This window comes from Ammodytes marinus, assembly GCF_949987685.1.
Source record: "Ammodytes marinus genome assembly, chromosome: 13".
NCBI lineage: Eukaryota > Metazoa > Chordata > Actinopteri > Uranoscopiformes > Ammodytidae > Ammodytes > Ammodytes marinus.
The window spans coordinates 18,784,007-18,905,902 of record NC_137217.1 but is presented as its reverse complement, the minus strand read 5'-3'; the positions used below and the strand labels follow the sequence as shown (position 1 = coordinate 18,905,902).

At 41.6% G+C, this 121,896-nt stretch overlaps 7 protein-coding genes across 13 annotated transcripts; 4 read left to right on the top strand and 3 right to left on the bottom strand.

The window, feature by feature from the left end:
* Positions 1 to 3,596: 3,596 nt before the first annotated feature.
* sec61b (SEC61 translocon subunit beta) lies at positions 3,597 to 7,013 on the bottom strand. The gene is made up of 4 exons (XM_080039829.1): positions 6,875 to 7,013; positions 6,240 to 6,337; positions 5,178 to 5,282; positions 3,597 to 4,174 (listed from the first exon to the last, which is right to left on the bottom strand). Exons 1-4 carry the CDS (start codon positions 6,875 to 6,877, stop codon positions 4,087 to 4,089), a joined length of 294 nt encoding a protein of 97 aa, XP_079895955.1. The 5' UTR covers positions 6,878 to 7,013; the 3' UTR covers positions 3,597 to 4,086.
* A 383-nt stretch (positions 7,014 to 7,396) lies between these two features.
* On the top strand, positions 7,397 to 13,407 carry alg2 (ALG2 alpha-1,3/1,6-mannosyltransferase). The gene is made up of 5 exons (XM_080040237.1): positions 7,397 to 7,468; positions 8,159 to 8,330; positions 8,803 to 8,940; positions 9,962 to 10,129; positions 11,448 to 13,407. The coding sequence occupies exons 2-5, from the start codon at positions 8,160 to 8,162 to the stop codon at positions 12,186 to 12,188; spliced, it is 1,218 nt and encodes a 405-aa protein (XP_079896363.1). The 5' UTR covers positions 7,397 to 7,468; position 8,159; the 3' UTR covers positions 12,189 to 13,407.
* A 52-nt stretch (positions 13,408 to 13,459) lies between these two features.
* On the bottom strand, positions 13,460 to 14,697 carry LOC307259631 (phospholipase A and acyltransferase 1-like; the record flags this gene model as incomplete). Its single annotated transcript, XM_080039573.1, has 4 exons — positions 13,460 to 13,582; positions 13,663 to 13,964; positions 14,172 to 14,295; positions 14,644 to 14,697. 4 exons carry the CDS (start codon positions 14,695 to 14,697, stop codon positions 13,460 to 13,462), a joined length of 603 nt encoding a protein of 200 aa, XP_079895699.1.
* Positions 14,698 to 29,917: 15,220 nt separating this feature from the next.
* On the top strand, positions 29,918 to 32,495 carry frrs1l (ferric-chelate reductase 1-like; the record flags this gene model as incomplete). The annotated part of the gene is made up of 5 exons (XM_080040337.1): positions 29,918 to 30,125; positions 30,551 to 30,635; positions 30,846 to 30,984; positions 31,986 to 32,232; positions 32,323 to 32,495. The coding sequence occupies 5 exons, from the start codon at positions 29,918 to 29,920 to the stop codon at positions 32,493 to 32,495; spliced, it is 852 nt and encodes a 283-aa protein (XP_079896463.1).
* A 1,879-nt stretch (positions 32,496 to 34,374) lies between these two features.
* tmem245 (transmembrane protein 245) lies at positions 34,375 to 50,630 on the top strand. Of its 4 annotated transcripts, XM_080039141.1 has the most exons (18): positions 34,375 to 35,100; positions 36,316 to 36,433; positions 37,146 to 37,241; positions 37,794 to 37,892; positions 39,564 to 39,767; positions 40,628 to 40,797; positions 42,349 to 42,372; positions 44,443 to 44,547; positions 44,639 to 44,721; positions 44,806 to 44,896; positions 45,029 to 45,127; positions 45,254 to 45,382; positions 45,909 to 46,031; positions 46,247 to 46,392; positions 46,648 to 46,748; positions 46,842 to 47,016; positions 48,774 to 48,968; positions 49,263 to 50,630. In XM_080039141.1, exons 1-18 carry the CDS (start codon positions 34,501 to 34,503, stop codon positions 49,309 to 49,311), a joined length of 2,607 nt encoding a protein of 868 aa, XP_079895267.1. In that variant the 5' UTR covers positions 34,375 to 34,500; the 3' UTR covers positions 49,312 to 50,630. The 4 variants fall into 4 exon arrangements, with proteins under 4 accessions (XP_079895267.1, XP_079895269.1, XP_079895270.1 ...); XM_080039143.1 differs by lacking the exon at positions 44,443 to 44,547; XM_080039142.1 differs by lacking the exon at positions 42,349 to 42,372 and having other exon boundaries at positions 34,377 to 35,100.
* Positions 50,631 to 55,905: 5,275 nt separating this feature from the next.
* Positions 55,906 to 99,819, bottom strand: galnt1 (UDP-N-acetyl-alpha-D-galactosamine:polypeptide N-acetylgalactosaminyltransferase 1; the record flags this gene model as incomplete). Of its 4 annotated transcripts, none has more annotated exons than XM_080039208.1 (14): positions 55,906 to 58,170; positions 58,955 to 59,089; positions 59,274 to 59,372; positions 59,660 to 59,799; positions 61,163 to 61,343; positions 61,653 to 61,770; positions 63,598 to 63,768; positions 65,821 to 65,900; positions 65,985 to 66,112; positions 66,887 to 67,053; positions 74,300 to 74,468; positions 74,956 to 75,095; positions 84,059 to 84,172; positions 99,390 to 99,819. In XM_080039208.1, the coding sequence occupies 12 exons, from the start codon at positions 75,092 to 75,094 to the stop codon at positions 58,024 to 58,026; spliced, it is 1,674 nt and encodes a 557-aa protein (XP_079895334.1). In that variant the 3' UTR covers positions 55,906 to 58,023. The 4 variants fall into 4 exon arrangements, with proteins under 4 accessions (XP_079895334.1, XP_079895336.1, XP_079895335.1 ...); XM_080039210.1 differs by lacking the exon at positions 99,390 to 99,819 and adding an exon at positions 92,171 to 92,256; XM_080039209.1 differs by lacking the exon at positions 99,390 to 99,819 and adding an exon at positions 91,266 to 91,374.
* Positions 99,820 to 113,029: 13,210 nt separating this feature from the next.
* ino80c (INO80 complex subunit C) lies at positions 113,030 to 116,207 on the top strand. Its single transcript, XM_080039519.1, has 5 exons — positions 113,030 to 113,310; positions 113,804 to 113,929; positions 114,032 to 114,143; positions 114,861 to 114,928; positions 115,023 to 116,207. Exons 1-5 carry the CDS (start codon positions 113,107 to 113,109, stop codon positions 115,152 to 115,154), a joined length of 642 nt encoding a protein of 213 aa, XP_079895645.1. The 5' UTR covers positions 113,030 to 113,106; the 3' UTR covers positions 115,155 to 116,207.
* The last annotated feature ends 5,689 nt before the right edge of the window (positions 116,208 to 121,896 follow it).

Sequence of the window (121,896 nt, the reverse complement as noted above, 5' to 3'; positions counted from 1 at the left end):
ACTGTTTTATGCAGCTTTATAGATAGTTGTAAAAGTTAACTATAGGAATTACATAGACACTACATCTGATGGCTGTGGCTGATGGCTGATCACTCTGTTGTTGCAGTTAACAATTGTCAAAGCAAAACATACATAAACTCATTAAATAAGATGCAAGCACAAGTCCATTAAGCTGCCCAGAAGTACAAACAATAATGAGTTTATATATAAAGACTTTATAGATGAATAATAGAAATATAAAATCGAATTCCACTCAATACTTCTTTACTACCTCATATACCTACCTCTTATACTGTTAAACAGATCTCCACAAAGGAAATACGCTGACGGGCCATTTCACAGTCACCAGTGTCTCTACATCCCCCTAAACAGCCCTCTCATTTTTTGGGGGAAGTCCCTCAGGATTCACTTGGTCTGTGATGGTGGATCGATTCCGGCCGCCTGTCCATTCATTCCACGCTTTACCAACCATGTGATCTGTTCTAAGACACACACACACACATACTTGACATACGTACGTGCGTGCATGCCTGGGCGCTCACACTCATCCATGTTGCAGTCTTTCGAAAGGGAAAGGAGACTTTCAACTCATATAGGCCCTGTGTGCTGCACCTGCTATCCTGAACAATGTGTTTTCCTGCAGGGTGGAACATAAACATGAGTGTGATGAAGGAGTGACAGAGTGACATAGACATAGAGAGGGAGAGAGACTGACCGTATCTGTTTCTTTTTTCCCTCCATGTAAAACCACAGAGCTGCATGTGTTGCATGTAGAACAGAAAATACATGTGACCTATTTACAGGTCTCATCAAGTGTGAGTGAGTTTATACTGTGTGTGTGTGTGTGTGTGTGTGTGTGTGTGTGTGTGTGTGCACACACATGTGCAGCCTCACCTCTCTCTATGTAAGGGACCCTCCCTTGTGAAAAGCGAGTGGTTTCTTCACAGGATATGGGTTTCTGGTGAAAAGACAGAAAGGAAGCGCTCTGATGAAAGCTTCTCTTTACTATTTCTTTCCACGAGTCAGACAAGTGGATGCTCAGGATTGTCGATAGACTGATATAGGCCTTGCTTGTCGGGTAACTTAACGTGCATATCTAGGAAATATATTGAGGAAATCTCCTTTTGATGTAGTGGAAATGAATATGCATCCAGTCATTTCATCATGCAATCTACAGAAAGGAATCAATCACTCAGTAGTGAATTTCAGTAGTTTAAAGACAATATTGCAGTGTTTCCTGAATTGGATGAGCTCAAAACCTCTTTGCTGATTATTCTCTAAATGTCTAATATTATATGAGAAATGATTTAGTGTTATAGACCTGTTAATGTTACTTTGTGCCCACAGCTATCAATATAAATCCATGCTTCCTCTGTGTCGCCCTGCATGAGTAATGTTTCCGGAGTGATGGCTGAAGAATTAAAGGAAACACACACCTATTTTCGTGAGGTACTTCAAAGGAAGAATGACAAAAGCTGCTTGTTAACTGGCCTACTTATTGATATACATTTCTAAAGAGTAATATTTTGGCAAACTGCCTTCTTTAGGATAAAATCCAGACTAACATCTACACTAGCTAGGGCATGTGTACGCAATTACAGCTCTCTGGATTTGAGGGGATATAGCAATAGATTACCTAAAGAGGCCAATCATGCAACAAAAACATCCCCACTTATATTATAAACCAGCAAAATGTGCAAACAGGAGGAACACATAGAAAAACTAAAAATGGTCTGTCTGTCTGTCCAAAAGCAGAACATGATAGGAAAAAGATTCTCCCTCCTTCCTAGCCCTTGATGAAACACTGAGTTGACTTGTACAGATGGTGTCAGGAGGAGTTTGGAACTACAGGTTGCAGCAGTGCAGAGGGGTCGCAGCTCTCTGCATGCTGCCTGGGCTGTGTGACTCCTGAACACAGAGGGACAGCTTTCGCCGCGGCTCCTTCATATTTAATTGTTTTGTTGAATTATTCTGGCTCACTGCCGTGTTGTGCCACCATGAATTGGGCCGTGGACTTTGTCAGTGTATCTGTGTGTGTGTAGGACAGGGACGACAGGGAGAGTGATGTGGCAGGAGTTGCCTGAGTTTGCCACGAACGCTGGAAGCCTGTGGGAAAGCAGAGCCATAGCAACAGAATGAATTAATAATCAGGATCTGAATGCTACATTTAACACACACACACACACACACACACACACACACTGAAGAGCCATGCCAGCTGTTGGTTTCATATTCAACACAGACAGATAACCTGGTGTTGCAGGTTGGGCCAGAACTACATTTTATTACGGTGGACATTATACTGAACAACATGTCATGAAAGGTTCCACTCAGTTTATGTATTTAAAAGTATGAAACTGCTGTTCATATGTTATATCAAAATGATCAAATAAAATCAATCAAGCAGTTTCACATCATTTACTTTTCTACCACTCAGCTAAGTTGTAGACACTTTACTCCAAAAAGATGTAAAAGTCTGGTTATGAAGCAACCGATTATCAAACAGACTGAAAGATTACATAGGGTTAGCTGAGTGTGGTTGTACAAATGTGTAACACTGCACAGTGTTATAATGATTCGATTAGGTAAAAAAAAGGAAGACAGTAATGTCTTGATATCCTCTGAGCCAGTGATATTCAGAAAATAGTCTGCAGTGCCCCCCTCAGGAAGACACAGAAAAACACCAGGTCAAAACTCATACGGCGCAAGATAAGGGACTTACAATCTGTCAGTGAAAACCTGCATGCACATGCACATTGCACACATTCCTTAAATCATACAGCCTTTAGATTAACGTTAACACAAATAGTAAGTGTTTTTTATAGACAGATTTAATCAAAAAATAGTATTGTGCTTTGGATATAACATCAGCTGATTGTTATTCTCCACCAAGGAGTCACGCAGAAGAATACTCATATACAGTTAGTGTGTCACATCAGTATTTAGGTCATTAGCCTAAAGCCATAGCATTAATCATGTCCTGCATGTTGTATGCCTTCTGGTATTTATTTGATAATGTAAAGATTTATTTTGCCTGTCTGCAATAATTGAGAGCCACAGGGGGAAAAAAGCTTCAGTGTGGGTATGTGCATCGAAAACCTCCATCCAAACTTCAAAATATATTTGGAGTAGAACATGTCAGGGCTTTTTCTGCTAATGTTGACGAGATGCTCTACAGTGTTCTGTGTAAAGTTGTTCAGGCCAACATGTAGAGCAGTAGGATGGCATGACAAGTTCAGACAGTTAAGGTTGATTATACAAGTTTGAGTATACAACCAATTTTAGGTGCCATTTAAATTTTAACAAGTTAAAAAGAAAAAAGGATAACATGACAAGTCATGCCCAAACATATGTCAAATAATAAATTGTAAGTAGCTGGAATTTTCCTGTCAATCAGGATGAAATATAACACCAACATTCCTGTGGTTCTGTCTGAAAAACTACCACCCAGAATGCAGTTTTTACTCGCCTTTCGGCTAATTGTGCAACTTTTAATATTCTGGTAGAAAATTTAGAAACATCCTTTCTCATTAAACCAACAGGAAATATGATTATTATTTCAAAACATAAATAAGGGTACACATTTCCACATATAATTGACTTTTACTTTTTTTATTGTACAATATTACAATCACATTTGTACAAATGCGGTAAACAAAAAACAAAAACAAAAAGCGATTTTCATGATACAAGGAGAAATGTTTGCTGGGGCCGGAAAACAACAATGTCCTTGAGCGCTGCACTAAACCTTCATTCAGCAGTGGGTTCTGCTTGGAGGAAGGGGCCACATGCACACACACACAGACATCACATCTGAGGTGGGCTGTGGTGGCTTCCTACTGTTCACCACACCTGAGCTTACAAAACACAGAATGGGCAAAAGCAAAAAGGGGGATACCAATGTCAGTGCAGATGAAGATCATGTACTGAAATGTTCTTGTTTAAAAAAAAAAACTCCAGTTTGACTGTGTGTTGTAGTGATGGCGGAGAAGGGATTTAGGGGAGGAAGGTTGTTCGTTGTTGTTTGGTCCAGGTCCAATTTTGTTAAGAAGTCAAGGTGCAGGGTCAGAGGTCATCAGGCCGGGTTTAAGAGCGGGTGTACTTCCCCCAGATGTGCAACATGAAGACTGAAGCAATGAAGAGCAGACTCATCACCAGCACTGGCACCGGGCCGCTGTCCAAACAAAGACAAACTCATTAAAACACACACACACACACACACACACACACACACACACACACACACACACACACACACACACACACACACACACACACACACACACACACACACACACACACACACACACACACACACACACACACACACACACACACACACACACACACACACACACACACACACACACACACACACACACACACACACACACACACACACACACACACAACGCTGTAACCCCCAACCACAGCGAGTCTTAGTGGAGTGGCTGATTTTATTGATGAGTTTGGGAAACAAGGAGGGGCTCTCATCGCTGAAGGAGGGACTGAGTGGGGGTTGGGGTGGAGGGGTACATCGCTCAGTAGATGCATCGCCATGCCAACCATCTCCTCAGCGGCCCCCCTCCTCCCCCCTGTCAGGAGGCTGTAATTGAGTTGACCTTTCAGAGTGGACACTTTAATGAAGCTTTGAGGCCGGCGTCTAACACAGGAACAAACATGCACTCGATATACAACACTGTATGGCCGGTCTGCCCTCCTTCCACTGCTAGAGAGACGCACTCAATAAGCACCACAGCACCATCGATCAACCACAGCCAGGAGACACCATGCCTCCTCTAATATTAGGGACGAGGATGCAGCAGAATACAAGTTTATGAAGTTGACTTTCCTAACAAACATAAAAGTGTGTGTGTGTATCTATATGGACACACAATCCGTCTGATCCACCGTTCAGAGATGATTGGTTTCAGCACGGACACACGTCTGCTCAATTTCCTGCCATTAAACACTCCTACCATTCCACTTGATGAACATAAATAACACTAATGAAAGCGCGAGTGTCGGAAATCCTGGGAATTAGTTTGTGTGTATGATGGGATGAGAGATGAAAATGTCAAAGGCTAAATTTGTTTGCGAGCGTGTACGTTCCTGTGTCTTAGAGAGCACGTGTTTGATTAGAGTTGGTGACAACTGCTTCTATAACATGTGCTTACACTTTGAGGCCTGGCGAGTCTTCTGTGTAGAAGCGCCACATGCCGCCGGTTCCTGCCGATCCTGTGGTCCTGCCACCGCTGCGTGTACCGCTGCTGGTAGCTTTCCTGTGAAACATGGGTAAAGACACTCCGTTAAATCTTCAACTATTAAAATGCTTCATTCAAGTATTCTAGAAAAAAAATACAACAAACAATTTAAAAAGGAACAATACAATTGTATGAATCTTAACTTTTAGTCATCTAGGCTCAGTTTCCATAAAAAAATAATAGAAATACATTTCATTATATCCTGTACTCAGTATGTAACTAACCATAGTAGCTGATTGTGAAATATTGTAGTGATTCATGGCTGCTGCACTTGTGCGATGAGATTAAATGGAGGTTAATGAGGTAATGAAGAGGGTGATAGTAACGGGTAATAATGAGAGCAGTAACAGCCCCCTGATTACACAGTGATTAAGCCCACAGCACAACATCTATCTGCTAATCCAATCTACCGAGGGCAAACAAAAAATACAGGGAAGGACCATGTGAAAACCATCAATCACTCTTTACAGTATGAAGACATGAGCAGGAGGGGGTCAATGCTGGGGGTATTTGGATAATAATTATGGAGAGTGGGCGCGTGCAGGCTGAGATGATCAAATAACTTCATGCAGACATGTAGTGTAAAGTGGTCTTTCGTGTTTACTTTTCTCACATACAAATGAATGGACCAATAAACATAAAGTGTCTTTGAATACAATCAAATATGTCAAATTGCCACAATTGCTTCAATGATGCTGTTTCAGTGATGGTGGTCCAAAGAGCGACCAAAATTTCACATACATATTCAATTGCGTTCAAATCTGGTCACTGATGACTGTAGCAAATGATCCAAATTATTTCCATACTCTTGATACTGAACCTTACATGGAATACTCCATCAGTTATGTTACTGCACCTATTTATTCAGGTATTTCCCTCTTAATTTGTCACTTATCTGCATGCACCTATGCAAAGTTTACACGTGTCTCTCCTGGATAAAGGTCAGAGGTTAGAGGTGGTAGATTGTGTGTGTACCTCTGTCTGACTGTGGAGCCTGCTGCGCGGGGAGCCACTGTCTTGCTGGGGGAACGGCTAGAAGCCCCCACATTGGTTGCACTTGCTGCTGGTCCAGGCTGAAGGGGAAGACAACAACAGTAATAAACATCAACATGATTCAATTCCTTTATACTGTCTTTCTGACTGTCTGTCTAATATCTGTCACTCTGACATCATAGTTCTACCGCTAACCCACCCTCACCCTTGTGCTACTATATATCTTTACGAATTTACACGTTCAGACACAGTCATATTACTAAAACTAGCCTACAATTTTCAGTATGTACAGTATATACAAATATACAGTGTGTTGATGTCACAGACTGTTGGTAAAGGCCTGATTACTGGTGCACACTGATCACTGATTTAAACTTTCTGGTAGAAGTTTCAAACCAAAGTATTCGTGTGGTTACATAAATATTGAATTCAGGGCTGAGTTCGGTTAAAATGTGTGTTTTGAAGACTGTCAGAACAGCCACGTCCACAGATGATGAGCTGACGTTAGCAAGCCGGCTAACATATAGCTAAACGTTAGCTCGTTTCTGGTGTTAAATGAGTGCAACTAAGACATTTCGTGGTGGTAGAAGCAGTTTAGACGAAGCGGAGAATCTTACCATTTTTGCTTTATTTGTTCCGATCCGAGCTGAAACCCTGAGCCCCTCTTCAAGCTGATGTCCACGTCAAATGAAAAGCGAGCAGCAGATGTGTGAATTGGTCAAAACTTGAGAAGAGGGTCCCACAATGCTGACGCTGGTCTAAGAAGGACACGACTGCGAAACACAAGACCAGCGTAGGACACCAAGCTGAAGCCTGACCGGCTGTACGCGTTCACCACACAAAAATAATACATGATTTATGCTTTGTGTGCTTGTTTTAGTTCCAGCTCGATAAAAAGTATTTTTTTAAACACAACCGTATTTTCATGTATGAAATATATACATATATTTGTAATGTGAATGAAAGGCGAATATTTGGCCCACCCTGACTTAGAGATCGACGTGTCTCAGGAAATGTGTTCGTTTCATAGAGGAAACAGGTGCCATTGTGGTTCAAACACAGAGCGTGATTGGCCTGTACACGAATGGTTGCTTTGAGCCAAGATGGCGCCCCAGCGGTACAGTTTCTTGACAGTTCTGGATACTACGGGGGTCTAGACGAGCATAATCACAGGTTTCTTAACTCAGAGAAGGTGGTCAGGAGATCCAAAGGTAAACATAACTATATTATAATTCAATTGCACGGAGATGTTAGTATAGGTGTTCAGTTACAAAGAAAACTGCCTACCAAGGCTATCTATAACTTACTATCTAAATCGGGTTATAATTTCATCAGCTAAACAGCTAGCCTATGTAAACACCTACCCTTAGTTCTACCTGTGTAGCCGAAGACAACACCACAAATGAAACTTTTTATTCAAGTGAAGAGTTTTTCAACACTTTAGTTGAATAAGTTTTTAATGTAGCCTATGTTGTTGCTCTCAGTTGAACATTTAGACAGTGGGGGTTTCCTCTCATAATATGACATGGCAGAGGATTGGGAACATTAGTGGCAGCCAGGTTACATGTCACAAGATGTAGACCTGTAGGCCCTACATTTTCTGCAATTATTTTCTGTCACAAATCCACAAGGACAACGTCTTAATATGTGTCAACGAAGTAATTACTCTTAAATGTAGGCCTTTCTCAGCAGGTCAACCCTGTAAATGTATCTGCTGTTGTGAATGTACGCCTTGTTTAGTCAGATTTACATTCTATCTGTGCCTGCATCAGTTAATCTGTCTGTCTAGATGACACAATGATATATATTGTTTTTAGTTGTTTTTCAGGCCCTTTCTTCTGTCTTTTATGAATACAGATATATCCAAATTCAATCTCTACTTTATTTGTTCGTGTGTGCAGGATGGCGCGGGTGGTGTTCCTCCATCCAGACCTTGGTATTGGTGGAGCAGAGCGGCTGGTGGTGGATGCTGCCGTCGCTCTGAAGTGTCAGGGATGTAGCGTCCAGATCTGGACGGCCCACTACGACCCAACACACTGCTTCTCTGAGACCCTTGAGCCAGATCTGCCTGTGGTACAACACACACCGTTTTACATAGGCTATTGTTGGCCCTTAAAGGTGCACTATGCAGTTTCAGTGGAGCATCATTTGTTTACATTTGCAGATCCTGCAGTTAGTTTACAGAACATATTTTCTTTACATGCAACTATAAGCATTGAATAATTCTATCATATTAAATCACAACAAAATTATCTGCGTCAACTGGAACCAAACGTATAACTAGAACATTTGTGTAAACAAAAACGTGGACCCTGCTGCTCTAAACAACAACAGTGAAACAGTAACTTTTGGGTTAGCTATCTAACTCCAAAAAGTTCCAATTTTGCTGTGAAGAAAGTTTGTATAAGAATATACCTTTAGAAAATGTTCACTTCTCCGAAACACCCAAAGTTTCATAGTGCACCTTTAAAGATACACAATTAAAACAAAGAATACTTATATGTACATATTATATCATATATTGTTTCTATTACTCTCTTGATAGGTATGTGTGGGAGACTGGCTACCCACCAGTGTGTTAGGTTACCTCCACGCTCTGTGTGCCTACCTGAGGATGATCTATGTGGCCCTCTACCTGGTCTTCCTCAGCGGGGTGGAGTACGACGTCGTCTTCTGTGATCAAGTGAGTTGTGTGATACAGGAACTAACTGGTGTGACATCCTCTTGAGCCTTTGTTCTGCATGTCCTAACTGCCTATTGCTAAAAAGAATAACTTATTTTGTTAACAGTGGCCTGTCTCTCTTTCTTGGTCACACCCTTCTAACTATACCATGCCATAAAGTGGACCCTCCTTTTCCTGTTTTTCTAATGTTTTGTCCTTCACACAAATACACACAATTTACCACCACTGTTAAACTGTAAGTCCACCTGAAGAATGAGTTTTACAGTTTAAAAGTAGAAGAAGGCTCACTTCTTAAACAAATACAACTGTAATTCGACAAAATGTGTCATGCAAAGGTCACAGAGAGCTTGTGCAGTATTTGTCGTAGGCAAGAATGAATGAATGAATATCTTATTGTCTGCTCAATGACATGATCCATCCCACATGGAATTATTCACACAGTTACTAACAACCAACCAACCAACCAAACCTTCCGGTGTGTCATATCATCTACATCCAAAACACATTTACGTCAACCAAACATACTGTATATAAACAGAAACATCATCTTAACAAAAACGAAACAAAACAAAACTAAACTAAATGGAGACTTTCCAACAATAACATGATTTCTATATATTCCTCCTCCCAGCATATATTCCTCCATTAAAAAAAAAATACAACAGATACACAAAACCACAAACAAACACAGTCCCTTAATTATCGGACACAATCCAACAAGACATAAGAATAATAATAAACACAAGAGTCAGAGGGTTTTATCTCTCATGTGTTACTTATCTCCTCCTGTCCAAGGCTCTAGAAACATATTCAGAAAATGCAAAAACATTGTCAAAAATAAATTAAGGCTCCATCCTTAGGATGTGTATTTAGCTGTTGTATTATCATTAAGACAGTATATGATTTATATCTAGTGCCAATTTATATGCCCAAATAATTAGCTATGTTACTTATATTTCTACATTTAGTACCTATTGTTAATTTTTTAATGTTTATTCATTTGTTTCATTATTCACTCCAGGTGTCGGTGTGTATCCCGGTGCTGCGACTGTCTCGTCAAAGGAAGAAGGTTTTGTTTTACTGTCACTTCCCAGACCAGCTGTTGACCCAGAGGAAGTCTGTCCTGAAGAAGCTTTACCGCGCTCCCATCGACTGGCTGGAGGAACGCACCACTGGCATGGCAGACATGGTACGTACCAGATCAGGGTTGAAGAAGGCTGTGTCATATCGTCTGATTGGAGGACAGGATTGTGTCACTGTTACTATTCTTCCTCCAGATGGGAAAGCCAATTTATACCGCATGTTGGGAAGCAATGATCATAGTACCACAAACATGACATGACATGAAGTTTTAAAATATTTTTTATTAATTCAATAAATGTTTTTAAAAACGTATGGTTTGTCTCATAAGTGCCTCAGGTGGCGTTTTTATGGTCTTAAATTGTAAATAATCAGCGATTGTATATACAGTACAAAAGGGAAAATAAACAAAGATTTCAGGCTATAGGAGAGCAACAGGCTAAACCTTTGCATTCCAAAATAAATGTTTTAACACTTAACAGCATAATATGATTCAAACACTTATAGATTATGCATACTGTATAATAAACTATCAATTATGTAATTCGCAAATGAACAGTCATGAAAGGTAGAAGAGTAACATTGTAAGTGCACAGTCCCACAGCAAACTGGTGATGATGACAGATATGATGAACACATGATCAAGACACCTACTGTTTTCTCCTCAACTGAACGCTCATGTTTGTCTTCTTGACTTGTTCATAAACATCAGTAAATAATCTCTTTGTAAACACAGTTTATGACACAGCAATGCCTTGAAGTAATGCAAGGTTGTAGTTCTAGTGTGGCAATATAATGAAGACACCTATCAAAATGTACAACAAAATAAACTCTAACTGGATAAGGGTACCGGTGGCTCTTAATGTTGTTGCTGTTTGACTGATTCTAAATCATGTTTTTATAATATTGTCTGCCTTTAATGCAACACTGTCTTGCCGCACGTCATACAAACCTATAGTTAAAACCCCCAGAAATAAATTAAGTTGTCATCTAAAATGTCTGTCTTAAAACACATTAGATTTAAATTCCACACTAATTAAAAAACTAAGTTTAAAAAAAACAAAAAAAAAACACTTATTTTAATTTGATCATAACCAATTGTTGTCTGACCGGTTAAGAGAGGAGAAGTGCTTCGACCTAATCCGGCCCTTGATAACTACTAAATCTAAAATGTCATAAAATTAATCAAAATACGAGGAATATTATTTTTTAAGAAGTTGAATTAACCAAATGTGATATAGCCTGATCTCCATGGGCAAGCAGTTGTAAAAGCTCAGGGCTCTGATAGAAATTAAATGACATTTCAATGTTAGTCTAGACTTAAGGATAATCAAAGGCAGCTGGCTCTGAACCATTTCATAGGGAATTGAAACGCCTGTGATATATGTGAGATCCTTATGAACTAATATCTCTCCACTTCCTCTTAGATTCTGGTAAACAGCCAGTTCACTGCGGGTGTCTTCAGAGACACCTTTCATGGTCTAAGAGGAGTCCAGCCTGATGTCCTCTATCCGTCCCTCAACACACGTACCTTTGACCAGCCGTCCACTGAGACACAAGGCCTGGAGGGGCTGCTCCCTGAGGGAACCACCTGTCTGTTTCTCTCTCTCAACCGATACGAGAGAAAGAAGAATCTGGGTCTGGCTCTGGAGGCTCTAGCAGCCCTGACGAGCAGCCTTCCTCCAGGACAGAGAGCAGGCATCCACCTGGTGGTGGCAGGGGGCTACGATGACCGTGTCACTGAGAACGTTCAACATTACACTGAACTGAAGGAGCTAGCAGCCCAGCTCTGCTTGGAGGACCGTGTCACCTTCCTGTGCTCCCCCTCCGACTCGCTGAAGGTGGCGCTGCTGCGGGGCAGCGCGGCTGTGCTGTACACCCCGAGCAGAGAGCATTTTGGGATAGTTCCTGTGGAGGCCATGTACTGCTGCTGCCCTGTTATCGCGGTCAACTCTGGGGGGCCCCTGGAGAGCGTGGCGGACGGGCAGACAGGCTTCCTGTGCGAGCCCACGGCAGAAGCCTTCTCTGAGGCCATGGGGAGGCTGGTGAAGGAGCCGCAGCTCCGCAGGGACATGGGGCAAGCTGGGTGTAGGAGGGTACAAGATAAATTCTCTCTCCAGGCCTTCTCAGACCAGCTGTACGGGTACATTGTCAGGCTGAGCCAGTGATGTGAAGGCTGGAGGAGAGGCAGGAGACGGGGAAATGATCAACTATGAGTTGTCTGTGGAAGACCGGGGTCTGCAGCCACATGAAGTCGACGTGGTGGAACAGAAAGTGTATGTGTGTATGTGGAGGGAGGCAGGGGCGGTATTATGAGGACTTAGAGGACAATCAATCAGCATTCCCCCCGAGGGGTTGCTGAGAGGAAAAAAAGGACGGAATCTCTATACCAATTAAGAAAAGAGTAACGAGTTTACCTACCCTATCTCTGGAAAAAATACCACCCCTGCAAGTGTGTGTGTGTGTGTGTGTGTGTGTGTGTGTGTGTGTGTGTGTGTGTGTGTGTGTGTGTGTGTGTGTGTGTGTGTGTGTGTGTGTGTGTGTGTGTGTGTGTGTGTGTGTGTGTGTGTGTGTGTGTGTGTGTGTGTGTGTGTGTGTGTGTGTGTGTGTGTGTGTGTGTGTGTGTGTGTGTGTGTGTGTGTGTGTGTGTGTGTGTGTGTGTGTGTGTGTGTCTGTAATAATGCATGTGTAGCAGCGCAGCAACAAGGAGCCTAGCAAATTAGGGTACCAAAATGGATTGATTGTTAGAGTGAAATGTTTTGCACTGTGTTTTTTTCTTTCTTTATTGTTTTTCTTACAATGTTCTTTGTCTTTGTGTGTATGTGGGATTATGATGATGAAGAAGAATGTATTTACTGCCATGTGGCTATCAGGCAGTGCACACACAGTCCCCAGATCGATAAACTGGATGCTTTCCACTACTTCCTGTCCGCCCAGAGCTTTGTTCCCCTCTTCACATTCAGAAGACGCTGGCCTGTCCGTGACTCTTGCTGCTGCGTGGTGGTTATTAGCAGATGATAGAGAGTGTTTGTGTTTATTAGAGGTCTGGCTGATGGGCAGCGTGTCTCTGTCTGGGTCATTATCAACTAGGAGAATAGCAGAAGGTCATTGTGTGTGCACGCTGGCCTCCTCAGACCTCCTACTGTATAGAAAATGCTCTTATTGACATTCCCGAAGTCTTAATAAACAAGAGGACACATACTTTCCTGACTGTTATGGAGTTTGCTTTGTCGTAACAAAGTTTTTTTCTTAGTCCTTAGTTTGCAAAAGATTGTATGGGTGAGCAACATCGTTGTCGTGCCATCCTTTTTTTTCTTCTTCTCTTCATCGAGCAGATTTTGTCTGTGCCTCGAGTTAAAATATGATATGTATTGTTAAATAAAACATTCCCCGACAATTTAGCAGTGTGGGATTTGTATCTTTTTAATCATTAACAAAGTCAGGGTGACGGATCTACATAGGCATAGGAACTGCAGACTTCTGTCTCCATCCGCTGCTGCATTATCATCTGCAGAGTTTGAGTCGTATCCACGTGCTCGCCGTTTTTGTTCTTAAAGGGATTCTGAAAAAAGTAAATAAATGATTAAAACACAAAACGACAGGCGGATTGGCCTCGATATTTTCACTCAGCACTGGACCCACCTGGTTGCACACAGCGTGGCCGAATCGGACAAACGTAGCGAAATGTTCACTGTTGAAGTTCATCAGGTCGTATTTGAACTCCTGGTTCAGAAAAGTGTCACAGCATTTCCTCATCCTGTCCAGTGGAGCGGGGACCAGGTCATGCTTGCTGTTGTTGACCCTGATGTGAGTTCCCAGAGGCACTTTGATGTCTGTGACGCGCTGTGTACAGACTGTGGTCTTCTTCAGAACACGATTACCTTTGGACTTTGGAACCATTTCATGAAGGAAGCTGCGGCAGGCTTTCTGTGTCATGTTCTCATCTTTGAATTATGGGTGGGGTGAATACCAGAAGAGAGATGTTTATATAATAATAATAATAATAATAATATTAATAATAATAATAATAATAATAATAATAATAATAATAATATAAAAGGGATTACTTTTTAGTAAAATAAACCTGCAGCATTGTAGTTTTGAGTAAGAAAGTTCATTATTTCAAATAAAGTTGAATTTCAGTTTCTTACCTCCCACTCCAAAGTGAATAACATGGCCTTCTCCAACAGAAATACCCCAAAGAGACAATCTTGACAACGGATGTGAAAACTCAATCATGTCTCCAAAAGCTGCCGTGGACACACTCTGATCGATCTAAAGAAAGAAGCAAAGTCTGAGCAGTACGGTATCCTTTTTTTCTTTCCTCTTTGTTTCAACACTGGTTTCAGAAAACTGAATGAATATTTATCATGGAAATCTGGGAAAGTAGAGGAGGATTTACATAAAATCCAATAATTTGACCCAAAGTAATTTACTGTTAGATGTGTGATTGGCATCAATTCAATCATAGCTTCTGGCTCTGTAATACATTTACTCAAGAAAATATATTTACTCAAGAAAATATATCACCAAAGATAAACTTTACCATATGTTAATAGGACCGTAGGCAGGCCTACTGTTGCGTCACGATTAACATTTCTTCACATGTTAAATGACACTCACCTGCCGCTCTGTCAATTGGGAGAAAACGCTGTTCCAGTTTCCCAGAAGCTCCATTGTAGCTTTGAGCTGAAACGGTCGGACGGAAGCGCAAGCAGTGACAAGGTGAACTAGAAAGGCCTTCCTTAGTATCATGCAGCGTTGATGATGCCACAAGATTAAAGGTCGCTTGATATGGAACCTTTTAATACGTGATCCATTATTCTATCAGTATACACAGTGAGACATTCATTATAAAATAAATGCATTTTATTTTCAGTGTTGTTAACCTGTATTGAGTTCTCAGTGCCCCAGTTCTCATATTGATTCAGATATTTCTTCAGAGTCAATTTCAAAGCTGAAAGGCAAAGAAAACCATAGCGATACGAGTTGTTTTTCAGAACTGAAATGTATTTGTCCCTGTAGGTCCAATTAGTGCAGATGGCCATGCCTTGATTTGAAATAGATATCGAGGTCTGGTATTTAGAATATAACAGTGATAGACTTCAGTCAATTCATGTAAGCAATCCTGATGTTTCTCGTGTTTGCAAATTGTAATATAATGTGAATATTTTTTTTAAGTTTATTTAACTAGTGCAGTGCCCGTAGGAAGCAGGTCTGCTGTGTGTGTCCCGGTCTCTCATTTCAAGCTTTGGTCGCAGCAGCCAATCAAATCAGAGGGAGGCGGGGTTTAGCCGGAGACTACTTCATGCCGCTTCATGCCCGTAGTTTCTGTGGCCTTCAGTGTGCGCATGTATTCGCCGCCAGCATGATATAAATATGATAACTTAATACATATTATTTTGGTCATAACTTCATAATCAATATAGGATGCACACCTTTGTGCCGTGCACAAGCCATATCCGGAAGCTCAGGCCGATCTGACTAACTGTCAGAGAGATATGCGAGTCACAGACAGACGCACAGACAGACAGACGTTTCTTGCTTTATAGATAGAGTAAGATAGGTTTGAAAATCCCAATTTTGTATATTTATCACTCATGATAATTTAATAAAAAGATATACTGTAATATGAATTATATAGTGTACATTAATTTTAACATAGTATTAGGGATCTACTCACATGAAAACAAAACAACAAACCTCATGACAACACTTAAGACATCAAACATTTGAAAACAGTACAAACATTGCGCATAAAACCCCTAACCCCCTAAGACTACTGTATATAGGGGTATGACCTATGGCTGTGTGTGTGCGAGCTTGTGTGCGTTCACGTGTGTGTTCCTGCAGTGTTTCCACATGCAGAGATATTAAGAGTAGATGATGGGGAGGGTGTTGCTGCAGTGATTTAGAGGCCCTGCTAGGCAAGATGATAAAAAGGCCCTGTGGAGCTTGTAAGGGGGGGGGGGGGGGGGAATACACAGCAGTAAAAAAAACTCATCAGGCTCCATTCAGAGTAAATGTGTCCCACTTTTCAGAAAGATGGAATCTCTTTCTATCTCTCCCTGCTGCAGAGAGAGACATGTCCTCACCTCAAAGTTGTGAGAAAAGAGCCGATGTCCCTTCTCTCCACCCCCCCTCTGCCAGTGCCTGCCCTGTGGTGAGGTGGTTATTGAGATCACGGTGTGTCTGAGTGGCAGTGATAACCGGTACCCAGGTGCCACTGGCACATGGTGTTTAATTAATTAATGAGACCGCGGGGGTTGGTTTTCTAATTCCACCTAGCCGGCATCGGGGTGCATAGCCGCAAAATGTTTAGGTGTGTGTTTTCAGGCATAGGAAAGGGGGAGATGTATGTGTGAGAGTGTGTGCGTGTTACGGGTGTATATCTATTTTGTTGGCAGTTTGGGAGCTGTGGAATATTAAGTATGTATGGAATAATTTTTACTATGACTTTTAATCACCTTATATCGCCTTATGGTGGGGAGTTAATCATGGGCTAAATGAAGCTGATGATGAGAGAAACACAGTAAGTGTTAATACATCAGTCCGCCGGAAACACTAACCAGGTCATGGACTCATTGCCCTGAAACAGAGAAACACATGTACATGAGGTTTGAACACATTGCAACTACTCTTGGTGTGTGTGTGTTACGCAGGTTTAAATATGTATTAATTTGGTGGTAAGATGGTTAGAAGTAGGTTAAACTAAGCATAAACATTTTAGCAAATGTAATAAAACAAAGTGGGAACAACATCCTTCTCTCAACAACATTGTTCCTATTTCGTATAGTTCCAGTAGCTGAAGGGCATGTTTAAGAAATAAAAATTATGATACAGTCGGGTCTATGAATAAAAAATTAAAAATCCATTGCATTGCAGTGACATTTATTATGTGTCACCTGTTATGTGCCTTTACATCATAAATATGGGCCAATATATCCCCATGAAAACTATAGAGCTCAAACATTTTAATATAATACAAAATTGACTGTGTGGCTGAAAGGTTAACAAGAAGATTCATGAAGATAAAAACACGATATGCGACATTGCATGCCTTCTCACTCAGTACAAGACTTCATTTATCTTCGAATTCAAAGCTTTACTGTCAATGCTCAATGAAATGATTTTGTGGCTGCTGTCCATTTTTTACAACAGAAATACTCGGGTAACAGGAAAAAATAAGCAGAATGAACAGCAACATGCTTAGTGTGTCTGTAATCTGACCTATTTCAAGGTTGACATTTTTTTCCCAGTACAAAATTGTATGTTATTTCTGCCTATATCGATAAACAAAAATATACAAGATTATATTCCTAATTTTCCTTTAACACCTTTAAACTGCATTGGTGTAATATTACATAGCCTTACTTCTCCCTCCAAATATATTTTCACGTTTGGCACAATAGACAGGAGGAGTTTTACTGTTGAGAGGAGAAAGAGCCGTTCTGCTCATAATTGATAGAAAATCTGCATTTGTATTCATGGCTCATCTTTAAGAGCAGTTTTACATGGTACATGTTAGCGAATTATGTATTTCTCTCTTTACTGCTTCCATAAACTATTCAAAATATATTAGCTTACACCTCATAAATGTTACCACTGAACAACTCTTATATTCACACATGCAAACAGCCTAAGGAGCTGATATCACAGAAGAAAGGAATGATTTACTAAAGCTACATAAAACTCTGTTCTCTCTGTGGGAGATCACAATAAACTGCTACAATCTCTGATAGTGGAAAATTATAGATAGCCTCTATAAAAATAGCTTTATGGCCCAGGAAAGAGAAGCATTACGACTTGTTCTACGCGGTGTAGTTGTGGGTTTTGAATCATCTTTCAGCTTAATGATAAACGACTCCATAGATTTCATACATCAGACGTCATCTTGTTCACATTAGGTGTGTCCATAAAAATGTAAGAAATCTCTTTTCAGATCTAAAGTTAAGAGGAAACATCCACCAACACTGATTGTGTGCAGTAAGGTAAGAAACAACCAAAGACAAAAGATGAGAGTTGTACACAATGTTCTGATACACAGATGAATTTAACTTTGTGATGAGATTAAATAGTCATAGTCAAGCAGGAGGAAACGTCTATTATTAACACCATTCATATAAACCACTCTGCTAATTCAAGAAGAGCAAGAACACAGCTTGTTTTAAACCGTACAAAATAGGCTAGCTATTTTAGCCTATACTTAAACCATTATGACTACAATGTTAAAACAGGGGTAACCAGAAATATGGATCAGGATTAAGATTTATTTGGGTTTGCTTGTTCCTATTCTGTCAACATTGCTTAAATGGAGCAAATGTAGGAATTATATACAGTCATATGAAAAAGTTTGGGAACCCCTCTCAGCCGGCATTATAATTGACTCTGCTTTCACAAAAAATATATAAAAGTGGTATGTCTTTAATTTACTAGGAACAGCTAAGTACTGGGATGTTTTCCAAACAAAGATTTTTTGAAAAGCAGTATTTGGTTGTATGAAATTAAATAAAATGTGAAAAACTGTCTAGGAATATAGGAACCCTTGTGGTTTTGTTGATTTTAATGCCTGTAACAGCATGTAAAACTGATGACTTTAAACACAAAGTTGGTTGGATTATGTTGTTAAGCCTTGAACCTTATAGAAATGTCTGTTTAATCATGAGAAAATGTATTTTATGTGCCTAAATGCAAGTTGCACTTCTCTTTGACTCTCTGTTGAAGTGAGACAGAATGGGATCATCAAAACAGCTCCCAAAAGATCTGAAAAACAAAGATTGTTCATTGTCATGGTTTTAGGGGAAGGCTACAAGAAGCTTTCCCAAAGGTTTCAATTGTCAATTTCGACTGTAGGGAACGTTGTCAGGAAATGGAAGGACACAGGCATAGTGGCAGTTAAACCCAGGCATAGCAGACCAAGAAAAAAACAGGAGCGGCATAGGTGGAGGATTGTGAGAATGGTTGCACACAACCCACAGATCACCTCCAAAGGCCTGCAAGAACATCTGGCTGCAGATTGTGTATCTGTACATCGTTCAACAATTCAGCGCAATTTGCACCAAAACATCTGCTTTTTATAAAGACCAAATAACTTAATTTTTGTCTCATCAGTCCAAAGCATTTTCTTCCAATATGAAGCTGGCTTGTCTAAATGAGCTTTTGCATACTCCATGCAACTGTATCTGTGGCGTGGGCGCAGAAAGGGCTTCCTTCTCATCACCCGGCCATACAGATGTTTTGGTGCAAATTGCACTGAATTGTAGAACCATGTACAGATACACAATCTGCAGCCAGATGTTCTTGCAGGTCTTTGGAGGTGATCTTTGGGTTGTGTGCAACCATTCTCACAATTCGCCGCATATGCCGCTCTTGTACTTTTCTTGGTCTGCTAGACCTGGGTTTAACTGCAACTGTGCCTGTGTCCTTCCATTCCCTGACAACGTTCCTTACAGTAGAAATTGACAATTGAAACCTTTGGGAAAGCTTCTTGTAGCCTTCCGCTAAACCATGACGATGAATAATCTTTGTTTTTAAGATCTTTTGGGAGCTGTTTTGATGATCGCATTCTGTCTCACTTCTGCAGAGAGTCAAAGAGAAGTGGAACTTGCATTTAGGCACATAAAATACCTTTTATCATGATTAAACAGACCTTAATATGAGGTTCAAGGCTTAACAACATAATCCAACCAATTTTGTGTTTAAAAACCTCAGTTTTACATGCTGTTACATGCATTAAAATCAGCAAGACCACAAGGGTTCCCATATTTTTGCACAGCCAGTTTTTCACATTTTATTTAATTTCATAAAACTAAATACTGCTTTTCAAAAAATCTTTGTTTGGAAAACATCCCAGTACTTAGCTGTTCCTGGTAAATGAAAGACATACCACTTTTATCTTTTTTGTGTGAAAGCAGAGTCAATTATAATGCCGGCTGAGAGGGGTTCTCAAACTTTTTCATATGACTGTACATAGTTTAGCTGGCTAGCTTGCGACATTGCTAACACAAATAGCGACCAGAGTTTCAGGAAATCCTTCTGATTCTGACATAACTGCTCTAGCTGTTGTGGCTAACTGGTTGAGCTTCTTCTTCTTCTGTTTTAATATGCGGGACGCGCTTGGGCATGCGCAGAAACGTCACATCATTTGGCCTTCGGTGGAAAAAAGTCAAAAATGAATCAGTGTCAATCAATGTAACAGAGAAAGCCGAGAAAAGTCAAATGTTTTCAAGTGACATTGCTACCCATTCACTCGTATGCAAAAGGCTATATGTTTTAAATTGTTTCGTAAATGTTAATTAGTGGCCCTTTAAATCTTCTCGGCTTGGATAGGTTGTCCACACAGATTTAGGTTAACCTTTGAATTAATACTACTTGCTGTAGTTTGGTCTGGCTTTGCGAGACTACCTTTGAATTGACACCTTTTTTTCCACATTTGTTATTGAGAATAACTTTGAAGGTGCTACAAGGAACTTTTAAATATTTCTCATTAAACAGTCAAATTTTTCCTCTGATGATCATAAATAACATGTAATAGCAAATGAGACCATCACTGAAAAGAATGCTATTGTTATATAGTTTTTCTTAATGCCATTGTCACGGGTACACTCACTCAGGAACTACAGTTGGCGTAGTAAAAACACTACCACTTTTGTCCAAAGGGGGTGCAAGAATGAAAACAAACTGAAAGTTCCTCGGAGCACCTTTAACTGCCACACACAACCGCAATTGCATCTTCTGTGTCTGACAACTGAAAATGACTTCAGGTAGGACTTATTGGTCTAGGCCAGGGGTGCCCATTACGTCGATCGATCGCGAAGGTATTGTGGGTAGATCGCGAAGGCATTCTTAAAAAAAATAAAAAATAAAAAATTAACAATTGACTGGCTCATTATAGGCCCCTAACCTTAGGTAGGGGGGGCATACAGAGATCTGGCACCAGTACATTTTTGATATTTTTTAAATTACATTGTTCGTGGCTACGAAGATCAGGGGCCTATATTGAGGTATACTGTATAAAAAAAATAAAATAAAAAGACTTCACAGAGAGATTTTTTAAACCTGTAAATTTTTTTCTTTCTGCTTTTTGGTAATTCTGTGTCCCCAAATTATTCCAGAAAATAGTACTAAATAGCTCACATAGGACGCAGCTGATTTAGCCTTAGTATTATTCTCAAAATGCACCAGATTGATCAATTTTACTTTAAAAGTTTCACATTTTTCTTATGGGGGGGGGGGGGGGGGGTATGCCCCCGGACCCCCCTAAAAGGCCCTGAGTATTACCTTAAAATTATTTGTTTATTAATCAAAAGAAATATTACACGTTTTGAGTTGTAAGACGGACTCTCAGGGGGCCTACGAAACCTCTCAGCCCCAGGGCCTAATATGTTTTGCATTTTTATAGTAGGTAGATCTTCTTGACTTGGTCATTATAAAAGTAGCTCACAAGCTGAAAACTTGTGGGCTCCCCTGGTCTAGGCCTATGTCTCTCTTCACTGATTGATCAGGACAAAACAAAACAAAATGGTATTAATGAAGTGAAACAAAAAGGCAATACAGTGTGATTATCAGCTGAAGCTAATTGCCTCCTGGATCCAGACCCAACTTTGTCACACAGCTATGACAGTTTTGTATACCTTACTAAACTCTCAAAAAGAAAGTGTGGGGGCGCCCTTAGCTCAGTTGGTAGGGCGTCCCCCCCATGAGCCTCGGCCAGCAGTGGACCCGGGTTCGGTTCCAGCCCGCGGTCGTTTTCTGCATGTCACTCATCTCTCTGCCCCATTTCAACTCTGTCTCTACACCTCAATAAAGCATAAAAATGCCAAAAAAATATCTTAAAAAAAAGTGATTAAGCTCACTCCCCAAAATCTTCGTATAGCCCTACATTTAGGGTTGTATATAGACATGATATAAAAATGTCATATCCTTTAACATCTTAAATGTATAAGCATGTGTCCCAATTTACACACACATACTGTATCTGCACACACAGATATCCTGGCTCCCTAGTAGCTCTTCCTGGAGCAGCAGGATGATGCAGTAGGCAAGGGAGGGAGGGAGGGGCCAACAGGACAACAGACCTCCCATTGAACTTGGCTCTCTTCCAGCACTCAATCACCCAGTAATCAGCTGTGAGTCAGTCAGTCATTTTGGCTTTAAAACAAACACATTAACATTTGAGTGTACATTACACAAACGCTCACAAACACATGCTGTCATCAAATTAACACCCACACACCCATCCACACGCGCACAAAACACACACACACGCACGCACGCAAGCACACACACACACACACACACACGCACACGCACGCACAGAGAAAGGCACAGTTAATCACCCTGGGTGCTTCTGCAACACTCTTACCTGCTGCATTTCCGTGATTTTCAGTCTCAGAAGGTTTTGTTTCCGTACTGTAGTGACGTTGGCCTGAGGAGTGCGTGTGGTGGCTCTGGCCCAGGGCAATCACAGGAAGCGATCTTTAAAGATGAAATGTGGAGTGTTGGCATAGACAACAGGGCAGGTGTGTGTGTGTATGTGTGTGTATGTGTGTGTGTGTGTGTGTGTGTGTGTGTGTGTGTGTGTGTGTGTGTGTGCGGTACTATCGCCCACCTATCGCCCATGAGGTACACGCTTTCGCCTGTGGGTACGACTCCACATCGCTGCACAGGAGATGCGAAGCAGAGCCCAACACAGCTGGGGTGGATAACCTCCGGTGATTACACTCACAGGGGTGGATGTCAATCAAACTGTCTGCCTGAATGTGTGTGTGTGTGTGTGTCCGCATGTGTGAGACAATGCCCCTGGATTGTTGATGCAAGTATGCTTATGTACAAATATGCAATCTTACTCTGTGTGTGTGTGTGTGTGTGTGTGTGTGTGTGTGTGTGTGTGTGTGTGTGTGTGTGTGTACGTGTGTGTGTCACTATCTATGGTGTGTGTGTGTGTGTGTGTGTGTGTGTGTGTGTGTGTGTGTGTGTGTGTGTGTGTGTGTGTGTGTGTGTGTGTGTGTGTGTGTGTGTGTGTGTGCGCCCAGTGCCCAGTGATGGCCTGTTAGATTGAGCTGTCAGTCTGCAGGCAGCAGATGAAGATTAATGGAGCGTGCAAACAATAAGAGGCTGGCAATGATCATAAATATGCTAATGGCCATTATCAATACACACTTACTGACATGAATATGAGTGTGTGTGTGTGTGTGTGTGTGTGTGTGTGTGTGTGTGTGTGTGTGTGTGTGTGTGTGTGTGTGTGTGTGTGTGTGCAGTGTTCATGCAGCAAGGATTCGGGATAGAAGGTGATTCAGGTTGCAGAGTTGAAATTGTTCTCCCTCCCTTCGGGATTCACACCAAAAAGCAATGGACAAACACATACACATGCACATATTTTTAGACTGACAGTGTGTTGGCTGACTGATAGATGGGAGAGATGGGTGTCCCACGAGTTATGTTTGGGTTGTGGGCTAAAATAGGGAGGGGGAGGAGGGCTCATTGACTAAATGACATGATTGGTGTTGCATTAAAATGTGTTTATTTGGTGTTTGTGCATGCGCGCGCGCGTGTGTGTGTGTGTGTGTGTGTATATAGGTGTGTGAGAAGGGCAGGGGATGGTGATGATTTCTGCGCCAAGCCTCTGATTAAGACTACAGGTTCAGCTAATGGCACAATGAGAGGCTGATTACGGGAGGGGAGAGATGGAGGGGAAAAAAGAGAGCAGAGGGAGATAAAAGGGATAGATAGACAGATCTATTCACTAAAATTTTGATGGGGCTCTTTGTTGTCTCTCGGCCCATTCTGTGGATCTCTGGGGTCTTTCCAGTGTCTGCAGCATACACTCAATTTGTAAACAAAAAACCTCTGTCTTTATCTCTCTCTCTGCCTTCCCCTTTCCTCCCTTTCATTCTCACCTGCCTCCCATCTGGGTCACACAGCACAACATAGCAGTTCAGGGGCCTCCAACTGAAGCCTGGGCATCCATTTCATAACCTGGAAACACACATTTTAAACCTCCTCCTACCTACTTTTCATTACCATTACCATTTCAAACCATTCCTTGTTTTTTTCCATTTCTTATAGAGTCTGCAAAGTCTTCTGGGAAATGTCAGGGGCTCACGGGGTTCTCTGACCTTCCTTGTCCTTTAAACACACATAGGCACACACACACACACACACACACACACACACACACACACACACACACACACACACACACACACACACACACACACACACACACACACACACACACACACACACATTATCCATCCCATCCTGATGGAGAGTGCAATTTGTGTGTGGCAAGGTGGCGATGGATGGCACATGTAATGTAGACATAGGGAAGTGGTTATGATTGGGGCTAATGAGCTCACAGGGGACACTGGGATATGGAGAGGCTGGCCAATGGAAGGCTTGCCTCAGATGCACTTCTCCGGAGGGTCCCCACTGAGCTGAGACCCTTGCTGCCCCAAGGGAATTTGTTTGTGTATAAGTGTGTATGCGTCTGGGGTAGTCCCTGTTTGGAAAACCCAACAGTCCCTGTGGTCATTATACACTCAATCTGCTGAGTTACTTATTTTTGCGCTCCATGGACTGGGGTAGTTAAGCATTTAGATGTCGAATCACATCGGTCATTAAGTCAAGGTCACTGCTAACTGGTAAGACACAGAGGGACTTGTTTCTGGAGTGCTTTTGAGCCTAATAAACTGCTCTTGTAAGCCAGGCAGAGGCCAACTGGTAGAGAACTCAGCGATGAGTACGAACACTGCATCAGTGGAAAGTGTGGGTGTGTGCGAAACGGGTGTGTTTGACAGTGTGTCATTCTGTGTGTGTCTCATTACCATGCATCATGTGTCAGTGTTGTCCAGGAGGCTGAGCCTCTGCGCAGTGCTCCAGAGGAGAGTTATAGATTACTGGCTGAAGCAGGCAGGGGCCAGGGGAGCCGCTTGAGCCCAGACCTGAGAACTGTAGGCTGGGCACGGCTCTCAGCTCATCAGCCCATCTCTGGAGGCTGCGGAGCTTAACCTGGAGCAAGGCTCTGATTAACCAGACTAATGACAATGCAGCCCCCAGCTCCCACCGCCCAACACCATAATCACTACTTAAGGGCCCTGGCCAGTCGGCGCGTCTATATGGAGAGAGAGAGAGAGAGAGAAAGAGAGTGAGAGAGAGAGAGCTGTGTCACAGCTTAATGGATAAGTCTACCGACAACAAGCATTTTAAGTCAGCTGTCAATACAAGCTTTGAGAGTCACTCGCATGGCAGGAGACCAACGTATAAGTGGCTGAAATGAGATCAAACACATTCATAGCTCAAACTATTTTTTTCCTGTGTTTGGCTGAGTGAATGTATGCCTACTTGTGTGTTTGTGTGCGTGCGGTTTGTGTGTCACCACAGATGGAGGTGTTTAATGAGTGCTGATCGATGTCTCATCTGTGCCGCCTTATCTCTAAAGCAAACATTTCATCAGCACAATAGAACAATTCAGCCTTTGGTACACACAGAGACCCCAACAGACAAACTGCACAAACCCAACCATGTATGCAAATAAGGCAAAAGACAGACACAGTCTTGTTCGTATCCCACAGTTACACAGAATTACCCAGTCATTGTAATAAGCTAACACCAGTTCGAGATGCCTGTGTTACTAGTGTCTTTGTGGCTGTGAAGGTTTGGTTGGGTCGGTGGGAGGAGGTGCATTCGCTCTGTGGACAGATGAACATGCCAATAGTGCTTACTGTCCTCTGTGAGTAAAGGGACTTCTGACAACACCTAAATGAAGCCCTGGGGGTGGGGAGGCCTGCAGCGAGACTACAGACCTGCTTTATGACTGTTTGTGTGTGTGAGGGGAGTCAAAAACAGAGGTAATAGCTTGGCCGTTATAAGAGAGTCGATAAGTGATCTAGCCACTATGAGATAGACAATGAGGTGGGAGAGTTCGTCATTAAGTATAGATGCCCCCCGAAAAATAAAAAAAACCTACAGGTTTGTTTCTGCAGTTCTTCGAGGGGATAAAATGGTACATGAGGAGAGGTGGGATATATATTTATCTACAGGAGATACAGAGGCAAAGAGGAGGAAGCCCTGGATTAAAGAATGCAGCTATAGTTATTCCATATTTTATTGATTCTAAACAAATGTTTTTTTTAAACAGCAAAACGTGAGTCAGTCCCTCAGTGCTCATTGAATTCCCTAACATGTCCGCGCCAATCAGCCCCAAACCTATTTGTTCCTCTTGAATACAATAGAAAACTTCACAGGAGTATAGTTGAACCCCAGTGGTGGTGCCTCTCATGTTTTATCCCTTCAGTTTTTAAGAAGGAGATTTGATTTTTGAAAAACCAAGAGGGTTTAACAACAATTACCGCTGTTTTATTATAATATTCCATCCCCCTCACAATAAAAAAATTATTTGAAGCTGTTTCCCCAAGTCGCAACTGTGTGTCCCATCCAGGAAGCTGATTAGAATAAATGACTAATCACCTTATTGTTTTGTATAACACAAGAATATGGAGACTTTAGGGATCCTGAATTACCTTCTGAACAATGGTGGAACTTTTTCTACACAATGCCGTGTTTTTGAGTGTGTTTTTCCCCCAGCTTTCTTTTAAAATCTAATGCAAAGCTCTGTGGCACTAATGTAATGGTAAAACATGACAGGGCCATCTGACGTTATAATGTCTGGGAATGACTACAGCCATGAGTATGCAGGATGTATGTTCTAGTGGCCCATCTACAGAGGCTGCAGGACTAAGCCATCCACATGGCTGCTGATCCCCTTTAACGTCCAGGGCTTTCACCCCGTGTGTCCGGACATACAGTTTGTGCACTAGCCGTCGTGCATTTTCACCTATGTGTGTGTCCGTTTATTTGTGCGTATTTGTTTAGCTCTGACTCTACAAGTGGCGCTGGATTGCTGAGCAGAAGACAGATCCAGGCACGCTGCACACATGGCAGCTGTGTTTCTGAATGGATCCAGAGGCCATTGTTCTCCTGTCACTTACTCGTCTCTCAGGCCCAGGAGATACACCGCTGACATTTACCAGACCCCCCCCCCCCCCACTCCCCCCCCACACACAGTCCTTCCCCCTCTCCTCTCCTCTCCTCTCCCCTCCCCTCCTCATCTCTTCTCTCCTCATCTTTTCTCTCCCACCATCCCTTTTCTCTCTCCTGTCTGATCCTCTCTTTCCTACCACCTCCATCAAGTGCCTTGCTTGTTCCGTCTTTCTGTCACTCCATCTGTCTCTATGGCATGATGCGTTGGGACAGATGCGTGTATGTGTGTGTGTGTGTGTGTGCTTGAGACAGAGCGAGTGTTTGTGTTAATGAGTGGCCCTTTAAGGCTATTAAGATAAGATTGGTACGCCCAGAGTCCCTCATTACCCAGCAAGCATTGCCCCCTACACGGAATGGTAATTGGGAAGGAGAGAGAAAACGCGTGTGAGTGAGTGAGTGAGCATGCGAGAGAGAGCGAGAGAGAGAGAGAGAGAGAGTGTTCGGGGTAAGAGTGGTAATAATAGGAGGATAAATGAGGGATAATTGGGCGCAGATCGAGAACAAAAGGGGCAATTGATCAGGTTGATTTGTGTCTGCAGAGACAGAGAGACAGAGAGAGAGAGGTGGTGTGAAGAGAGGAAGGGTGAAAGGTTACATACACACACTTGATAGTCCAATGTAAAAATGGACAGCAAACATGCACACAGACATGCTGGAACATGCATGGAGACTGGATGTGATTAAAAGCCATAGGTTTGTATTGTCGTCGGTGTTATTAATATTGCATTTTTTTCATTTCAAACTTTGTGCAGCTATATGCATCAGACTTCCTATATTTATTTTTTACATTGACAGGCTGTGTGTATGGATGTCAGTCAGCCTCTAATCTCCCTGACAGTGGTTATTGTGTAGTTTCATTTTTTGTCTGGTTCAGATTGTGTGACACTAGCATCACCTACAGGACACAGACACTAACAGAAAAGTGTCTCAGCCTTATTCCCTCACCTGCTTGTCGATGCTGAAAATCGGAAACTCCCAACATTTCGGACACTTTGGTAACTTTTTGGCCCAATGTTGAACAAACCAAACAATTAAAGTACCTTATAATATAAAATATTTTATATTTAATACAATTTGGTATTTTTATTCATTCTACCAAAACCAGTATTCCAAATTTGCTAAACATACTGTGTACTTTTCATTATTTATATGTTTGTCAACCTGGAGTATTTGTTAAAATAATAAATTTCTCGGGATCCCAGTGTCTCTACTGTCATCATTATACGGGTTCTCTAGCAAGTTTTAATTTATTTTTATGTTCTGTTCAGACAGTGTTGAACTAAAACTAAATGACAGTATTGGGGAAGCAGCAATGGGTGATGGCTGGACACAGATCAAGTGTAAAAATAATCATTTTACTGTCTTATCTTCATGTGGCCACATTTCTACAATAATGCTACAGATTCTTTAGATTTTCTCCTGTGGTTTTGAACTAAAGAGGTTGACACTCGTTTAATCACCTGTTATTCCTAAATTAACACAAGCCCATTGAAGGGACTGAAGTCCTTACAAATATGAAGGTAACATTGTGTCATTTGTCCTTCACTTTCACTGTCAGGGGACACAATAAATAGATATACTGTACAAAAGAAGGTAAAAGAAAGAATAATCAAAGTGAAAAAGACAAAAAGAAGCTGTAGAAGACGTTCTTACCGTGGCTTTATATCACCATCAAGTGGCAGGACTGTGTACAACAGCTGAAAGAGACGCAGGATGCAGGAACAGTTTTAGAGAATACTGTATTATTTTGAATTTAGTTGAAACATAGCAATCTAATTTACACAGTCCTGTCCATCTACAAACTGTGTATGCATTTAGGAATTCTCTACTACTGTGATCTGGGGGTTAGAGGGGGGGGTGGGGGGGGTCACCTAAGTGTTCCCTAAATAGGGGTTCAACAAGGATGCACGATCCTTTACCATTTTTGAAAATTATATCTACTTTCAGACATACATAAAACATATTATGAGAAGCATTTTTTTATTCAAGAAAGTGCAGTAGGAAATTTAAATAATAGGCTATAGAGAAACAAAGCAATTAGATATTAGAAAATTAAATCAAAACATTTATTTCTCACTTTTAGAGCGGCAGAAATACTGTAGATAAAATAGTTTATCCAGCATATAATGTTATTCCTGTCAGTGTAGGTTTAGGGCCTTTAACAGGGGTCTCTTTTTGGTGTCCTAGCCATGACATTTATATTTGTTTCTTACCGACCATAATCTCTCCTTGTTTAGTCTATTTAGTTTTGCTCTGCTGGTCCAGCTCATTGAGTAGGCCTATCCTATTATAAAAAGCCGATACCATCAGTAAACTCCAAAATCCCTGACTGATTGTTTGCGAATCTTTTCAAGCAACCCCTCAGTATGTGACTAAAGGGCCAAAATGCCCAATTGATTGATCCTAATAACAGCACGTAGCGGCTCCTCATTGGATGTGACTGTGATTGACTGAAGAGGGAGAAGAGAGGGAGGCTGGGCGAAACCATTCGTCCGGCCAATACTCCGACTGAAAAATATTTAAAGACTAATAAGCTCTACTGGGCATCTAGATTCTGATTTCATGGAGGATTATGTTGTGCATCTTAATTAGACGGTTAGTTTACAAATCTTGGTAATTTTGGATGGGATTAGCCTCTTTAATCACGCGGTGACCTGCGCTGAATCCCCCTCCTCCCGCATCCCTGCGAATAAACAGCGAAAAACAGGCAATTTGGAGATGCGGAGATGATTTTTGGTGACGCTGCGATGGGCACCTGCGGAGATACCGAAATCCAAACAATAATGGACATCCGATTGGGTTTCATGTTGGTTTAGTCGATTTTCATCATTGCTTTTAAAACCCTTATCCGGCCATGATTTTCCTGCGGAGGCTCGTGCAGCTGATGTTGCTACTGATCGAGAGCGGACGGTGGTGGGGGGTCGCGCCGAGCCCCACCGACGAGGGAGCACTCCGATCCGGTCACGGGAAGCACGGAGAGCCGGGGCACCAGGAGCCGCACAAGGACTCCTACAGCACCTTCGCCTCCGAGTTCCTGGAGTCCAGATATCTGTCTGATGACGGTGAGGATCCGCAGTGCATTGTCCCAAAGATTCTGCAGATGGGTGGCATTTTTATTTAGGCCTACATCTCGTGCTCAATAAAAAAAACGTATACAACATGCATGCTGAACAATTAGACCACCATAAACTGTAATAAGCAAACACTTAACATGTGCTGTTAACGTTGTCTCGCATCTAACCTGTCACCCAAGTGCGAGGCCTTTCAGCACCCAGGCCAGCTCCCCAGTGGTAGCTGTCCACCCCCTCCACCTCTCTCTCTCTCACACACACACACACACACACACACACACACACACACACACACACACACACACACACACACACACACACACACACACACACACACAGATGTTCTCACCCCAGTAGGCCTTTTGACTGTCTTGATAACAGGCATCAATTGTTTTTGCTGTTTTTGCATTATGCAGGTTATCCATTCCCCACCGCCCCACCAGTGGATCCCTTTGCCAAGATCAAAGTTGTCGATTGTGGAGTAACCAAAGGCTGCATCAGGTCAGAAATGTATTAATCGTTTTCCAACTTTCACTGTTGGTTCAACTGTTTTCCCTGCGGCTGCTTAATCCTACATGCTGTGTCCTGACTTGAGAAAGCTGGAGCTAAACATGGACTTCTCCATTGTCATTTTTGAGTGTTTGAGTGCCCTAGTTTTTGTGAAATGACGTGAATGACTGCGACTGCTTATTTTCGGTTGGCCATTTACAGATATGGGAAACCAGGGTGTGACGCAGAGACTTGCGACTACTTTATGAGTTACCGTCGCATCGGCACAGATGTGGAGTATGAGATGAGCGCAGACACAGACGGCTGGGTGGCCGTAGGCTTCTCCTCTGACAAGAAGATGGTGAGCAGCTGCTGAAATTCCTGCATCTAATTTAGTTTGAGAGAGCACAAAACATTCCAGTTTCTGCTAAATGTATGGTTCCTCATTTATAATCAAACACATGGATGTGTTGAAAATAATGCATGTTTTTAAAAGCTTGTAGCTGGTTACGTAATTGTGAAAACAAAAGATTATCCAATGTGAGAGGGAAAGGTCAGTCTTTAGTTGAACTGGTCACACAACTCATGTTGATACTGAAGCCAAAACCTGCTGTTCAAGACAAAAGCTTTGGGAAAAACCATGGAAAAACACATTTATCTGGCAAGGCACATTAAAAAGTCAATCAAATTGCTTAAGGCTTGGAGTGAAGTCTGGGCACCATATCAATATTTATCATGTATTGTCTGATATCTACATCATCATATTGTGTTAAAGTTGTTACATTGTTTGCTCATTTTAGAATAATAGTTTAAAGTTGCTACCAAATCAAACCAAGAATGAACTTTATACATATAGGGATGACTTTGACCCCAAGCTAACATTGTGATAGATGGTCGAGTCAAGTGAAGAAATCTTTAATTATCTCCCAAAGCGGGGGCCACTTTCTCTGCAGCCAGTAGAAATACACTAAGTGCTAATAAACATTCATTGTCAATAAACATCAAGTTCAAATAATACAATATAAAAACAACCTAAATAAATGATGGTGAACTAGAGTATATCAGTATTGAAAGAGGGTTTGGAAATGGTTGTTGTTTATTTTTTATATTTTTATATTGCGTATTTCTCCAGGAAACACATGGAGAACACAAACGTGGCGCAAACATGCCTCAAAACATTGTATCTGTTGAGTCGTAATATATCTCCAGTCTCAGTAACTCCAGTCATTGTGTGAGAGCACCTCGGCAGAACACACTCGGGCTTATTGCATAAATGATAGCATTAGTGTGTACCACATCTCTGTATTTTGTACATAGATATATATAATTTGCACATAAATATAAATATTCTTCTTTGCTCAGGGAGGAGACGATGTGATGGGCTGTGTGCATGATGATAACGGGCGTGTGCGGATTCATCACTTCTACAACGTGGGCCAGTGGGCCAAGGAGATCAAGAGGAACCCGGCCAGGGACGAGGAGGGCATCTTTGAGAACAACCGGGTGACGTGTCGTTTCAAACGGCCGCTGTACGTCCCGAGAGAGGAAACTCTTGTGGACTTACACCTGTCCTGGTATTACCTGTTTGCATGGGGACCGGCCATACAAGGTGATTGATCAGGCTTCAGGATCAAGTCAAGTGTCTGTCTTCTATTCCTTCTTTTACCACTTCTCACACCGTCTTTACTTTTTCCAACAGGTTCCATCACGAGGCATGACATCGACAGTCCGCCTGTCAGCGACCACACGATCAGCATCTACAAGTATGAGGACATCTTCATGCCTTCCACGGCCTACCAGACCTTCAACTCTCCCATCTGCTTACTGCTCATAGTCGCGCTCACCTTCTATTTACTAATGGGAACGCCATAAAGTAGCTCAGCGATGCACAAGGGGGAAGAAAAGATGACACAGCAATAATAAAAAAAATTGCCAATTTTAGTCTGATGCCATATTCAAGTGTGCCCTTTGTACACAGAGACACTATAATAGATGTATTAAACACAACAGATATATAGATATTACAATACAATATACATCCATTACTCAAAACTCATACAGAGGATTAAACCTACATTGTAGAGGTGTCATGAAGGCCTACTGGTGTCAGTCCAAAACGAGGGGTCTGTTAAAAGAGTATTGTTGTAGTTTAAATAGGCTTTTTTATCAGTATTTATGATAGCTTCCAAGTATTTAAAAGAAAAATGAGCGCTACACATGCCTTTAAATAAATCTCACAAGTCTTCGCAATATTGCATGCTCTGGGAAATCTGGGAACAATTAAAAAAAAAAAAACACTGTTCACTGGTGACGAGAGGACAGTGCCTCATGTTGAACTTGGCTAAAACACAAAGGTTTTCCGAGGATAAAAATGGCTCACAGCAGCAGTTTGCACACAATCTCTCTGTCCCATCACTCCATTATGTTTATATGGATATATAGGCCTACAACAGCATTTTTTAAAAATTGGTTGTTCATACTATCACAAAATTTGTTTTAAGGGATTGACGTTGTAAATCAAATTTGTCACATTTAGAGAAAGTTTACGTTTGGCACCCAGAATCTCATTGCACATCTCGCTTTTCCATCCCTTCCATTTAATTTTTTTTTCTCAACCACAGTGGCTGTCTGATGGGTCTGTACTGTGGCACTGTGACTGTGTTTTACAGAGAAAGACACTGCAACATGAGTTTTTGCGTATTGCCTACGCAAGCAATAACACTAACACAGCAAGCCGTGGATTGAAGAAAAAGTGAGCTTGAACATGGACTATTTTCTTCCCCAGGTTATTGTTGTAGCCTCTTGACCTGTAATAAAAAATGGATGTATATGTTAAAGTTCCTCCCACTGAAAGAATCTGCCATGGTTATGTTTATTATTAATAAGCTTTTTGAGAAACAATACAATATTCACAAGGAAATATGCACATGAACAGACAGGCAGGTCAAACTGTAAATTTGCAGAGGAGATAATTTTTTTAATCAATAGTAATTATATTTAGGTGGTATTTTGTATTATGGGAATGCAGAGGCTTACTTACTATGTATAACTTTACATTTTGGTAGAAATGATCAGTGACCTACATTTGAATTTTTGAAAAAAAAAAATCACATATGCTATGAATTAAATAAATGTTTGTATTATTGTATAATACTTAACCAGCAACATTGTTTCCAGGGGCCTGCTTCCTTGGCTTCCACACACACATTTTTCGTAAGGTTTACATAACAAATGAGACCTTTTAACGAGAAAGGCCACACACAGGAGTCGTATGCTTGCTAAATACATTAAAGCTGCTATGTGTAAAGAATTGAGCTATCATCATCATATTTCAATTTCATCACGGCATTTGTGATGTGCATCTCTTTTCTTTCCCATATCCTGTGTTAATGCTACCACTGTGGGGCACCAACGTTTCAAGCGAAATATGTTACACATAGGCCTAATAGTTTTACAATAGTAGACCGTATACGGTCTACTATTGTAAAACTATTAGGCCTATATGGTATAGGCTACATGCAGCACCATACCTTTAAAGAATAAAGAAAAAACAACATTGGTTAAGTTAGATTACATTTCTAATAATAATATTAAAAAATAAACATTAGGCTACAACAGAAAATCAAACTAAAATTACAAGAAACAATTAAATAATCTGGAAAATAAAAGATATAATGTAGTAAAAGTTGTGTTTTCAACAAAATAATAGGCATATTACAAACAAAATTACGATTATATAAAAAAAAGGATAGGCCGACAGGAAATGTTTTTACCCCTCTAAAACTTCATTGCCCATAGTGCCCTTTGGGCACGTCGTGTGTGCTACGTCATATGTTTTCCTCCCTCACGTTGAGTGGAGTCTAGGGAAGAGGGGAACATGGCAGACGAGGAGGACTCGGCGCCGGAGCCTGCTGCGGTGTCTCCCCCGGAGAGCCCTCACTGTGTGCGGCCTCTCTCCGTCTCTTTCTCCGAGAGTGTCCAGCCGGCCGTCGGGATGGTGAGCCAGCTGTTAACCCACCCCGCGTCCCTGAAGTTTGACAAAAACATCAAACAGGCCTTCTACAACACGGGGGCGATGATCTTCGTGGCTATCTGTTGCGGTGCAACTGTCCTGGTCTACTTCATCCTGGAAGCCTTCCTCCGCCCGCTGCTTTGGGCTGTGCTCTGCGGCACCTTCCTCCACCCCTTCAAGCACTCCCTGGCCCGGCTCGGCCGCTCGTGGCTCAGTGGCCTGCAGGACACCGGGACGCCCATCGTGCTGGGGACCCTGCTGGTCCCGGTGTGGTGTGTCAACCATGGCGTCGAGTTGTTGGGCAAACTGGTGCTGGAGAGGCTCACGGTGCTGCTGGTGATCGGGGCCGGGGCGCCGCTGGTCTACTTCCTCTACCTTTTCTGGAGCGTCATCGGCATGCAGGTGATCCTCGGGCACGTCTGTGGGATCATCGGGGCCGCGCTGGACTGTTTCCACGCTGTGTGGGTGAGTGAGTGGACTGTGGCAACTTATACCCCAACTTGGCCCCCCCGGGTTATGATGACACAAGTCCCTTTGTCATTCAGTGTGGGTGAGGTCAGTTCTGTCAAAATGGGTGCCCAACTGGCAGCAGAAGGATGCTTGGCCATATGGTTGAAATCAATATGATAACATTGAATAATGATGTTACTGTAGGGAAAATGTATGCACAATCACATGAGGTTCTTAAATAGGCCTAGATATGTACTGCAAGAACTAGGCTATATGTTCCACTGTAGCCTGTAACACAATTAGGCCTACTTAAATATTGAACAAAAACAACCAATTGGTGATTGGTTATTGATAATTGATAATAGGCCTACGTTTATCAACTGCGTTTAAGTGTTCATTTTGAAATAGTCATTAACAACCTGCAAAATGTTTAGAATGTGTTTCCTTGAATGTGTCTTAAAATGGGGTTTCCCATTAACTTTAACAAGAAAGTATTTTCCAGTTGGAACTTATGCCTAAACTTGTGTCTTGGCTGATTTGATTTCCCTCAGTTTCAGTGTCTGATCGATCAATATCTTATTATTGCAAAGCCGCTCCAGGGGCTTGACCCCAGCCTCGCTCAGACTGGATACAAATTGCATTAAATGTCCATCCTCAGACAGCCTGTCCTTTCTCTGAGCGCCTTTGTCTATAAATAGTGTCAGGAGGGGACACTGTATTAAATTACATCGAAAGACTTCTTTGTGTGATGAAGAAGCAGCTGAGACTGAGATCATTGGATCCCATCATTCATTACGGAGCTGAACATCGTATTTCATGCTTTTGTTCCCACAAAATTGGTTGACAGACGTTTAGACGAGAGCTCATCACAGTTCCTGAAGCGCCAGGAGCGAAAATAAGAGAAAAAAGCAATATTATTTTGCAAGAAAAAAAGGACTATTCATCAATAGTCAAAATTATATCAGACTATTTTTAAGTTGATTCTGTAAAACAAAACCTTCAGTATAACTTAGTTTCCCATTCAATTCTGTGTCAAGTAATTCATTTGGAAAGTAAGTATCATTTTGGACAAAGCAGTAGTATTGAATTATTAGGAGGACACTCAAGCACTGCCCACATTGTTTAAAGTCGGGAAGTAAAGAAATTTGCAATTTTGCAACAATACTGCAATGTTATCCTCATCTGATTGTATACACCTTGGCCTTGACCCTCTGATCTGTCCCTTCTCAGGTTTGCACGGTGGTGTTTGGATACTTGCTGGCGGTTTGTTTCAAGTGGAGTACACACACTGAACGCTACCTGAGGGCTCTGGCTCTCCCTGTCTGGGCCATCCTGCTCTTCTTTATTGGTGTGTGTGGTGTGTGTGTGAGAGAGAGACTGCTCAAACATGTTGGTTTGTCACTTTCATACTTGTATCCATACTCCCCCTCCTTGCCCCTGGGAGGATTCTTGTCTTGTGTAGACAGGTAATGGGAGGCTTAAGTTGAGGCAGGCTTCAGAGAGTGAGATCAAACTGTGTTATTCAAAAGGCACAGGGAGCGAAAGTTGTTTTTTAGTTAAGATAAGGGTCTGTGTCTCTACAGGTCCACCAGTTCATTAGACTGAGCACATGCTGAGTTACATAGGGAGATAGATGAGGAAGTCTCCAGTATTTTTAGCACACTCAAGACGTGCCGATATAGTGTTATATTGACCTTCAGGCTGTGAAATGTTAAAAGTGACCGAGAGCTATTTAAGAAGTCCTGCTCAAAAGGAGTGCCTCACACGGTTATGGGTGAACCTGAGAAAATGTTCTCCATTTTGCATGCGTCTGTATAAAAAAATTGGGCAAAAATGATCTATGCTAATTGATCCTTATAGTCTATTTATACATGTATAACCCTATGTCCTGACATATCCAGAAACATGTTGGACAGCAGTGCACAAGTTAGCCTATGTCAACAAAATATTAAGCAGCATAAGAGCAACATGTTTCCCCACAACAGTGAGACAACCTATTTTATTTAATTTTTTTATTATTAATCAATATTCATCACCCTTATTTCTGAATCTGTTTTCAGTGTCCCTGACCGGCTCGTGGAGGGTGCCCCTATTTGTGATTATGGTTATACTCATCATTATGGGCTTCCAAGAGAAACCTCCTGTCCCTGGCAGAGGTACACACACACACACCACACCACACCACACCACACACCACACACCACACACCACACACACACACACACACACACACACACACACTCACAACCAGAAAGAGCTAGGCTTCCTGTCAAAGCTAAGCTAGGCTAAGTGGCTGCTGACCGTAGCTTCATATTTTACTGTAAAGACACAGAGTCGTAGAAATCCTCTCATCTAACTCTGTGTGATTAAATGTATTTCCCAAAATGTTTAACTGTTGCTTTAAAAGTCAAGATGCTTGAATCAGTTTAAAAATTCATTTCAAGTACTGTAAGTTACACCTCCTGTATTAACCGTTTTAATACATTGAATTCTTTGGTCCTCAAGGTCACCTTACATAACTGTATACAGTATCTAGCCTCAAAATACTTAGTCCAGCTATACCTCAAGCATGAGTGACTTAATGTGAACAGTGAGGACAATAAGACCATGTGGGGAACATCCTCAAACACACATGTCAATGAAGTGTGTAGATTTCTGCTCTAATCTGTTTCTTTTGTTTTATTTTGTCTCTCCTCACCTCTTCCCAGGAGAGCTGTCGGGGCAGGTGTTGTCGTTTGCTGCTAACACTATTTACATGGCAATCTCCTGTGGCAACCTTCAACCGGAGCCCAGGGAAGATGCTAGAGGTAAGGCGGCTCACTTTCCTCTTTTTCCACATTACTCTTTGTGTCACAAATGCAGTTTTTTGTTACAGATAAATACCAGGTAGTGTCTCTTTTGACCTAGTGTTTGGATTCACTACAGTGCTGCTTGAAGGTTTGTGAACCCTACAGAGATATTCCGTTATTTTCTTAATAAATACTAAACTAGACTTATTCATTATCATTTATACTCCAATTCATACCATTGCCTTTTCAAATAATGGATTCAAACAAAAATAAACGACACATTGTCATTGTTAATTTAACGAAACCAAATGGTTTATGTAGCGACTTATCAGTCTCTCACATCTATTTTTGGGGATTTTGGCCCACTCCTTCTTGAAGAATGCAGCCAGTTGAGTGAGGTTGGAAGGGTTTCTGCCATGAACTGCCCGCTTCAGGTCCAGCAACAGCATTTCAATTGGATTAAGATCTGGAACAATCCAAAACAAAGTATCTTCTTCTTCCTCAACCATTCCTTGGTTGTTTGCTGGAATGCTTCAGATCATTATCATGTTGCGTGATCCATTTTCGGCCAAGCTTTAACTACATAACTGATCGCTTCAGGTTTTGTTCCAGGATAATACAATATTCCTCTGAATTCATGATTCTCTGGACTACGTGGAGTTGTCCTGGTCCTGAGGAAGAAAAGCAGGCCCATATCTGAATGTTTCCACCACCGTGCTTCACTGTTGGGAGAGGTTTCTTTTGGTGGAAGGCAGTGTTGCATATTCGCCCAAACATGGCAGTTTTGGTTACGACTAAACAGTTCAATTTAGGACTAATCTGTCCACAGGATAGACTTCCAGAAAACGTCAGCTATCTCCAGGTGCTCTCTGGCAAAGTTGTGACGAGCATTTTTTTTCTTTTTTGAGAGCAGAGGCTTCTTCGACAACCCTCCCATGAAAGCCATTTTGAGTGAGTTTTCTCCTGATTTTGGAACCATGCTCATGTGTCCCATATGCAGCAAGACTTTTCTTGCTGCTCTTGTGGATATTTTTGAAGGTAGTCCACTTCTAGGCAGATGTTCAGTCACTCTTAGAGCACTCCATTTGTAGATGATTTGCCTCACGGTGGACTGATGATGCTCAAACCTTTTTGAGATTCATTTATAGCCATCCCCAGACAAATGTGCAACATCACAACTCGGTGTTTCCTTGCTCAATTTCAGCAATGGATCTCAGGGTTCACTAACATTTGGACATAAAAAAGTTGGTAAATAATTTGTTTTATTTTAGTCTTTTGACAAGACAGTTGATTTCCAGAAAAAAAGTATGTGAAATTGATAAACACACACCTGTTATTTAATATAAAAAATTCTGGTATTTATACAAATGAATTAATAATGATTAAACTAACTACAACTCCAAAAGGCTCATGAGGTTCACATAGTTTCAAGCAGCACTGTGCATCTATATTTTCGATCATGAAAAACCTGACTTTTTTAGACCTTTTAATCACGTGCTAGCAGAGTTAGATTTTTGTTCTACTCTGTCAACATTTTTTCGGACCCAGCTTCTTGCAGCCATTAAAGGAACTGCAGCTCGAGCCAACTCTGCTTTTTGTCACTGCTGTCCATCCTAATTTCTTTGTTCTTTTCTTTCTCTTCCTCTTTATATGGCTCCTCATTGACATCTCCCTTTCATGTCTTCCAAGATGGCGCCCAGTCTGCAGGCCCCCTCCCTGCCACGCCAGGCTTCCCCCGGGGCCCTCGTTCCTTTTCAGGCGGCCTCTTCCAGAGAGAGAGGAGCTTGCACAGAGCCAGCGATATCTATTTCATTCTACTGGTCTGGGCCATCGTACTGGTTCAGGTCTGGCTCAACCTATGGATCCTACAACTGCTGCCTATCCCTGTGGCCGGTAACACCGATCACACACACACACGCACACACTCACACACTCACACACACACACGCACACGCACGCACATCACTCACATGCTTCCTCTCAAATCTGCCGTACTCAGATTAATAATTAAGCATGGGCCAGTATGATATTCTGACGGTATAATAACCTTAAGCAAAAATATCACGGTATTGCAATTATAGCTCTCAAATGTATTTATTTATTTGAAATGTCTGGGTAAAAAAACTATATAACTATATAACTATATATTTTGCCCCCTGAATACAATCTTTTTATTTTTTAAACAACATATAGAGTACTCTGATTGATTATTAATCAACTTGTATAATAACAATAATTTAATTATTCCAAGCAAAATTTAAATAAAAAGCAGTCCTTTTAAGTGAGCAGCTCAACAAGGTTTAAGTGACATCATGTTCACTTTCTACACAATTTCTCCTCTAGTAAAAGTGGTTATGATGCAGTAATATTCTGAACATGAATAAACTTGTACGTTAACATCCCGTGTGTTCTAGTACCTTATAACGTTATGACAGAGATAATGGCGGTATTGAAACCATGTCCATCTTTCATTCCTCTGTATACCTTGATTGATTGATTGATTTAAATTTTTATTTACAACATTTAAAAGAAAAACAGAAATTGTCGTACAGAAAATAATGATATTAGACAAAATAGAAAAACCATAACTAGATACATAAATGACAAACACTTGATGATTGGAAGAACATGTTCGAAAAGGAGTGGGAAGAAGTTCACACTTATTTAATCCCACCACTTCTCCTTAAGTCATTGTAATTTGAAAGCGGTTATCGTCCCCATGCCTACTAACAATGTTGCATCGCTGCTTTTAGTGTGGGTGCTGAAGAAGCTGGTGGTTCGCTTCGGGCTGAAGGGCTTTGCAGAGCGGACCCTGGCGTCGTGGTGGACGGTGCTAGAGCAGCGTGGGCGTGAGCGGGAGGAAGCCCTGCTGCCTGGACCAATCAGAGGCTTGGCTCAGTTCCTGCTCCGTATCGACACCAAGGTAACGCCTGCCACTCATCTTCAGGTGCCGCTGCTGACTTTCAGATACCAATTAGTCTAAATAGTCTTACTTTTTTTTTTTTTAAGTTTTGATCCGGCGAAAACCCCAAATGGTTCCCTCTAACTGCTCTGATAGCACAGTAGGCAGCTGTCTAAAGTGAACAAAAAAAACTCTGATAAACCGACTATACACTTACTACCCAGTGTGAAGGAAAGTTCTGTTAAGGTTGGAGGTCAACTCAGATGGAAGAATATTTCTGGAGACTTGGATGAATTATGAAGCAATATTTATTACAGACTTGGCCAAGGAGAACCGGACTGCAACTCTCGTGACTTGCACTTCAATTCTGACAAACTCATGCTTAGAGCTGTGTCTTAACCTTGCACTATCTCTAACGCCTCCCCGGCTCGGGCACCAAGCGTACCAATGTTCTGGTTCAGAGCTGAACACAGTGAACCATAACATTCTGGAGTAGAAGGAGATGAGACTTTATCTATACAACTGACCTATGTGTATCCTAACAGGCTCCAAGGCTGACCTAGAGTCTGTGAGACAGACACACAAGATAGGCGTATATGAACTATTAATCTTTACCATTAATATTACAACTAAAGACCCAAAATTCCCTCACACCCAGCGCCCAACAAGAGACAGTCAAAGTTGGCAACTAGTTGGTGACAACATATTGTACGTAGCATTTATCAGCTATTTAATTTGATATTTCCAAAAACACTGAGCCAAAAGTGGGAGAATAATGAGCTTCATCAGGTGGACCCACAAGTCGACTGTGGCTCAGGTGGTAGAGCGGGTCGGCCGATGATCAAAGGGTTGGAGGTTCGATCTCCGCCCTGCCACTTGTGTCATAGTTGTTGTGTCCTTGGCAAGACACTTCACCCACCTTGCCTCATGTGAATGTCGATAGTTAGCCTGCTATCAGTGTATGAATGTGTGTGTGAATGGTAACGTGGGAAAGGAAAACAGGTCTCCCTTGTAAAAGAGTCTTCGGTCTCAATGGGATTTACCTGTATAAATAAAGGTTAAAAAAAAAAAAAAAAAAGTCAAACTGAAAATCACACTATACGTTAGTGTTGTGGATCTATCCCCAGTTCCCCAAATAATATATTTATAAATGTGGCTGTACAAATGCCCTTAAAAAGTCATAAATCAAATTTTCCAAGCAAGAGAAAACTGAATAACATATCTCTTATTTCTCAGTTATAAATGTTTCTCATATAATGTTTGGTACCATTAGACTAAAGGCCTGATTGCTGAAACTAAAAGATGTCTTTCCCCTGATGTTTTTGGGATGTCGTAAAAGTCGTGAGTTTTTCACCCTATGTTTTAAGAATATGCGTGTATAGCCTGTCGACACTCCCTGTGTGTCCTATACTTAACCCCAGTCTGCCACGCTCCACTTCCCTATCCCTCACTGCCTGCCCTGTACCCAAAGAGGTTGTGTGTCCTTGTCGCACGGGTACATGTGATGACTGCTGCACAGATCGCTCCTCAAAAAATAATCTTCCCAATGTCTCTTTGTCTTCTTCCCCCAAGCTCTGGCATTGGCTTAACAAGCAGGTAATGACTCGGAGGAGCAGAGTGCTGAGAGAAACAGTGTGTGTATATAAGAGAACCGAGCTAAAGGAACAACCTGTATGTAATGTGTGTGTGAAGGGCGTGGTGGGCACACCTTGCAGTAGCTTGGAATGGCACTTTACCCTTTCACTTCTGTCATCATCACCCTCCCATCATGTCCTCTCACTGCTTACCTGCTTCCTGCTTTATTTTTATTTTTTTACGGGAAGCTGCGTCCGGGGAAGTGGGAGTCTCTCTTTCCCTCTGCCTCGTCCGTACCTTCCCCTGCTGTGATCTAACCGGCAGGTTTTTGGCTTGAGAGTGTATGAGTTGCTGCATGGTCAGATGGCGGATAGTAGACATAGCAAAGCTGTATGTTGTTCCATAAGCCTGGCTGAAGATAACTGTTTTCTGAATATAGACATAGGAGAAAATCTGTCCATCATCTCCCGATAGGAGCCCTTGGAGAGATGTTTGTGTGGCTAGTGATGAACAAAACAATGGAAACACCTTACAGTTTGTCAATATAAAGCCCTAAAGCTGTTATAAAGCCCTGGTATGTAGTGGTCTATAACATTTTCAAATCGGTGCTTGTGGGGACAGGAATATTCTTGCAAACGAAAGAGGAAATATCCTGTTGTATACCCATGTAAATGTGGACATGGCCTAGGTGCATTTGGTGACAGATGAACATGGGCACCATGAGTTTATTTTTAAGTTGGTTGAGTCCTGCTGACATAAATACTTACTAGCGCACCCAATCTGTGGTCGAAAATAACCCCCAATACATACATAATTGACTCCTGTATGGGTCACGTTTTTGAAAAAGTTAACTAGCTTCAGTAGGCACGACTGGGTGTGGGTCCAAGGCCTTCAGATAGATTTGGGAAGTTGGAAAGTATTGAGAGATTTCATAACACACTGTTGGTTTTGGTCTTTCGATGCTACTGGTTGACAGTAGGGAAACAAGCCTTATTCTTTAAAGGTGCAATCAAGCTTAGATATTATATATTGTGGACATGAAAGCCATCTTGAATTGTGATGTTAAAAGGGCTCAGACATATTGACTTTCATAAGACTGCCCCGTTACAGAGATCCACCACAGTGCCATAACAGCCAACATCAGAGGTGTGTTCAAGGTGTCCACTGCATAGGTAAAGTAAAGTTAAAATGTCCAAGGCTTTGGGTGCAATCCAGATATGTCTGAATACAAAGTTTGTAATGTTAATCCTGTACTTATTCTGAGTTTTTAAGGTTTTCATCCTTGTTGCATCAGGGCAGTGTTTGTAACTACTGCGATGAAATGAAATACTGTATGGTCTGTGTATTAAGATATGGTGATTTTTAGCAGCTTCTTAAGTAGCTGCTAATGGGTGCTCAACATGCTATATACCTGTGGTGTTTCCATTTTTTGTTAGCCAATTGTTTTCTGTACTGGGTTTTATTACTCAACCTTCCAAATGTCAAGCTTGGTTTACATTCAAAAGTTCAACATTCACAGAGAGCAGTTCATTGTGGACTCTGTATCCCATTGTGTGGCTGAAAACCTCTACTGCCATATCATTTCACTATCAGTATAATGACAAAGCATTGGGCTGTAGGGCTACTTTAACACGGCCTCTTCCAGTAACTTGCCATTGATTCCAGTTACTTATTGTTAACACACGGCTTTTGGGACATTAACACCCCCACACACCTAGGAATAAGCTGTTTTTATAAGTTGGCCGTTAATGCAGTTGTGGAGCATTGAGAAACCTGAGTTGAGAATTTCACCACCTTTTTGAACAGAACTCACTTTGAAAGGCTGACCGACAGGTGTGCAACTGTCATGCAACTGAGTTTTTTTCTCTTGCATGTTTCCATGTTAAAGTGCAGGCACATGGGCAGATATGGTTCACTCTGCAGACTATCTTACTGTTCTCAGCTTTTTTAGATCCAAAATGGCTGCAGTACTTCACAAAGGAAGTACTTCACGCAGGTTTCTCCATGTGTCTGTTCACTGTATGTTTTCTAACCTGCTTCAGAATTGCACTGACTTTGTGCCTGCTCCCCATTTCCTCTCTATGTGCGTAGATGATCGTGTGGCTGGAGCGATCGCTGGATAAGATCATCAGCATCTTCATCATCTTCCTCCTGGTCACTGGGACGCTGCTAATGGCACTGCTGCTCACCGCTATGGTACTGTGGGTTTCTTCCCTTTTGAAAGGATTTCACTGCATTTCAGGGGGTTGCTGCTGCCAACAATAACAATGCTTTTCTGTTTTTTTAGGTTCACCACGAGAGTGTTCACATCATCGACGTAACTAGTAACCTCATCAATGAGACTGTATCCAACCACCCAGAATGGGCCAAGTATGAACCTTTCTTGTATTATTTGTATTATTAAAAAATGTCGTCATTTTGAAAAGCTCTTTTTTTTACATTGTCCTCCTCCAGTTGGCTTCCAGAGAGCCGTGTGGTGCAGAAGGCTATGAACACCGCTGCCACTAATGTGCATCAACACGGTAGAGAGTGGATAACACAAAAGGTGACACGATGATCGCCTTTTATTAAATTTTCTGTTGATTTCCCCAGGCTCAAAATATACAGTACTGTAGCAGCAACAATCTGAATACTTTAGATGCCTGATAAGCATCACGTTTTTCTTCTTTCAACGCAGCTCCATAAGATGTTAGGAGACAAAGTGAACAACACAGTCGTGATTGAGAAACAGGTTTTGGAGCTTTGGGACAGACTGTACCACTCCTGGTTTGTGAAGGTAGTGTGTGAGACAACACTGGGCTGTCAAATTCAGCCCATTTTACTCTTTTTGATTTTGTGGATCGATGTGTGTGTGACCCCTTATTAAAATGTCAAACTCACAAACTACTACATTTTTTTCCAGAACAACACAACCCAGGCTGGACGTAACCGTGGTTCCAAGATGCTGAGACAGAACAGCTGGCTGGTGGACATCCTGGACTGGAAGGACATCGCCTCCTTTCTGCAGGAGAACATTGAGACTCTGCTGTCTGTAAGGAACATCTCTGTGTTTGATGCTTACTTCTGAATCATTAAGTTTAGCCAAAGCCCAATGGATGCTACTAGGGGTGTTGTAAAAATATCAATACATGTAAATATCGCGATACCTATCTTCACGATACTACATCGATACGTAATTAGCAAAAATCGATATCATTTTTTTTTCCTTAATTAATGAACTGATTGAGGCACATTTTAATTCCTCTGTTTAAACTGCACAAGAAGTAGTACTAGGATGATTTACTAATACAAAAAAGTAGAATCTATTACTGTGAAATACAAACGCAGGTCCAACTGTCTCGTTGCATAGAGATAAACAAGTTGTTTGCTAGTCCTGATATTTCCGAGAATCAGCAAATGGAATTTTTCGACAAAGCGTCTCTCATTGATCGCTGACCTGTTTGGCCTACAGTGGGCCGTTTGGCAACTGCGGATCATACATTGTTGACCCCTGGCTTCAAAGGGGTGTGAAGTGTTCCTGTGAATGACATGTTTCCTGCTGCCTTGTTGTTTGGTAGATCTTGGAGTCTCTGTGGGTGGTAATGAGTAGGAATGTTGGCCTCCTCATCTCCACCACAACCACCCTGGTCACCGTCTTGTTCCACAGCGGCACGGCACTGCTCAACTTTGCCCTAAGTCTGGTACGAAACACATCCCACAACAATGGCATGCTTTTGATTAGTTTCATTGATATTATGAAGCGTTGCTCGCCCTTGTTTACCTGTTGCATGATAGTCATTTGCAACAGATCTTGTTACTTGAAACATCTGTTTAATCGATTGTCAAAAAGCATTGTAATTCTTAGTTGTGTAGTTTTCAGTAAAGTTGGTCTACATGTTTCCTATTCATTTTGCAGGTGATTTTCCTGACCACTCTCTTCTACCTGCTGAGCTCCAGTGGTGAATATTACAAACCTGTTAAATGGGTGATCAGCCTGACCCCCCTCTCCCAGCCCGGACCCTCCTCAAATATCATAGGCCAGTCTGTAGAAGAGGCCATCAGGTAATACACACACACACACACACACACACACACACACACACACACACACACACACACACACACACACACACACACACACACACACACACACACACACACACACACACACACACACACACACACACACACACACACACACACACACACACAAACTCATCACACACAAAAGCACTATGACATTTAATGGATCCAAAACATGTCTCTCATGGAGACTATTTCTTTGACTGTTTGTGTGTGTGTTTATTTGTTTGAAAGAGGAGTGTTCGACGCCTCCCTGAAAATGGCGGGCTTCTACGGCCTCTACACTTGGCTCACTCACACCATGTTTGGCATCAGCATCGTCTTCATTCCTTCTGGTGAGTCAGCAGTTTCACCTGCACCTAAAGCCAAGCCAAAGTAAGTCATTTTACTCACTCTTCGATTTCCCCCCCCCCTCTCCCGGCCTGAAGCTCTGGCGGCCATCTTGGGCGCGGTGCCCTTCCTGGGGACCTACTGGGCAGCGCTGCCGGCGGTGTGCGACCTGTGGCTGGTGCAGGGAGAAGGCGTCAAGGCCGTGCTGCTGCTCATCTTTCATCTGCTTCCAACGTATTTCGTAGACACAGCGATCTACTCCGACATATCAGGGTATGAATGTGTGTGTGGACACTGTCACCAGCTTGTGTGAGTGCTTTTTTTTTTCTTTGCTTTCCCTCGCAGCATGGGAATATTTCACCAAAAGATTTCAACAACATCAGCTATTTGAGATTCAATGAAAACAACACCAGACAGCAGGCCAGATAATGTGCCATCTCAGCTGTTATAGGCCACTCTGCCACATGTCAACTCTATCCTGTAGTGCTGCCCTACAAGGTTTAGTTTACTTCATTTAGGTTAATTAATGTCAGGTCATGATTAGGTGGCACAAAATGATTTGGATGATGCCAAAGGTGAAGAAAAACCTATTCGATCTATGTAAAATCAGCTTGGATAGTGTAAAAGCTATAGTGCGTAACTTTTTCATGTAAATAAATGTCGGTTACATTCAAGCCATCATCATACGAGTTGACACAAAGTTGAATAAGCATATCAGCTCCACAAAACCCTCTGTCTTTCTGAGTATGGCAGCGTTTCAGACTGGTGTCACAACCTTACAATGGCGCAGGAGCTCCAAAAAATCCCACAAAGCTCCCAAGAAATGTTCCAGTTGTTTATTCTTAGAAAATAAAAACATGGACAAGGAGGTATTAAATCCATGCGCGATCACCGAAGGCTTACGCCATGTAGATGCGCCGACACTCCTGTTAACATTTCTCAGAATTCCTCATGGGGGCTACAGAAGTTATGCACTATAGCTTTATATACATAATTTATATATTTTTAATTAAGTGCATTGTTTGGTAATGCAGCTGCACTGAGGGACACATTGAGGGACACATTTCAAACTTCTGTGACTGTGTGCGTTCATATTCTAACATCAAAGTATTGAAAGCTCAATGCAACAATTTAACTTTGACAAGTACAAGTCGACAGGGCTGCAAACGTTTGGATTTACTTAATAATGTAAAATATACATCACGATTCATATAATTTAAATGAGAGTTGAAATGTTATAAATAGGGCTGTCAAATTAACGCGTTAATTTCGATTAATTAATCACAGAAAAATTAACGCGATTAAAAAAATTAACGCAGATTAATCGCACTTCTATATTGCCCTTTGACCCGGTGCAAAAGAGGTGAGATGATAGCGGAGCTGCACCTGTATCTTGCGGACACGACCCGCACGGGATTAAAGAGTAAAGAAAGAAGCAGGGGAAAGGGGCCGAGGGCTCTATGTTATGGGCTGCTCCAGGCAAATAAGCATGAAGGTAGGAATACGTCTTATGTTATTCTCGCAGTGTCTGTGCATTATTGATTTAGTGGGTGCCTAATTAACAATGTAGGTTCAAAACAGTAGGCCTATCTCTCAATCTTCCTCGTGTCTCACTTTTGTTTGCTAGTTGCGATCGTCTCAACGGACACCCGCCCCCTCTCACTCTTCCTAGCATATGCCTGTCTTTTTTCCTCCTTTGTGTGTGTGTCATTTAGCCTGCTTGTTTTTTTGTGTTTTTTTTCTTTCGGCGCTAGTGGTTCCTAAATATATTTAATGTAGAAGCCTGGCTGAGGGGAGGAGACAGAAGTTACGAGAGAGAGAGAGAGGGAGAGAGAGAGAGAGAGACAAACGGTAGCCTATAGGCCTACAGTTGTTTATAAACAGGCATAAAAGTGTCATATAAGTGTGCAATTAATTTAGATTAATTAATCACAGAGCCTGTAATTAATTAGATACATTTTTTTAATCGCTTGACGGAAAAAAATAAATGCTTCTCTGTGTTGATGTGTTCTCTTGTTTTCATGTCTCAGCGGTGGACACCCGTATCTAACAGGTCTGGCGGTGGCCGGCGGGGCGTACTATCTGGGTTTGGAGGGGGCCATCATCGGGCCCATCCTCCTCTGCATCCTGGTGGTTGCAGCCAACATCTACAGCGCCATGCTGATGAGCCCCAGCTCTGCATTGCCAACACCTGTGCAGCCTAACTGGCCGCTCCACCCCATCAGGTAAAGACACAGTCAAAATGAAATGCGAGCAATTCACATTTTGAATTGCCAAACTGTCTGACAGCATTTGAGTGCACTTGACTTTTGTTTACATTGTATAGTCCGTTTGTGTTTTGCCATTGTGAACGCGAACCAAACTATCTAAAAAAACAAACAGGAAACAATGTATCCGCTCTCAACTGGTGCGCATCAAAGAAGCGGACTATTGGGTTGTGAACACGACCTTTAGTGAGCTGATTAAAATGCAACCCTGCCATCATTATCACTGTGCTCTCTCTCTCTTGTCGCTCTCAGGCCCTTTGCAGACTCCACCCCATCTGTGGTGAAGAGGAACAGTGAGTGAGGGCAGAGAAGGCGTGACCCGTGGAACGTCTTCCTGGCTTCCTATTGGCCGACTCCTCAGGGGAAGTGCTCCCCCTCCCTGAAGCTCCTCCCCCTATGCCGCCCGGCTCTACAGGAGAAGACAAGGCGGCTTCAGGGTCGGTCGACCCAAAGCGATGCCGTGTGCTTTCCTGAAAGCCGCTTGTTCTCTGAGCAATATGGCTCTCATTCCAAGACCCTGAATGTGGGCGTTCTTCTCTGATCCCAAATACAGACCAATATGACGTCACATCGGGCTTTGATGATTATTAATGGCTGGAGATGTTGATGCTAATCACATCATCTCTCAGAACTCAGTGCCTCCCATTGATTTTGTAATGTTTAGAAAAACCCTGAAATTTAAAATCTTGGGGTTTGTGGCGAATTGTAGGATGAGATATTTTACCCACTTAGACCCCAATTATTCCCACCATGTTCACCCCAGCTGTGTTAAAGCTGCAGAATGAGTTTTTGCAGTATTTGTTAAGTCTCTGCCTAAAGCTGGGTAGGGTTAAGGTGAACCGAGCACTTCCTCATGCCTGGATCAGGATATGGAGGAGGTAATGACTGTTTATTAAGCTTTACTAAATGTGTCACGTTTCAGTGATAGTAGCTGTGAGTTTGCAACACTAGTTCAATTCTGTTTCTCCTACACATGGTTTTGTTACCGCTGTCTATTTTTCTTCCTTCTGCACAGTATCTGCACAATTTACTATGGTCAGACGTCCTGCTTTTCAGGGAGTTTGGTCTGAATCTGAGACCAGAGTACTACAGTGGGATCCTATTCTTATGTTTTTTATTTTATGAGTGCACGCTGTGAGTGCACAGACACGCGTACATTTTCTTTTCTTACACGCTTAATTGAACCGACGGTTATGAAGCCATTTAACCTCAGAGTATTTTGTTCTCAAGTTTGGGTACCTCTGCCTTTACCATGTCATCAGTAGTTTTGACCTGTGAACCTCATGTCTGTTTAAAAAAATACCCTTTATTGTTTACTACTCACCTCATCCACTCTTGCACTTGTCCACTCCTTATTTAAACTACAGTCAGAGAATGTCATGATGCTTTAATAAATAAAACAATGTGTATGAATCTGTTTATGTTACGTGACACATAGATCACACATGGCTACTATGTTAGCTGCCTAAAGGTTTGGGGGCTGTTATGTGTTCTGGGTTGGAAACGTGTGCAACAGTTTCATTGTTAAACTAAATAACTGTATTTTGCATTTGGTACAGTTTTTTTAAATTATTTTATTATTTGTAGTTGGGTAGTTAAGTATGTGGAAAAATAACTAGTCACTTAAGCTATCTAATAAAAGACAAAGTCTAAAACAACGTACAGTTTTTTTCTCTAATTTGTTGGAGCAGTAGAGGAAGGAAGTGGCAGAAAATGAAAATGGTTAGGTAATTGATCAGTACTTTTAACTTGTATTTAAGTACAGCACTTGAATAGATGTAATCAGTTACTTCCAACCTCTGAAATGAGATAAAACAAATAAAAGGGACACATCCTGGCAAGTGACAGGCTTGAAAAGTGAAGTGAAGTGAATAATGTGGTCGTAAGAATCAGCCGATCCATGCAAACAGCTTGCTCTGTAGATGTGAGAATGCATCGATACAATCCTACTTTCTCTGGATATATATATAAGTTAAAACTGCCTTCTAGTACAGGCATTTTGTGAGAAAATATGGGTGGACCTCTCAAAAATGGCAACAGAAACCATTTCAACTGTTTTTGACTCATGAATATGTAATTAATAACATAGGCCTACTAAAAGTCTTAAGGAATCCAAGTGGTGGAAAGTTATTTTCTAAGGGGTTTCTTAACCATACCTTTATGTCAATTTTCGGCTTCCTAAAGTAGCCTACTGTTTTATGGTAGAGGGGATATGTGCAAAATTGTTAACCTTTTCAGAAAAGCTTGAAACTTGATACACTTATACAGTTTGGGGCTCTGAACATTTTCAGATATTAAGCCATTGCAAAATTGAATCATGGTTGCCATGGAGACCATTTTACTTTCCGCCATAGCCTAATTATGCATTTTTCCTCATAACTCCTGAACCAAACATAATACCACGTAACTAGTGATGTCAATATCTATTAAAAGTTGGGTGTTTACACAGAGCCGCGGCTCCGCTTAAGGCCATTTAAAAAGCAGTAGAAAAGCTACTTGTGTCTGGGTGTGGATGTGAAAAGTATTTGGACCCCATGAAAAAACAGGTTGGGTAACTTTTGTAGTTCTTCTACATTCTTATAGACAGGACAGGCTAGTTACTCTGTCATTGTCCTGAGTCTACAAACAGGTTTAAATTCTCTCTCCCCATAACGTACATTTTTGTGAAAAAGAATTTCCCTTTGGGGACTATAACTTCTAAAGGCTTTGACATAAGTCTTCAGGTTGACACGGCCAGCCAGGTCTGACCAGTTTTTCAGAAACCTGGCTAATTGACCAACCAGCCGGGTCCTACCACAATGAAGCTGACGAGCAGCATCATCCTGTTTTAATCATTGTAACCACCAAGTTCCTGCTTTCTGTATTGTTTCTAAAAATAAAAATAGAACTTAAAAAGTTCTTAATGCAAAGAAAGATACAAGGCACAAAGAAGTTGGAAATAACTGAAGGAACAGATTTGTGTTCAAAGATTAAGAACTTTTTTGAAATGATTTCAGTAATTTTGCAGTGATGAGAGCAGAATGAACTAAGCCTAAATGTTGCAACCAAATATAGGCCAACTTTATAGTTTTGAAGGGTAGGTTGGTTTGGTTATTCATGTAGAGAACCGCCTTTTTTCTTTTTTGTGTGAAGAATTTGTTGTTGATGTTAATTTTTAAGCGTTATTTATTTCAACAATACCACCAAAATATTTCAAATGATTTATTGTCATGTGCAGAAATTCAAAAGAGTGCAATATTTGGTGCAGTCAATTAGTGTAAATGTATCTTATACCAGAAACTAGTAGCATAGAAAACGTGCAAATTGTGAAAACTTTTAGATTGCTTTAGTAGTGGATACTAAAGAAGAACAATGTCTCTCTGTGAACTGATTATTTTGTAGAGATCTGCTGATCTGTTAAACAATTGTGTGAGTGGGTATTCAAAATAAATTGGTAGCTATGCTGGGCTAAGTCAGAAATGTACGTGCTACTATTGTAAAATAATAAGCCCTTGCTCCCCCAACTGTCCCTGCAAATCACTGGTTGATAAGATAGTTATTCTCTCTACAAATACATGTATGTGTTTTTTTTAAAGATATTTTTTGGGCATTGTTATGCTTTATTGATAGATAGTGCAGAGAGACAGAGGTGAAATGGGGCAGAGAGGGGAGTGACATGCAGAGAACGACCGCGAGCGGGAATCGAACCCGGATCTGCTGCTGGGCCCGGCCCGGGGGGGGGGACGCCCTACCAACTGAGCTAAGGGCGCCCAACCTTAACTGTTTCTGATGTTGTATGTGGTATCATAGTAATCCCTGACCATGAAAACATAGGGTTAGACATCACTAGTTATGTGGTATTATGTTTGGTTCAGGAGTTATAATGAAAAATGCATAATTAGGCTATGGCGGAAAGTAAAATGGTCGCCATGGCAACCATGATTCGATTTTGCAATGGCTTAATATCTGAAAATGTTCAGCGCCCCAAATTATATAAGTGTACCAAGTTTCAAGCTTTTCTGAAAAGGTTAACAATTTTGCACATATCCCCTCTACCATAAAACAGGCTACTTTAGGAAGCCGAAAATTGACATAAAGGTATGGTTAAGAAACCCCTTAGAAAATAACTTTCCACCACTTGGATTCCTTAAGACTTTTAGTATGTTATGTATTAGGCCTACATATTCATGAGTCAAAAACAGTTGGAATGGTTTCTGTTGCAATTTTTGAGAGGTCAGGTTATATAATGCCTGGACTATTCTGTGTTTGTGCTATTTGAGTCAGACGCGGTGTCATCTGTTCTGCGAAGGCTTTACAGATTGTGAATGTGTCAGAGAGGATGTGGACAGATGGACAGGATACATGTGAAATCTAGCTGCTACAGGACGGCTGCTGATAAAGCTAAGGCACATTCCATTGAAGTCTCCAGTAAACTCACCAACAATCATACTGAAGGCCGGGATGCTGTTCAGATATAAGCAAGTGTATAGTCTCAAGCTTGCGCTATAGTTAAAATCAGTTTTTATCATTTTGTTACAGGAAAACAAAAGTTAAGTTTAACTATCTCTAAAGCAATAGGCTACATTATCAAATTACGTCATACAAAATCGAATGAGTGTATAGCCTATTTGTTTTGTTTTTATACTCAAGTAATGACACATTTTCTTATTCTGAGTAAATATAGTGCTCAATATTATAGGCCTACATTACGAGCTTAATATTAAAACCTAAAGCTGATTTCCCAAACAACGATCAATTTAACAAATAAAAAAACAAGATGAGATAGACACACTGCTGGTTAGTTTTTTTAATTCACTCTGTTCCTTCAAACACGCTTCGTTATTCAGACTTTTTCGAGTAGGCCTAGTTTCCCTCTGGGCCGCGATCTGTATTTTGCTTTGATCTGTTTCTTCAGATCAAAGTCTCCACATAGTCTGCGGCACAAACACCGAATCTCCTTAATGGCAGATATCCTCATTTCATTGGCACCAGAGGAATGGAGAATGGTGTCTCCTTGAAGAAGACTCTTATCGGATCTTCAGGGCAGACTAGGGCAAGGAAGGAAGCGGAACATCTCAGTCTGCGGATTTACTTTTTCACCTTGGAGTTCTCGTTTGCCTTTCTGAACTCTGACAGCCTGATTTCTTTGTTTGCTGTGTAGCTGAAGGAGTATGAAGATATGAATAAGTTTGGAAATGTGTAATGAAAAATTATGCAACATAGTGCTCAACATGCATAAATGTTTCTGCAAAATAGAGCTAAAAGTGCAGAAATCTCTTTGCAACAGCAAATTATTGCTGAAAATTCTGAAATCCAAAAGGAAATGTTACAAAGTTCTGAAAATGTAGAAATGTTAAATTAAATGAAAAACATTAGGGCATATTGTTGAAACTGTGAGCACCTCGGGGCTACATGTGGATGAAGTTAAAAATGACTGAGAAAACAGTTCAAAAACATAACATTTGTGTTTTTTTATCTAATCCATTAAAATAACATTGAAGTAGATCAGAGAGCAGCGGGGTTTACTCTGCTTGAGGCACAGTTAAAATGATGTAAGTATTTTGTAAGAGATTTTCTCACATTTTACTTACAAATGAGCAGAAGATTGAAACCTGAGACTTCTATAAAAAATAATGTATCCATAAGTTCTGCCTATGACTGTTGTAGTTGCATTAAGGAAAACTCTGTTAACATACTCACACAAAAAAAACATTAGTGTGAATGTTGGAGTATCCAGCATTTACACTAATGATTGGTCTTCTGTTTGAGAAGCCGTTGCATTATGAAAACATCCCAACTTCTCGTTTAAGAAACAGGTTGTTGTGCTTTTGTAAAACAAAAGCAGAGAATCAGCATCTTTTATTAAAGATGCATATGCAAACCACGACTGCCTGATATGTCTTCCTGAGGGCTTTCCCTGGGTTCCCTGTCAATGAATAATTCAATAGATCAAATCAAGGAGTTTGAATAATCCACTCGAAAATACATGTAGTGAGTCCGCTGACTGACTCCATTACTTTCACACAGCACTTTGTTTTCATTAAAAAGACAGAAGGATCCTCTTTCCACACACACAACTTAACTTGCTAATGGGCCAGATTCCACTTTCCTACAGCAGTGATTGTCTCGCTGTGGAGGAAAGGAGAGAGATTAGGATCTTTCAAAGTATGGTGGTACCGTGTCTCATGCAACAGTGGTCACATTTCACACCCCATGATCATTAAATCTTCCTCATTCTGCAAAAACAATGTCCTAGGTTGGGGTAGTGGTAAAATAAGTTCACCTGTCTTTAACCAAAATGGAAGGAGTCAGAAGAAGAGTGAGAGTGAAGGTGAGAGGGGGAATCCACAGAGAAGAAGAATGATTGATTTTGGTGTATGGAGAAAAACAAATTATATTTTCCTCAGTCTGCAGCATTGGTCTTGTCAAGTGTTTAGTGAACATATTGTATATTTTCACTTACTCTGTGGACTTCATTTACAGTAATCTAATCACTGAGAAGTAGAATTGAATGTGTTTTAGGTTGGCAACAGCAGTGTGTAAATGGTTCAGACAGAATTAAGTAAGCCTAATATGAAGCGTGTGTGTTTCATAATGGTAACAGAATAAGGTTTTTATAAATTAGTGTATAGTTTTTATAAATTAGTGTTCTATTTTGCAAAGGGTCTGAAGTGTTCTGCTAATTGTGTGCTTGGTGTGCTAATTGTGAGTAGTGTTTTGAGAAAACAGGCCCTGTTTTCAAAATTGTGCTTTAAGCAACCGAAAAAAACTGTAACCTTTAAAAAATCAGTATAATCAACAATCAATCAACAATAATAAATAAAATAAAGTGTGTGTTTTGTGGGCGTATGTGCAGACAACAAAAAAAAAGGCAGAAAATCACCATTTTCTTCATATTGTTCTGTAAACTTTTTCACCTTTATTTTCTGGATTTGGATCAGCTCAGTGTGGAAGCCTGGTCATGTCAGTTCAACTTTAAACCCTCATCTCCCTGCCCCCACAAAAAAAATCTGAACAATCGTTACACTCCCTCTGCCTCGCGATCATAAAAACGTATAAATCTTCACCATACGTCAGTCACTCCATCGCACATGAAATCAGTCCACAGCCTTTTCTCACTACCATGTACACACCAAAGACCAATGAGCCGCGTGTCCTTTGTGTAAACCTTTCCTCCACTGGAGGAAGACAAAATGGATGACAAAAAAAACCTAAGTGAAATCTCCTCTCCTGCCCTGACTTGCAGAGGCAGGAGTGATCCCCCTCAAAAAAGATGAAAGCATTATGGTTGAAATAAGACATTATGTAACTGTTGAACTGTCAGGCTCACTGAGATATGAAAAGTGAAATATCGTGGGTGAGCTTGAAAAGTTGAGATATGCAGTTATGGAATAAGATATGTCTTCTGCTCTTAGTGATCCGCAGTTTAAACCTTCACTCCCTTCGGCTCCCTACTGTTATCATTCTGTCCATGATCGAGTCTCCCAACACACCTCGGAAAAGTCTTTATCATATTCTAACAATCTTTCTTCGCAGGCTTCCTTTCCTAGATGCGTCGTCGGGAGAGAGTAGAGTCTCTGCTCTGTTAAGAAAATAAAAGCAGCTTTTATCCTTTGTACAATGGACGCAGGGATACGCTGATCTATTGTCAGTCTAGGCTACGGGCTCTGGCTGTCCAACAGCGGGGGAATCAGAGCTGTTGGTTTCTAGTAAACAGGGTGCTGATGGACTGGGATTAGTACTGAAGACAGACAGACGCACGCACGCACGCACACACACACGCACACACTCCACTGGAGAAAAGAAGCCCTTGGAGTGTATTTTTTAAGAGGTCATTGAGAAGAAGATATGAAAAAATTGATCAAAGTATCAGGCCTGTGGAGCCTTTTTCCTATATGTATACAGGATGTGTGTGTGAGAGTGCGTGTGACTATGTAGTGCCGAATGGGAGAGATCCCTATGGTTTTACACTACATTAGGCAGTGAACATCAGTTAAATATGCAGATTCCTGTGTGTGTGTGTGTGTGTGTGTGTGTGTGTGTGTTAGCTCAATGTTAAACATCATTATAGACGACAGAGACGGACAGACAGACTAGGGTTACTGCTCTGTGGCACTCTCACAGGACTGTAGAAACAGACAAAACCATGTAAAAACTGGACATAGAAATCTCAAGATATCACAAACATCATATTTCTCTATCTCTAGATCTCTGCCGATGGCAGACTTCAGGTCCTCATGTTCAGTCCTCTAGTTTTTTTGTTTATTATGTGCAGTCGTCCCTCCTTTGAAATTCCCCAGCAGGGACGCTCCAGTCTGGGGCATGAAATGCCTAGGAGGAACACCAGAGGGAGACATACACTGCTGCAAGACGTTAGGGGTGGGGGGCTCTGACACACACAGACGTTCTCACACGCTCACTTACTGATGCACCCTTCTTCATAGGAGTTCATTTTCAAAATCCATTACAAAATTAAATAAAAAAACAAAACAAACAAGAACATGGAATTCAGTCCCCTTCTCAAAGCATACATTCATCTCAGAGTACACACACCCATTCACTCAACAATGAGTGTACACATACACACACACACACTCTCTCTCTCATTAGAGGCTCTCAGTAAACGTTAAAAGATGCGATTGAGGGGTGGACAGCTTTGTCCATGGAAAGCTGTGAACGGCGACGCAGAGCCTCAACTCCACCAGCAGTCTCCATATTTACGCCCGGGATCAGGTCTCTCTCCGCAGTTAAATCTCTTAAAAAACAAATAAAAACAAACAAAGGTAAACCAACAGTCAGCGTCTCCAACAGTCTTTCCTCTCTTGTGAGGAGGGTCAAACACGCTCGTCCCTCTGATCTCTGGCCGAGGTAGTACCGTCCAGTGCGTCCTCCTCTCTCTTCCCCAAATCCCCTTCAAGAGAAGTCCTTCCTTTCCTGGTGCCCAATTTGAATAAACACTGTTTGTTTCCCGTGACTTCTTACTCTGGGCCACTGTGTGTGTGAGTGTGTGTGTCTGTGAGCGTGCAGAGTTTGGTCAGAAGACCTCTGGTAGTGTGACGTTGCGGAGTAGCCACTGTTGGGAGCGTGTGTGTGTGCAGTCTTTGACGCTGGGCACCTGGCTGTCCTCCTCGCTGGCCTTGTCCAGACACTGGTTGCTGTTGACGTGGATCAGGGTCAGCTTCTGCATAGCACGGGAACAGAGAGTGTGTGTGTGTTAGGGGATGCAAAACAGGCTTTTTTTTTTTTACTTGAATTCACAAGGGTTAATGTAAATAGATATGTATTCAAGAATATTTTATAGTTTATCTGTAGAAAAGGTTTCTCCAATCCTCTATTTCAAATCTCTCTGAGGCTCTATTTAGTTTTGGCTAAGTTCTCACTGTGAGGCATGCTGTGGTTGTGTTGTGTAACATGTCAGGATATATCCACCCTAAAAACCGAGACAATAAATATGCCACTAGCTGCAAAGAGGAGTGGGTCGGAAATATGTGTTGACTTAATCCAAGTGGATTGGAAAAATATGGGAATTATTCTCTCTGTTCCACATTTATAAACTTAAATGTATACTATGCAAAAATAAATAGTAATAATAATGATGTTAATACAAAAATGAAAAAGAAAGTACTTTGCTCATCCAAACGTATTTCTTTACTTATCGGGTGATTATTGTCTGCATAATTAACAGTCCTGTTTACTGAAAACTGGAGTGTGGATCAGTTTCTTTTGCAAAATGAATCCTTTTTAAAATGTTTTTATTCATGTGTGGGTACATTCACAATTGAGGTGAAATTTGGTTCTGACCAATCTGCTTCTTTTGGCTAATTTGGCTAAAAGACTTATTTCATTTTTTTGTCTTTTTTTATTTTTCCCACTTCATCAATGTTGTTTAAAAAAAAAAATCGTACTAATTCAAAGAAAAGACGAGAATCTGGTAAATAAAAGTGTCCAGGCTATCCTAGACTCACCACAGGATCATAATCCCACAGCTGGTTGCCTTTGAGGTGATGGCACTTGAGCATCATGACGGGTCCGTTTAGCTTGGACACGTCTAGACACAGGTCGTCCGTCCTGATCTCCTTATTGGCCGTGTAGGAGAAAACCTGTAGTTCACACAACCAGAAAAAAAAGAAACTAAACATTTTCCATCTTTCTCCTCCTAGACATTCTTACACACTTGTCTCTCTTTCATGATTAACTGCCAGGAATAATCTGGAGAAAGAAATAAACACTGTGTCAGAGATAGTTGCTTTATGTTGTGTTTTCCTTGGTCCTCAGAATTGATACCTGGTTGCCTCCCATTCCGTGGCAGTTGAAAATGCCCACTTTTTCATTCTCCTTGCGGGCCATGTTGTCCAGACACTGGTTGGTCTCCACGTTACGGATCTGAGCAGAATACACACAGAATGAACCGCATTAGGCAAAACACCATGACCTGAACATAACACCGCAACATTTGATTTCAAACCGAGTCAAATTCATTGTGTCTGCGGCTGGATTTTCAGCCTAAAGTCATCCTTAAAGGAATCACAGATGCATCCCTGTGTCTTTTGGCCTGACAGGGAATGATTCGAAAAGTGTGTGCGTGTGTGTGTGTGTTTGCGTGTGTGTTTGCGTGTGTGTGTGTGTGTGTGTATGCGTGTGAGGGCGTGTATGTGTGTGAATAAGCGTACCTCTCCCAGTGAGTAATAGTGCCTGGGGATCTGGGAGTCAGGGTAGACGTTCTCCAAATACCAACTGAAGGGTTTACATTGAAGCTTTTGTCTTAGAGCCGTGCGAATCGCGATGTCACCATAGTCCACTTTGGTCACACCTGGACACGGGGACACACACACACACACACACACACACACACACACACACACACACACACACACACACACACACACACACACACACACACACACACACACACACACACACACACACACACACACACACACACACACACACACACACACACACACACACACACACACACACACACACACACACACACACACACACTTAACAAGTCAAGAAATGTTTATTAACATGAAGGTCACTAACTATGGTAACCGATTGTTGAAACACATTTTTCATGAAATAACTATTGATATGAAGCACCCACACCTTCCCAGACCCAATATCATTGAGTTGCAGATGTATTATGGTGAAGTACATGAAAAGGCCTAATGTTGAATTGACACTAAGACAAAATTCTAATTCCTTTGCAGAGGGCAGCAGCTGTAGTTGGCTGTAATTCATGACTGCTACAAAAGATTGATATAAAATTACCTACTTTTAGGGTCATAAAACAAATTTCAAACCAGTCTTGCACGATGATCCACTACATCATTATTGGTAATTCTGTATGTTAAAAAAACAAAAAAAACACACACTAAACACTCAGGAGAAAGCGTGTGTGTTGGTTTTGCTCATGTCGGTGTGCCTGCCTTGTCCTCCACTGGTCAGAACCGTTCTCTGATCCATCCATTCTTTATAGGATATGCTGGGCCAGACTAGCCGTTGAGAGAACAGAGCAGTTCTCCTGACTCATGGAGGAGCAGGAAACAGGCACTCTAATGTGTTATGCGTGGCCTGGTTCCAGACCCTCTGAATTGCTGTCCACATTTCCATCTAGTGTTGTGTTTCTCCAGGTGGAAAAACAGCAGAGCGAAATAGGGGACCACGGCATTAAGAATGGAGATGACATCTTCCTGTGTCACAGCCAGAAATATATAATAGCAGGAGAAAAAATACCCCACAGAAACAGCAACAAAATAAATACTGAGTTTGAGAGGGAGTTCGGAGAGGTGCTTCGCATTTAAAAATATTCCCCAAAATATTTAGTGACTTTAGCTTGTCTCTCCTTTGCCAGCTTGTGTGTGTGTGTGTGTCTATGTTTGTGTGAGTGATAGATTCTCTGTAGCGTGAAATTACTCGCCGCCCCTCAGTCCTGCACCGTTAGATCACCACTGCAATATAAGCCTGTCACCAGGTTAATGGATAGATCAAAACTGCACCAGTAGGAGACACACACACACACACACACACACACACACACACACACACACACACACACACACACACACACACACACACACACACACACACACACACACACACACACACACACACACACACACACACACACACACACACTCACTCACTCACTCACTCACTCACTCACTCACCAGGAGAGATGATATAGAAGAAGTTTTTAAATTCATCCATCCAGACTTCTGCCAGCCGCCGGTTGTTTTTGTTGATGATCTGTCCAGTTCCTCCAGGGAACGTGTAGGGTGTGGCCTTTCTGAACACGTGACCCACGTGTGAGCATGTGACTATCTCTAGCGTCCCGCCGCATTGCCAAATCTGTCAAGCAACAAGTCTATTTAATACACACATACAATACAATTCTCTCTATGGAGACATAGAGAGAGTGAATGTTGAATAAGCAAAAGCTTTTGAAACAGATTGGTGTTGTGACAGTCTGAATAGGTTTGGTAGGGGTTCCAGTCTGGGTGTCACACCTCACTTTTTAAACTCACAAGGTGTAATGTACATAAATGTTTATGTGAGTTTATGAACCCCGGACACACAGACACTCCTAAATACCTGGGCAGGACATGGAAGAATACAGTCATTTCAATTGGCTGCGTGCGGAGTGGTGTGTTCACTCACTCTAAAAGAGATTTCCAGGTTCTCTCCACCCCAGATGTCCATGCCTGCATCATACGTGCCGATCTCCTGGAAATAATCTCTGTCTATGGAGAACAAGCCGCCTGCCATGGTGGGAGTCCTGGACAGAGAGAGAGAGAGTAGATAGACCAGGGTAAATTAAGAGCAAAGTGAGGCACTAAATTCACTGGAGGCCTGCTTTCTAAAAGTTCACAGAGTATCTACAGATCCCATCAAGAGTTTTAAATTTCACTGCCCACAAACGCTGTTCTAAGGAGTTTTCCTGTTTTTTTTCCTCCTTCATTCTGTTTTTCTGCTCACTTCACTGTTGCTTGTGTCAGTGTTTAATGGCCTCGAGACTCTCCCTCTATTTCTTCACCTCACACAATGGCTTCCTCCTCTTGAGATCAGGCTTATTTTCCCTTACTGCTTGTTTTTGCTTTCATTTGACATCCCAGTTCACAACACACATTACCCTACATACAAACACACACAAAAGACATCCTGGCAAACACACAAGGGTTTGTTCACAGCACTTGGCTGAGAGGGGGAACATAACAAGCAACACAAAGATGTTGTTTGACAACCGCTGATAATACGAATTAAAATCAAGCGGAGAATTATGGCAATGTTCATGATATGTATGTGTGTGTTTTCCTTTCTTTGTCTACTGTATATAGCTTTTTAGCATTTTCCTAAGTCTTTTTTCTATCTTAAAAACAAGTTATTGTCCACGTGACCTCAGACTTTTGCACATTGCTGTTAATTACAAGGTAGACGAGCGCATAACAAGACGTTTAGCTGTTGAGGCTTCCCTCCTGTGCCGTCACGTGACGGGGCTCCTCACAAGTGTGACAGCAACAAAGCTGCAGCACGCTACGCATTGGCTAATTCATTTACCCATGTTAAACACCTATTTGACACCAAACACACATGTGAGATGTTCAAATCAGAATGACTCTTTATTTGCTGATCATTTATTTAGTCTCATTTCAGGCCAAATTCTACACTATTTATGACCATGTCGGTGCTCGGTGGAAACATAATAGACAAGCTTAATTCTGCGAATGTGTTTATGTGCAAAAGCTTTTAAGTCTAATTCATGATGTAGAACTTCATTGTGACAGGACCGGGTTTATGTTAGCCATGTCATTAATGTCAAGGTGCCCTGACACTACAACCCAGTTCTTTGTTTTTCAGGCCACTTACAAGACACCCTTAGGAAAATGTTGTCACGCAGGGCTGTGAAAAAGCAACTGAAAACAGGGTCAGGGAGCGTTACATAAGATATATTATGTGAGTGACCTTGGATATCGGCGTCAGGCATGCTTAGAAACAAGAGCAGGAAGAAGGGATGATAGATAGGCAGAAATACGCTCTCGGATTTTAGGTCCAAGGGATACTGGGAACAAACTTACATAAACATCTTGATTTGAACTGCAGAGGAAAGTTTAGTGTATCTTTCAGTATTTCTGCCTCAAGACACATTTTGTGATTATAAAAAGGAGAAGTAAGTGATTTATTTTGTTAATATATGTGTTAAATCACTCTATATTCATACAGCAATCACTTAAACAGTATGAGTCGCTGCTCTTCATCGCTGCACTATCTGATGAAGACGGCTGTGTGATCATGTGGTGGTGAAGTAGGGACGAGGGAGGGGACGGCTAACTGCAGTCACTGACAGGAAGTTAGCTAGAAGGAACATATCACTTACTTCTCCTTTAACTGTGGTAAATAGAATGGAGAAGTGTGACTACTCTGCACACATCCATGGTGAATGCCCATCAGCAACACAATAACCCACAGGATATAAACTGCACAATAGCAAGCCCCCGTAGCTAGTAGGGATTATACAACATGCTGGATTTTTTTTTCATAAATAACACACGTGTCAAAGCCTAATAGGTCTGATTTGAAGGTGCATCACACACACACACACACACACCTGACGGGCAGCGTGCGGTCTCCTTTGCGGCGGTCCATTTCTCTCTGGGGCACAGGGTACCAGCGGAAGTTGAGCTTCCAGTTGAAGCCTCCGTACGTCATGTCGGATCCCGCCATGTACTCAAAGGTGTCATCGCTGATCACGTCGATGATGGGGCAAACCACTGTTCTCCTACAACACACACACACACACACACACACACACAAACATTAAAGCATAGCATCACACACACATCTATCAGCTTGCTGTTCACAACTGTCTGTGGGGTGGCCATCAATCATGACTAAAGTGATCGTCTACAAGGTGTGGAACCCCCAGAGCCAAAGCATTTAAACAATAGAGCGTGTCGCAGCTTCCCATCAACCACCCTCTCATCATACTTTCTTAAAGCCTATGTGTCTTGTGTGTGTGTGTGTGTGTGTGTGTGTGTGTGTGTGTGTGTGTGTGTGTGTGTGTGTTGGTGCGTTTACGTGATTACCTGCTTGCGGGGAAGTAGTTAACAGCACGAGTAATTAAGCATCAAATAAACACAAGGGCAAGCCACCTGCAGGCTCAACAATATACAGTCAAGTGCGAAAGTTTGTGAACCCCTTGAGCCTTTTGGAATTTTATTTATTTTAACCATTATTAATTCATTTTTATCAATACCAGTATTTTTTATATGAAATAACAGATGTTTGTTTATCAATTCAACATTTTTATTTTCCAGAAATCAATTGTTAAAACAGATAAAACAAATTATTTGACGAATGTTGTATGTGCAAAAGTTTGTGAACCCTGAGCTGCATTGCTTAAATCGAGCAAGGTAAACACAATCAGGTTGGCCAAATTGGTTGATGAAATAGACCAATGTAATGAGAGATCTTTAGGAAAGAAATTGGGCGGCACTAGATAAAACAGAGATAAAACCAGGTCAGTTTAGGCTCACCAAAGTGAACCCATACAGGTCAGACATGCTAAAAGGGAAACAAATCTCAGAGGATCTCAGGAATAGAGTTTTGATGTTACACATTTGTCTGGGGACAGTTATAAATTCATAAAAAAAAATTTGAGCTCAATCGGTCCACCGTGAGGCAAATCATCTACAAATGGAGAGCTTTAAGAGTGACTTAACATCTGCCTAGAAGTGGACTTCCTTCAAAAATATCCTCAAGCGCCACAAGAAAAGTGATTTTTCAGGTAAAAGCCAACCCAAACATTACACCTGGAGATTTGCAGACAATTTGAAACCACCATTATTCACTTGGGAGAAGGTTCTCTAGGTGGTAGGCAGAATTGCGTTTTTGCCCAAACATGGCGGTTTTGGTTATGACCAAACAGTTCAATTTTTGACTAATCTGTCCACAGAATAAGACTTCAGGTATCTCCAGGTGATCTCTGGCAAAGTTGTGACAAGCAGTTTTGTTCTTTTTTGAGAGCAGAGGCTTCTTCAGCAACCATCCCATGAAAGCCATGTTGACTGAGTTTTCTTCTTATTGTGGAACCATGCACATCTGTCCCAGATGCTGCAAGAGAGGTCTGCAAATCACCAGATGTAATGTTTGGGTTGGCTTTTAACTGAAAAATCACTTATCTTGTGGCGCTTGTGGATATTTTTGAAGGAAGTCCACTTCTAGGCAGATGTTCAGTCACTCTTAAAGCTCTTCATTTGTAGATGATTTGCCTCACGGTGGACCGATGGAGCTCAAACTTTTTTTAAAATAATTTATAGCTGTCCCCAGACAAATGTGCAGCATCACAACTCTATTCCTGAGATCCTCTGAGATTGTTTCCCCTTTTAGCATGTCTGACCTGTATGGGTTCACTTTGGTGAGCCTAAACTGACCTGGTTTTATCTCTGTTGTATCTAGTGCCGCCCAATTTCTTCCCTAAAGATCTCTCACTACATTGGTCCATTTCATGACTCAATTTGGCCCATCTGATTGTGTTTACCTGCTCCATTTAAGCAATGCAGCTCAGGGTTCACAAACTTTTGCACATACAACATTTGTCAAATAATTTGTTTTATCTGTTTTAACAATTGATTTCTGGAAAAGAAAAATGTTGAATTGATAAACAAACATCTGTTATTTCATATAAAAAATACTGGTATTGATAAAAATGAATTAATGATGGTTACAATAAATAAAATTCCAAAATGTTCAAGGGGTTCACAAACTTTCGCACTTGACTGTATATAAATATATATTTTCTTTGTTAATGCTTGCTAAGTGCATGTCTTACTTGTCTTGCTTGATGCGTGTGAGCAGGGGCTCGAGCCATCCTATTGTGCATTCACAATGAGCATCCAGAAAGGTTATAACCTGGCAACATGGAGAGAAAACATCAGACACAACCAACAGTGCACACCATATGGAGAGAAGGTCATTGGGTGGCTGCACACACACCTGGCCGGTGGAAAGGGACGCTCCCTTGAGGCGAGCACGGATAAGTCCAGAGCGCACCTCCATCCTCACCACTCTGACAGGGACCTCCAGCCTTCTGACATACTGCTCCAACGGCCGCTTCAGGAAATCTAACACATAAGAGTTATCAGATATATGCAGGAAAAATCACACACAAAATATACACACATAATCCCACACACCAGAAAGACGCGCGCACGCGCACACACACACACACACACACACACACACACACACACACACACACACACACACACACACACACACACACACACACACACACACACACACACACACACACACACACACACACACACACACACACACACACACACACACACACACACACACACACACACACACACACACACACACACACACACACACACACTTTTGTAGACCAGAGTTGAGTGTGTGCTTGTGTTTTTTTGTTTGTATGAATGTGCCTTTGCATGCCTCTTCAACCTGCAGAGTTCTCCCCTCCCTGCACTCACCCCAAAGATACACACAATCTTTGACTTGCACCATCCCACCTAAGGTCCCATAGGGTGAGACTGTGCTGTGTGCTGGTGGGGTGGGGGGGGGGGGTTGAGGGTAATAACAGAGTGTAATCCCTGCGGCTGTTGAATTAAAGACCTAATCTTTCCCCCCAAAACAGGGATTAGCAGCACTGCACAGGGTGGAGTGGCACAGACACACATCACATAAATGCTGACTGGCTGTTGGGACAGACAGCACCAAAATACTCACACAAACCAACACAGATACACACACACACACACACACACACACACAAACCAGGCAAAATCAAAAAAATAGGCTAAGCCTCAAACAAGAGACAAAGAGGAATTATCTGCAGTGTGTGTGTGTGTTTATGTATGTACCTCTTTCACTGGCATCGTCCACCAGGACTATCTCCTCCAGCAGTGTGTGTGGAGAGCGGTCGATGACGGAGTGGACGGTTCGCAGCAGCGTGCTCCACGCCTCGTTGTGAAATACAATCACCACACTGGTACGAGGGAGATTATCAGGGTATAACTTGTTCTTGCACCTATGAAGAGAAACAAATTACATTGACATAATTAATATGGAATCATAGAAAGATTCTAAACAGCAACTACACACATATGGATACAAATCACGCCAATGCCCAAACAGACAACACACTATCAAAATGAGACAAGAAGAAATGTGTGAATTTAAAACATCACAGACGTGATTACATTAAGGAAACCTCATGTGCTATATACAGTAAGTGAAGTTGTTGAGGACTTTGAACACAGACAAACCTAAACTGACAGACACAGCAAGAAGAGAGAAAAACACTCTAGAAAAGACATCACAATCCAGTCTCTGTCTGATTGTAAAGAGACTGCTACAGATTTTTTTTTTAAATATGAGAGCGAGAGAAAGAGAGAGAGAGAGAGAGAGAGAGAGAGAGAGAGCTGCAGCTAAAGCAATCTACACAAGAGAGAGCTCAACAAGAGGAATATTGCTGGGATTTAGACATCGGCTTAACAGCATTAGTCAGTCATGGAATCACTGCATTAGTCAGATCATCATTCATGGCCTGGTAGAAAAATCATATTTTCATCGACTCCAAACAAAACAAAACGATGAAAAATAATAAACGAGCAGCCAAGCCTACATCCCAAAATTAGAGGAGAAAGAGAGACAGAAATAGCGGGTCAGCTGCTGCATCATGACAGTTGATTAGTGATGCTAATTAAGAGTGTGAGTCAATTTGATAGAAGTGCAGCACACAGACATCAAACTCCTATTGAGAGAAACACAGGAGAGCAAGCATAAAGCGGAGGCAACAGAAGATGGAATCAGTGAAATGAAGACGGTGTCACAGTGAAATAGCTCTCCACAGTATTCTCTGAGAAATGAAATGAGATGACATGATCACGCTGTTGTTGGGTTTGCATTGTTTGGTTCAAAGAGTTTGTTAAAATGACACTGGAGGCACTTTCAAAGCCCTCGAGGTTAAGACAAGGGTCATTTGATTTGCGTATGAAAATGAGCTTGAATTGAGTATGAAAATGAGCCCGCAGAGACTTGAGAAAAAAAGTGTATCTAGTCCAACATAGTGAAACTTTACTATTATTGTCTTCAAGTAAAACAGCGCAGATTCCCATTTGATCTCATCTATAAAATACATTTCCAAATTATATTTCTAGAAAATCTAATGCTGATTGTGCTCCACACAATCAGTTTAAAGTCCACAAGAAATAAATTCTTTCTTATTGCGGTTTTCGTAGCAAGAGTGATTTTGTGAAATTTAAGGCAGCTCAGCAGCCGCAAATCCACACATACACTACACACTACTAAAAACATTATTTTAGCACACACTATAATGTAAAAGAAGAGCTCTGTACGTGTGTCTGTGTGCCTGTGCTCCTAGCCAAGTATTCATCAATCATTATTGGATCAGCAGTTCTGAAGAAAACTGTGGAAACCTGGTCAGTCACAATGATGACTGATTGTGAGACAGTTTGATGTCAGCGTCAAAGTTGTTTTTCTCCAAAGAAGCTCAGTGTGCCGCCCAAACTGTAATCTATTGGTGACAAAACTGAAAGCAACTTCTGACTATTGCCAAATGGAAAATTTTGTTTCTCAACCTCCATCTTCCAACAACCCCCCAACCCCTTCATTGTGATCATCCAGAGCTGTGAAACGCTTCCTCACACTCTTTGCTGCCCATTCTGACGAAAGGAATGTAACAGCGGCAGAGCAGAGAAGGTCAAGAACATACTCCGTCCTATAGCGGTAGCCTTTGCAGCATGTTAAATCACACACACACACACACACACACACACACACACACACACACACACACACACACACACACACACACACACACACACACACTGATTATCAGTCTGTGGTGTGCATGTGAGCGTGCTCTTACTCTCTGTGATGAGGTTGATGAGCACACGAGATGATTCACCATAAAAACAGAGACACCAATGGAGTCTTTCTACTTCTATCCACGTCACTTTCTTTATTCTCTCTCCAATGATTTCAAAAACACAAACAAGAACGACCGACACTTTCCACTCATGCAGACATGATCTTTTCTGTGCTGCTATTGGAAAACAAGACAGCTGTGTGTAAACCACCAAACGAGTGTTTGTTGGCAGTCCGAGGCAAACCTAGGTCTATGTGCCACATGACAAAAAAAAAACTGAGGAGTGGTGGTTTGTGTCCAAACAGTCAGGTGCTGGAGTAACATTTGGCAGCAGCAGAGCAAGGGTAATGAGGAACAGGCTGTTTCTCCAGCCAGTGCATGGTGGGGATAGTCAGAGGATGGGCGGCCAGACACTCCTTTTGATTAAATCACTCTTGCTGCATTTAAAACACACACACACACGAGAGGAGAGAATGTCAAGTTTTCTAAAAGGTGAGGTCATGGAAAGTGTTTTCATATACTGCATATCCTCCCAAACACATGCATTGAAAAACACACAGGCTTGACTGTAGTGTCAGAATGACCTGTCCTTTTTTTTCCTGTTTATTTTTTTTTACACTGAACAACTGCACTGCTGACTATAATGAAAATAAATCATCATTGAGTTCCGCTTCAAAGTTTCAGCTAATGGCGACCTGCCCGGCTATAATAAATTTGTTCCAGTTTTCCTCCACCACCAAAACAGACGCACACACACACACACACACACACACACACACACACACACACACACACACACACACACACACACACACACACACACACACACACACACACACACACACACACACACACACACACACACACACACACACACACACACACACACACACACACACACACACACACACACACACACACACACACACACACAAACACAAACTCATCACACACACAAAAATAAACACAAACGTACGCGTGCCTACACACACAGACACACTTGCCTGGCTGGATATTGACTCTCGCTTATCTCCTAATTGGAAAAGCAGATAGACGGAGAGAAGGCTGAATGAAAACACACCTAGTAATCAACTCTGCCTCAAAGACTAAAAGCCATTTCACGGATCAATGTCCTCTTTCTTTCCTACCTGTCTAGTATGCATGTGCCCCTGTCTGTCAGTCTTGTGTCTGTCAGTCAGTATTTTCTATGCATCTCCCTGAAAAGCACCATTACTGATCTATGCATGTTCCTCTACTCAGGGGCAAATAAGGGGCAAAGAGGGGATGGAAGGCCGAGCTGCTTTTCCACCTGCTTGAACTAACCTTGACACAAGCTGCAGGCCGGACGCCTGTCTGCTGTTTTGACTGTCTGTCTGGAGACTCAGGCCATGTTTACACGTAATGATTTTGACACAATTGCAAAAGTATTGTTACGTCTGGGGCCTATCATTTACATGATAACGGCGTTTGCACCTTTGAAAACGTAAACTTTTGAAACCAGGTTCCATATTTTCAAAACGCAACTCCAGCGTCACCATGTGAATAGCAATGCCGTTCCCTGTGATAACCATGACATCACGGCTCCACTCCACACATGCGTAGGCCTATTACATTTGCTGTCAAATAGCCACACGGGAGTTAGAAGTTTAGAAGACAACATGCACGGTGTCTATACGCGGCACTATCACTGTGATCAGCGGAGAGTTTCGTGCAGAGGTCAAATATAAAACACTCGCCAAATGCAGGACACCATAAATTCAGACTAAGTGAATAAGTTATTGAGTTTAGTTATTTAAAAAAAAAAAAACATGTTTTACATTTTAGAAAATCTGCAAAACAGTGAACGTAAAGACGTGGGACAACAGAGTTCAATCTGTGACCTTCATGGACTTATGAATTGATAATTCCTTATTGTGATGTCATTCCTGTTGAAAGAGGACAGCCAGGGATCAATCTGAACCAATGGGCTATTAGTCATGACGAGAAAGGCAGTTTGAATTGATAGGGCAAGGGAGGGATTGTTGGAAAAATGTGTCATTACTTTAATGGTTGGACCTTTTAGTTACCACCCATTAGTGGTGCATGAGGTCACTACATAACATTACTGGCTAGCTAGCTGTATCCCAAATCCATACTGCATAATAATTCTGAGCACTTTCTGAGTCTGCAGTGTGTTTGCACCTGACTGATAATGGAGTTGCTGTTATTTAATTTGTTGATTTAATGAACTATCGAGGTACTACACATAGAAGGACACAAGCACAACACAGCGTTGTTTTTAACTGCTTTTTACAATCTAATTAATCAGGGATGACCCCTGCAAGTTACCTCTACAGTTCACAATCAACTAATCGTTTAATAGTAGTTAAGCTTTTGAAATCATGCCAAAATCTCATATCTTCTATGATAAAATCCTGACGTTAATCTGTAAACTTGGAGACCATAAAGGAACTGTACCACAGGTTTTTTAGTCTGCGCCAACAACTGACACAAAATGCATGAAAAGGGTTAATGCGGTTTACTTTAACCTCTTTGAAAGCAAACTGTTCATGGACTAAATTGTCCCAAAAAGCACTGCACAATGGAAATGGAAGAGCTGCTCACTGCTGGAAAACATTTGAATGAATTGTGGATGACCATAGAACAGCTTTGTGAACATCCCAGAAAATAAAAAAACAAACACATTTTGGGATGGTGTCTGATGTCTATGTGTGAATTGTTTATGTTGGTGATATTTCAAGTGCAGCTTGACTTACATGCATTGCAACATGTATTGTTTAATTCAGAATATATATATATAAAAAATCAACATATAAAATAAATAAATATATAAATAAACTGTGTATATATATATATATATCAACATATAAAATAAATAAATATATAAACTGTATATAGTATATAGGGGAGAACGGGGTAATCTGAGCCACTTTTTACATTTGCTCCCCTCTAAGCGAGCTAAAATGATTTATCACTCAAATTTACACATTTCCCATTAATTCAGGATGTTTCCTAGAAATGGGCATTAGCAGAATTTTTTCAAGACAAAGGGCAGTGAAAATATGATTGTTTTAAAAAAAGTTGTCATGTGGCTCATTTTACCGCAGCTGTGGGGTAAACTGATCCACTTACTTTTCCCACTGTGAAACTACCATAACAACACATATTGTAACAGTAAGAATCCTGAAAGCTAGCCACACATTCCAGAACTAATGTCGGACTAGTAAAAGAATGATGGGGTTTGGTCAATTAAGCAAAGGAAATTTTCTAAACACTTGAAAGTAACTCTGAACAAAATCAAATACAACATATTATAATTCTAAAGGTTTTAATAAGATTCAAATGAAAGATAGAACCAGTTAGATTAGAACACAGTCTGGGGGTCAGAACACTGGACCCTTAGAGCCAGCTAGTGTCTGGGGGTCAAAGCATAGGAAAATCAGAACCAGCGAGAACAGCCTAGGACTCAGAACACAGGATAAGACCCAACTGGATTATAACATCAGCCTGTCATACTCTACAACTAGGCCTACTCTACATTCCAGCCCTGAAGGTTACAGGGAAAGATGAGAAGGTGCTCTTTTCCTGTGGTTGCCCCAGGTCGTCTTCCTGGTGTATTTCCTTGGCATGATGGCTTTTCTACAATGTGTATGACATTAAAATGAAACATATGTCATGTAATATTACATTAAAATATGTTTAAGACTAAACTTAACTTGTGCCTCATGGTGGGGGAAAGTGAGACAGTGGCTCACTTTCCCCCACAGCATTTGGCTCACTTTCCCCCACCACCACAATTTGAGAAAAAACTACCTCTCTTAGAATTTCAGACTAATCTTCAGTTTTCAGCATCACATGGTTTCATATGTTGGAAGTTCATCAACACGTATGATAGAAGTTTTTCTACGTGAATACATTTGCTTTGGCACAGCAGTTGATTAAGTTGACAGCGAGAAAATTTACTTTTACATGCAAAACACCTATTTTGGTGAAAAAAAACATGCTTACCACAGCACCAGGAGGTCCTCTCTTTTTCCACTTTCACACCAAAATGAACCAAGAGTCAGTTCCAGGCTGGTGTTGGGGTCAGTTCAAAACTGGTTACAGCCTTATCCCAGTTATGAACCGGTTGGTTTCACATCGACCGGAGACAGCCATGGAGCCGGCAAGAGAGCAACGTCATGACGTCACTGTAAACGTGTGTGTACGTCACCCGACGCCGCTGCTCTTGTGGCTAACGCTAAAGCTACCGCTAGCTTTAAGCACAACAACAGCGGCGAATACGTCTTATTTTTACACTTGTTGGCTCTCGCTTTGCTTTCTTAAGCAAACAGGACCCATACAGCGTATTCTCGCCGGTCAATTTGATCGCTACGTTCGGTAATTATGTTATGTTTACGTCTCGTAGTAGCGGTGTTTTTAAATATGGCGGGCATGAGGTTTGAGTTGCTCTGGTTGGTCAGGATAATCCCTCCCCCAACCGTTCGCGCAAGCAGTTCTTATCAAACCCTGCTCAATCCTGGGGTATGAGTTCCCCCGGTTTTTACGGCCCGGAGCAGGCTCTCTGGCGGTGTGAAACCAAAACACTGGCTCTAACTCCGAACAAGCCCAGAACTAGCTCCGATTTTGCCGCGGTGTGAAAGGCCTATTTCAGGGCCATGGGGAAATGAGAGGGGCTTGAAAACATATATCTCACATGACCACAAATGTTTTCCGTTGCCTAGATACAGGGGGTGGCTCACATTACCCGATGCCTCAGATTCCCCCGTTCTCCCCTATATATACCATGTACAGTTTATATATTTATTTATTTTATATGTTGATTTTTTGTTCACAAACCAGGGGACAGTATACAAAGATATGCATGTAGTGCATTCTGTGTATGCCAGTTTATGTTATAGAACTGGGACACTGGCCGATTTTCCAGAGCCAATGGATTATTTCAGGACACCACACCCGGAGTTCTACTGTTTCAATCAAGTTGCAAACATATTGTTTCTTACATGTGGTCTTTATCCATCTGAATGTTTCCCAATTATATTCTTATATATTGTATGGACCTTATATACTTTAGTCAAACTTTTGTGGATAAATATTATAATAACATAAATAAAACCGTTGCTGAAATATCCTCTCTACCCCGGACGTATGCATTCACACATTTGTCTCCCTCTCAAGTCATTTTTCATGACTTATCTTTGCAGAACAGTGGCTCGCCATGTGATTGATTGTGGCAGTTCCAGGCTCACGGTTTATAGATGATCACCAGTCTGGACTATCAAACAAGTGGATGGCAGTGACGGCCATTTTAAAAGGGAACTCAAAAGAGTGGAGTTACAGTAAGTGACAGGACAGACTATTAACTGCTAGGGAGAGCACTCACCCTTCCAGGCGGACGTCGGGCAGTGTCCGATTGAGAGCAATCATCTCGGAGGCCATGAGGTTGAACTGGTTGATCTTAAACATCTCCTTCATCTTCTCCTGGTTCTCCTTAGGGATCACCACAGGCTTTCCCCCTTCACCGGGCCCGTCCCGCGGCCTGGCTAGGTGATCTGCACAAGACAGACACACACACACAACAAACTCAAGAGGATGCAAGAATACATAAATCATTATTTTTATATATTTTATTAATTATGTATTAATGAATTATTTATCTTCTTTCCCCCTCATTATTTCTATTATCATTATTATTGTCGTATAAATGCATGTCTACCGATGTATATGTATGTATGTAGGCCTATGCATATTTATGTGAATGTACTCATGTAAATGTACTATTAGTGTTATTTTATTTTATCATATACTGTATACGTATATACATATTTATTTTATTTGTTTCCTTTTCTTTTATGTATATGTGTATATAACTTTTTCTTGTTTGCACAAAAAAAAATTGTAGGATGCTTTAAATGTGAAAAAATAACTGTCAGATGAATTGTCGCACCTATAAAAAAGGATAAAAAAATAAAAAATAAATTGAAAAGAGGATGCAAAGGACATGATTGGACGAGGCATTTGTTGGCAAAAGTCCCTCACCGTCTCTCCCAGGCAGTCCTCTCTCCTTTTTGTCGTCACACTTGTTGCACTCGCTGAAGTAGAGCAGGATGAACATGTCCAGCATCACCCACACCAGAGAGGTGGCCAACACCACCTTGCAGTAGGCAAACCTCCTCATCCTAAACATTTAAGGAGAAAGAAGAAAAAAAGAGAAGGTCCTGAGTTGATACAATCACAGGCCTTTTTCCAAAGCTCTGCAGAGGATATCCCTTTATATTTCATCTCATCCCTTCTCTTCTTTTGACTCCCCTTAACCTCCACCCTTCCAAAAAGTCTGTATGTCCGAGTATATTCTGCCTCAATTTGTCCTTTCTTCCTTCCTTCCGTCTGTCCGTCTTGTCTGTCTGTCTGTCTGTCTGTCTCTCGTCTCTTATCTGACAGTAGTTTATCAGGTCTCTCTAAATGGTCACCTCCACTTTCAGAGAGAGCCTCAACATTGAGCAGTGTGCTCTCCAGAAGAGAAATAGTAAATCTATGAGGGCAGTTGTAAAAGTTTATAGGTTAGGTTATGGTCTGGAACTATTCACAGCAGTGAACATTGACATGTTTTTTGTTGTAGAAGATGTTTCATGGTATCTAAGCAGTGCTTTCAAGTCTCAAGTGTAAACATATCTAGTGTTTCAGGGTTCCCAAAGACCCAGTGTACATGCCAATCTACCCTTTACACATTTTACATACCAAATCCCTGTGTGCTAGAGTGCAGTCGGCCAGACATGCACTTACAGGTAAGCACACACAAACATAGACACACACGACGCACGCTCGGAGAAGCTGTGATAGTAATTGCTTTTCTTTGACAGGCAGCGACACACACACACACACACACACACACACACACACACACACACACACACACACACACACACACACACACACACACACACACACACACACACACACACACACACACACACACACACACACACACACACACACACACACACACACACACACACACACACACACACACACACACACACACACACATCTCCTCTCGTTGGCTGATTCTCTCTGCCTCACTGATCCCTCAGGTTGCAGCAGCAATTGCAGAAGGGAGAAAATTCATTTGGCCATGGTGATTTCTCCCATGCCTCCCAGGAGGAAAGAAATGTGTTTAGCTAGCTTAGCTTAGCTTAGCTTAGTTTAACATCAGCCACCGAAGAACTGCACATCAGCAATTCTAAACTCTGCCTGACAGGAACAGAGTGCAGTGCACAGCAGAAAACAAGATCTTTATTTTCTTCAAAGTTTGTGTTGTCCAAGACTTATAGGTCTGTGGAGCCAAATAGTTTCAACGTTGTGAGTGACAGTTCTATCAGGATAAAGTTATGTACTATACAGGTCCTTCTCATATAATTAGCATATTGTGATAAAGTTCAATATGTTCTGTAATGTACTGATAAACATTAGACTTTCACATATTTTAGATTCATTACACACAACTGAAGTAGTTCAAGCCTTTTATTGTTTTAATATTGATGATTTTGGCAAAAAAGTAAAGAAAAACCAAAAATCCCTATCTCAAAAAATTAGCATATTTCTTCCGACCAATAAAAGAAAAGTGTTTTTAATACAAAAAAGTCAACCTTCAAATAATTATGTTCAGTTATGCACTCAATACTTGGTCGGGAATCCTTTCGCAGAAATGACTGCTTCAATGCGGCGTGGCATGGAGGCAATCAGCCTGTGTCACTGCTGAGGTGTTATGGAGGCCCAGGATGCTTCGATAGCGGCCTTAAGCTCATCCACAGTGTTGGGTCTGGTGTCTCTCAACTTCCTCTTCACAATATCCCACAGATTCTCTATGGGGTTCAGGTCAGGAGAGTTGGCAGGCCAATTGAGCACAGTAATACCATGGTCAGTAAACCATTTACCAGTGGTTTTGGCACTGTGAGCAGGTGCCAGGTCTTGTTGAAAAATGAAATCTTCATCTCCATAAAGCTTTTCAGCAGATGGAAGCATGAAGTGCTCCAGAATCTCCTGATAGCTAGCTGCATTGACCCTGCCTTTGATAAAACACAGTGGACCAACACAAGCAGCTGACAAGGCACCCCAGACCATCACTGACTGTGGGTACTTGACACTGGACTTCAGGCATTTTGGCATTTCCTTCTCCCCAGTCTTCCTCCAGACTCTGGCACCTTGATTTCCGAATGACATGCAAAATTTGCTTTCATCCGAAAAAAGTACTTTGGACCACTGAGCAACAGTCCAGTGCTGCTTCTCTGTAGCCCAGGTCAGGCGCTTCTGCCACTGTTTCTGGTTCAAAAGTGGCTTGACCTGGGGAATGCGGCACCTGTAGCCCATTTCCTGCACACGCCTGTGCACGGTGGCTCTGGATGTTTCTACTCCAGACTCAGTCCACTGCTTCCGCAGGTCCCCCAAGGTCTGGAATCGGCCCTTCTCCACAATCCTCCTCAGGGTCCGGTCACCTCTTCTGGTTGTGCAGCGTTTTCTGCCACACTTTTTCCTTCCCACAGACTTCCCACTGAGGTGCCTTGATACAGCACTCTGGGAACAGCCTATTCGCTCAGAAATTTCTTTCTGTGTCTTACCCTCTTGCTTGAGGGTGTCAATGATGGCCTTCTGGACAGCAGTCAGGTCGGCAGTCTTACCCATGATTGCGGTTTTGAGTAATGAACCAGGCTGGGAGTTTTTAAAAGCGTCAGGAATCTTTTGCAGGTGTTTAGAGTTAATTAGTTGATTCAGATGATTAGGTTTTCATGATATGCTAATTATTTGAGATAGGAATTTGGGGTTTTCATGAGCTGTATGCCAAAATCATCAGTATTAAAACAACAAAAGACCTGAAATATTTCAGTTGGTGTGCAATGGATCTAAAATATATGAAAGTTCAATTATTATCATTACATTATGGAAAATAATCAACTTTATCACAATATGCTAATTATATGAGAAGGACCTGTATAAATCAATGTGTATGCATGTATGGCATGGCATTGCATGCCCTCCAAAAATTCCCATATCTATTTATGCAGGGCAGAAATAAACAAACTTATACAATACTATGGGCAGAAATATCAAACAAAATAAGAATAAATGGGGCTCTCTAACACCAGCCACTATAAGCAATTAATTGCAATTAAGCAATTGTAATAACTCCCATCAATGAGAAGTGAGGGCTGTGACAACTAGATACTAACAGGTCATGCCAACCACTGCAGCAGTTTGATAACAATCGTTTCTCAAGCTTGTCATGCGTATCACCGTCATTTTGTACTTTGCAAGATTGTATCTCTCAGGCTGACAAGAAGAAACTGGGGCAGAATAACCACTAGTAGATAAATGCAATGCTCGGATAGGTAGTTGCCATAGAAAAAAAATCTGATAAAAACAATTAAAAGAGAGCAGCAGCAAAGGTTTTGGCAAGGTTAAAAGAAGGCACTTCATGTCACGGCAGTTTAAACTGGCACTCAGTCAGCCGCAGATTGAATTAAATTTAAAAATGTTACCCTCTTACTGGCCTGGCAGCTACATGAAGAGCCATTCATGTTGGATCATTTGACAGTTGCCTTTGTCAGGATTTGGCCTCCGTGCGCCTTACCCATCATGCAGCTCCCTCTCAGACAGTGTCAGACAAAATGAAACGTGAGATAGAGTTGTAGCCTTTCTTTGATATATAACCTGTGTTTTTGGTGTTGGGCAGAGTTAAAGATGAAGTAAGCGATTTATTTATGTTAATATAAGTGTTAAATTGCTCTTTATTCATACAGTGATCACTTACATACAGTAGTGTGCGCGTTTCATAAAGCCGATCTCTCAGTCACCTGCTCTGCATGTAATCGGCAAATAAACTTTTTGGGGATCCCGAAACTGATATCCAATCAGAAGAGAGAACGCTACAAACCGACACCCATCTCACCGCCGGTGCACGCGCAGAGCGACAGATGGGTGAATGTTTATGCGTCTACAATGGCGGAGCAGGTAAAAATCCTCCCCAATGTCTGTTTTGATGGATTTTAGCATATTTTATCACACTTACTTATCTGAAATGATGCTAGATACAGTAACTCGCTGCTTAAAGACCGCAGTGCATTAATGTGGTGACGTGGGGACGAGGGAGGGGACTGCTAACTGCAGTCAGTGACAGGAAGTTAGCTAAACTGACCATTCCGCTTACTGAACCTTTAAGTATTCAGATTTTCAAAATGTTTCCAGGTATCCCACCACATCCCACCGATACACTTGAAACTAAAAGAGAGTTGTGTGGAAAAACCACATCAAAATAAATAAACACGGTAGACGTGTATGTTCTTGTATTCTTCTACAGTAAGAGTTTGGAAAATTCACAGATCCGCCCGGATATCCTCGGTCGGTGACGTCATCAAATTGCTCGCCTCGTTGTTTGGATGACTCCTCTAAAAGAAATCTTAAAATTCCAGGAGCAGTGGTTAAGCCCTGACATTCAGCCCTTCTTTCCCCACATTCTCTCTGCTCTGTTTCTCTGACCTCTGCTGTGGATTGTGCCGTGACACAAGATATCACAGCACAAACTTGGGACGTAGCTCCTTTTTTCTCCTTCTTTCCTGGTGGTTATATGCAGCATGCACATTAACTAAAAAGCATTGCACACACACACACATGCTTTCCCATTGCCGTTCTTTTGAGCCATTTCTCTTGACTTACTGTATTTTGTAATCAGGCATGGTAAAAGGACAACCCAGTTTTCCTAGTCTGGGCAAAGGGCAGGCCTGGGCCCCTGCCTCTCTCTCTGTGTGTTGCATGTGTGCGTGTTGGTTTAGTTAATGTAGGGCGCTAGTCTCTTTGAAGTCTCTTTTAAAAAGCCGTGCTCCCCTCTGACATTTAACAACACACAATTCTCCATCTCTTCTCCATCCCTCTATTTTCTGCTCACTCCCCTAATCCATTAACATATCACGTTCCCTCCATCTTTCTTTTATATCTCCATACTGGGCACCTCTCTCTCACTCTCCCTCACTCTATCCCATCCACCCCAACCCCCCACTACTTCATCTCCTAGGGATGTCGTCTCCTTTCAAGAGCCGTTGCCATCACTACTTCCCTACGAGAACACAATTTCTCCCTTCACATCCTTCTCTGTGTCTCTCTCGCTCTCTCCGTATCCCCACCTCTCCTCTTCTCCACAGGCTTAATCCCCCTTTTTTAGAGATTGCACAACCAGTGTTTCTCACAAGCACTTGGAAAAAACTCTGCAGTGAGAGGATCCAGAGGCTTAATTTATGACTGGAAGCGAGGAGCCTCCCTTCTGGCTGATTTTATGTTTATATGTGCAAAAGAAAATAAGAGAGAGGGAGGGAATGGCATTTATATGAGTGAGTGCCAATGATAGATGAGGATTTGTGTGTTACTCATCACCACTAAGTTTGTGCTGCTTATTCATATAATAAGCTACTACTATTATCCTAGTTTATTTGCTGCTTGCTCTCGGTAATGCCTAGTGTCTTCTATATGAAAGCAAAATGCCTTTTATTCCAACAGCTTTCTCCGTCATAAACAAGTTAAAAAAATTAAATAAATGCAGCTTCAATGAGAAAGCCAGCATAGTCCACCACCAAAACCAGATTTCTATTAAGTTTATCAAACTTAAATGACAATATCTTTAAAGATCTCCTATTATACTACTTTTCTGGTCTTAATTTCTTGCTAAAAACTGCTAGAGCAACCTGACACAAATCACATCACAAAAACCCATGTAGATTTTCGGGAAACTCTTCCTCTCATCTGAGCGAGTACAGCAGTCTCTCACCACACTCGGCTTTGTGCTTCTCAGCCCCCTCCCCCACCTCCTCCCTCCTGCAAACCCCACTCCGTTGTGATTGGTTACCTTCCTTCCGGAACACTTTCAGCAGCGCACGGGGAGATTTGAGAGCAGGAAGGTGGGGGCATGGCCGGAGCTTGCCTGAGCAGCATTACCATACATGGAAACATCCGGGGACGTGACGACACGATGGCAAGAAATTCTGAACCGATTTGAACAAGTGATTTCTCGACTGGCTGCCCTAGTGTTTAGTGCTCTGCACAGCCACCCCAGACGATCAGCAGGGAATACGTTTAAATGCATGTACGTCATTATTTGATAAGCTAGTATGGTTAAACGTGACTATAAATCATTATAACAACGTTTATAGGTCATAAAAGTCAAAAAGTATCATAGGTCCTCTTTAAGGTGGTTTGATAAATATGCCTTAAGGCCAGGACACACCGGCCCGATAATCGCCGTCATAGAGTCGGGAGGGGTCGGGGACACAAATCTGTTTGGTGTGTGCCGTGAAATCGGTCGTAGTAGAAGTCGTCAGGCTTCTTTTGAGACGGCGGACAGTCTTTCAGTTGGAGCAATTTGATTTGTGGAGGGCTAGCGAATCAGTGAAGCCCGGAAGTGAGGCGGGTAGCACAAACAGCTAACAACAGTTAGCCATCGTTTTAATGTGTTTGTTTGTTTCATTCAGCGAGTACTCACATGCATCAACCCTTGTTGACTGCTCGACACCATGCTCGACACTCTCTGCTAAAAATTGTGCTCTTTATGGTCCATAAATATAAATACGTATTTATATCTATGTGTATGGTCTAGAGAGCCGTCCCATCATTTCCGGCTTCCGTATTTTTTCGGGCCACAATACAGATAAGCGCCACCTGCTGTTATGGCGACATTACGTCCCGCGCAAGCGCAGAGCGTACGGAAAGTCAGCAGTTGGTTTGGTGTGTTCTTTGCACTTTTTCGGCCGCGACGGGAAGACTGGAGCTCCCTGGATCGGCAGTCGCGATTTTCGGGTAGTCGGATTGGTGTGTCCTGACCTTTACTCTTTTTTTCATGCTTTACGCTCATATCATGCTACCAGCTCTCCAAATGACATACTGTAGTTAGAAAGATTTTGTGGATTGGGTTTACAGGGGGCTTTACGTGTGTGAGCTGTTCTTGGGTCATGTGGACTCAATGAGATCAACAGTGTCCAAGAGGACGACGCTGATGGGCGCGGTGATTTTCCCAACAGTTGTAATGCGTCTCAGCGGGAGCAAGAAGGAGAGGCACATGGGCTAATATTAGAGCAGTCAAACAGAACAAGGTGGCTCTCTGTGGAGTAGGCCTAATACACGGCCACTGCTGCATGGCAAAACAGACTGGGGAGGGGGGGTCATTTCATTTCCAGGTCATGACCTTGAATACAGACCGGGCCCATAGAGGAAGGAGGGACACACAGACAGCCAGAGACATAAAGGGAGAGAAAGCTGCCATCAGTTCATAGAAAGGAAGAGAGGAAATATACAGAAAGTGTCGGTGGATGATGTTTTACATACATCCACTCAGGAGTATAATCCCAGACTTAACGATTAATTGGTTAATTAATCGAGAATCACAAGTTGAAACATGGCACGTCTGACCTAGGGTTTGAACTGTTGTGTCAAAGGTGTTACAAAATTACTCATCCCCGTCATCTTTGTGTGACAGTCGTGCTCACCAATCAGAAGTGGCACAAGGCGACTGTGTGTACACCCTCGGACATCAAGTATGTTAAGCGGAAGGACAACTTTACATTCCTGGTGCAGGAAAACATGGTCTCTGCTGACAAGTGTATACGATAAGTTGCGTAGAGAATTGCCTGACCAATTCAGTGGAGCAAGCTTTAATGTTCGACTTAAAAAAATAGAGAAAGAGAGAGAGAGAGAGAGAGAGAGAGAGAGAGAGAGAGAAAGAAAGAAAGAAAGAGAGAGACTGAGACAGAAAAAGTTTTCAAAAACTCAGTGTGAAAAAGAGTAAGAGTTAAACAGCGTACTGCAGCGTAAAAGTCCAGTGTAAAATTGATTACCGATGCAAAGCTTGGCACAGGCGCAAAGTGGAATTAAACACTTCAATCTCTAATCACTCGGTCATTTTCGGCCCAAATCAATACACATTATTGTCCCAGGGGGCTTTCCCTTGATGGCTGGGGAGAGCTGCTTGGCTATACAGTGGCAGCTAACACAAGCATGCACTTAGCAAATATATAAAAAGCAAATCCATTACAACAGCCATAAGAACACACAAACCACAGCATAATGCCTCTAGAGTGCTGTCACTGCTCTTTTAACAACAGCCACGCTTTCATCTCCCACACAAGCAAAAGGTACACAGTGGATGCTATGAGGGCACTGAAGAATAAAAGCATAATAACTTTTTACACAATCAACACACATATCAGTCTGAGCTGTTTGACCTGGCAGGTGTGTGTGTCTGCTCTCTGCTCTTATGTATGTCAGCTGCTCTCAGAGCTACTACTCAACAAGACAGGATTAACAAGGCTCTGACTTCACAGCAGGGGTTTCCCTGCTAACTAACCCTCTTTTAGCAGTCTACCCATACTTTGTTTTGAACAGAAAAATGGTTGTTGCAAGTAAATTTGTCAATCCAACGCAACCATACTGTTTTGTGGTTAAATCTACAGTTAATCTTCTTAAACTGCTATGAGGAAAATATGAGCAATGTTCCTGAATCCGATTACAGTATCTGACAAAACCAAATGCTGTTAACTGATACAAATATTCAACCTTCTAAATTATTAGTCCAGAGAGACAGCTATTGTCCACTATTTAGCTTTTCTTAAAAAACTGAACTGAACCTGATGTGTTTTCACATTTCAGCCGTACAAATCATAAATCATCATTAGAAAGGCCCAATATTTTCCAAAGCATATATTTTATTTTCCCGCCTTACAGTCAACATTTGGTCAAATGTTAATTTCAACACTGATAAGACAAACTTGTTTCAGTCCATTGACTTTTCTGTACGCACTTATTCTGGTATTCTGTCCTCTGCCTTAGCAGAAATGCATTGTGAAGCCTGGCACTACTTATTCATATAATAAGCTACTACTATTATCCTAGTTTATTTGCTGCTTGCTCTCGGTAATGCCTAGTGTCTTCTATATGAAAGCAAAATGCCTTTTATTCCAACAGCTTTCTCCGTCATAAACAAGTTAAAAAAATAAAATAAATGCAGCTTCAATGAGAAAGCCAGCATAGTCCACCACCAAAACCAGATTTCTGTTGATACTGAGTTCTACTGATGCTCCATGTCACATAGCCCGATCATTCATAGTCATACCTGTCCAAGTGACTAAAGGGGTCTCTGGTCAGACGTGCAGGGGGGCTCCACCAGAAGCGGGGACGGAGCGTCAGAGATCCCACTTCCTCCTTCGACCGTCACTCAAACATGCTCCTAGAACAAGACAGAAAACAGAGAGATTTGAAGAACGCTTTCATTACTGTGACAAAGCAGGATGCACGCTAAGCTCTTGAAACCGAAAGTCATAACCAGGAAGTAAGTCTTAAGGAGCTCTGTCTCCTCTTGCACATTCCTGTTACAGTGTATGTGGATCGGGGACTGTGTTTTTTCCAAATTTGTTTGGAAAAGAGATCGAGAGCGTTTCGATAGCACTTCAGGGATGTTTAACCGCGAAGCAACCACTAGAATACCAGAGAGAAGCTGTCATTAAAAAACGTAACATAGCAAATGTACTTCCAGGCTGTGCAAGTCACGCACAATAATAACGCTCATCTCCCTTCAAATAATCACAGTCAGAGTCCCAGTGTCACCAGGAACATTTTCCAGTCTATTACAAATGGTCAGCCCTAGCTCTTGACTTTATCTCTTTGTATTTTGTTATAAATCCAAAAGGTCAAACATAACCAGAGATTGTCTGCCAGCCTTGGAGCAGGATAAAAAGAGAGGGAGGGATAAGACAGAGGGATGGAGGGAGAGAGAGGGATATAGGGATGGACAACTGACAGATTCTAAGAACTGCTCATTTTACTGGATGGATTAATATGCTATTTTTGAAAATATCCGCAGAGAATGTAGATGAGTGAATATGAGTCAGTGTGGGCGTACGTGCAGTGCATGTGTGTGTGTGTGTGTGTTCTTGTGTGTGTCCTTCAATCTGGTCCTTGACCTACTTTAAAGCCAAGTCATCATTCTGTTCCAATGGGACTTCACATTGTCAGCCTGTGTGTGTGTATTAAAGAGTTTGTATTATAAGAAGAGCCCCACCATAAATCTCTCCCTGCCAGCCCACACAGTCCTGCTGTGTTAGTGAGTGTGCTGCTGCAGTGCAGGTATGGCCACCTAAGGTGTCTCCTCCTCGGTGAGTCACCACTCATCATCTCCTTGCTACTCCTCCATCTCTCCCTTACTCTTTGTAACACACACACACACACACACACACACACACACACACACACACACACACACACACACACACACACACACACACACACACACACACACACACACACACACACACACACACACACACACACACACACACACACACACACACACACACACACACACACACACACACACCTCTCTTATCTAGACTTATCGCACACACAGCTCAATGAAGTTTGAGTGGAATGCAATTCATCTGCAAATTGGAAGCAGGACGACCAAGAGTTTCTATAAATATCTCATCAGATTCCCCCAGTCACAGAATAAACCTACAGAGGCACACACAACACTGCAGTGCAAATAGCAATCCGTCTCCGTCTCTGCCTGCAATAGCAAACCTCTTCCTCTCCTCATTCTGTGGTCGTTGAACAAGGGCTATATGTTGGAAAGGAAAACGGCCAAGAGAGCAACCACAAAGACCAAAGACAGACAGACAATGTAACACACGAAGTGTACTTAACATGCAACGTTCCTTATTTTAGATCTTGCACATATTCACATGACATGCGCACACACGTGCACACACGCACACAAACAAACTGGCTTTCGACACAAAGAAGCACATACCTAGCACACCAAAATGTGATGCCTCAATGGTTAGGGTAACAGATGGGCACTTAGTCAGATGTGTAATGCAGAGCAAGTGAGCAGAGATGGACCTGCCTAAACAGTGAGCTGTTCCAGTGGAACATATCATTATGTAGGCCAACGCTGCGCTGACAGAAGCATCCACAGAGCAGAGAAGACTTCATTCTAGGTTGGTTTAGGCTGCAGGTGTTCTATCAAGGCCCACTCGCTCTGAAGCTTCTGTTACACACACCACAATCTGTTCAATAACATGATCCCTGTTCTTAGGACGACAGTTGTTTCTTCAAACCCAAACCACTTATGCTCTGTAGGAATTCAATTCACAGACACAATCTGTCCAATCTGTCTAAGTGCCAACAATGACCTTATAAGGCGGATCAGTATTGGCCAGACAGGAACGATCCACATTAAGTACATTACTTTTTTAAATGTTTAATATAGTTTTCTGTTCTGGTCTTATTGTGAGGCAAAGTTTAGGAAAACTTTATTCTGTACTGAAGTTTAGGTTTCAGAATTGGTTTACGGAGAAAAAAAAGTAAGATCAGTAAATCCCTTACTCTCTGCTTCTAACTTCTACTTGTTCCAGCTGTGAGCAGCTGAGAACCATCAGCTAGAATGCAGCCTGGCAGCCAAAAGGCTGGGTCCTCATCACCATCCCACACTAGGTTTGCCTCTATCTCTTCGTCCCTACAGAGCCCTCCCTGTTATTAATCCACAGAGTCTGTCTCTTCTCCCACACAGGCCTCTTTCCACTCAGTCTGGGTCCACGTAATGCCTGTCGTAAATCCAACCAAGACCAGTGACTGAGTAAGGCAAACGAATGCAGAGGTTAGGAGGAGCTCATCATGGGTGGACTCACTGATGATGAAATCTCTGCTAGGAAGGACAAGTTCTCTTTCAGCAAGAAGAAATGACTTAACACAAACATCATGTGGTTTATGGCATGCATGTCTGCACACCCACCACATAACACCTTGCACGCTAAAGTTGGCATGCTAAAGCTTTAGGGCTCTCTGAGTCTTCCAAGCTGGACTGCAGCCACGCAAGGTTGAGGAGCTGGGAAATGACCTCAAGACAATATAGAAGGTAGTCTAGTGTGGGTTCAGCTAAAACTAACAGGCAGTGGAATCAGCCTTTCACAATTCCCAAAGCTCACCACTGTGACCAACCAACCATGGCTAAGCATCAAACCTAAAGCCTGCTAGACTAGAGAGAGACACAGAGGGGACAGGAGAAACTGGGTAAGACAGGAAGAAAGGACACTTTTCCGGAGACTGTGTGTTAGCTAGACACCAGCATGAAGTTAGTGTGTGTTTGTGTGTGACTTTGGTCCCCAGCCAGGGTTTTCCTAAATGTGTTACGTGACTCTTGTTTGTAGCGTATGTTGTAACAGAGGGAGTCCAAAGATGACACATTTGATCTTAGCGACAACAAACAGTGCTGTGTGTTGTGCTAATCCTGTGCCAACTACACACACACACACACACACACAGCGTCCCCTCCACCACCTCCTCCTCTGTTCGACCTCCTGTCCTGTCCTGTCAAAAACCTCGATATAGCGGTGTGTGGGAAAGGAAGGCTGTGAGGAGGCTGCACCTCACGCACACGCACACAAACAGCCAATCATTTTGCTAAAAGGGGACTAGAGGAAAGGCAACAAAAGATGACAACAACAGTCATGGGCAACATGAAGCTGTAGCTCAACATTTCTGACAGCTTTCCAGGGAAAACCAAGGAGTGGGGAAATAACAGGAATACCCAGGAATAGAGCAAGGAGGAAAAATAGGTAAGCCTCCAGCCTCTAAGGACATGTCAATATGTCAGACCTGTCCTGGATGAATCGGCTTCCAGCTGTGAATCGGCACAATAGGGACGTGTCACTTACTAGATGTACAGTGTGTATTCGCAGGGCGAGTACAGGAGGAAAGGGGAACCAGGGGATGATGGACAGCATAAGATGAAAGGAGAGACAGAGAGAAATAGAGAGAGATATGCTTCCTGTTTACAAAAGGGGAAAGAGAGCACAGGGAACAGGGCAGCAGCAGGCCGCTAGATAGACCACTGTTAACAGGCTCAAACAATACACACTACACTATACCTTTCCTCCGTCTGTGTCCTGCGTGATAGCACAGAACAGATTTAGCTCCAAAACTTTCAAATCTATCTCTGTGTGTGTAGTCTTGGCGACATCTGGGAGGCTTGTGATTGGTTCCCGGGTTCCATATCTCCCCTCGCTGTTCCTTCTCTATAGCCAGCAAGCTGTGTTAACAGGATCAAGCTCAACTGCCCCCAGATGTGTGCTCAAGAGCTTCAGGCAACATTCCCAAAATCCAGGACAGACTTCCTAGCTGCAGTTCTACTAAAGCATGCAATCTCCTCCTGTTGCGCTGTAGTGGCAAACAGATTTTTTTAGCAGTATGACAAGTACCTTAAAAAAAAGTATAGTTATTGATATTAGCAGTGTTAATTTCGTAGACTAAGACTATGACGAAAAATATTCGTCTACGAACCTTTTTCACGGACGTAAACTAAATAAAAAGGCAGATGTGATGACGAAGACTGAGACTAATTTAACTGACACTATAGTCTACGAATAGGAACTAGACGAAACTGTTAGGGTGGGACGAATGGAGAAGAGATCCAATCAGAACTACTCTTTTTGTGGGACAAGTTGGGAAGAAATCCAATCAGTGCAAAGCAGCGAATGCAACCCTGTGTCGCGGCTGCATCTGGACCATATAGGGAGACCGCGCAGGTGTGAGCGGGTGGGGTGAGCCGCTGTGCTGAAAAACTCTGCGGTCTGATGGACAAAAATGATAGTCAGGGATATCCTGCCCGTTAACGAAGTCTAGGGGAACGGCTAAGTTCCGCGATCTGTTTGTAGTAGGCTCTGTCTCGAGTTTGAATACACAGAGCCATGTGAAACTGCTGCCTCCGTCCGTTAGTTTCTGTTTTTAAGTTACAATCAACTCCGACGCATGGACAGCTTTCAATTAAAACCTCTAATTGTATTATCTAAAAGGCTTTGATGCAAAAGAAGTCCGAACACACACAGCGGTAGCAGTGTTGCTTAAAGGAAGGCGCAGTTGCTCAAATTTATCAGCACCTCAACTGCGTGCTGCTGCTGCCCAGGGGCGGCCTTAACGATCTCGGGGCCCGTTCAAGACATAGTGTGGGGCCCCCCACTTTTTTAAAATATTTTCTTTATTTTATTTTTTTTAATAAATAATGCTTGTGCATGCTCCCCGCAAAAAGAAAAAAGATTGTGGAATCCAGTTGGTTCATAGACAGATCATGAGATAATGGACCCCCGGGCACAGGCTCTTAAAGCCCCCCCTCCCCCCTATCCAGTCAGGTACACTGATTTTGTGTGAGATTATTACTAATGAAATAGAATATATGTTTTGTATTACAACCATTAAATCTGTGTCTGTATTGCATATTCAAACCTTAATACCATTCAATGAAGAAAAACACTTAGTCGACGAAGTCCGCTGTAGATTTAGTCAAACTAAAATCTGCTTATATTTAGTAGACTAGACTAGACTAGACTAAGACTAAAATATTTTAGATGACTAGAATAGGACTAAGACTAAATGGTGTGATATTCAAAAGACTAAGACTAAGACTAAATCAGAATTTGCTGCCAAAATTAACACTGGATATTAGTGTAATTCAACTTGAGTAGGCCCAGAAGTTAGGGTGACATGACACGAATGCAGCAGACATCTGGAGTCTCCATATAAAAAGAACTCTGGCAAGCTAAGGGTGCTGAGTCACTGCAATTGTGTATAGTACGTGTGTACAGCTTCCGCCATCAAATAAAAGCAAAGCTGTGTAGTTATTTCACATGACAGAGAGAATGGTATTTTTAATCTCACAGTTCGAACCGTGCTATTAAAAGCCACTTGCTCTTTTTCACTATCATTGGCAGTCAGCAGCGTCATGTAAGCACATGTCTGTTAGCATGCTCAGCCCTCATTAATCCTGCTTTGTAACACTACTGGGCCAGGTTTGATCTATGATGAGAGAGCATATATCAAAGAATGGACACTCGATAGCCCATTGGCTGCTGCAAAAATGTACAATCAATTCCCGGGCAAAGTTCTAAATATGCACATACAACTTCAAACACACACACACACAGAAAAACGCACACATTTCTAAGCTAGTACCAATACTTGGTTTAAGCAGCTCCGTCATGAGGTCAATAGCCCCTACACACATAAACACTCCTTGTCACACTGCATAACCTTCAACAAGCTCAAGCGCTCATTGGGAGTTCTAAATGTTCAGCAATAACTTTGGCTTAATGATTCCAGGTCAAATTCACTATGTACCCCAGACATGAAAAATATGGCCATCCATTTTCCAATCTGGCGTCACACAGGATTTTATTCTCTACAGTTTAAACTGTGCCGCCGCAGACCGTATTCTAAACAGGACTAGCTCTGCACACTGTGTCAGATGGCTATACATATTTTTGAAATGGTAGGAAATGTGTCTAAGAAGAACTCAAAAGGCTAGAACGGATAAAAAGAAACTGTAATTTTCTTTTGTCTTTGCCAGTTTTGTCCCCCTACAGTAAATTTACAGAGGCACTATGCTGTCCCCTCAGAGCTGCAGCCACACTGACCCACATCAGCCTCTGACAGATTACACTGCAACACACACACACACACACACACACACACACACACACACACACACACACACACACACACACACACACACACACACACACACACACACACACACACACACACACACACACACACACAGACACTGCAATTTATAATGGCTTAGCAGCATACAAGCCTGCGCGCACACACACACACTCAGAAAAAACAATGGGCCTGTTGTTCTGCAGTTCATCAGCCAGGAGTAACTGTTGATATGGCTATCAGTATGACCAGGCCAGAACAACTCCACTAAGAGTCCTCTCACTCTCACTCACACACAAAGACACACACACGCATACAGAATCTCAGTGTAGCAGATAAGAGGTAGAGATGGATGGCAGTGTGTATGCTGGCTAAGCCAGGAGAAGTGCACCTTGGTGAGGGTGAGCCTGGGGCAGATAGCACACACTGCCGTACAGCTAAGACAGAGCACAGAGCTGCCACAGCAGGGGTCCATCCTTAGGCTCCCCTCTAGTTCTGTTCCCTTTCTTTCCAAAAGTTAGAGACACTTCTAAAAAGAGGCATCATATTGGGCTAATATATTAGAAGTTATGCTACTGCTATTTCTAATAAAATCTAAAAATGTTGTGATGGGTGGAAATATTTAACTTTCAACACCCTGCTTTCTTCGCAATTAGAACTATTTCATCAGAAAAGGGTTATGGAAAAGCCAACATTTGGAAAATAAATAATTCCTCTTATTCGGAAAAAAAGTTTTCATTCTTGCTTGAGGTGGTTTTTGACTGAAGTTAATGGGCAAAGTAAGAGAACATATGTCAAATCATTTCTAACATAGCAGAATTTGAACTCACGTGATCAGCTGTTTCTGCTGGGTTGTATTGCCCTCTGCGTTATGTCCATGTCTCTTATTATACGTCCACGGTCTCCGGATTAGCAGTTAACATGGCCAACACTCACTTCACTGAAAGGATAATAATAACCAGCAAAATTGAAAACATTTCCTGCAGAACCCTATCCATGTTTGTTTTGTTTCCGGTTTTTACTTATTCTACTTTTTAAATCAGAGCCATGTTAGGGTACATTGCCTATACTGCCATTTTCAGACCAATCTAGTGTAGTTTATCCGCTAATTGCCATTTCCTTTTTTGCAAACTGACTTCACGCATTTAGATGGTCCCATTGGTTTAAGAATATAAATGATATTTAAAAAAAGCCAATATTTCCATAAGCATAAACAGTCTAATTTTGTGATATGCAGCACCGCTCAAATTGGCCACCTCGGTATATTAAAGTGATGGATACCAAAACATCGATGCTACTATTCTTTTTAAATGAAGACATCTGAAGATTTAAATTCCATTCCATTCAAGTCATGCCACTGAGCGGGATGGAATAGCCAACAAACACTCACAAAAATAGTCTCAAAATGTAAAAAAGGCGGATAAACCATTCCTCAAAGCCAGAGAGAGGAGATACAGTGTCTATGTGTTAAGTGTGCGTCACACAATTGTTTCTCCACGAGTCAGCAGAAACTGCTCATATTCAACTTCCTCCTGTGGCGTGTGTGTGTGTGTGTGGGGGGAGGGAGGGGGCAAGGAGTAGGGCTGTCACCATGGAAACTATGTATTTTCCTGTGGGGTCATATCTCAAGACAGAAACAGATGCTGTGAGCAACATATGGACGCATGCACAGCACACTCTTACAAAGCAGGGAATTGTTGGAGCTAAGCCGAACTCAGCGTATAGGGTTACTTACTCAATGCTAACGGGCTGAGCTGTTGCAGTCCCTGTGCATTCAAACTGCTCAGGTGTTCAAGCTGCTTCTTAAAGCTCTGCACTATCCAGGCACAGGACCTGTTTGTGAAGCCAAACACGACGTCATAAGCTGAATCCCAAGTACCTGAGGATGACACCAATGAAAGTCTATTTCAGCATTGACAATACATGTCTCCGTCCTGCATTACACAATAAAATATGCATAGTCCTCTCCGGAGCCACAGAATTCCAGCTGCCTCTTGTCTTTTATAATTTGTGCTGTGGATCAGCTATCAATGATCTAGTCTACGCTATTAGGATCTGGGATTCCTTACCAGAGTGTTTTTTTTCTTCTTTATGCTGCAGTAACTGTTTTTTTTGACCGATGGGGAAAGTTACATATTAAGTTTTAAATTGGTATGGAAAATAAATGTGTTGGTTTCCTAGTCTCACACATGCAGCAGATTGAGAGCAACATTAGCATTCATTTTTGGTGTGTTTCTGGTGTTTTCAATATTGTAAAAAATGCACTCCTTTTAGGCTTAAGGTCACTAACTTTGTTTGTCTTTGGTTAGGACCGGTGCTTGGCAGGGAGATTTGATTTTGAAAATGATGAGTGAGCCAAAAAAACATATTGTCATGTCATAATTTGATTGAATGTTAAAGGTTTAGGGTTAGGGTTATGAATGCTGATAAGTATAACTGCTTTAAATTATATATATAACAAAAAAAAGATTCTGCAAACTTTGCCATGTGTTAATATCTAACCTGTTCTCAATGACAACAAGGACATGTTACAATATCTTGAGGAACTCATCGTTCATTTGCTGGAATGCGGATCACTTGCGAGTATGGACTTGCTTCTTCAAAATATTTATGTATTCCAATCCACAACCATGCATCCTGGAGTTCTTCCAAGAAATCTCTGCCACAGATCTATCTATTGTGAGTGGCCGTGCAGTCAACAACACTGTGGAAGAAGTGGCTATTGAAATCCCTGTCCCTAATTTCCCATGTCATTGTTATAAAGGTGCTATCATCTGACAGCTGCTTTTAATAGTATTGGATGGAAAGTTATGTGTGATCTCTGTCATATTGTGCGATAATTCAGTCTTGGACTATACATATTACTGTCTACTTATTACCTCATGATGTTATCTCAATTTTATAATGCAGGGACTTAGGCAAGCAAACTGAGAACAGGAATAGACCACTCATTACTTGTCAGTGGGGCACCAATGCAGAAAACAAGAGACTGCAGAGAGGAGATGAAATAAAACCTCTGCTGAATACTACCGGGCTAAATCCTATTTCCTTATCATTAAGCGAGCAGAAACAGTGTGTCCATCCTGCTGTGTGTGACAGGCTGTGAATCATCTGTAGAGGCCCTACAGTATATGCAGCAGTCTACACACTCTGCACCATAGCACCATAGCACAGGCTCAATGCTCATTAACCCCTTTCCCACCGACGCAAAATCGGCGACGTTTCGGAGCTGGTGCCCAGTCGAGAACCACCAGAAATCTGGTTCCAGGCCAGGAAAGCTGGTTCCAGAGCAGCTCCAGTTTTGAGCTAGTCTGGAACTGCGAACCACTTACGTCAGGGAGGGATTTTCCTGACCAACCAGACCAACTAAAACTTCATGCCCGCCATATTTAAAAACACCCCTACTATGAGACGTAAACATAACATAATTAACTAACGTAGCGATCAAATAGACCAGGGGGAGAAAAACACTGGCTAAGACATATCCGCCACAGATAAGTAGCTTTATAGTATTTCAGTTTCCAGCAAAACTGTTTATGAAGACTCAAAGTACAGTGAACAAGGTGGGTGGGTGCAATTTAAATGAATGGCAACCAGCAAAGGCAACTAAGGTTGTAGTGTTTGTGTTGGCCTTTATTTGGTTGGAGAGAGAGCAGGGAGCTTGCAAGACTCCCTGGTGGCACTAGCTGACCCACTTCTAAGCAACTCTATCCCTAATGTGACCCGCTGGGAAGCCAGAGGACAAACACACACACACACACACACACACACACACACACACACACACACACACACACACACACACACACACACACACACACACACACACACACACACACACACACACACACACACACACACACACACACACACACACACACACACACACACACACACACACACACACACACACACACACACACACACACACACACACACACACACACAAACACACACACACACAAACACACACACACACACACAAACACAAACACACAACTGAAATTGCCTATCTGCAGTGCAGACCCTAGAGAACTGATCGGGGGAAAAATACTAATGCTCCAGATGGAAATCTCTCTTCTTCTCATCTCTTTATTTTTTATTACTTTGTCTGAAGATCAACCATTTAAGTCTCAGCTAGCTATCTAATCTAGCTAAACTATCAACATCCGGAGTGAGTTTCTTTCTATACGGATGTACACTAAGGGTGTATTCACACATGGAAAGTCCGTTAGTTCACTTGCTTTGGTCCAGACCAAATAGAATTTGGATTTTTTTGTTTGGTGTGGTCCACTTTCATATTGCCCCTTTTGCAAGTGAACCAGCATTACGAAGCAAAACCACACGTGATCTAAGGTCATTCATTCATTGGACAGACATTCTGGGGTGGAGAGAAGCAGGAAGAACGAAGTAAAAACTGCGAATTTATCATTGATATAATGTGGAGTTAAAAATAATAAAAATGCCTACATCTAGCCTATAAATAAAGAAGAAAAAAATCTAATTATTGTTGTTTCATATGTTTATAATATGTAGCCCTATGACAATGCCACGTTATGTGGCTTCTAGCCTACGATGTGAAACATCATTTTTACTGTATTTTTGCTGCTGGACGCGCGACTCGCGTGAAGAATAGGCTCAAACTGAAACACAGCTGATTAAGCTGTGTATCAGCTGGGTGTCAGTTCGGCGCAGTTCAGCACCAAACTGACACGGGGACAGTATTGACGGTCCCGTTGGGAAGAACAATAAAAACACACACTTCATGCAAAGCGCAGCATGAACCTGTTGGCACTGTAGGCTACGGGAGACGCTCCTCTCCATCTGATCGCTGATCCGCACGCGTCATTATCAAATGTAATATTTTCGCTCGGGGCTCCCGGTCAAACCACAACTAATCTTCCTAACAATGGCGACAACAACACTTTCCCATAATGTGAAGCTGATGGCGATTTATTAAAAAAGAAAAGAAAGAAAAGGCGCAGTGCTTCCTGCAATTGGGTCGGATCGAGTCCGGCCAAATTCACACCACAAACGAACTGCAGCAGAGTGCGTTTTGAAGCGCATCGAGACTACCTCTTCAGCTGGGTCTCGGAGCGTTTGTTTGGTCCGCCCCCGAGTGCGATTGCTGTATTCACACCTGTCTGAAAGATGCGCACCGAAGGTGGAAGTGCACCTGAGTTCGTTTCAAACGAACTAAACACAGCATGTGTGAATACACCCTAAATCTAGACTTCCAATGTTGAATAGAAAGACAATCTATTGATACCAAAGGCAGGACAAACAGGTCACACACTCAGACTCACTTTTTCAACAACAACAAAAAGACATGTGGGGCCTACAAACATAAGTGATAACAACATCCCTGGTCGGTTTTACTTTGACCACATCCCTCTCAGCCCAAATTTCCAAACGCCCTTAACTAAGTCAACCATAATAATGGCTAAAAACACACACCTTATAGAAGTGTCTAGCAGGTGAGTTATCAAAAATCACATGTCTTGCAGACAGCTGGTGTTCTCTTGCAAGAGAAGCATTTGATGAAAGCGACAACTTTGAATTTAAAAATTTAAAACTTACATTTTGCTAGCTATAACAGCTAACAGAGGTGTTGCTACACTTGCTGTTAAGGCAAAAAGTATCGTTTATTTGTGAATATAAATGTACATTTCAAAGTCACTGTTCTTGAAGTTTGGTTGTATTTTGGTATGCAAGTAATACATTCATGATCAATGAATTAGACTTTTATTCATTGTTATTATTTGGTTTAGAAAATGACTGGCAAGGTTGAATATTGTTCATTGTAATTTCCCTTGTTGTATACGATGTCTTAGCTAAAAATCCCTCCCATTGAAGAAACTGGTGAGTTTGCCATTTTTGTTGATAATGACTATAACAATGAAATGCTTCTCAAAGTTGCTGTTTATTCATGGTATGTCAATCAAATCATTTATTATTTGAGCGATTGTTTCAGTTGCATTTTCAACCATTTCCCATTCACGCCTGCCTTAAGCAGGTAGCAGTCAGATAATCAGCTGAATTTAACAATCAGAACAAGGAGTGGACCTACAATAAGTTAATGCCAGATATTTACTGTGTATTTACTTTGCAGCTAAAAATACTCAGACAACCATATCACTCTACTGCTAGCTTGTATACTGTCAGGTCTCAGTGGCGGTGCAGGAAGAGGCTTGATGTTTCACTGTCTATTTATGTAAGCAATGACAACATAACAAAGCAGGATGACCTATGTTTTGGGGGACATGCTGGTATGAGCTCCTCTTGCATACTGTGTACTAATTGTGTGTACATGTGTCTGTTTGTATGTGTGTGTCCGATCCGGTCATAGTCTGGAAGGAGGAACAATGGCATTCCTGTGCTCTGAGCTCCAGGTGGCTGTGGAAACCCAATCCCGAACCAAGCCTTGCTGGCACACAGAGTGCCGGGAACGCCGAATGTGGAGGCTGCTGCCTCCATCCGGAGACACGGGCCAGAATAGAGCTATTGTTCCAGACCAGCTCGGAGCAATAAATGCACCACAGCCACCCTCCACCACAAACACATACACTCACATGTGTATGTGAGTTTGTTAGCCAGTGAGCTAACCAAAGCTAATCCAAGTCAAAGAAGTGGAGAGGCTTCTGCACTGTGACAAATTCTACTATGAATACAGCCAGAGAGAGGAAGACTGTTCAGACAAACAGACCACCACATATTCTAGTGCGGCAGAAGTGATCAGAGAAGGATTTTTTTTGTATGACTCTATAATTCTGCCTTAAGATAAACCTATATGCATTTGTGAATATTTCTTGCTCTTTTAAATTAGAATTGCTTGAGCCTTCCTAGCCTTATACATAACATCACCACCAACAAAAAAATGTATAAGAATTATGATATCGTATCGGACAGTATCGGTATCGGCCGATATCCAAAACCCAGATATCGGAATAGGATCGGAACTAAAAATAGTGGATCGGTGCATCCCTACCCACAATGTATAGTACAAAGTATACCAACAATACACATACACATTTTTATTTTTGTACATGTTGAGGGACCTCATTGAGGTTATTCAGTACTTAACCTAATTTAATTACAATCCAAATACTCTCGTCTGGGTCTGTCCCCGACTTTGAAATGAATAAATCTCCTATCAGCTCTCACAAATATGAGAGCAGTGTGGACACATGGACAAAAGCAGGCACATCTGCCGACGCCTGAACACACAGTCAACACACACAGGGCAGGAAACACATCATGCAGACACCACGGCCTTGAAATGAGGAACATGATTCATTTCCTTTCAATGTTGCGGCCGGCAATGCCTTAAACACTGGGCTGAGTTCAGATATACAGCTGTGAGGGAAAGTCCTGAAAATGACACACATATAGGTCAGGCAAAACACATGTACTGAGAACTTGCAAGTCACATGAACTGCATGCAATACAAAGCAGCAACAAACAATATATTGTTCAATCTCAAAGCTTCGTGATCAAGCCAGTGTGTCTACTATCTAATTAATCTGTACAGCGCAGCTTTTCAGACATGATCAAAGCCACACGCTTATGTTCAGGCACCATGGGACCAATGCTACAGTACAGGTAAGGCACAACACACACACACACACACACACACACACACACACACACACACACACACACACACACACACACACACACACACACACACACACACACACACACACACACACACACACACACACACACACACACACACACACACACACACACACACACACACACACACACACACACACACACGGTTAATATGCTCCTCTTTTCTCTCTTTAAAAAGGAAAAGATTAATTTAATTGGTTCCCAGAGTACATCTTCATGTAGGCCTATACTCTGCTCCGCAATGGCAGACTCTTGCAGGGTTGATAAATTCATTTTCTTATCTCATCATGAGATAATTACAACGTTGTTAATGCACGGCACGCTGGCTCACTCACTCATGCACACTCATTTCTCTTATTTCATTCACTCCACAAGTCTCTCTTTCATACACACACATGCACTCACAGGTCACACGCTCCAACAAAGCCCTATATATAAAAAGGTCTCTTGGTGATTGATTACATGAAATGTAATTAACCTGAGGGACCCACAGCAGAGGATTGCCCTCAAAATATCAAACTCTGCAAGGAGAGTCTGTCCACTGGTTCTTTTTCTCCTGTGCATACCATGCTAGTCTAAATCATCTTGACCTCTATCAGGACACAACAAGCACCAACCAGGGTTTAAATTATGGGTGCACAGCTCATCTTTCCAGGCTGCTGTGATGCAACACTGAAGCTCAGAAATGTTCAGACGTAAATGAGAAAACGTAGCCTATACACCACTACACCAGGAAGAGCAGCCTTCTCCATATAGTGACCATTATCATGCACAACTTTAAACATGAACTGATTTGTAATCTCTTATCATTATCCAGGGCGTCAGGACACTATCTGCCAAACAGTGTCATTTGAATAGAGACCGTTAGTAAAACTCCCCGCAGTCAAATGCGGCAAGTCAAGAGATATTAACCTGGCAGTGGCCCATTGACGACAAATCGACAGTCACGAGTAACACGCGAACACAAGACGGCTGTAAAATTATCTAAGAGCATCGTTGTAATCGATAAAACAGGCTCTTGTTCATTTAACACATTTCAGACTGCGTTTGAAAGAGCCATTGTCGGCTAATTGGCTGTAAAGTGGCAATGTGTGTGTTTAGCGGTGAGTCGCATCGCATCCCCGTTGCTTGGCTGCTTCTGTCAACAAGAAGCTTGCTCTCTTCTGCCATAGCGTCAGTCTGCAGCCGCTGCTAGATAACGTTAGTGCCTCACTGCTCAGAAAACCAGCTTGCGGTTGACATTACGGTTGTGGAAAAAAAGACCCAACAACAACACCGACAAAATGCCGGGGTTTTCATGTATATTGTACGCTTACCTTGAGGGTCGGGGCTCCTCAATCCACCCGCTGTGGCGCAGGAGACCGCAGGCTAGCTACGAGGCAGAAAAACGGACGCCGACACGGTGCAAAGTATCACAGCTAAGTTAGCTGGCTAGCCTAGCTTAGCGAGCTAACAGTGGGGTTGAAGAGGGGGGTAGTCGAGGTGGGGGGGAGTGTGGTCCTCTCTTCTGTGTCGACGAGATAAACCGGTTACCTCAAAAACCAAGTCGGGGATGAGATGTTTCTCACGTTTAACGCGACTACGAGAACTCGGTCCAGTGTCAAAAGGCGGTACCAGAGAAGAAATCCAATGCCAAAAGAGCGTGCATATGTTTAGGGTTCAGGCGGCAGCAGCGGCGCTATGCGGTGTGGTTTCTCTCTCTCTCTCTCTCTCTCTCTCTCTCTCTCTCTCTCTCTCTCTCTCTCTCTCTCTCTCTCTCTCTCTCTCTCTCTCTCTCTCTCTCTCTCTCTCTCTCTCTCTCTCTCTCTCCTCTGCCTGGCCTGGGTCTGTGGAACTGAGAGAGAGAGAGCCTAGAGGGAGAGGAGCTTGGCTGGCTGCTGATGTGCGGAGCAAACAGGCAGCATCACTGCTCATCCCTCCCTTCAATACCTCAACCCGGAAGAAATAGTAGGCTACTAGAACTGATCCACATTCTCTTTTAAACAGTCAACAATGATCCCATCCTCTTTAACATTATTTACAACTGCAGCACATCCAGGTGGGTGCAGTCATTGCCAGTGATAACCTACTGGACAATCCCATTTGGATTCAACAACAAACAGGCATATGCTAAATATTTATGTAAAGCCTATGCATGTTTTCTTTTTCTTTTATACATTCCATCATATTTGACAAAAAAATCTGTAGGCCAGAATGAGAATGATGTAACCTAGTCTGAACTTTATAGGAGTATGATCATAGCAGAAAGAGGCAGCCTATCATTTGAAACGAATCACAGCTCAAACAAACAGATAGCCTACATTATTTTTACAACTTAAATCACACAAACACTAGAGGTTAACTATAGCCTAAACAACAAAGGAAAGCAAGACCTATAGCCTTTAATTAGACCTATTTCATGTCATAATAGGCCTATATCTTATTGAAAATCCGTTTCATCCACCTTTTAGGCAGTTGTACGTTCTTGAAGACTGGGTTATATCACTAGGGGTCTGAGATACTATGTTTATCCTGTTTTAACCGAAGAAAATAATTAAACCCTTGTTGTAACCTTTATCTAGTGGTAGTAGCCTACACTAAACGGTGTGATATACAACAAGGGCATGTGTTCTCCTGTATGTGCTTAATGTTCCTGATATTTATTTTTAGAACCAGACATGCAAATGAAGGCTTTCTTTAAACGTGAGGCTATTGCAACCTCTCCCTTTTCACTGAAAAATCAAAACAACCAAACAACCTTATACACTACATAGGCTATACACTTAAAGCTTTTCCTCATCATTCCATTTTAAAGAGGGGTTTGTAGAAATGTTTTTTTTTATATTTCTACTGCTGGCAGAAAGACACACATCTACTGTAGGTAAGTTTCATATGTGAATCAATTGGGAAACTTCAACACTGTGGTGGTATGTACACATTTACCACAAAGGATTGCTGAAATGTTGGAAAGTTCTATGACAGAGTGCCATAACTTTAGCCTGTTTTTATGAGCCACAACATGAAAAAACATGCAGTCAATCCAAAAAGACTATAGCTAGGGCTTGTCATAAATTGCTTCAAAACAAAAATAAGGGCTGAAAAGTAGCAAGTGGAAAACAAAATTGGCTCCTCTTTTCTACCTCAAAAAAGAGGACTGGTTATGGTAAATGGGATGTTCTCTGTTACAAGAAGTCATAAATAAGTTGAAAACAGTACTGCTCACCACCTGTCCCACCGTGGGAGTATTTAAATGTCTTGACTGCAGGCATAGCCACTTTTCCCCCTCACAATTTATGAGCAGAATAAGAGGAGCGCTTGGTAGTGCTCAGACCATTGCCAGTGCCAGGCAGAATTAGCTGCCTAACTCAGTCAGTCCATATTTCCTTTTTATTTCAGTAGATGCCATTTTAGTGACCATTCATTCACAGGGATGTGTGGGATTTGCAATACTTCCCTGGGTGTAATTCTGTAAAAGCATTAAGGTGGCCAATATGCAATGTGCAAGATATGGTGTCAGTCCAGTTATTCAGAATTACAAATGCAAATTGGTTCATGTGTGCATCTCTGCCAAACCCCTGTTAGACATAAAGAAGTCAGTGAGGAGCTGTGTCTTCTTTTTTTTTTTGTCACGAATAGCAGTAGAGATGCACTACTAGGTCAGGTCATGCTAAATGTATTTAGGATGCAAAATCAGAACAGTGAATGCTCTGTGATACACAAAGCCTATTTGTATTCTCCCCCGACAAGCTTCCCATCTGGTATTATTCATTATACATCTGCAGCAAAAGCTTCTTACAGCTTGGCTTACTTGGATTGATATTGGGACTAAAACAGTTCTACTTATAAACACAGAGCAGCTAGGAGACAGAAAGCTCTCTGTCCCCCTAGCCAGAACACAACTTCAACCATTCAACAAATCAATCAATCAATTAATCAATCAATAAAAGTTCATAGCACTTATCACACGCAGAAAGGTCACGCAATGTGCTTCACGCAATAAAACAATAGCAAATAACAATAACAAACTCTCCGATCCACAAACAGAGCAGTGGGTGACTTTATAATTAATAAAAAACACATCATAATAACACAAATCAATAAACACAGATCACATACAGTAAACACATATAGAATAGCAGTAATAAACAGGAATGGATACAACCAGGAACTGAGTTGACGCTGTCATAAAAACGTGGAAGATAAGTAATAAAATACTAGGAATAAATTTCAGATATAATCAAACCATGTTGAATCTAAGGACACACACACACACACATGCATACATGCACACCCGCATGACACCTATCCATCCCCATTACAAACATTGACACATATCCAGCACCAGTCAATGGACTGCTGACACATATCGATAAGCTGTGCTCCGGGCTGTAGCTTATATGGCTGGCTTGCAGAGTCACTATAGAGCAGAAAGCTCCACCAACCTGCTTACATTATGCTTTTAAATTACATATGTGCAAATGTGTCTGTGTGTGTGTCAGTCAACTTGAAAATCTACTTCACGGTCATGTTCGAACAACAGGACAGCCCTCAGAGGATCCCAGACCACACTGAACAACACTGAACAGCTTCCCCTTGTATGCCAGCAGAGCTCTGTGTGCCACTCAGGTGTGTTTAGACTCTAAGCAAGAGTACAGCTGGTGCAAAAAACGTTTGACTTTGATGTCAAGCATGCTGCTCCAGCCTGCTGTCTGCCTCATACAGAAAGTCATGTGTTTATAAGAAAATGGTTGTGTGTGTGTGGGTCCAATGCCCCACAGTTAGAGATCATAGTTGTACTTCACTCATACAACATTCATATCGGTTTGCCATTGAGCTGGAGCGAGGAGTCTCTAGATATACTTTATTCATGTAGCTGGCAGCAGCAGTGTGCCAGTGCTGAAAGATGAATGAGACGTTTGGAAAAGACCTTCCTCTGAATCAGCGTTTCCCCTGTGAATCTGGTCTTCTACTGTCTAGGACAGGACATGGTCAGCAAAGTAGGTGTGTGTGTGTCTACGCATGTACACTACGTCTCCACACATCCTAATCCCTCAGTTCCTCAGTGTTCCCACAGTAGCTCGGAGGACACTTTGTTGAATTTAGATGTGGTAGATCCTAGCTGTGTGGAGATGTCTAGATGCTGACATGTCCTTCCCTGGTGGGCCTGCATAGCCTGATGGATATGCCAGAGGCACTTTCCCCTCAAAGGTGCGCCAAACACTGTGACTGAACGACAAGACAAGATAACTGTGTAGTGTACCTCCTAAGGCATGGCATCCTGTTCTAATCAACTAGTCCATTACCAGAGGCTGCCTCAGCCTGCAGACTGATGCTGACAGGTCAGCTTGTTCTACTTTACCATAACTATTTATACTAGAATACTAAATAGATCCCTATAAAAGAAAGTTTTTCCCAATTGGGCCGGGCCTAAGAAAGAGTACAGTTTTTCATTGCTGTTAGAGCCATATTTGAAAAGACTTTGACAAGTATTTCACCATGTTTACATAGGACAAAAATTGTGTTTTAGTGCATGTAACCTGGGGTCAGTACCATGCAAGGTCTTGCAAAGATGACTGTTAGGGGTCTGGTTTTCCTGACATTTCTCTGATCTTTGCTTTAATTGGGACATATCGTTGTATGTTGGAATATGTTTAAAGCACAGTGTGTCTGAAACTGTGAGAAGCCCTCTCACGAATGAGGACCATAACTTTAGCCTTATCTTGTGGGTCACTGCTAACAAAACTACTATCAATACAGTAAGGCAAGACACTGCAGGTGAATATAAAATGTATCATTAATCAGACAAATTACAAGATATAAACAAATCCTTCTGTTATAACCTTCAGAATAGCGCAAATAATGATTATGGAAAGTTTAGTTGACGTAAATCCAAATGATTGAGTATGAAAAAAAGAACTTAAGTGATAATTGCTGTTAAAGATCAGACTATAGTAGAAATATACAGACACAAACAGACAAACCCCTAAATGTACATGTTGGACCTCTAGTAGTATGAAAGAAGACATGTTACGGAAGAAAAATAGGCCTAGATCAGAAATCTCAAAAAGTACCAGTGCTTGACAAAACAATGTTTGTGTCTGCAGTGACCCACCTTAAGGCCTGTAATGCAGATCAAACTTTACAGGATGATTAACGCTTTTTAATTATTTGGGTCAATGGAAGAGGTAAAACAGTAAGTGTATTTATCGTTAGTTTACATCGATAATGGGAATCTCCTCAGTAAGGGTCTCTTTGCAGTTTGCAAAAAGCTTTAAGCCTGCAGAGCCTCCAATGAAACACACGGTGGCAGCAACACTCACACTCAACACTAACTAGCAATGTTGCTTTCCTATATACTAAAAACAAAAACAATTCAGAAATCACTTTTCTTCTCCATTAAGTCTTTACATATATTATGAATTGATTGTTTTATTATTTTGAATCATAAACAAATTAAACATGGCGTGACTGCATAGATATAGAACACGCGTGACTGTGCCTGTGTGTTCTAATATACGCCTACGTTCCGTTCCATTCTACAAGTGTTACGACGCGATTCCACCAATAGAACGTGAACGTAACACTCGGAGGGTGTGGATAATTGTGTTTTAGCCTTTTATCTCTCATTTCATTCCATGGTCACTCAGTAAACGCCAGGCAAAATTACTGAAGCCTACAAAACTAGTTAAAAACTATCAAAAGCAATCGACTTTTTCATCTACGACACCACTCATCTTTCATTGAAAGTAAGTAATTGTTTGTTTCAAGCTCACATCTAAAGAATACACACATAGTATGCAGAGCAAAAATACCTTTGGTGTTTGAGTTAGGCCTAGTCTATATAATTAGTTTTTATGTAAAATTATAAATCCTAGCTTTGGGGCATTCATATTTAGACTGTGTGAGAACATCATTAATGTTTGCCTAACATAGTGGCCTAAATGAGGCACATAAAAAACATAATTTCAAGAAAATGAAGTTATACATTCTTTTAAATCCAATCCAAAAACAATATTTAACAATGTAACCTTAGATTACATTATTATAGTTATTTTAATGCACAATGAGCATAACCTTGGTCACTGCATTTACAGTATATAGGTGATATTTTGATCTACTTTTTTAAACTCAAAGGTAGCAATGTAGTGCATACCTGATAAGATAGACCTACTTTTGGGGATTGGGGAAAAATGAAAGCCCTTAAACAGTAAGTGACTCATGGCTTTGTTGAAAATAGATTTATTTTATTAGAATTAGTAGGCTGTTAGCTATTTACATTTTAGAGTTGAATCAAGACACTACTTGCATGCACTACGCTGCTTCTAAAAGTAGAAACAGTCACAATTATAAAGAGTAAGACGTTCCTTGTGTCAGAGTGTAATTTTCAATTTACCTCTCTTTTACAGTAATGTTACGAAGAAGCGCTCGACTGGAATCCACAGGATATTATAACATTTGGGGAGAACCATCCATCAGCTACAAGGAGACCATGTACAGGTAAGCTGTAGTTAGACACATGGTATTTATGTATGTTAAAACAGTCGTCTGTTATTCAGGATACACTTTCATAGCTCCCTATCTTTCAATATTTCCATTTCAAGGATTTTCAGAAGACGTAAAAGCAATGACCAGGCTGAGAGCAGCAGCAGTAGCAGCAGCAGAAGAAACCCCTCCATGTTCAAACTAATGATTTATCTCTTCTTTACTCTCCACCTGTGTTTTGGTAATTGATAATTTTTTCCACGAACAAACATATCAAGTACATCAAGCATGTTTCGTTTCTCTTTGGAATAAAACTTAAACTTATTTCCCTCTATCAGGATTAGCATACTGGCTAACTAGTCCGACAAACAACTCTGTGGATTCAGGATGCTCAGAGTCACCTCTCTCACCTCACATCAACAATAAGGTAGGACAATAAAAGCAGCTTTTTTTCTACATGTAATTCTTAGTATCGAATAATTCTATCATCATAAATAGATAAAAATATGTGGAGGCACTTGGAACTAAACACAAGACTAGAATATGTTTGTAAACAAAACTGTGGACCCTGCTGCTGTAAACAACGTCAACAGTAAAACAGGAACTAACTTCAAACTTTGTTACAGGGATCCAATTTTCCTGCAAGGAAAGTTTTTTTTATTCAGTTCTGAGAAGATACCTTAGAAAAAAATATTCACTTATCTGACACAGCTTAAGTTACATATGGTGCACCTTTAAATAGAAAACTTAAATATCTTGCTGTTTACCCTATAAACGCAGTCACACAGTCTAAAGGTTGTACCACCACCACCTACATGACGTCAACATGTAAATATCCTAAAGTCGTGGTGGACACGCCATGCTTAAATGAATCTCTTTTCACTTACAGGACTTTAATAGAGGATGTGAGGAGAGGACCAATCGCATGACAGAGCTGCAGGACAAGGTGGTAATACATAAGAAGAAGCTGGACTACCTTCTCCCCATCTCGCACACGATGCCCAACTTCGCCCTGGATTCGCTGGGTGAGACGTCTAAATCATCCTCATTCTAAGTCACGCACATGCTTTTTTTGAGTTTCGAGATCACTTTGGCATTTTCTTTTATTATGTGTTTTTTTTTTTTTTACGTGTAGGAGCCAGTGTTTTACGCTATCTGTCTTCAAAAACGTACACGTCGTGTGAAGGAATGATCACCTTTTTTGGGATCCCTATCTGGAAATCATCTGTGAACCCAGAGACTGTTATTCAGGTAGGAACCACACTCACTCACTCACTCACTCACTCACTCACTCACTCACTCACTCACTCACTCACTCACTCACTCACTCACTCACTCACTCACTCACTCACTCACTCACTCACTCACTCACTCACTCACTCACCACTCACTCACTCACTCACTCACTCACAGACAGACAGGGCTATGCGGTATGGCTATGTTCTATGTTATATAGAAGGGACTCGTTTTACTTTCTTATCTTTTTATATACATAATGACACACATCACCTTATTCCCCTTTTTTCTGCCCTCTGTTTTTCTTAGGGACACTCATCTCTGGTTCCAGGCCGCTGCTGGCCCTTTGGAGGTGGGCGTGGCCATTTATACATTGCCCTGTCCCACCCGGTCAACATCAGCCATGTGACACTGGGTCACATTTCTAAAGACCAGTCCCAGTCAGGCACCATTCACAGCGCCCCAAAGGAGTTTTCAGTCTACGTGAGTCACAATTTGAATTCTGTTTCCACTGCAGATAGCTTGTGTAGTGTGTAGTACCGCTCACTTTCAATACTGTTACATCAACTGTCTCTCTCTCTCTCTCTCTCTCTTTCTCTCTCTCTCTCTCTCTCTCTCTCTCTCTCTCTCTCTCTCTCAGGGAATGGAAACTTTAAATGATGAAGGCACACCACTAGGATCCTTTCTTTATGATCAGGACGGAGACTCACTGCAGACTTTCCAACTTCCTGTAAGTATGACACCATGTGATTTAAATTCACCCACAAGCTAATACATCATTATGATTTAAACTTTGCTTTCGCCCTTTCTTCTAGATAATTGCCCAGTTTGTATTCTTTAGGGCCCCTATTTCCTTTACTGCTGCAACTCTTCTCTTTTTGACCAGCCAACCTACTATCTCTGCTCATTTTGTCTTGTCTCTCTCGTAGGATCGTAAAAAAGGCATCTTTGAATTTATAAAGCTGCAAATCGAGAGCAACTGGGGCCAACCGGACTTCTCCTGTCTGTACAACTTCCAAGTCCATGGGAAGGTGGCTGGCTGATGACACACATAAAGAGAAGGGACAGAGGGCCATCATGCAGGGCGGAGGATGGTAAGTACTGTATATACATATTGAGTGGTGAGTATCTGAAGGTTTATCAGACTTTAAACATCTGTGAATGAAGAAGCTTAATTTATCCTTGTGTTGTGGAATTGTAGCAGTCATTTTCAAATGTTTGTATTTTATAAAAGTTTTTAGTGCTATTGGGTTAGTGGGCCGTAAGCCAATGAGATACTATGATGCTGCGTTCTATTTCTATTTGGAAGTCAGAGGTCAGAACTGGGAATGACTCTCAGTTGCCCGCGTTCGAGTAGCACAGGTAGGAAATTACAAGAAGGCATGAACATCCACCTTTAGCTATCGCCTTATAATGATAATAAGAATAATATGTTTATTTATGTAGCAGCTTTTGAAAAACAAAGTCACAAAGTTCTACAAAAAATGAAAAAAGGCCAACGGTTAATAAACAGCCGCAGGATAAAGGTGAGTCTTAAGAAGAGATTTAAAAGAGGATACTGATTGTGCCTGCCTGCCTGCCAAGTAGGTTCCTGCTGGAAGATCTCAGGCAGTGGTCAGGCTCATATGGAGTAAGCAGATCACATATATTAGCAGGCGCCTGACCAATTCTAAAACCCACAGGTAGCCAGTGAAGAGCAGCGCAAATTGGCGTAATGTGGTCACTTCTCTTGCTACGTATTATAAGCCTGGCGGCGGCATTTTGTATTGGTTGCAGCCGTTGTAGGTTTTGCTTACTGATGCCAGAATGAAGTGCATTGTAATTGGCTAGTGGTGCTTATGAACGTTTGCCTTTTAGGAATCACTGCCGGTGTTGTGCCGAATTCTCACTCCCCCGCAGGATCCCACTCCCCACTGCCTTCCTAGCGTATTGCTAGTTGTAGTTTGACGAACCGAGGCGATTTTTACAAGCCAAGTTCCTTCGTCTTAGGCTTTGAGGAAACTGTTCGTAGGCTATTTAATTCATGTTTCATCAAAATATAAGTTATGTTGTGCTGCACTTGAGAGTCTATACGATTTGTGCCCTCTGTCCCCCGCACTTTCTACAACCACTTAATTCATTTTTTTATTTTTTTATTTTTTATTAACCTTTATTTATACAGGTAAAATCTCATTGAGACCCAGGGTCTCATTTACAAGAGAGACCCATTTGTTATATGTCGTAACACATTTTTCCGAGCTGTCCTTAAATGCACCATAAGAAGCCTGGTGCGTTTAAGCCTCCTAGAGGGGAGTGGGATCCTGCGGGGGAGTGAGAATTCGGCACACCGGTTAGCCGTTGTTAGCAATACCAGTTGATAACAAGGCTATATGTTGTATTTTGGGCACACAAATATACAGATAGAAAATAAGCAGTACCATGTGTACATGTGATTTTATGTGACAATTAATACAGAAGAGCTCAAATGTTCTGTTATTAAAGTGTTCAGTGCTGTTCATGCGCTGAGCAGCCGCATTGAACTCGGGGGTTGGCAAGTTGTCTCTGAGTTTCCGAGTAGGAATTACGACCTCCGGGGGCGTCCCAGTTTAAATGTCCGACTGGGAATTAGCAAACTCTGACTTCTAGTTCAACTTGAACGCAGCTGAGGCACCTGTTCAAAGGGAGATAAGGTGGGTTTGTGGGTGCTACACTTCTACACTTCAGGGAACCTGGAATTTGCTGGTACTTTTTGTGCAACTCCATATTCTCCACAACACAAGTCATAATCTCTTCTAGGTGTTCCCAGATGTTTACAGTCTGATTGACCTCCAACAAGGGCGGCACGGTGGCGCAGTGGTTAGCGCTGTAGCCACACAGAGAAAAGTAGTGGTGTTCAGCCCTCAGTCCTCTCTCTCTGTGTAGAGTTAGACATTCTCTCTGTGTCTGCGTGGGTTTTCTCCGGGCTCTCCGGTTTCCTCCCACACTCTGAAAACATGCAGGTTATAGGTGAATTGCTTCCTCAGGCCCTGTGCTAGACCTACCAACTGACCAGGGTGTATCACGCCTCTTGCCCTAACGCCAGCTGGGATGGGCTCTGTATCGATAGCTTTATAATTGAATGGATGCAATGATCATATAGAAAGACTGATAATTGAATTGATGTAATATTTAAACAATAAATAAATTGAAATACATTAATTTGTTACTGCTCTTTTTTCAACACTTATCACTGTTTTTTTTAGTCTACACATTGTCAGTAGTATTTGTTGGTGTGCCTGTACAAATGAATTAGGTGTTTCTTGAACCCTGAATAAGTGCAAAATAATAAAGAACATTCCAGCACTTCAACATTTCAAACATACGTTTTTCCCAGTTAAAACCATGGTGAGATCTGAAATGCTGACAAACAAAGCAATGCAAATGCTCTGTGGTGTACCCTACAGAGAAAAAATGCACATATTTTCCTCCAAGGTTGTAAAGTAAGTCAAATAAAATTTTCAAACACTGTTGATCATCAAATTGTTAAAATTCATTTAACATTTCAACAATAAACAACACAATGAAAATGCATATTCAGGGGATATTAACTATTAACTGGGATATTAAAGAAAATGTTTGTGGTTTGAGCCTACCAATAGACATTGAAAGATACAGAAACAGGTTATTTTCCTGTGACATAGCAGACTCATTTGACTGAATACATTTTCAAAAAAAGAAAAGTAAAAAAATGAATGGCCTTCAACAGACAAAACAGAGTTCAAATATAGAGATATCTTTGTGGTGCATTGAGCTAGAGGGCTAGGCTACTGAAAGGTTGGTGGTTTCAAGCCCAGCCAGAGTTGATGTAAGATCCAGTAACTGGTTAACTTTATGTGACATCGCAGACTCTTTGAAATCCAATTTCTGAATACATTTTTCAATACATTCAGAGGCAAAATACAGTTAGAATTTCAAAAACATTTTTAAAAACTCTGCATGCAACATATACATTTGGGAAACGGTGTACATAGCACTATTGTATTAACCTAAAGATTGGTGATTGCAGCCAACCTAATAAGGTAGGGTTTTCATTACAATGAGTTATTCAGGGCTTAAAGTCAGAATACAGTTGAAATGTAAATGATGTTTGATGTTACACATTTAGAATAATGGCAATATATTTACAGTAGGCCTATAATAAATAGGCCTAAACATTAGTTTAACAATTTCTAATTTCCACCGTTCGTTCCGTATCCGGGTGAAGCTATGTTTAAGCAGCCTGGCAACTTGAGATGGACTCTGCAAACAATAGGAAAACATCCAGAAGGACTGTGTGAAAGGTGCCAGGAACTAGAGACAGTGGAGCAAATAATTACAAGATGCAGGAAATAGGCTACACAATAGAGAGAATAAACATAATGGAGGGGGGGGGGGAGAATAGCAGGGTTAACGGGACTGAACTTTGGGGAATATGGACAAGTCAAATAAAAGATAAAAGATTTTCTAATGACAAGAATCTGAACAGTTTAACATTGTAGGAGTGTATACCAGGGATGGAAATTAACTTTTTTGCCTACCAGCCACTGTGGCAGGTAGATTTAAAAATCTACCAGCCACTCATCTTTTTTACCAGCCACTTTTTATACGCAATATCTTTTTTAATATATGCGTTAATGTTAAACAAAACAATAGTAAGAATAGCTAATGAAAGTGTTTTTCATACAAATGTTTTCCATCAGAAGTCATTTGTACTGTAAGTAGGTGCTACCAAGGAACTGAGTTGCAAATTAAATGGTACACTCTTACTATATATGATACACAATACACGCCATCTTTATTTCAAAACATTGTATAATTGAACTCCATATATACTCTGGGTTCAATGCAACTTTTTTTCCCAACTGGCCCGCTTGGCCAATAGATCCGAGTTTTACTGGCCCCTTGTATATTTTCACTGGCCCTGCAGACACCTTTTTTTCATCATTTAGTCAATAATTATAATACAGTATTGAAGTTACCTTTAGATTTCTTTTTTCTTTTTAGTTAATGATATGAAATGTTGATATTGTTTATCACTTTCTCCATATGCATTAGGGATGTGAATGTGTCGACACATTGACCGGTTTTCCACTTGCGCTCAAGTCGAATTTAAAAATAGAAATCTGAAAATCAGGGAGTTATGCCGTTTTATTAATGGGAGATGTCACCGTGTCACGTCTGGTCGTGAGCGCGCTGCAGGAGCGTCACTTCTGCAAGGTGCGTGCATGAAGTAATCAGCTACACATAAGAGTCCGGTGTGGGACCATTTTTTCACTGTTGATAAAAAACAGTGCAGTGCAAAAGATGCAGCATACTGTTAAACGCTCGTCTGAGACTATGACGTTAAATCATCTAGAAACACACGATGCCTTCGTCCGAGCAAAGCAGCGTTTCACCGTGAGATCACTAGTGAGTGCGCGAGCCACCGCACGGGGAAGAACTCTGTGGTTTGAGGCTCAAATAATAACCGGGGATATTCTCCCCGTTAGCGATATCGATGGGAAAGGCTTCCCTGTTTGTATGCGATCTGATTGTATGTCTCGAGCCTTAAATACAAAGCCATGTCGGCAAACTGACTGCGCGACTCAAGGGACTGTATGTGAGCCGAATCCCTCCGTTAGTTTCTGTTTCAGCCGACACAATTAAAATCACCTCTAAGCACGGACAGCGTTTAAATAAAGCATCTCATTTGTATTACCATTAGGGCTTTGATGCAAATACTGTAACAACGGCGGCAGCTCTGCTGCTTAAAGGAAAAGCGCAGTTTTCACTTTATTTTCAGCACCTCAACCTCTGCTGTGGGAAGAAAAAAAGGGGGCAAAGTAAGTCGATTGATTTGTCGACTTATGCCTCCACACGTTAACTCGCAGATAGTATTTCCTAGCGGAGCGGATCGCGCCGTAGTTCAGTTCGACTAGAAAGGCAAAAAGAAACTTGAACTGTGTAGCGCCCTGTCATCATGTTCATGACGAATGTATTAAATATGCAAATTAGATCGGACCTGACTGGAAAGTATTACCCGACACAGTGGCGGGTGAAGTGACACAATTTACACGCCAGCACGCAAATCTACCCGCATTTGGCGTGTGGCGGGTGTTAATTTCCATCCCTGGTGTATACTAATAGCTGTAGGTTGGTCTGGATGAGCGAGACTATTGTAGGAGTTAAATAGCTCCAGGAGGTGGCAGTAGTGCGACAGTAAGGATGCAAGCGGCAGGAAATCCGTAGAAGAAGAATCTATGTTTACAGAGTGGTGCTGGACCGCAGACGGCTAATGCTACGTGTAGAGAGGTAAAGCGGCTTTTATATCGTTTATAATAACCACTTTGTTTACCACAAATGGCGTCTCAGATAGGCCTACCCATCACCATTCGAGCCCAGCCGTCAGCCGTAAGCCCTACTGCGGCTGTGCGGGGGAAGAAACGTCCCGGTAGTCCGGCGGTTTGTCCCGCTCCACAGCAGCCCACAGGGAACAGCAGCAGCAACAACAAGAAGAAGAAAGGACATGTGACAGCCACACCAACACCAACACCACCGACACAGGTGATCTACCGCTGTCTTACTAGGCTATATATTAAACATTCAAACTTTATTTCAGATATGTGCTGCTATGCTTTGTTAAAATAACTGTATTGTTATTGGTTGTTACTGTCTGGATACACACATAGATGCATGGAGAAGCTGCCAGTAGAATAAAGCCTACAATCAGGGATTGGGTTTGTTGTGAATGCAAGGAAATATGCGATGCAAGGACGCAAGTGTAGTGTGTCAAATATCAATACAACTATTCGATTTACTGATTTTTTTTTTCAGACTCAAAAAGCTAAAATAAGCAGTAGGCCACCTTCATCACAAACAGAGACACAGTGTACAAGACAAATGAACATGTGATTCATTGTCCTTATGAACATCCTCTAACTATAAGGGCTGATAATAGCTTTACTCATGATTGCTTATATATGCCTACAGTACAGTATGTGAGTCTTTATCATGATGTATGATGCATGATGTGAGTTGTCTTTTCATGTCTCATCAGATAACAGCCGTGGAATCAGTGGCTGAGGTGAAGCAGGCGATGGTGGGAACAGTGGAGGGCGATCCCACCGTCACCACCACAGAGTCCACAGCAAAGCCTCCACCGTTCAGAGACCCCGCATTCATGGTGACTGTCTGACTGTGTCCATCTGAGTTCATTTTGTTTCTCTGTTTTCTGTTGCTTTATTAACCTCAATGACCTTTGTTCTCTTTCTCTCCCGTCCTGCAGCATTCAGGGATTGGTGGAGCAGCAGCAGGTAAAAAGAACAGGACCTGGAAGAATCTTAAACAGATTCTTGCCATGGAGCGGACTTTACCCTGGAAGCTCGATGATCCCAACTGTGAGTTCAGTTTTACGCATCTTAAATTTGACCTGGTAAAACAATTGGGCCTTATTTTTAAAGGTGCACCATGCAGTTCCACAGGCGGTTTAGTTAGTTTACTGAACATGTTTTCTTTAAATGGAATTCTAAGTTTAAAAAAAATTCTATCATCTAAATAAATAAATAAATGCAATATTATTTTGAGGAACCATATGTTTCTAAACCAAACTGGGCCCTGCTGCTGTAAACAACAACAACAGTGAAACAGTAACTTTTCAGTAAAGCTTTCTTACTTTTATATTGTTTATTCAGTTATGAGAATATCTATAAAATGTTCACTTCTCTGACTCATCCAAAGTTACATAGTGCACCTTTTAATATTCAAAATGCTGCCACATGTTTGCTAATAGTAATGCAGAACACTGCCTAGGACATGGATTTTTTTTTTTACTAAATGTTTAAGGTGTGCGATTGTCATTATCTCACTAACATATCAAATTGTATCATTCAAGACTCTTAACACTTTTAATTTGTCCAAAAGTGCTGTAATGTTTTGGGCAAAAAAAAGGCTTTGACAGTCTCACCCTAAACTTTCTCTTTTCTATTCTTTACAGTATTTATATGTCAAAGCTGTGTACTCATTTTATTATAAAGTGCAGTGATAGTCAGTGTCATTTTTAGAATAAATGCCCATAATGGAACTGTTTTAATCAGTTAGTTCAACACCATTCACAGACTACAGCATTGATGCTCTTCCCTCCTTGAAGCCAACCAAGAAATACTCTGACATCTCTGGACTCCCTGTAAGTCATCACTTTGCTACAATTCTCATTGAACAACCATTCATTCTTGTATAATAAAGCACATATTGAATACTGTTACCATGTCTGTTCTCAGGCAAACTACACAGACCCCCAGACAAAGCTACGCTTCACATCCACTGAGGAGTTCTCCTATATCCGCCTCCTCCCCACGGATGTTGTGACTGGCTACCTGGCCCTGCGAAAGGCAACATACATTGTACCCTGAGCAGCTGAGGTGGACTTGGAATCTGAAATGGGTTTGAACCCAGAACTGAACTCGTGTCAGGGTAGGAAGCAGCCAGGAAACTCTTGAGAGCAAAGGCTGCTTGCTGAAAGGAGAACTGCTGGAGCTCACAGGCTGGCCAAAGAGATACTTTTCCTCTGCTGTTTTTACAAAGGCAAATGATGTCTTGTCATTTGGTACAATTTGACAAAATACATCAAACAAATGTGAAAATTATTTTCTTTTCCTGCTCAGAAAATATGCCCTGTGTTCCAATACCCATATTTTCAGCTATTTTGTATGGTAGAACTAAGTTTTAGGATGTCCCAATTCTTGTGGTCAGATTTAGTATGTTTAAACATACCCGGAGGTCTACTACATCCGGCCGATATTTTTAGTGTTGAAATCAGCGGGCGATTCTGACCCACAATCACAGGAAGTGATGTCACATCGAAGGAGCCTCCGTATGAAAACAACCAGGGATGCGACTGATATAAAAGCAAGAGGCAAGATCAAGGCGCAATGTCATGATGAAATAAATAAGTAAAAGTATGTCCCAATTTTATGCCTACTGCATGCTAACTAGATAATTTTTATGGTCAGATGTAGTATGTAGAATAGAAAAAATAAAGGGTATGCGATTTGGAACGCAGGGTAAGTTTTTGCTCATTCTATTTCTTACAGATGGGACGATATGTTAAATTTCCAATTAATGTTATAAAGTTCAGTCAGATATGCTTTATTCCTTAAGCAGACAGAGAGTGTTTATTAGTTAATTCAAATGTCAACAATAAGATATTCTTTGGTTAATTTGTCAAAAATACATTTGCCAGTATTTGTGATGAAGTTTCCAATAAACCTTGGGCCAAGTTTGGGAGATTGACATGGATTTTCACTTGCTGAATTCATATTTGTTTTTCTCAGGTACTGAATACAAGCAGTAATGGCTAGGATGCTGTGGTAAAACATCTGTTTGACGCGGTGTAAATTCAGTTAGGCTGTGGACGATAATGTTGCAAAGCTGCTTGAAGGTCTTTTTCAAAAGGAGCCCATTAAAACTATCTACATTTCATTTTGTGTTAAAGGTTTGATTTTAGCCTGTCTCTTTTTAAACTTTAAGCCATATAATATGCTTATTTGTATAAAAATAATTTGTTCTCAGTTGTCCACACCTGCAACTACACTTGGATCGTCAGTCATGTGCTATAGCCTGCATGTAATAATAAGTAAGCTATATGCAAATATAGCGGGGCCAAGCAGTCACCAAGCAGGCCTAATTTCACGTGTCATCTGTAAATGTAAGATTGGTTCCACATGCTTCGAATTCCACAGCTGAAGATGTGTCATTAATCACGCATGGCATGGCAGCCATCCAGTATCATTTTCCACACTATATTTTACGCAAATTTTCACAAACCTGATAAACGAGGACTGATGCTCATGCGCTCGTGCAAAATGATCCCTTTTATGCAGAAAGGAGCTGTAACCTTTACAAGCTGCACTGCTCAGTCCACTGAGTTATGACACTAATATAACATTCCTTTCTGATGATTTCTATTAACAGCAAATTACACATTTCCCAGTTCACTGTTCAGCTATTTGTGTTTGGGGCCTTAATAAATAGTTGATCTGAGTAATGAGTACAGTCTGTTTAACCAAAGTTATACAGTATATTGTGCACTGTGCAGTACATTGTGTCATAAAAACTTTTGTTGTCCAAAGCTATTAAAAACACAGAAATGACTAACATTGTAACACTGGGTAGGTGATGAGTTCCAGATATACACATTATCTTTAGACCAGTCTTGCTAAAGCTTGAGTGTTACTTTTCTTAGCTGCAGTCTTGAAGGTAGTATTGTATATCTATGAGAGTAAGATCAGCATTACCATTCCTGCAGTGGCATCAAAAACTCAACATAGTGATTAATGAAGAGTGCCCAGGCTTTCTGCTACTCAAGCACACAACCCCACTGGAGAGCGTCTGCCAGCATGTGTGTGTGTCTCTGTGTGTGTGTCCGTCCGTGTGTGTTCTTTTATGTATTGGGTCATGTTTGTTGGGTGGTCATCTAAGAAAGTGTACTGTGGTGGTGTCAGTTTATCTGTGTTAAGGACTTTATTAAAAGTCAGGATCAGGTCCAATTTATGGAATGATTCTTGTCATTAAATTACATTTTTTGCAGTCACAAGTTTTCACCATGTGGGTGCGCCAGAGCTCTGCTCATTCTGCCATCCAAGCTTGCTGTGTGTGTTTGGTGTCTCACAGTCCCACAGTGAGCCAGTCAAGTTGCAGTGTCCAGTGTGTACATTTCTGAGTAAGTCTGGGAATTTTCCATTCGTCATGCAGGAGAATTTGTATATATGCCATTACTGAATATCTTCCACAAACCATGTACTGATTGATACATACAAGTAGAAAAAGGTTGTCATAAATCAAGCAGGCTGACTAAATATGAATATAATTGACTATACATGCTATAATTAACTGTGTAATAGTATATCAAGGTTTCATAAAAGTGACAGCGGTACTTATATTATTTATGATCAACTATAATGAAAACATAAGCACCCTCATTTGAACAGGTTGATGGTGTCCATTAGTAATGTAACTATGGCCAGGGAAAGTGGATATAAACTATTTAGGACCACAGTTTATTCACATAATAACCGTCAGAGAGTAATTGATTGCGGTGTCCATAAAATGGCTCATCTTCCTTTGATGGAGGATTTGGCACTTGCTGTATTTCACTGGATGTGTGTTTTAGAGAGTGTGCACCACACCAATTTAGATGAAAGCAACCAGTCACTACTCTGTTGATTTTCGATTTCAACTGTGTAAATTGCTCATTTAGGTCCAGTCTGCTAGTGGGTTTTTGTCACTGTCACATTTTAGTTTGTTTCACTACCCAGGACGTGCAGTTTTTCTAGTATTGCTTTTCACCTGTGTCATTGGACCTGTACAAATATAGGCCATACAGTATATGTACAGCCACAACATTTTGAGCATCATCATTTGATACATTCTACTTCTGCAGAGGTATTTTGTGAATAAATAAGCACATTTGATTTAGCTGAAGTTGATGCTAAATGACCAGATCAGATCCATGACTCACACATGGCTCAGTGTGACATCACGTCCAAGCTGGAGCTGTCTCGTCTGTATGAACACAGGGACAAAAAGTTTGCCAAACTGCCGTTGATAGAAACCATATTTTCCTATTCGTCGGACATGTCTAAAATGTATGATAAAATTCAGAAGAACTCTCCTCAATTGTCAGGTCATAGTAATGGGCGGCACAACCAGCTGATCGATAGACCAACTCCAGTTCCTGCTGAGCCAGCAGGGGAACTTTCACATTTATGTTTTGGACCCATTGGAACAGCAGAAGTAACATAGTGAACTTATGTATTCCCTGTAGACAAAGACATAAAAGTCTGAATTTGTTTTGACCAAATGACGAATTTTGTTACAGCAGTTGAGGCACAATGCTCATGGTGCACTTCAGCTATGCAGTAGCTCCAACATGACACTGAACAACTAGCAAAAGACAATGTTCCGCTTTCAACACATGCTTATGATCACATTTAAACAAAGCTCACAGAAGTTGGTCTCTTGGCTCTTGGATCTTTGTAACTTCCTGAAATGTACTGTCACAGCGGTCACAATGTGTTTTTTTTTTGCAGCGAATTGTCAATGTGCAGGTATATGTGAGAAACAGGGCAGAGCTCTAAGTACTCTATAGTTTCCATCATCCTCAAATAACCTCATTGTTAGAGATGGGAGGTGTGCAGCAATCAAGATCAAATTCTGATCATCCATGTTCTCCATGTTTATGAACCACAGTACAGCTGGTATTCAACATGCACAACAAGAGACATGTGGCGAACATATGTATTTCTGTAGTCTGTTTATGGATGACCCACACCAAGGAATGCTTCCACTTTCATAATTCATTAGTTTGAACTTCTTCAGACTGTATTTTCTTTGTTATTATATTGAAGACCTTGTGTTTCACACAGCAAAGACAGCACCTCCCCTGTGGATGGTGACATAGAATACTAAAGGCTGGTCTAAGGTTTACAATTCTTTCATCCATCATGACATCAAACTATTAAATGCTCATGTATCACTTCATAATGAGTCTTCATTATGTTCATTCAGCTGGGTGATAATGGGGATTGTGTTTCAAACACTGATGATGAAGCTGTATATGGTAATGGCTGGATGTACGGAAGGTTTAATAACATGATATTATTTCCCAAACGTTGTATTTGTTTTATTTGAGAGGTTTTTACCACATTTTACGTCAATTGGTATTACATTTATCATGTATTTTTTTAGTATATTATATAGGGTAACAGACGTGTTCATTTGAGAGCTTTCAAGGTTAGACAGACCCAGGCTAGCTTTTTTCCTCCAGTTGTAGTCTCAACACTAAGAACACAAACTAACATGACTGTAGCCTCATATCAAGTTCAAATTCATGTTTAAGTTATTTTCTTGTTCTGCACTAGAATTCCTTGCCTGCCCCATACACTGTCCCTGTGAGTGTAGCCCTCTTAGCTATCTTTGTTCTTGTTCTTTTTGCGTCCCTATTTGAACGCAGCCTGAGCGAATGTGATGAGTTACCAGTTGTTATTGGACGGTGGAGGTCAAACAGCATAGTGTCATCAGATAGCTAATCAACTCATTCAGATATCATTACACTGGGCTAAATCCCTGTTAATCCCGCTGAAGATTCAATCAGTGTTCCCCTCACAGGTCGACTTGTTCCTCTGTGTGTGTGTGTGTGTGTGTGTGCTCACATGCAGGTGTGAAGCGACAGAAAGAGAGGAGGTGATTTTTCATGTTGATAGACAATGATTGTCCTTCAGTGGGCCACGTTCATCCTCTTCTCCTCTCTGTCCTCATCACCCTTTCCCCCCAGCTTGTCCGCTCCTATGTTTGTGTCATCCTTCACCGCCTCCCCTCCCTTTACCCAGCACTCACATGCATGATCTGTTCTCTGTTTGTGTTTGTGTATGTGTATGTGTATGTGTATGTGCATGTGCATGTGCATGTGTATGTGTATGTGTATGTGTATGTGTATGTGTATGTGTATGTGTATGTGTATGTGTATGTGTATGTGTATGTGTATGTGTATGTGTATGTGAATGTGTATGTGTAAAAAGCAGATGTGGAGGTACTTGTTCAGAGCTGTTAGTAAGGTTTAAAAGTCACATGCTGCTTTGACTGTTGCCTGTATAAATGAAAGACAATGGCTATATGATATCATCTGTTGACTTCCAGCTTAGCCTGTTTGAGTTCAAGCAAGTGCTGTTTCTGTTTTTATTTGAATTTTTTCGATTTTTATTTGAATTTATTTATTTACAACTGGTAAAACACGTTTCTCAATATCTAGTGAAACTCTCAGGTCAACAGTCATGTCCATCAAGGTGGACTAAACATGTGGATAAGTTTCCATTTCACACATAAATAACTAGGCCTACATCTTCCAAAATCACACATCTACACCACCATCTACACCACCACCAACAGTCTTTATTTACTTTCTACCGTTTAAGATGGTTAAATATACGTACCTATTTCATGACATTTTTACAAAATAGCAAGTCTTTGGAAAGTGTTTCTATAGTTAACATAGAACAAGCCAGACACAGAGAAACAGAGTAGACTGCAGAGAGGAGGAAGTGATGGGAGCTTCAGTAAAGCATTGTGTCATACATCTTGATGGTATATCAATGAGAGACGCTGGTGCGAGAGTGCAGCCAACAGGTAGAATCAATTGTCCAAAATGTATGGCAAAACCAATAGCAAAGATGTTTATTCTACAAGAGCATCTGAATGAACTGCATAGTTCAGAAGTACTGTAAATTGAGCAGTTGAGTGTAATTGCTTTTGGGGTTGTGCATTAGGATCCAGTGGTTACCTTCCCACTTTAAGGAGAGAGAGGATTTTCTGTGCTTTACAGACCACATAAGTTTGATCAAATCGTAAGCATTATAGTTATTGCTCATCAAATCAAGATAAGCAATTGTTCACTGTCCAAGAAACTCTGAGTGTACAAAGAAGCAAAGATAAGATACCAATACGTCCAGGAAAGATGAGTTAACCCTGCTCAACACACAGACATGTTATAAGGCATACTCTACTGTAATGGTGTAATTTACTTTACGTTACCTTGTGGATTTATTTCTTAAAGAGAGTGATGGAGCTTGAAGCCAGGCCAACACCCTACATATTTATTGTTGTATATTTCAACTTGGCTCACTTTTCAATACACCTTTTAATCTCCATTCCTCAACCCTACAGAAGAATTATTCACCTCATGGAGGTGGAAAGTTTATGACCAACCACATGATGACAAATCCCTCTTGGACACAATGGATGCTGAATGTCTGGACATATCTGCAAAGCAGTGCCAAGGAGATGGATCAGGCTTGCAGAGGGATCTTTTTCCATGTGATTTACAAGTAAGGGCAAATGGTGGATAGAAATAAAAACCTTTAGCCAAAAGCAGAAGACAGGGTTAACTAGAACTGCTTTATATTTACAGTACATATAGCTTTCCTCTTCAAGTATTTATAGTGAAAATGTATTGTTAGGGGGCCAAGCCCGAGAAGGGCTGGGACCGCGTTTTGCAGAGCAACGCGGTTCCCAAGCCCTGCGGGGCAGGGAACCCTATTGTTTTTGCTGGGATTATTCTTTATTCTTTATTCTTTATTCTTATTCTTCCATGCGTAAAAG

Excerpts from the sequence above, each read along its gene's own strand:
- sec61b (XM_080039829.1), bottom strand. Across the intron at positions 5,283-6,239 it reads GGCTCCACAGTCAGACAGAG|GAAAGCTACCAGCAGCGGTA; the intron begins GTACACACACAA and ends CATGTTTCACAG. Across the intron at positions 4,175-5,177 it reads GACTCGCCAGGCCTCAAAGT|CGGCCCGGTGCCAGTGCTGG; the intron begins GTAAGCACATGT and ends TTGTTTGGACAG.
- alg2 (XM_080040237.1), top strand. The coding sequence starts at position 8,160 with ATGGCGCGGGTGGTGTTCCTCCATCCAGACCTTGGTATTGGTGGAGCA. Across the intron at positions 8,331-8,802 it reads TTGAGCCAGATCTGCCTGTG|GTATGTGTGGGAGACTGGCT; the intron begins GTACAACACACA and ends CTCTCTTGATAG. Across the intron at positions 8,941-9,961 it reads ACGTCGTCTTCTGTGATCAA|GTGTCGGTGTGTATCCCGGT; the intron begins GTGAGTTGTGTG and ends TATTCACTCCAG.
- tmem245 (XM_080039141.1), top strand. The coding sequence starts at position 34,501 with ATGGCAGACGAGGAGGACTCGGCGCCGGAGCCTGCTGCGGTGTCTCCC. Across the intron at positions 40,798-42,348 it reads TGCTCCGTATCGACACCAAG|CTCTGGCATTGGCTTAACAA; the intron begins GTAACGCCTGCC and ends TCTTCCCCCAAG. Across the intron at positions 44,897-45,028 it reads GAGAGTGGATAACACAAAAG|CTCCATAAGATGTTAGGAGA; the intron begins GTGACACGATGA and ends CTTTCAACGCAG.
- ino80c (XM_080039519.1), top strand. The coding sequence starts at position 113,107 with ATGGCGTCTCAGATAGGCCTACCCATCACCATTCGAGCCCAGCCGTCA. Across the intron at positions 113,930-114,031 it reads TCAGAGACCCCGCATTCATG|CATTCAGGGATTGGTGGAGC; the intron begins GTGACTGTCTGA and ends CCCGTCCTGCAG. Across the intron at positions 114,144-114,860 it reads GAAGCTCGATGATCCCAACT|ACTACAGCATTGATGCTCTT; the intron begins GTGAGTTCAGTT and ends CACCATTCACAG.